At 45.4% G+C, this 144,179-nt stretch overlaps 1 long non-coding RNA gene across 1 annotated transcript; it reads right to left on the bottom strand.

Annotated features, from left to right (window-relative positions):
• Positions 1–38,907: 38,907 nt before the first annotated feature.
• LOC113876235 lies at positions 38,908–128,599 on the bottom strand. The gene is made up of 3 exons (XR_003506447.1): positions 128,423–128,599; positions 41,597–42,023; positions 38,908–38,954 (listed from the first exon to the last, which is right to left on the bottom strand). It is a non-coding gene; the product is annotated as an uncharacterized LOC113876235 (long non-coding RNA).
• Positions 128,600–144,179: the final 15,580 nt, after the last annotated feature.

Here is a 144,179-nt window from a genome sequence, read left to right as displayed (position 1 = left end):
GTCACCTGTCCAAGGTCAGGCAGCTAAAACCTGGCCCGGGTGGAATGAAAAGATAAGAAGAACCTGACAGGCCATGGGGAACACAGCCTAATTAGCGAGGTGTCCCAGGCGCGGTGATAACAGGTTGAAAGGATGTGTGACCAAGCGGCGGTCCTGAAAGCTCAGGCCGTGTGGATCTCCAGAATTCTGAGGCGCCCAGCTCAGTGAGGCTCCTCACTGCCCCCCTTCCCAATCATCAAAAATCATTCCAAGCCCACAGTGTGCCCTCCGGGGCAGGCCAGAGACGCGTCTGCATGCCAACACCTCTGGGAACTAAAAGGCCCTCCCCCAGTGGACCAGCACTGAACTCCATGGGTCACAAACTGTGTGCAGTGTCGCAACTGTGGTTCAAGGGGAACTCCTGGCTGAAGCCCACAAGGGGCAGGCAGGGGCATCAAAGCAGCTGCCCTCTGCTCCCAGGGGACCTGGAAGAAAGCGGTCTTGACCTTTGCGTGACCCATGGCCCATGGGTGACAGATGTCGTGCTATGAACTGTGCCTTCACCCTAAGGCTGAGCAGCTGGGCAGAAGGGAGACACGTGAATGGGCCGAGGCTGTGAGGGAGCATGAGAAAGCACTGCCGTCCACACCAACGTCTCATAACCAACAAGGGGCATGTGGACCACCAGTCAGTGGCATGGGCAGATGCTCCCAGATTCTGGAGACACGGCCCTCTCTCCTATCTCCTAAGGATGCCTGTAACATGTCCAAGGGCTTTCCCTTGCATCCCTGCCCAGAAGCCCCCGAAACAGGCAGTCAAAGGTGTCCCTACTTGACAGGAATATCAGGCTCCCAAAGGCAAAGCGTCTGCTGGAGCTGACCAAGGCAGCCTGTGAGAAGAAGCTGCGTCCGGGCTGTCTCTTCTATTCCAGTTCCCACGTGAGGACGCCACCTGTCTTCCTCCTGGGGTTGTCATGGGGTCCATCAGAAGTAGCGGTGGAGAAACTGAGAGTGAGCGATAGAGGAAAGGGAACAGGAAAGGAGTTCTTGCTGAGCGCCTGATGCTGAAGACTATATACAGGTATAGTCTTGTCACTTAGTTGCTAAACTGTGTCTCTTTCCCACCCCATGGATTATAGCCCAGCAGGCATATCTGTCCATGGGATTTCCCAGGTAGGAATACTAGACCCAGTTGCTATTTCCTTCTCCAGGGTATCTTCCCAATCCAGAGATTGAACCCACATCTCCTGTGTCTCCTGCATTGCAGGCGGATTCTTTCCCCACTGATCCATCAAGGAAGATGTCTGTACATCTCATGACTGATAATGTATTTAGGATTTTTTTCATTTGATAAACCCTTTAACATAAACTTGAGTGGTCACCTTGGGTTTCTTCATAATTATAACTTAAACTATGTACTATCTCATACATAACGAAATATATATTAGGTATGTGAAAGAAATTTTTAAAAAATCATAAAACCTATCCTCAGAACTGACCACTGTGCCTGAAAAGCACTGTTACTAAAGTGCTGAAACCTTCTGAGTGTTCTTCTCTCCTTCCACCTCTGCCTTCTCCCTGCCAGAATTAAGCCCCATCCTGAAATCCTGCATTCACAGATTGCCAGATTGCTTATAGATACATAATACATACATATTGATATATCATAGATGTACACACCTCATATGCATATCAATGTATCCCTTGAAGATACATCATTTAGCTTTTATTGTTTATGTACTTTACAAACCTAGACAGCGTATTAAAAAGCAGAGACATTACTTTGCCAACAAAGGTCCGTCTAGTCAAGGCTATGGTTTTTCCAATAGTCAGGTATGGATGTGAGAGTTAGACTACAAAGAAAGCTGAATGCCAAAGAATTGATGCTTTTGAACTGTGGTGTTGGAGAAGACTCTTAAAAGTCCCTTGGACTGCAAGATCCAACCAGTGCATCCTAAAGGAAATCAGTCCTGGGTGTTCACTGGAAGGACTGATGTGGAAGCTGAAACTCCAGTATTTTGGCCACCTGATGGGAAGAGTTGATTGATTGATTTGAAAAGACCCTGATTTTAGGAAAGATTGAAGGCAGGAGGAGAAGGGGACAACAGAGGATGAGATGGTTGGATGGCATCACCGACTCAATGGACATGAGTCTGGATAAACTCAGGGAGTTGCTGATGGACAGGGAGGCCTGGCATGCTGCGGTTCATGGGGTCGCAGAGTCAGACGACTGAGCGATTGAACTGAACTTTACAAAATGGCATCATACCATGCATGGCCTCATGCATCCCACTTTTTGAACATTATGCTGTATTTTTCAAATAGTCTCAATAATGACAAAAAAGGGGAATTTCACCTAGCAATGGACTCTGTGAAACTAATTTTAATGAGAGTTCATGAAAATTGTACTGTATTGCAGTGGACGCTATAGAATCTATCAAGTCATCCAATCCTGCCCCATTTTACAGACAGACATCAAGTCTGGAGGGATTAAGGAATTTTGTCTCAGTTGAGCCTAGGAGCCAGGATGTGGCCCCAAGGCTGCCGAGCGCCCCCTGGAGGAAGCACACTGCAGAACCTCTAGCAGGCAGAGTATGGGCTCCTTGGAAAGAAGGCAGAAATGTCGATTTGCTGACAAAGGTCCATATAGTCAAAGCTATTGTTTTTCATGTATGGATGTGAGATTTGGGCCACAAAGAAGGCTGAGCCAGGAAGAATTGATGCTTTCGAATGTGGTGCTGGAGAAGACTCTTGAGAGTCCCTTGGACTGCAAGGAGACGAAACTAGTCGATCCTAAAGTCAATCCTAAAGTCAATCCTAAAGGAACTCCTTATTGCAAAATTCAGACTTAAAATTAGGAAAGTAGGGAAATTCACTAGACCATTCACGTATGACCTAAATCAAATCCCTTACGATTATACAGTGGAAGTGACAAATAGATTCAAGGGATTAGATCTGATAGACAGAGTGCCTGAAGAATTATTGATGGAGGTTCGTGACACTGTACAGGAGGCAGTGATAGAGACCTTCCCGAAGAAAAAGAAATGCAAAAAGGCAAAATGCTTGTCTGAGGAGGCCTTACAAATAGCTGTGAATAGAAGAGAAGCAAAAGGCAAAGGAGGAAAGGAAAGATATACCCATTTGAATGCAGCATTCCAAAGAATAGCAAGGAGAGATAAGAAAGCCTTCCTCAGTGATCAATGCAAAGAAACAGAGGAAAACAATAGAATGAGAAAGACTAGAGATCTCTTTAAAAAAATCAGAGATACCAAGAGAACTTTTCATGCAAAGATGGGCACAATAAAGGATAGAAATGGTATGGACCTAAAAGAAGCAGATGGTAAGAAGTGGCAAGAATACACAAAAGAACTATACAAAAAAGATCTTCATGACCCAGATAACCACGATGGTGTGCTTACCTAGAGGTAGATATTCTGGAATGCGAAGCCAAGTGGGCCTTAGGAAGCATCACTACGAACAAAGCAAGGGGAGGTGATGGAATTCCAGTTGAGCTATTTCAAATCCTAAAAGTGGATGCTGTGAAAGTGCTGCACTCAATATGCCAGCAAATTTGGAAGACTCAGCAGTGGTCACAGGACTGGAAAAGGTCAGTTTTCATTCCAATCCCAAAGAAAGGCAATGCCAAAGAATGTTCAAATTACTGCACAATTGCACTCATCTCACACACTACCAAAGTAATGCTCAAAATTCTCCAAGCCAAGGTTCAACAGTACATGAACCATGAAATTCCAGATGTTCAAGCTGGATTTAGAAAAGGCAGAAGAACCAGAAACCAAATTGCCAACATCCGCTGGATCATCGAAAAAGCAAGAGAGTTCCAGAAAAACACCTAGTTCTGCTTTATTGACTATGCCAAAGCCTTTGACTGTGTGGATCACAACAAACTGTGGAAAATTCTTCAAGATATGGAAATACCAGACCACCTGACCTGCCTCCTGAGAAATCCATATGGAGGTCAAGAAGCAACAGTTAGAACCAGACATGGAACAGACTGGTTCCAAATTGGGAAAGGAGTACATCAAGGCTGTATATTGTTACCCTGGTTATTTAAATTATATGTAGAGTATGTCATGTGAAATGCCAAACTGGATGAAGCACAAGCTGGAATCAAGATTGCTGGGAGAAATATCAATAACCTCAGATATGCAGATGACACCACCCTCATGGCAGAAAGTGAAGAGGAACTAAAAAGCCTCTTGATGAAAGAGAAAGAGGAGAGTGGAAAAAGTAGGCTTAAAATTCCACATTCAGAAAACTAAACTCATGGCATTTGGTCCCATCACTTCATGGCAAATAGATGAGGAAATGGTGGAAACAGTGACAGACTTTATTTGTTTTGGTGGGGGGCTCCAAAATCACTGCAGATGGTGAGTGAAGTGATGAAATTTAAAAACTCTTGCTCCTTGGAAGAAAAACTGTGACCAACCTAGACAGCATATTAAAAAGCAGAGACATTACTTTGCCAACAAAGGTCTGTCTAGTTAAAGCTATGGTTTTTGTAGTAGTCATGTATGGATGTAAGAGTTAGACCATAAAGAAAGCTGAGTGCTTAACAATTGATGCTTTTGAACTGTGGTGTTGGAGAAGACTCTTGAGAGTCCCTTGGACTGCAAGAAGATCAAACCAGTCAATCCTCAAGGAAGTCAGTCCTGAATATTCATTGGAAGGACTGATGCTGAAGCTGAAACTCCAATACTTTGGCCACCTGATGTGAAGAACAGACTCTTCGGAAAAGACCCTGATGCTGGAAAAGATTGAAGGCAGGAGGAGAAAGGGATGTCAGTGGATAAGATGGTTGGATGGCATCACTGACTCGATGGACATGAGTTTGAGCAAGCTCTGGGAGTTGGTGATGGACAGCGAAGCCTGGTGTGCTGCAGTCCATGGGGTTGCAAAGAGTCAGACATGACTGAGCAACTGAACTGAACTGAAAGGAAACCAACCCTGAATATTCATTGTAAGGACTGATGCTGAAGCTGCAACACTTTGGCCACCTGATGTGAAGAGCTGACTCCCTGGAAAAGACCCTAATGCTGGGAAAGACTGAAGGCACAAGAAGAAGAGGGCAGTGGAGGATGAGATGGTTGGATAGCATCAGTGGACATGAGTTGGAGCAAACTCCAGGAGACAGTGAAGGAAAGGGAAGCCTGGCGTGCTGTCGTCCACAGGGTTGCAGAGAATCAGACATGACTTAGCAACTGAACAACAATATGGAAAACGTGCCCTCTTCCTGGGTTGTGTGACGTGGATGCCCTGCCCAAGCTCCTGCTTTTACCTCTCTGTTTTGCACCCAGAACGGAGCTCGTATTCAACTTCCACCAGGACTGCATGCTTGCTTTTTAAGAAACTTGACACTGCCCATGTACTGCCTGAGTCTTGTTTTTATTTCCTGATATCTGATTTGTGACAGTGAGTCCACTAAAAATTCCTTTCTACTCAGATGTCCTCCTCATGCAATATCATCCTGGGAAAAAATCACATTTTGCATTATTGAGAAAGCATCTCACCTGCTTGATTGTCCCCAGCACTGGAAAGAAATGTAACCACTGAGTGATAAGACAGTTTGGAAGAAGATGGTGACAAACTCTAAATGAGATTTCGGCTGTTAACCAGATTTTCTTTGCTGCCATATTAATCTGAACAGGAGTTAAAATGCTGCAACAGTGAGGCAAGTGAGGAAGGGAACTTTGTTTATAGACACTGGCAACATACCATGTATTGAAAGGTATACTTTCCACACGTGTTCCCATGTTAAATTGTCACAGCAACCCTGGGAGGTAGCAATTTCTTAATCCCCACCTTACCAATCAGCAAACAAGGCTCTGAGAATCTAATTGTTGTGCCAAAGGACCACAGCAGGTCAGTCTGTGGACCTGCAATTCAGATGATTTTTCTTCTGACCTGAGCTCCTTGCACTTTCAATATTACAACTTGATGACTTATGCCCGCTTGAAGGCAAAACTCATTAAGCGTCTATTGAGTGTGAAATTTGCAGATGTTCAAAGAAGTCTGAGCCTAGGGACTTCCCGATAGAGCGAACAAGCCACTCTACAAAACACAGAAAGAGCTCCATCTTACAACTTTCTCCCATTTTATGATAAGAAAAATGAGAACATGGACTTTCCTGGTAGTCGAGTGACTAAGACTTCATGCTTCCAATGCAGGGGACCTGGCTGGGTTCAATCCCTGGTCAGGGAACTAGATCCCACATGTTTCAATGAAGATGCCACAACTAAGACCTGGCCTAGCCAAATTAATTTAAAAAAAAAAAAGGAATGAAAGAAAGAAAAATGTGAACCAAATCCCAAATTGATGAAGAGTCTTTTAGAAGCCACTCACCTCAAAGGCTCCACCTCTGGGACACATTCACTGACTTACCAAGAGGAGCTCATAACTACATCTCTATTTTTGTAACAACTTTGCATGCTAATTTAGAAAAAATAAAATGTTTAAGTAAACTTTTTATCCTTGGATAAATTTAGATTTACTGAAAGATTGCAGCGGTAGTAGGGTGAATTTCAATACGCCCTTCATCCAGCCTGTTCTAATGTTGATATCTTCCATAATTCTCGCAACTGTCAACACTAAGACATTAACATTAGTAGAATACTATTAACTGAACTCTCATTTGGATATCAACTGTTTTTTCTAAAGTCCTTCTATTCCAGGACCCAATCCAGGATTTCAGATGCTAGTTTAATTATTTATAAATCTCTCAGCCTTGAAAACATGTCCAATGTCGGCCCACTCATGAGGGCCTGAGAGTTCTCAGAAGGTAAGAACCCCTGGAAAATAGCTTTTTATGTTCACCCACAAGATACATTATTTGCTAAATATATGTTAAGCAATATAGACTTAGTCAAGATATGTTAGATTGCTATTATTAATGCATAAACCTCAAGAATGGCATCAGAACCACAATGCCCATTACTCAACTCCCCATATTTCCATTAAAATTATGAATGTCGAGAATACAAATATACAGATAGAGGTCTGAGTGTGGGTAAAACACACCCACATATATGTATATAAAAACACATGCATATAGAAACATTCTCCATGACAAAGGAACATGTCAAATCTGTTGAGAAATGTTGGACAGTTCAGTAAATGGTGTGGAAACAAGTGGCTATTCATATGACATAAGGAATTATATAGATTCCTACCTAGCTCCTTACCTGATACAGTCACAAAAATAGGTTCTAGACTTACTAAAGCATCACACATTAAACAAGTAAAAATGTCAAATAATTAGAAAAAGCTCAGAGAAATATAATTCTATTATTAAGGTTAAGTCAGTCTTTCTAAGCACAAATGCTGTAAAGAGACCCAACAAAACAATGGGTTACAAAGTTGAATGAAAAATATTTTCAAAATCATTATAGGTAGAAAAAATACTGGTCATGAGAAAAAGGATCAAAGATGAGGACATATTAAAATGTCTACAAATCAATAGGTAACAGATTAAATAAACAAGCCGACAGAAAGTTACCTAAGGATTTGAACCGGCAATTCCCCAAAACAGAAGTATAAACCAACAACACACATCAGAGTATTCGCCATCACTGGTAATCAGGCAGCAAAAGTGCAAGCAACATAAGACACCGCTTTCACCCAGAGGTTACCAGGGTTAAGCAAATGTGTATCAGTCTGGAGTCTGGGTGACAGTAAGGAAAACCAAGGCCTCGCTTGAGCCCACCTGTTGGAAGGAGTATCAGTGAGAGCAGCCTTACCCAAGGGTTTGGTCTGCAGCCAGCAAATGCAGGTCCCACATCTATGGATAACAACTGCTGTATCTGCAGCTCTAGCCTGGCCCTAGGTGGCATGGGTTAGGAGGCAGACACCCAAGAGCTGGGCGTGACCCAGAACTGCAGTCTCAAGCCACTGATCTAGGGCACAGAGTAGAGGCAGGAACTTGACCTTGCTCTGGGGCAGCAAGGTCAGACCAGCAGGAACATAAAAATCATGATTCCTGGTGAGTGCTCTGTCTTCATGTCCAGGTGCTGTGTCCCAGTGTCCCCCACGATCATTCCCACCCCAAAATCAGACCCCCTGAGTCTGCTCATGAAAGTGTAAGGCAGAGGGACCAGAGACCTGCAGTTGCAAGAATGGCTGAGCATGCCCCTGGCAATTTACAACCAGACTTACAGCCTTGACCCTGCCCTCCTCCAGGCTGGTTGCCAGGTTCCACCATCTCAGGAGGTGACTCGGGAGATTCTTTCTGGAGGAATCGCCTGCAGTTCCTCCCCCAGTCCTGCACTGTTCACAACAAAGCTTTATTTAGAGCCTTAATACCAAGAGGCCCTGACACGGCGCCCACGGTGACTAATATGTTGTATGTTCCTTGTGAATCATTGCTGCTGCCCCCAGAGAAAGGCCAAAGATTGCAGGCTCCTTGGGGGTGAGGGAGGGCATTTGCATGACTTATGCGGTTTACTTAGGGCCCAAGAGTGCTTTACCTGGGGAGGAGCCGGCTGGGTCTCCTCCTGGTCAGAGGCCCTGATCAGTAATACAACTGAAGATTTGCTGGTAAGAAGCTGTGAGGCACTGCCCACTCTTTAGGGCAGTTTGTAGGGAGTCTAAAGATTGAAAAGGGGGTATATATAGGGATACTGAGGCCCTCAAAAATGTTCTTAAGAAAGACACTCAAAAGCCTTCCAATCCAGACTTAGTAGCCCCCTCAATGACACTGGCTTACTTAGCCAGTAAGGCTGGTGGCTGAAGGATCAAACTGAAAAATTAAGGCCCATCAGTGGTGGGAGAAATCTACCTGCTAGGAAGTTGTATTTCATTCCTGACATTGTTTAGAGTTTCTGGCATGAGGTGATAACAGAAGTTGACTGATTTTTATTGAATTCTCTGCCAACAAAGTACTCTCTCATTATCTACACCTAGGACAGACCTTCCCCACTGTCCAGCCCTTGGCGCGCTACTGTTCGAGACCAGGCCTAGAAAAATGAGTAATGAATGATTTAATGTATGGGAAGAGACTTCCAAAGTCTAGCTATCAGACTGTGACTAGTTATGCATTTACCAGCTCATACTCACGTGAAATTGAGACGATGGTCTGTGTTCTGCAATTACACTGATTAGAGACACAGAAGTTGACTTGGTCCCTCCCTCTGCAGCCCCCAACCTGAGCAGACCCTCCCTGACTTTCACCTCTCAGGTGCCTCCACCACCTCCATGACAGTCTCGGAGCCACTCCACTGACCAGGCACCCCCTGGCTCAGGGCACTGTCTCCTTGCTGGTTCTCACGCATCCCCTGGGGGCTTTCTAGTCTGCCCCCAGCCCTGCGGATCATGCTCTTTTCTGAATGTGCATCTACTCATGCCATTCCCCAGATGTGGCCTTTGACCACTGCCTACCACTGAGGCAGGTCGCTCCCTTCCCTCCAAACCCCACCCCGTTCCTGGGTACAGCTGGGCTCCAGATGTGCCATTCCACACCTCCACCCTTTCAGCTAAGCTTTTCCCCTGAAAAGAAAGCCTCCTGCCTTCTACCTATTAAGCCTGCTTCCCTGGTGGCTCAGATGGTAACAAATCTCCCTGCAATGCGGGAGACCAGGGTTCCACACCGGAGTTGGGAAGACCCCCTGGAGAAGAGAATGACTACCCACTTCAGTATTCTTGCCTAGAGAATTCCATGGACAGAGGAGCCCAGCAGGCTACATTCCATGGGGTCACAAAGAGTAGGACACGTCTGAGAGACTAACACTTCCATCTTTGAAAATCCATCTCAGCTGTCCCTTCAGCACAAGGCCTTCCTCCACTTTCCTGCACCCAGAAGTTAGCTTTTCCAGCACCACTACCTCTTGGAGGTCTTTACACAACAGTCCCCAACCATGTGTCTCATTACCGTTGAATTCACTGTCTAGACGGTTCCTGGCTTCTAGTTCATGCTCAGGAAAAGATGAAAAAGTAATGAACGTAAAGTGCGGGAATCTCTAATCCCCACAGGCCACTTGGAGTGTTGGGATTTCAAAGCTACTGATCAGTGACGGTTTCATGGAAGGTGGGGCGTGGTTCCTGGGGCCTGGGCTCTTGGCCATGGAAAGGTAACTTGGTCCTCTCTGGCGTGTGAACAAAGTGGGGTTGCTCCCCTTCACCCATGGGATCTCTGAGCAGACTGAGTGGAGGAACCGGATAAGACACTGGGCACAGAGTGTGGCCCCCAGGAGGCTCCAGGACAAGTTTGGCTGGGTCCCAAATTTATGTGACATGGAAAGGGGTGGGGGCTGCTAGGAAAACTAAGCAGAAGCGGCACCTCCCAGAAACAGCCTCTTGCTGCTGTTTAGTTGCTAAGTTATGTCTGACTCTCTGCAACTCCATGGACTGCAGCTCACCGGGCCTCCCTGTCCCTCACTATCTCCTGGACTTTGCCCAAGTTCATGTCCATTGAACTGGTGATGCTATCCAACTGTCTCATCCTCTGTCACACCCTTTTCCTCTTGACCTCAATCTTTCCCAACATCAGGGTCTCTTCCAATGAGTCAGCTCTTTGCATCAGGTGGCCAAAGTATTGGAGCTCCAGCATCAGTCCTTCCAATGAATATTCAAGGTTGATGTCCTTTCAGATTGACTGGTTTGATCTCTTTGCTGTCTAAGGGACTCTCAAGACTCTTCTCTAGAACCACCAACCCCCACTATGTTGCAAAAGCAAGACACTAGCCAGGCACCATGGTGTATTTCTGGTGCTAAACCTTAGCGTTCATGATCGGGTTCTGGTGGAGACATTCACCACACCACAGCCAGAGAAGCTAGGCCCCACTTTGCATAAGCACTTGGCCTAAACCTCAGGCCTCTGAAAGGAGTCACATCTGATAGGAGGCCAGGTCCTGCTCTTGAGACTCTGGTTCAAATCCCAATTCTGCCACTGACTTCCTCTGTCACCCTGGGTGAAGCACTCTCATTTCCCCTTTGCAATTTCCTCATCTGTTAAAAATAAAATAAAATAAAATACAGGATTGGCCAGTAAGATTCCCACTGTTCCTCCCAGAAGTGACTTTCCGAGATCACTGCTCTCTTGCCTCCATCGGGATGTCCCACTTGCCCACACAGACTCGAGACATGAGTGGAAGGGGAAGGTTGGACACAGAGAGGCAGGAGGGAGCATGCATTTTCCAAAATGGGCACAACGAAGTTTCGTGGGAGTTTTATAGGATTTCTCAGAGCCTTTAATAAGCAAATATACACTGTAAGCACACTGTCTGTGAATTATCAATTGTTAAGACATGGGACCCACCATATCGCACTCTCGTCTGAGCATAGAGCCTGTTATTCCCTCTAGAGGAAAGTCTCCTAGGACCAAGGGTTATGCAGAAAACACGTTCAGAAACTTCGGGAGGGCGGAAAACACTGACAAATCTGAGCCAAATCTTGGCTCATCTCTACATGAACTTGGGTGTGTGAAGACTTAGTTTAGTTGGATGAAAATGGAAATGCTAATCATATCTTACAGGTGTCATGTTTTTCTTGCCTTATTGTCTGTATTTTCTAATTTTTTTATAATAGGTATTTTAATAACTACATATTAAATTTACAAATAACATGTTTAGAATGTTTAGTGAAAATTCAAAGCCTTTCCCGACCCTCTAGGTTCAAGTTCTCAAAAGGAATTGAACACTTATTTTGTATCACCTTCCAGGACTTCCATGTGAACATTTTCAAATGGAAAGCAAAACATGAGGCTTTGTTTTCAGACCAGAGCATCATGACCTCCATCCAGCTCTGGAGCTTGCTATAAAAGATATGAAGGCGGCTATGTGTGTGGATGAGCCCATCACAGATGTTGGCACATGATGGGCACCCTGTAAACACCAGTTCAAAGCAAGCTCCTGCTTTGGGGTTGGACTGCCTGCACGGGGGCCCTCCACTGGTTGCTTTCAGAGTTGATGACTTCCAGAAGTCGCTGCCCTGTGCAGATTCAGGAAGAAATGGATACTTTCCCAGCTCCAGCTGGTGGAGCCTCTGAAAGCAAACAACTGCAGCAGAGACATGTGCCTGTCCTCTCCGAGAGGCCACAGGGCTCCAGAGCAGAGCCTCTGCCTGCCTGGTGCCAAGAGAAATCTCTGTCCAGGAAAGTGGGGATCAGAGCAGGAACGAGAAGAGGGGGTGTCCACACCATTAGAGGCCAAAAGCTCACCCAACTCCTCTCCATCAAGTTCTCTCCCAACTGTCCACTGGCCAAACTCAGGAAAAACTCCTCATGGATATTTACCACGGTCAAATTACTCATTTACAAAAAAGATGCTGCTACAGATGGGCAAGTGCCCACGAAATCATGCCAGGGACTCTTTAGGGCAGATCCTGCTGCTTGGCATAGCAAGCCCTTATTACCGTAGCTCTGAGGGGCGTCTGCTTGCCAGAGGCCCGCTTTTAATGAACTTTGCCATCCAAAACTGGCTGAGAGAACACAAGTCAGATTTTGCCAATCAATGGGAATTGATTACTTCTCGAAAGCCAGGCCCCAGCTTGCAGGAAACACACACGAACGCACCCAATATTTGGGGGTTAGTTTGATTTCTTGGAGAAAAAGGAGTTCTTGGCAGCCTGAGATAATGATGGATCAGCCTTTAAAAAATCCCCAGGACACTGGAAAGAAATGGGGTTTCTGGAGGGAGCCTGGGTGGATGGAGAAAGCTTTGGCAGCCTTGGAGTTCAGATCATGCCTGGAACACCTTCTTTTTTTTTTTCTTTTTTTAATTCATCTACCCTTCTGTCCATTCATATATCAGAACTCCACAACACTGACTGAGAATGGACTATTCTCAGATGTGGTACCAGGCTCTGGGATGTCAAAGATGGCCCCTGTCCACTGGGACCAGGCTGTCAGGGAGTAAGTGACACGAGGCTCTCCTGGAGGAATGAGGAGGGCCTACAGGAAATCAGAGGAGGGAGGGTCCATGTGGGCTGAATCTTGAAGAATGAAGGTGTGTTCTTCTGGGGAACAAGCAAGGGGAGGAAAGTTCTCCTTGACCTCCAAGGCTTCACAGAATCCCCGCCACACAAATCGACACTTTTACCAGGAAAATCTAATCCAGTCTTCAGTCCTGGCTCATGAGAGTGTTCAGAGCAGGCTTCCCTAAACCTTCCTGACCTGGTTGGGTGCCTTACCCCGCCCACAGGGTGTTTCGATTCCCCTAACAGGCCTCATCACCCAGCACCATCGGCTCTTATCTGCTCTCTGATATTGCCCATGGTGCATGAGCCCTGTGATGGAGAGGGGCCACATGCCTAGACTGTTTCTGACTGTACTGTAGGTGTCAGGGCAGCACCTAGCACAAGACTGTGCATACAGCAGGTGCTCAATGGATGCTGATCGATTGTGGAGTGTGTGAGTGGTCTTAGACCAGAGGGGTAAAGGGCTGCCCTGGAGTACAACAGGAATATGGCTGGCGGCACGGGGGTGGCATCCCCTGAAGACCCACTACACAGATGACCCTCTCCCCGGGCCCTCGCCTCCTCTGGGACAGTGCTGGGCAATGGCAGTGGAGTCTCTGGAGGGCATACCTGTAGACAGAGGGGAGCTGGGCTGGCCCAGGAGGAGGGCAGAGCCAGAGCTGAGTCTCATGCCTCATGTCTTGGCTCTCTGCGCTGGAAGCCTCCTCCACTCTCCCAGGCTCCCATCTGGGGTAAAGGAGGTGCTTCACAACATCCCCAGGCTGAGAGGACCTCATAGAAGGAGGGGTTGGGGAAAAGCCCAGAGGGGGACGCCCTCCATTTCAGCCAGACTGGGGCAGAAGTCCCCAGGATGTAGAGCTCCAGGGTAGACGGGGCTGAGCTAGGGAGGGTGCTGGGCTCTGCGTGGAGCCAGCTGAGCTCTGCAAAGGAAGAAGCAGAGGGCAGGGGCCAGGGATGGCAGCAGAGAGAGGAAGACAGAGATCCCAGACAGAGAAAGATGCGGCAAGAGAGGAAAAAGAGGGCAAGGCAGATGCAGATGGGAAAGGAGTTGAGAGGCAGAAAGAGAAAAAAGAAACCCAAAAGCAAATGGCATCATAAGGGGCAAAAGAACCAAAGGAAAACAAAAATGTCAGAGAGAGGCAGACATAGATGCAGAGAGAAACAAAGGCTGGTGGAAATGGCCAGCAGTTATGAAAGCTGGTCCAAGAAAGGCAAGCAGTGCCCAGAGCTCTGGCAGCACAGGCCCAGCTCTCCCCAGGAGCCTTGACCACTGGGTCCTCTGGCTGCAGCCTGAGCCGTGAACAGCTGCCTTCTGCTGGATTAAGTACCACTCAAGTTCTTACATTATAGAGCTCTCACAGCTCTCAAACTGTGGTGTTACAGAAGATGTTTGAAAGTCCCTTGGACAACAAGGAGATAAAATCAGTCAAACCTGAAGGAAATCAACCCTGAATATCATTGGAAGGACTGATGCTGAAGCTGAAACTCCATTACTTTGGCCATCTGATGTGAAGAGCTGACTCATTGGAAAAGACCCTGATGCTGGGAAAGATTGAGAGCAGGAGGAAAAGGGGATGACAGAGGATGAGATGGCTGGATGGCATCAGTGACTCAAGAGACATGAGTCTGAACAAACTCTGGGAGATGGTGAAGGACAGGGAAGCCTGGTGTGCTGCAGTCCATGGGGTCACAAAGAGTCAGACACTACTGAGTGACTGAATAACAACAACTGGCATCTGGAGTCCTGTGTCAGATGTGCTGGGAGGTATGAGCAGGAAGAGGGTGGAGGGATAGGGAAGGGGAGGTAGGACCCCTAGGCTCTGGGCTTCATGTTCAAGTGGGCCCAATCCCTGACCCAAGGCCAGCACATGGCAGATATGGCTCGGACCTTTCCATGGAGCCTGAGGAACTCAGCCCAGGGGCTCTCTGACCCCAGTCCTGGCTGGGAGACAAAGGCCAAGTCCCTTCCCCTTTCAGAGCCTCTGCTTGCTCACCTCTTCAGTGGAAGGCTACGTGATCACCCAATAAATTGTGCCTAATCCTGGGAATGGTGATAGTGATGCGCTTTCCCTGTGCTGTCCTTGTCCTCCCAGCCCAGCCCAGCCCTCCTGCCAGACAAGCTGGCCCTCCCCTGGTCAGCCTGCAGAACGCCTATGCCTGTGGTTTTCCCTGAAGAACACTCAGCAGTGTCCTAAATACGACGGCCAGTCTTACTTATTTTTCACTTTCTGAATTACACTTCCCCTAAGTCAGGGAAAACCTGTCATTACCCTGTTTAACCTATAGATCTCTATATGGTTTTCTCCAGAGCCTGTAGAAAGGGCCGTGTTCCAATTAACTTACAATTCTTTCTTAAAAAGCAGCAGGGGACAGATAATAGACATGCAACATTGGAAGGGGCCTTGGAGATCTTCTGATTCAACCAGAAAAGTCCGTAGCCCAGGGCCGCAGTCCCAGAGAGGCAAGGTCTAAATATACAAGGTCACCCGAGTTAACAGAGCATTGGGACTTGAACTTAATTTACCCTATTCGTAAGCCAGGGCTCTTTGCTCAAAACTCCACAATCATGCATTTGCTTGTTGATTGATTTATAAAGCAGAGTTTGGCATTGCAACACACATCTAATTGTTCTCACTTCCCAGGGATTCTCCCATTTTCTTGGTACCAGCAGTGTGCTTCTATTGATTAACTGTCCCTGGCCCAGGGGTCCTTGGGGAACAGGCACCCAGTTGCCCACTCCAGAACATGAGGGTGGAGGCAGTGTGTGCAAGCATGCTAAATCATTTCAGTAATGTCTGACTCTTCGTGACCCCACGGACTGTAATTCACCAGGCTCCTCTGTCCATGGGATTCTCCAGGCAAGAATACTGCAGTGGGTTGCCATGACCTCCTCCAGGGGATCTTCCTGACCTAGGGTTCAAACCTGTAGTTCTTATGTCTCCTGCATTGGCAGGTAGGTTCTTTACAACTAGCACCATCTGGTACTCTAGGCATGTACTATTCTAGCACCCACGTGGGATCTGTGGGTGGAAATTGTGACCCAGATGACCAGCCAGCCTTCCTGGAGATTAACATGGGGATCTCATGGGGGAAAAGGTCCCTCCCTTCCACTGCAGCCTGCCCCTGTCGAATGGTAAGCCATGAGGACATGGTTCTACTTGAGGGTTGCCACCTTTCATCTTCCTAACCCCAGGGAGAAGGCCAGTCTGCAGAAAGAAGCCAGTACACAGGGATCCACAGAGCTGAGAGATCAGAAGAGAAGCCGAATTCCAGAGGCATCCTCAGAGCTGTGGAGCCAGATGGTCTCCCAGGGAAGCCCATCTTCTAAAGAAGACAGCCACCCCAAATCACACGTGAAGAGAGCCAAAAAGAGACAGTAAGCCCCGCCTTTCATGCAGATGCGAATATTATTTCATCTAACCCACACAACAATTCCACACAGTGAATATCATGAACCCCATTTAATGGTGAATTAATAAAAGCTTTAAGAGGTTCGATGGTTTGCCTATATCCTAAGTCACAGGCCCAAGACAGAAATTCAGATCAATTGCAAAGCCAGAAGGTTTCCCACTTGTCTATACTTGCTTGTCTGTGACAGAGAGAAGCCCAGTAGGTAGTGGAACATCAAAGACTGTACAGCCTGGCTCACCTAGGGCTGGGGGAAAGAAATGAAGAGGTATCCCATCAGGAATGTGAATGGTGGACTGTGTCTGGAGCAGACTCCAAATGGACATGGCTTGAAAACAGGGAAGCGGATTCCTCCAGCCAAAGGCTTACAGGTGGCACCTGATAGACATATCCTGTTTCAGCCTTCTATTGCAACCCCCAGCGACCCCTCCTCGTTCAGAGTGCGGCAATGATGAAAACCTGTGCCAGAGCTTCTTTTCAAAGAGATTCCTCTCCCTCTCTCCTCACCCTCCACCCAACACACACACCCATCTTCTTTCTCTTTCTCTCTGCTCAACTCCTGCCATAGGCGCTGGAAGTTTTGAGTCTGAGTTCCCGGGTGATCTGAGGTGACAGGAAAACTCAGGCAGGCATCCGCTCTGTATTCCGGGGAGCCTGGCTGCAGCATTACTTAAAAGGCGTTCCGCAACCTTTTGCTGCTGCTTTCTTTAAAGGCTTGAGCAATTTCGATATTTTGGTTCAGTGTCACTATAGAAAAGCTTTACAATTCTAGCTCGGGAATTAGAAGATATATTTGTAATAAGAATTGCTAACCACTGTCAGCTGGCAGGCCCGTGTCCATGCATGAAAATGATGCCATTAGCTTTCATGATGGTGGGCGAAATGTAAAGATCAAAGATCATGTAAGAGACAGAAGAGAAAAAAAAAGAAAAAAACCCACTCTACCCTCGGGGGGATTCCTGATGGTTAGGGTGGCATGGCTCCAAGTGTGCATTTAGCCCCTGGAGAAGGTGGGAAGCTCAGGACTACTCGTCTTTGCAAATACTACTATTTGTCTCTATTTTATCTAACTGTTTTCTCCTATGAGGTTGATGAATCGCGCAACTGCATTTTAATGAGGTGATGGTGAGTCTGGGAGATGGTGAGGGGGAAAGGAAAGATCTAAGGCAGACAGGAGCAGTCCCTGAGAACACAGGTCCCAGGGGTCCAGGGTGTGGCAGAGGCACCCAGCCTGTCCCTGACCCAAGAGCTGGGCCACCCACACGTAAGGGCATGCCGGTATCAGGGCTTCAGAAGCAGGCAGGCTGGGGTGGGGCTCCTGCTCTGCCATTTCCAGGCCATGCAGCTTTGGGCAAATTGCTGATACTTTCCTGCTGGTAGGATCCATTTCCTTCCAAATGGAGAGAGCATGACAGCATATGTGCCAGGTCCCAGGTGCTGGGGAGACCCTGGTCAGGGGAAGGGGCAAACCTCCCAGCTCTCCTGACACCTGGCTTGAACAGGATGATGCTGCTGATAACCCAACAGCACTGGCCTCAGAGGACCACACGAGGTATCACAGCCACAGGGCCAGATGCACAGTAGGTGATGGATTAACGCCTCTTTCTTCCACTCCTTATTCCCATTTCTTCATCATGTCAATTGAGAAAGGAACTTATCTTTGGGCTTCCCTAGTGGCTCAGATGGTAAAGAATCTGCCTGCAATCCAGGAGACCCAGGTTCAATCCCTGGGTTGGGAAGATCCCCTGGAAAAAGGCACGGCAACCCACTCCAGTATTCTTGCCTGGAGAATCTCATGGACCAAGGAGCCTGGCGGGCTACCATCCACGGGGTAAGGAAGAGAATGAGAGTCAGAGGCTGTCTGGATGTATCAGAGATAGAAAACTCACAGGGCACAGATTCCAGTTTAAGTCTGTCTGACTCAGAAACATGCTGACTCTCCCCATCATCAGGTCTTGTTCAATCAGACAGTTGCCAGGGTCCGAGTTCCAGAAATATGGCCTTTTCTCATCATAATGAGATAAATGGAGGGGGCAACAGGAAAGGTGCGGGATTCTCCCTGACCCGACCCTGTAGAGGGCAGAAGAGGAGGAGAGAGAGATGTAGATGGAGACTAGAACACGGGGAGCGAGCAGCATGGACCAGGCTGGGGCCTCTGGCAGTGACAGGAGGAGGAGCCCTGGGCAGCATCACAGGCCAGACCTCAACTTACCCCCTGTTCAGTCCTCAGGCCCTGTATCAGTCACCTCACCACTAGGCTGGCCACTGACACCTGGGTCTACTGTCAACTCTGGCTTTGTGGCTTATGAGTAGTCCCCTGGGTTAACTTGATTCCAATTCACCTTATAAATGACTTTCTATTTGAAAAAAAAAAATCACTTCTGGTTTAGGATTAAGGATATGGATTTAGGGGCTCATCGTAAACAAGAAAATAAACCCATAAACTGAAAACATAACATTTGAAAGACCTTTTATGGTTTGCAAAGTGTTTTTCTTATACAGTTTCTCATGTGATACTCTCAAAAAGATCCCTTCAAGTCTGTATTATGAATGAGGTAAAAAGAGACACCCAGAAAAGTTAAGTAAGTTACCTTATCTCTCACAGCTGTCTTCTCAGCAGGTCTGACACTGAAGCCCAAATGTCTTGACATAAACTCCAGAAGGCACCCCACCACAAAGGATCCTCAATTTATGAAAAGGAAGGTGTTAAAACGAACTGGACACCAGCCAGGAGTATTCCATGTGCAACAACATTAAAGTCTTACATTGAACTTGCAATGCCATGTTTCTCAGAGTATGGTCCTCGGGGCACCCACATGACACCCTCCCCCCATCCTAGGAAGCTTGTTGGAACATAAGCATCAGAGCCTATCCCAAACTTACTGACTCAGCATTTCCTGACCACACCTGGGAATAGGCATCTTATTTAACAAGCTTCCCAGGGTTTCTCATTGGGGAACAACTATAAGAATTGATACTTTTGAACTGTGGTGCTGCAAAAGACTCTTGAGAGTCCCTTGGACAGCAAGAAGATCAAACCAGTCAATCCTAAAGGAAATCAACCCTGAATATTCATTGGAAGGACTGATGCTGAAGCTGAAGTTCTAATACTTTGGCCACCTAATACGAAGAGCTGACTCATTGGAAAAGACCCTGATGCTGGGAAAGATTGAGGACAGGAGAAGGGGGCAACAGAGAATTAGATGGTTGGATGGCATCACTGACTCAATGGACATGAGTTTGAGCAAACTCTGGTAGATGGTGAAGGACAGGGAAGCCTGGCATGCTACAGTCCATGGGATTACATAGAGTCAGACACTACTGATCGACTGAACATCAACAACAATAATAGTTTGATGGGTATTTATTGTCCCCAGTTATAGATGAGAAACATGAGGACCATGGAGAATCAGTATCTTATCTAGCCTATGCAGTGTTAGATGATAGATTCATTCTCAATCGCTATAATCTCAAAGCCCGGAGCTTGCCAATGGACTCATTCATTCAGTAAGCATTATGAAGTACCTACTAAAGGCCAGGCACTATTCTAGACCACTCTGGCACACAAAAATGAAGTCTATCCACTTCTTTGTTTAAATGAGTACCTGGTGAGAGAAACCAGCTTCAAAGTTGGGGCTGAACAGAAAGAAGTTCTTTGGGGCTCAAAAATATTGTGTCTGGAACTGTTTATTTGAAGCAATGATAGATATTGGGTGCCCTAAGATAGTATGTTAAGCTCACTGATCTTATTTAATCTGCCAACAATCTATGAGGAAGTAACAATACTGTTAGTATCAAGATCATCACTGACACCAGTTCAGAGCTGGGGATGCTGACTGCAGGAAAGCTAAGTGAATTGCCCAGAGCCCCACAGCAAATAGAAGGCAGAGCCAAGCTGTCTGATTTCAGAGCACACACTCCTGAGTCCATCACTAGAAAAGTCCTCAGGCTCTATCTGAGTTCATGAAATAAGCAGGCTCCAAACATCAAGCTCATGGGCTCTATTGAGTCTATTGGAAGTGTATGCGGCTCATTACTGGTTTCCCATAAAAGAGACAATGTTAATACCTATAACCTAATACAACAGTGTAATAATCGTCGTAACACCAATCAACATCACCAGCACATGTTAATGAATTATGGATGGCTTTCCATCACCTTGAAGAAAAACACATTTGAGCAGCCAATCCCAGGAGAAAACAAGAGACACATCATGATTAACCAGCTAATCTATGGTAAATGGGTTACTGTGTTTGAGGGAAGCCTTGCGCACTGAGTGTTTGGATTTCCATCAGAAGGAAGGGTGTGACTCAGCCAGTCAAGAGCTCCAGGGATGAACACAAGACATGGAATTAGAGGACCAGCAATGCCCAGCCTTCCCTTGAGCCCATCCCTTCCTTCTTTACTTCTGTTCATCCTTCTTTCATCTGTGAGACTCCAGTTTGAAGACAGAACCCAATCCAGTTATGTGAACAGAAAGAACTTAGTATAAAGAACTCTTCAGTAGAAATAAAGGTGATAACTAGGTACTTCAGAGGGTAAAAAGAGAACCTTAGGGCATCAGAGTTCAACCAGTTGTAGGTGTAGCTACCGCCCCCTGGGGCTGAGAAAACAAAGAGAAGAGGTTGGAATTAGGAAGCTCTGGGGAGGGGCCCCACAGAGTTGGGACTCAGATCTCTGCAGAGGTGATGATGCACACTGGTGGGGCTGGGTACCTCAAGAGGGTGCGATGGGCTGGTTCTGCAAATGATGGAAAAAAACACCAAGTGTGAAGAGCTGTTGCTTCAGCAGAGTGAAAAAAAAAAATCAGGAAACTTATGGGAGGCCACATGAAGAACCATGAGAAAGGATGAGTACCACTATATTCTCCTGCCCCCAAATTATTTCCATAATAAGTGCTACATGTCTCTCTGAAAAAAAGGAATGGATTGGGGACATCAGAGAACACTCGAGATTCTGAGTTTCCCAGACACATCACACTGCGTCAAGATGCAAACTGCAAACACATTGCTGTGAGAACACATCCAAGCACCAGCTTTAGGCCAGCGCATCCATTATCTCATTTGACTTTCCTCAATCTCCAGACAATCAGATATTAACATTCTCAATGGAGAGTAGGCAAACTCCCACCCATGGAGACTGAGTAAATGCTCCAAAGTCATCCAGCTCATCAAACCCAAGCCTGCAAACTTGTCATCAGCACCATCCTGGGAGCTCCACCCCAACTTCCCACATTTATTCTGCTGGTACCAATATCATGGGCTTCCCTGGTGGCTCGGACAGTAAAGAATCAGCCTGCAATGCAGGAGACCTGGATTCAATCCCTGGGTTGGGAAGATCCCCTGGAGGAAGGCATGGCAACCCACTCCAGTATTCTTGCCTGGAGAATCCCCATGGACAGAGGAGCCTGGCGGGCTACAGTCCATGGGGTTGCAAAGAGTCAGACACAACTGAGCGACTTAGCATAGCACACCCAACATTTAGCTGCTGTCATGAAACTATTACTGCATGCAATGCCCTGTATGTGGGGGGAGATACCCAAAGATCACAAAGGAAATAGGACTAGCACACTGCATGGAACGAACACACACATACACATATCCCCCCCACACACACACATACCCACACACACAAACCCATTCCAGGGAGAGCCTGTGACAGCTTTCATGCCGTATCCTTGTTGCATGAACCACAGCAAAATGCCTTGAACCACCCTCTGTGGTGAGGTGGGCTTAGAGAAGAAGCCCTGTCTTATCAAAGGCATGGGGGCAATGCTGCTGACTCACCCCCTCCTGGAAGGATACCATGCAGGGTAGCAGAGCAAAGGCATTGAGAGGAAAAACTGGCTTGCAATGAGAATAGGTACTGACTTTGCTTCAGCTGAGTATCTTGCAGACTTCTGTCTTGAGTCTTGTTTGCTCACATGGTTATCAGTATTCCGCAGATGGCATAGGATGCACACTGGGAATGCTGCTTGGAGGAAAGGAGGGTTGTAAGGCTCACTGCTGTGCTGGCCTGGGGCAGGGGCAGGCCTCGGGCTCTGAGCACAGAGGCAGGGTGGTGGGGGATGGCCCAGGATGCAGGAGATCTAGAAGGTTCGGGGAGACATCTGCAGCTGAGCAGAGCCCACATCATGGCTGTAACTGGGAGAGCAGGGACTGAGAGACAGGATCACAGCCCAGCTGAGCAAGCTCACTAACTATCCCCGACAGCAGCTTTTTAACCTGATGCCCTCTGAAATGCTTACTGTGCGGGGTCTTGAAGTCTTTTCTAGTGCAATGTGTGTAACAAAGAATTAAGATGCAGAACATACACAAAATAGTCATACAATCGATAGGAAAAAGACGACAATCCAATACAAAGGCAGGCATGAGAAAGGAATAACAAATCTCAAAAGGGAAAAAAAAAAGGCAACACACATAAGAAAATATACCGTTCTGGGCAGTAATCAGTAGAATGTAAATTAAAACAATACCTGTTTGCTTGTTTCCATCTGAATGGCAAAAAAACCGAAGGTTTGATGCTACTGAATGCTGGTAATATAAAATGCTCCAGCCACTTTGGAGGACAACCTTGCCTTTTCTGTTAAAATTTAAAATACGCATATTATCTCTGTTTCAACAATTTTACTTCTTGGTAACTACTGTACATAAATGCCCAATGAGATGTAATCTATTCACAGCCGGATTGATGGTAGTAACCCCAAATTTGAAAAAAATGGAAGACCTTATACTGTGGATTGCCCAAATAACAATTAAAATGAATGAGCCAAGTCTGTATACTAACAGTATATGCAGGAAAAAGGCAACAGAGCAGTGTGTAAGACTAAAACATGTTCTGTCACACACATAAACGGACAGTGACATAGAAACATGAGAAGGAAATACCTCAATCTCATGCCTGCGGTTGCTCCCTGGGATGGGGGTGGCCTTAGAGAGACGCGAGCTTTAACTGTGGTGTTTGAAGCTTTGCAACGAGCATGTGTATGTTGCTCACACACGTACTTTTTAAAGAAAAGCCATTTCCTGTGAAGTGATACACATGAAACAGAGACTGACATCTCTTCCAGCTGACACAGAGCAAAAAGGGCAGAAATATCTGTCCATGTGGGGGTGACTCTTCAGTCTCCACCACAGCTATCGATCTATTTATTGATGGAACAGCTTCTGCATGTGGGCAGAAATAGCTTTTCTGGGGCCCCTGCTGCATCCTGGGCTCAGTAACAAGCACTTGGCAAGCTCACGTATTTTCCACCAAAACCTACGGGGTCAACATTGTTAGGATCCAGAGATGAGGAAGGAGGATCCCAGAGCTTGCTTTTGCCAAAGATTGGACTGAAATCCACATGTGCCTGGATGCACACCACAAGGCATGATGGGTAATTGCACATGTCCACCTGTCAGGGCTACGCGATGCCCAGATAGCTGGTAAAACACTATTTCTCGGTGTGTCTATGAGAGTGTTTCCAAGAGAGATTAATATTTGAACCCACAGATTATTCTCATGGATGTGGGTGGGCATCATCCAGCCCATGGAGAGCCTGACTAGAACGAAAAGGTGGAGGAAGGGAGAATCTGCTCTGCTTGGTGAGCTGGGACATCCATCTTCTCCTGCCCTCGGACATCGGTACCCCTAGTTCTCAGGCCTTTGCACTGAAAGTGAATTATACCATCAGCTTTCGTGTTTCTCTGGCTTGCAGATGGCAGACTGTGGAATTTCTCAGCCTCCATAATCAAATAAGCCAATTCCTATTAAAAAACTCTTCTTATATATCCATACCCATATCCATATCTATCTATAGATTGATTCTATTTCTTGAGCCTAAGATACAAAATTTTTCAAAAAAACCCCACAACTCTCATATTATTAAGCTATAAATACACATGCTCGTGTATATTTATCTACAGTCTAGCTGTCATCTATCTCTGTAAACATAAATAGCTGGGTTTATACCAGTGGCTCTCAATTAGAGTTGATTTTGCCTGCCAGGGGACATTCAGCAACGTCTGGGGACAGTTTGGATGCTCGCAGCTGAGGGGAGAGAGCTGCTGCTGGCATCTAGTAGGTAGAGGCCAGGGATGCTGCCAAACATTCTCCAGTGCACAAAGAATCCGCCAGCCCCAAACGTTAAAAGTGCTGAGGCTGAGAGACCTCGGTTTCTATCTATGAGAATGGCTTGAAAGCACACATCCTCAGAAGGTCAGGCAAGGTCAGTGTGAAGTGCCCAACGTGTATCCTAAACCCAGATGTAGCCACTTCCCACAGCCAGGTGATACATGGCCATGAAAAATGATTGCTAACTGCCCTTTGGAGAAAAGCCAGTCAAGCCCTCTGTAGTTTTTTTGAGAAACTAAACAGGAGGGCAGCAGGCTCCAACCCAGTCAAAGATAATGCAGCTGAAGCTGAGTTAAAAGGTTAAGGAAGAGGTGAGAATAGTCCCTTTCATTTTTCTCACCCAGAAAAAAAAAAAAAAACTTATAGAAAAACTAACCCATTAGATCGGAGAAGGCAATGGCACCCCACTCCAGTACTCTTGCCTGGAAAATCCCATGGACAGAGGAGCCTGGTGGGCTACAGTCCAAGGGGTCGCAAAGAGTCGGACATGACTAAGCGACTTCACTTTCACTTTTCACTTTCATGCACTGGAGAAGGAAATGGCAACCCACTCCAATGTTCTTACCTGGAGAATCCCAGGGATGGGGGAGCCTGGTAGGCTGCCGTCTATGGGGTCACACAGAGTTGGACATGATTGAAGTGACTTAGCAGCAGCAGCAACCCATTAGATAGACCAGAACAATACAAATAATATTAATCAGTAAACAGAAATACCCCACGTTGTGTTTGGATTCTGTTTTGCAGATCAGGTAGCACTTTTCACTTAAGATTTGTTTGGATAAATAGTCTTTCTGAGTATGTCCCAACTCTCAGTATGAATTCTTCCCATTTTCTGTCTTCTTAAGCCTATTTCTAACAGTGAAAAGGTGTCGGCGATAATTAAAACCCAATTCTCTCCCTGCATTCATTAAAAAAAAATGGAATATGATCTCTTGTAAAGCCCTCAGAAATAATCAAGTCTCCGTATCTGCTGAGAATAACAGTGATTGCAAATGGATAAGGTGTAGAGAAGAAATACCCAGAAACGCAGTGAAATTAATTGCTGTTTTTCAAGGAGCAGCTCTAAAATGCAGTAATTAATTGACCCACTGTTAGAGACAGTTTCTACATAGTTAATAACCACTCTTCCCAGACATAGGAAAGACAGACTGCTTCCATCTGAAAACAACCTCTACTAAAACCAAATGATGAAAGACATCACTGCATTTTCTGGCATGCGCACCATAACCAGAAGGGCTTTCATGAGCTGCTCTTATTCTTTTAGTCCAGTGATGGGGACATGGCTATCAACGATCCTGCCAAACGTGCTTCTGTGCTCTCCTGAGCCTGAGACATCTCTTAGCCCACGGACTGGTGTGTTATCTGGGGAGAGCTTTCTGTTAGAAATCACTGTCCTGTCCCATGGGAGGCAGCATGGCATCAGGCTCATCTGTCCAGTGGACAGGGCAGGAAAGGGAACTCAGCTCCCATGCCTTCCCTCTCACACTGACGTTCCCCGCGACTGATGGGTGCCATGGCACAGGGAGACAGCAGTTGGGTCAAAGTCATAGGACTTCTCCAGACTTCCACACATCTCCACTTTTGAGCTGTGCAACCTCCAAGTCCCCGGTGGCTCAGCAGTAAAGAAATCTGCCTCCAATGCAGGAGACACAAGTTCAATCCCTGGGTCAGAAAGATCCTCTGGAGAAGGAAATGGCAATGCACTCCAGTATTCTTGCCTGGAGAGTTCCATGAACAGAGGAGCCTGGCAGGCTACCGTCCACGGGGTCACAAAGATTCGGACACGACTGAGCGACTGAATGACAACAACCACTACCTCCAAGCCCCTGCCTCTCTGTCTCCTCTCCTGCCCTCATCCTGGAGGAAGGACCAGTTAGGACTGCACCAGGGACGCCTGTGCTTTCTGGCATCTCTTTGGATGTGGCCAGTGGAGACCCTGGGGTCTCAAAGAGTCGGACACGACTGAGCGACTTCACTTTCACTTTTCCCTTTCATGCATTGGAGAAGGAAATGGCAACCCACCCCAGTGTTCTTGCCTGGAGAATCCCAGGGACAGCAGAGCCTGGTGGGCTGCCGTCTTTGGGGTCGCACAGAGTCGGACACGACTGAAGTGACAGCAGCAGCAGTGGAGAGACCCTGCAGGAGACTCAGGAGAGGGAGAAGAAGATCAGGTACTTCTGCAGAGCTTCCTCAAGCTGGCTGGGTCCTGCTCTCAGCACAGCATCTCTCTCCCCTCTCCATCAAGGATGCAGTACAAGTGTGCCATCCATTTCCCGCTCAGGTCAGGCTTCTATGCTCATGTCTCAACCTGTTCTTACCCGGGGCAGTCACTTTGTCTTGGCCTTCCAGGACCTTGAGAGCAATTTCACTTCATGAATCTTTCTGTCCATACCTGAACTGCACTCAGGACCGATCCACTGTCTAAAGTCTGCCCCTGCCCCTAGGACTGAGAAAGGGAAGTCGAAACTAGAAGAAAGAGAAGCTAGAACATGATCACTATTACTTACGGGAGAGGTAGGGGAGTGGAGAAGACCAAGGCAGTGTGAGGCTAGTGGTGAATCCTGACTCCACTCTAGGTCAGGCTGAGAAAAATGTGATTACCAGTGAGAGCTGTTTGTCAACGCGTTTGCATGTGTCTTTCTTCACAGTGGGGGCTTGAACTCATAGTTTTCCAAAATCCCTCCTCAGTTAAAATCCTAACTCCATGTGACTTGAGCCAGGATTCATGACTCGGGAGTTAGTTTGACTTTCCCTTCTTCACAGTCCCCAGAGAGAAAAGCTCTAGTTCTGTTTGTCTGTCTGTTTTGGTTTACTTTTTGTTCAGTCTTCGGCTCGGTCCTGAAAATAAAAGTTCTTTCTCTCGTACTCAGGGGGGCATATTGACTCACGGTGGATCCATATATCCAAATTTCTCAAGAGAAAGGTGACCCTCGGATTTTGGTTTATCTCTCTTCTCTTTCTCCCCTTTCTCTATTTTGCAAATAAAGTCAGCGATGCCAGCCCAATGGTAGTCCTCAGTAAACCACTAAACCAAGGAGCTACAATACATGGTTCCCAGAACAACTTCAGCCCTTCCTGCTATCCAATAGTTCAGGCTGTTTTGTTTAAAATTTAGAATCCCTATTTAGCTCAATGGGAACTACAGAAAATACCCAGAGGGATCTTCTAGTCCTTGAGCTGTCAGAGAGCAAGTGAGTAACTGACTGTCCCACAGGGAGATTTCCAGTGCACCCCACAGAACTTTAGAGAGCAAGATGACTGGAACCTCAGCTGAGAAGCCCTCAGTATAGAGTCAGGCAACCTGGCTTGAGGAGGCAGCTCCATTGCAGTAACCCATGCTTCCTACACAGAGGCCATCCTACTCCTTCCACTGTAACTACACAAACTAAACCTCAAGCCACGCAGACAACTTGCGTGAGACATGGTCCCTCGGCAGCCCGGCAGCTGTATTCAACTCTAGAAAAGGAAGCTTGGGACAAAGTACAAGCTGAGGCTTTCCCTGAATTCCAGAACAGCTGGGGCTGGGAGGGAGGGCTCATCCCAGCTCCCAGGGATGTTAAAGAAATGTCCTACATTAATCTTCATCTCTAATCCTTCCAACGATTCCTGCAACTGAGACAAACAGCTCCTAGTTCTGTTAAAATAACAGACACCCCATCTTTGTGAATTACTCCAAAAGAAACCCAATGGCCTTATTCTATAGATACCTCCAACGCAGTTGTACAAATGTGCACTTCAATCAATACTCATTAAAATGATTTTATATACAAAACACCTAAATAATTAAATCAATCTGCTATGTAGAATGAGAGTGAATAATGACCAAAGAACCATGAAAAAAAAAAAAATACTGAGGAGTTAAAATAATGATCATAATTGTCTCTTAACTGACTCTCAAAGAAGAATTCTTCATGACTTCAGGCAGCACCATTAAAAAAATTTAACATCTATTGGCAATTAATTTTTCATATACTTGTAATAAAACGGGTTAGTTGCTTTTCTAGTGCACAGTCGATTAGAAGACATATATGTTTAAAAGTAAAGCCTGGAGGGGATGGAAGAGAGGCAGATCTAACTCAGAAGGAAATTATGGACATTGGGGGTCTAGTTAGAGGATGACAAAGAAGAAAAATTTTAAGAATGACCCAAGAACTATGCAGCAGGTTGGGGTAACTTTGCATGGAAGCCGAAGTCTACACAGTCTACATACACCCAGTAGCTTCTAAAAGAATCATCTGATTAGAGCAGAGTGAAAAAACAAAATGGGAAATTAAAATTAGAATCCTAAATTACCAAGACGTAAATTAAAATATGTTCCAAATCCCTCAGTGAGACCATATGGCAGATTACAATGTGTCTTCTCTCATTTCCAGTCCACACAATTGACTCCAGGGATGTCACAGCTTATACTGTGATGTCAGCTGTTTTTTGTTGCCTCCAATGCAAATTTAAAATTCTACCACAACATTTTGAGATTCCCAGTCGTCTGTTCTGACCCCAAGGGACTCTCTTTGCCCCTCTGCATTCATCTTAATCTCTTGCCTTTGTCGTACCACCTCGATTCTATTTCACAGAGGTTGACTGTTTCTAGGACTTGCCTTAGACTTCTTATATTTTAGACTTATCTTAGAAAGTTTAATCTTTAGAGATACACTTTTTCTTTGAGTCCTCTAGAACAATGTTTCTTTCCTCTTAAGCAAAGGCCCCCACAGTGATTTTTTTTAATTATTTATTTGTTTATTTGCTCACCCCAAACTGGGAGGAATAAAAAACTAAACCTACTCTTTTTAGGAGCCAAGGTCAAGAGCATCAGTAGTCACCACCCAGGTTTCCTGGAATACTGGCCACAGCTCTTCATTCATTGGTTTCAAGTTTAATTTTCTCCTACTCCAACAAGCAGGCTCCCTGCCGTGAGTTGCACCACTTTTTCACGCACAAATAAATAATCCAGAATGACACATTTCTCCAGCCACCACTTTTATTTCTGCAGCTCTCTAGGTTACATTTCTAAATCTTTAAAAGCAAGTAGGGGCCTCCTTCATGGCTCAGTGGTAAAGAATCCACCTACCAGTGCAGAAAATGTGGGTTCAATCCCTGGGTTGGAAAGATCCCCTGGAGAAGGAAATGGCAACCCACTCTAGTATTCTTGCCTGGAAAATTCCACAGACAGAGGAGCCTAGTAGGCTACAGTCCATGGGGTCACAAAGAGTCAGACGTGACTGAGTGATGAAACAATAAAGCGGTAGAGAAGTTAATGGAAACCTGAGCACTGAGCAGGGTTCTGGAACACGCATGTTTATAATAAATTTCCCATAATGTTGTGGATGGTTACCTGCTGTTCTCGTCAGAGGAACTCCTGGGGCTTCCAGTGAAAGGTAGACAGTGAGGGTGAGTCTCAAAGCTCCGTGTTTGCAGGTGTGTGTGCATGCAAGAGAGAATACATAAATATGTGTGTGCATTGGAACACGTACATGTGATAAAGAACAGGAGAGAACTTGATAGATTGAGCGCTTTCTCTAGATTTTCCAAACTGTAGGGCCTGTTTGGTTTTAAGACTGTTACATCTCAATCCATTCCATAAACTCCGTAGCGTGTGTCCCTACAGTCCTCTCTTAAATGTATGTTGATTTGCTACCTTGTCTTCTTGCATTGTCAAAAGGTAGAAAGGTATATCAGACCTGTATAGTCTGTGGTATTGCTTAGAAGTACATATTCATATTTTGTCTGTGCTCTGGAAGAATTTATAAATCATAGAAATTACCTGATCTTCAATAGTTTGAGAGTGCCCATCGATGAAACTGTCTGCCACATTAAAACAGTACACGTTCATTTTCTTCTGTGGTTACTCATCTATGTAGTTAATTAGCTGGGCTTTTTTTTTTCCTTGAGCCAGTTTCAGTTAATTCTATTTCTTCTCTAAATAATTGATTTTATCAATATTTTTATCAATGTGTTTACCTCAAGTGGTACACCCTAACGGCATTTTCTTATTTTTAAACGTTCTCTATATTTGGCATTACCCAGTATTTCTAATTTTCCTTAAGGGTGAATGGTGATTCTTTTTTTTTTTTTTAATAAGATTACCAGAAGTTGACCTAGGTATCTATTTTATTTACTTTCAGTATTATGTGATGGGGGGAAGTGGTGGGTGTTGGGGAGAAGGATTGAATACCATTTCCTACAATGATTTATTTCTTCTATTTATAAGTATTTTATTTTTGTTCTTATGTCCATCATTTGCATTTACCTCCTCTCCCTAGGTTAGTTTTGAGTTCTCAGTCTAACATCTTAAAGAGACTCATTAACTTATTTTTCTCACTTCTTATTAAATTAGGAACTGATTTACCATATGAATTTGCCTTGGATTAAAGCTTTGGCAGTGAAACATGGGTTTACAATGGCATAGTCTTACCTTTATTTTCTAAGTAATTAGCAACTGACTTCCTACTATTCATCAACCCAAAATTATTTAGAGAGAAATTTTAATGTTCATTATTTCTTTTTATTTTTGATTTGTATTTATCTGGCCTTAAACTTGGAGAGTTGACCTTACAAAACATCTGCTTATTTATTTTTATTTAATTATTGTGCTTATAGTTGTGGCTTAGAATAAGACACAATTTTATAAAATTTCTGGTGAAACTTAAACATTTTAATTTTAATACAGGAATAGTGTTACTGTTTTATTTAAATTTGTCTATGTACTTAGTGATTTTACTCTATTTATCTGCCTTGAGTAAAAGAAGTATGTTACCAGCTCCCCAAACAAACGTGTTCCTGTAAATTTCCCATTTTATTTCTAACATTCTTAGCTTTATATATTTTGATGCTGTGTCATTCGGCAAATAAATTTTCATGACTATTTTATCTGTACTGTGGATTGTAAAATGACACTCTTTGTCTCCTTTAATATTATTTGGCCTGGAATAAAGTTTGTTGGAAACCAAGGTTGTCAGCTCTGCTTTCTTTGTTTTTGCATTCCCTCAGTAGTATTTTGCAACTGATTTTTTCACATTCCTTTCTTTTAGTTTAATGTAGTCCTGAATGGGATTTTACTGTTGAACACAATAGGAGAAATTCAGTCTTCTCAATTTTTGGAAAATATTGTTAATCATACACGATCTTTTAAAAGGATCCAAAAATTGCCGACAGACACCTTTCATCAGCAGTCTCTACACCCAGCTCCCTTGTGCGATTGCCTCTGGGAGGCAGAGCTGTGAACTGTCAGCCCTTGATTTCACTCCTGGCTATGGGGTGGAATGTCTTGGTTAAGCGAGCATGCCTCTAGGCTATAGAGTCAGCTCAGCACTCTGAGAACATAGGTAAAATGAGAGGCAAATAATAGGTTACCCCTAGGTAAAATCTCACCATTTGTTTACAGTAACAGTATTATCCGTCAGGGACTCTCCATATATTTTTCTTCCTTCTGCCATCTTTTTCCATATTCTCAACAGTGGAGCTGTTATATGGGGATAAAATATGAGAAGCTCATATTACAGATTTTAGATAGTATCTTCTGTCCAAGGCAGGTTAAGATGAGGGCTTTGCCCGCCATGGGAGATGCCAAGAGTCAAGTCACTATGTGACTCTGACATGGCAAGTTAATATATGTCCCAGTTACTATCTATCAAGAGATCTAATCCAAGCACTTTGTAGGTGTTTAAAGTGACTGTTCCTCAGTTTACCCATCTGTAAAAGAGGATGCAATGAGGTAATGACACACACATGAATAGTTAGCACATGACCGACTCGGCCATCTTGTTTTATATCAATCCTGTTATCACTTGCTCTCTTTATTTTTGGCTATATTTGGCTTATTTTTCCCCTGGAGTTTGGGAGGAACTCACCCTTTCATAAGTTTTGCCTTGGGTGACTTTTATATATTTAGATCATATTTCCCTCTGACATGTAAGATTTAATGTCAACTCTCATACTCTTTTAAGACGAGCAATTGAATGAGTTTTTCATGTCCCCTTTCTAATCTCATTTTCTACTAGTACTGTGTAACTAGCATAATTGAGACCATCTTTTTTGAGAATTACATTGGAACATACATTCAAATTGGAAGGCTATTTGTAGCTTTTGACCTTATATTGTTTTCTTTTCTCACAATCACTCTTAATGCCATGGTTTTCCCATTTTTGAGTCACTAATTTCAAGTCAGTTACTTGTTGAGTATAGATTGTATTCAAGCTCTTTTTTCCTCAAATAAGATTTTACTGGTAATGCATTTTGGAAGTTTTTCAATTTCAGTATGGTTTTTGTTTTGTTTTGTGTTTGTCTATAGAGTTTTTCTTTTCTTTTTTTTGAAGTTTAGGGTTTTTCTTTCCCTTCACCCATAAGTGGCCATTTAGGCAGAGCACTCTTGGGTCACACGCTTTTCTGTGGAAACACTGACTAAGTTGTTTCATTTCCTGGCATTTACTCTGCTCTTCTAGGTGTAGATCTTTCTTTATCTTTTTAAACAATACAGTGGGGATTTTTGATCTCCATATTTAGATCCTTTCAGCTTCAGAAAATTGTATCTAATTACACCCTTGATGATTGTTTTCTCTCAATTGCTCGCTTTTAATCTTTAGAAATATCTAAAACCGTGTGTGAGTTATACCCGTCCTGTCTCTCTGTCCTTACCTCATCTTTTGCTTTGTATTTCTCTGATATATGTCAGCTGTTTGATACACAGTCTTGAAGGAAAGAAAAGGAAGGATGGGGGGTGGGGAGGGAGAGAGGGAAGCAAGGATCTGGTCTGGGGACATGTTTTCAGATTTTTCCTACTCAGCTTGGATTTTACTTTCTGATCATGTATGCCTGTCTTCATGGGCAGCTGAGTGTTAGCTTCCTTGGAACTTATTCTGACATTACTCACTCCATTGTTCCCATATCAGACTGTGTTGTAGTTGTTCCCAAGAAGGCTTTCCAATGGTGCTTTGGGGTCCCAACTTCCTGTGTTTTACCAAACATTCTATATGTGCCCTCCACATCCTACTTACACAACAGATCATTCTCAAGATGAAGTTGTTTCTTTGTTCGGCAGTATTCCCAACCACCCCTTTGTCTTACATATATATATATATATATATATAAATAAGACATATATGTATGTCTTTATATATGTAAGACATATATAAATATATATATATATATATATTAATAAAAGTTCTTGAGTGATGCCACCTGGAATTGCTAGTCTGTAATAAGTGTTCTTCCATTGAGGTCCTGGCAGACTGAGGTGAGATAATCTACTAATCCATCTGTTGGATTCTCTGATACTTTAAACCAATGACTCAATGAAATGCACCTTTATTGTATGCATTGCTGCCAGGGCTTTCTTGTCTCTGCCCCAATACAGCCCTTTCCTTGTAGGAGTGATGGCCCCTCGGATATAAGGGTGCCTGATTGACCTCACTGACTGCTTTCATTTATTTAATAACTGTCCATGAGTAGATACCACTGGGAGTGAACAAGATGTAGGGGAGTCAAATGCTCCTTTTAAGAACAAGTGCTTTAAATAAATGACTAACTATTTTTATGACTGTATAAATCCTGGGTCTGTGAGCCAGGTAAAGACAGGATGACACTGTAGGTGTGTAGGGGTGTGTGTGTGTGTGTGTGTCTGTGTGTCTGTGTGTCTGTGGGTATTGGGTAAAGAGGAAAATAAAGTTTTATCCTACATATTCCCATGCATGCAAAATATAGTTCTGTAATCTATCAGTTTTCTTTTTCTCCACTTTTATTTTTAGTATTTGTTAATCCTAGAATCTGGAGAAGGGAATGGCAACCCACTCCAGTATTCTTGTCTGGAAAATTCCATGGACAGAGGAGCCTGGTGGGCTTCAGTCCATGGGGTTGCAAAGAGTAGGACAAGAATACATTCTGATAGAAAATTTACCTAGACTGTAAGCTCCCTGAGGACAGGGACTTTGTACTTGGGTCATCAGTGCGTCCAATGGCCAAGTTCACATAAAATGTTCAATGAATAAACAAGTGATTAAATAAAGGTTGGGATGAACCATACCCACATATTTTATAATACCATGGACAATAATCTCCATTCCTTTCTATTTATTCTATTTATTTTAGTTCACAAATATGTTTCTCAAAGTTTTAAATTAGAAAGATTTTCCTACCAGCATCCAGCACATAGTAATGATTTTAAAGGAAATTTTAAATTATTCTTCTTTATTAATTTCAGTATTTCCATTTCTCATGTGTGACAATAAAAAATGTTGAATTAACAGAATTAGTTCACATGATATCAAGCAGTTTGACATGCACATTAAAAAACAGCAAGACTACTATGGTTAAAAAAAAAAAACAAAATAGTCTTTTCTTTTTCATCAAAGTCATCAAAGGACATTTGGAAAACAAGGGAAGAAAATATTCCCGTAACCCCAAGACTGAAATGCAGTCACTAGTAACATCTCCATATGTGTCCTTCCAGACCCCTTGTTCCACGTGGAGCTTCATGGCTCTGGGCGTGAAGTGACCCACCAGGCAGACTCCAGTGGGAGGGTTGAATCATAGTGTTTAGGAAAAGGCATGGAATCTACAGCCCCGCAGCTGACACAGTCCCTTTATCATTCATATCTTCCCAGTTTGAAAAATAATTGCTGCTACCAAAACCCCTCCACAGCTCAGTGTCCTAGGGCAAACACAGAGAAGTCAGATGAGGGACCAGAAATCAGAAGAAGCTGCACAGAACAAAGCAGAGGTGTGGCTGCACATGGTGGGGCACGGAGGAGAGCAGGATGCCTTTCATGTGGCTTTACAATAACTTGGTTATTCACATTCTACCAATTGAACAGACACTAATAACAGAAACTGGAAAAGTCTGCAGCTCCCAATTACGGGCCTGACCCACAGAAGTGTTGTCTTGGGGCAAGTCTATAATGTGTCCAGAAGGGCACAGGGAGAGAACGTGGCTGGCAAAAATGAGTCATCTGAGCAGAAAGATGATTCTCATAGTAAACACAAGCTAGACATTTTACCATATCCTACTAAGAAGACATTGTGGCTTTTTATTAAGGTCCTGCTTCAATATATTGAAAGGTTATCTGAATTATGGCTATGTTAACCATCTAGAAATCTCCATCAAGTTTCCATCTCAGATTGGGTTCCACCACACTAACCCCTCGTTGAGTGCCATTGTTATATCCTAAATTATTAATACATCCCACCCTTCACCCTCAGACTTCATACAACCCATTAACTACAGAAATCCAAGTCAGGCCTAAACTAATGCAAGATACAGGTTTAAGCTTCCGATACCCAATGTGGACAGAGCAGATATAAGACCTACCACTCGCTCCACAGGAAAGGGCCCTTTCCAAGGGCATTCTTGTGTGAGTGTGCCAAATTTTACATATTATTAGATATAATTTGATGTGTTTGCCTTTTGCAGTTAAACCTTTCAATATGTATTACATGGGGCTTCCAAGGTGGCATTAGTGGTAAAGAACATGCCTGCCAATGCAGCAGACAGAAGAGATGCGGGTTCTATCCCCGGGTCAGGATGATCTCCTGGAGGAGGAAACAGCTAACCTACTCCAGTACTCTGGCCTGGAGAATCCCATGGGCAGAGAAGCCTAGTGGGCTACAGTCTATAAGTTGGACACGACTGAAGTGACTTAGCACATGTATTATAGAGCATTTTGCTTCTTTTTGTTCACTTAATATGATCAAAAAGCTCCATTTTATTACATGGCCATCAAAGCCTTCATTTTAATAATTGCAAGATAACCCATGCAATGTACACACCATCATCTATCTCTTCTACCTTCGGAGATCTAGGTTGAGGAAGTTACTTTGTAAAATTCCAACGTAAAATATTTTCTGGGAAAGCTTAATGATTCATGCTAAGGGTTTAGACTTTTTGATGCTATATGAAGACAGATGTCATCCATTGAAAAAAGGAATTCTGTTTTATGTTGCCATTTTTTTTTTTTTTTAGCACAACCAACCAATTCTCTCTGTTTATATAAAATAGCTACTCACACATTACAGCAATTACACAAGCAGCTACCTCATATAAAGACGCCAAGGGATGGGGTACCACTTCAGAAACGGACCTGGAATCATAAAAGCAACAGACCCAGCCACACACACACATCTCCTGCGGTTAGGGGTTGCCTACCTTGATTCCTAACTCATATCTGGATGTTTTCTGGGAGGAACCAGCCCTGGAAGTTGGACGGAGGAACTGAAGAGATTTGGGAAGGAAGACGAAGGCTCTAACCAGAGGTGACCGGGCCTCCTCTTTTCAAAACAACAACTAAATGATGACTTTCCTCTGTCATATATAATTTAGCTCTGAGGTTTGGCAATTTCTGAGTAAAATGAATAAAAAATAAGATGTGCAGTCATGTGAAATACCTTTGGTTAAGTTGTCCTGAGAATGACTAAATTCAAGACACAAGTGTGTGTGGGGGAGGGGGAAGCATAAACACATGCATTTAATATGCAATAGATAGAAACTCCAGACAAGGGAGGGTGGGGCAGCACGGGGCAGCATCTTCCCAGAAGGGCAACAGTATTTTACTACAGGCATTGTTTAAAAAGGAACTTTGGGACTTCCCTGGCGGTCCAATGGCTAAGACTCTGCACTCCCAAGGCAGGGGGCCTGGGTATGATCCCTGGTCAGGGAACTAGGGATAGTTAAGGCTATGGTCTTCCCAGTGAACATATATGGTTGTGAGAGCTGGACCGTAAAGAAAGCAGAAAGCCAAAGGATTGATGTCTTCAAACTGTGGTGCTGGAGAAGACTCCTGAGAGTCCTTTGGACAACAAGGAGATCAAACCAGTCAATCTTAAGGGAGATCAACCCTGAATAATCACTGGAAGGACTGGTCCTGAAGCTGAAGCTTCAGTATTTGGTCATTTGACGCCTGACGCGAATAGGTGACTCACTGGAAAAGTCCCTGAGGCTGGAAAAGATTGAGGGCAGAAGGAGAAGAGAGCATGAGAGGATGAGATGGCTGGACGGCATCACCGATGCAATGGACACAAACTTGGCGAACTCTGGGAGATGGAGAGGGCCGGGGAGGCCTGGCCTGCTGCAGTCCAGGAGGCGCAGAAAGTAGGACACGACCCGGTGACTGAACAGCCACAGGCAGCCAGATCCCATACGCCACAACCAAAGTGCTGCAACTAAGGCCTGGCACAGCCAAATAAAAAAAAAATTGTTTTTAATTTTAAAATGGAAATTGTGTTACTACTTTCCTATTTCCTATCGACAACACACCCCCACTACCACCTGCGCTCAGGGCAGGCCACCCCCATTTCCCCAGTCTTGGCTTGCCACTGGTTTTCACACGTATATCATTATCCTTACAAAACAAAATCAGTGGGTTTAGTTATTAGCCCCATTTTAAGGGGAAGAAACTGAGAGTCAGAATTTAAACGACTTGCCCTTGGTCATACAGCTAAGAAGAAGTCAAGTCAGGATTTGAACTTAGAGCATGCTGATTTAAAAGCTTACCTTCTGTAAAATATGCTAATATACAGGAATGGTGACGAGAGCTTTTCTTCAGAGATAGAGAAGGAAGAAACATGAGAGGGGAGAGTATGAGAGAGAATTACAGAGTGGTTGCTTTTACAGCTTTTGGCCTAAGATTTGTCCCTTCTTACCTCATCATATTTTCATTTTTTTTCTGGTTACCATTTGTTGTGGGCTGAATTACATCCCTCCAAAATGCATACGTTGAGGTCCTAGCTTCAAGCATCTCAGGATGTGACTGTATTTGCTCACAGGGTCTTTAAAGGGTCAATGAGTTAAAATGAGTTCATTATGGTGGGTCCGTTTCAGTATGACGGGTGGTTATAAAAAGAGGAGACTTTGCACAGACAAGTCACAGACACAGAGGGAAGCCCATGTGAAGACACGAGCCACACCTACAAGCCAGGTTGAGGGATCTCAGAAGAAACCCACCCTGCTGACTTTGGACTTTGGCCTCCAGAACCTCGAGAAAATCTGTCATTTAAACTGCCCAGTCTGTGGTATTTCATTATAGCAGCATTGGCTGACGCATACACCATCATCAAGACTTAGACAGAGGCCGCCCTTTGGGCAGGGTGGTCTGCCCCAGACTGAGTCCCCACCAAGCCATTCTCATAGTGTGATCCATCTGCTGGATTCTTTTAGTTCCCCAGGATCAAGCTAAAATACACATGTTTGTATCCACAGGAGCGATGGGGCTGGCTCCAGATCGACATTCCTATAAGGGCGCTACCCCACCTTTCCCTTTTGTCAAACAGATATTCCACTTCTCAGAAAGCTGTATTAAATGTGCACCGGCCCCCGTTTGGTAGCTACTGAATCAGGGCCTTAACCAAACATGAAATGACAGAACTGTTTCCAGAGAAGGATTAATTGAGCCAACTCAAGGCAAACACAACGTATTTTGGCATTGCTTTTGACAGATGGAAATAAAACAAACATTAGCAACCGGATTGTAGCTAACAATATGCAAAATTAAAGAAGGTACCTTTTTTAACTTTGTCTGGGAGCCCACTGGCTTTTCTTCTAAAAATCTGCAGAAAGGAAAAGACAGAGCTGTTAATCTCGTTACACAACCAGTTAGCACATGCAAACAAGGGGAATTAAAAGCCTCTGCATTCAGGGGAGGAAACAGATATTTGACACATATATTTATTAAGGAGACTGGACTGGAAAATAGCATGGCTGTATTAATCAGAAATGGTGTAGAAAACACTTAAATAATACAACAAAATGCACACAGACAGCATAAACTGCTTACAAATGGATGCCTAAGGTCTAAGTATTTTTATTTGAAGGTTAAGTTTTCAATTAATTTTTTTCAGCTTGTTGCCATCTCTTCCAAGCATCACTGTTAATTGCTTAAAAAAAAAAAAAAAAAAAAGAAGAAGTCTCTGCATGTTTGAATTCTGGACATGGAGGCCAGAAGCTGTCAGCCATCTAATAGGCCTCAGAGTAGTGGGGTAGAAATCAAAACTGCTGGGAAGAAGCTGAAAACAATATGTCAGGCTCTGAGAAGCCAATGGATTGGTTTCAAACCTCTTCTTCATTTGCTCAGTTTTTCAGAGGTAGCCTGTCACTGAAGAAGGCAAACAGAAGCTTCCCACTGTTGGAAATTGCCAAATATCCCAACCTAAGGGGGTCTGCGACAAACAGGGCCTCCATGCATACGACCTCAGTGGATCAGCAGAGAAGGGACCATCTGCGTCCTACTTCTTTAGAATGGAGTAATATACATGTCCCTGGCTGCAAACAAGCTTGTCTACGGCCACTGGGTTCACTGCCACTGGAAGGCACTCTTCAGGTTAACACTCTCATCGTCTGGGATGATGGGAAACCAGATTTAGGGGACATATGTATACCTATGGCTAATTCATGTTGAGGCTTGACAGAAAACAACAAAATTCTATAAAGCAATTATCCTTCAAGTAAAAAATAAATAAATTTAAAAAAAAGTAACTAAGAACTGGGGCTAGAAATAGGGTTACATCTTGAGTCGAGGACAGGATTAGAATGGAGGTTTGGGGTGTAGATACCTTCACCTATGTTTTAGCTGGAAGACATGTTTGGACTTGAGGGTCAGATTTAAGTTTGAGGAAGATTTTAAATTGGGAATAAAGGAGAACGATGGCACTGAGGATCAAATGATTACAATGGCATCTAATTTAAAATAGCCTTGTATGATAGAGAAGACATAGGTGCTTTAAAATAGGCAAATCTAATTTTATAACCCAGATCAATCATGTAATACTTATGCAATCTTATATAAGTCACCTAAATTCTCAGCCTCAGTTTCTTCATCTGTAAAATGACAAGAGTCTTTATGTTGTACCTTCTAGAAAGAAGCAGTAAAATAATAATAATAATAATGGATAAATGAAAGACTAGATTGATTTCGTTCCCTTCTTCCAAGGGGACATTTGGCATTGTTTGCAGACATTTTTGATGGCCACAACACGACTTGGGTAAGAAGAGCTACCAAAGTCTAGTGACCAGAGGTTCAATATCCTGGGACCCACTCTACAGGCATAGGACATAGTCTTAAAAATCATCCAGCCCAAAATGTTCATGGTGTTTATACTGAAAAACCCTGGATTGGATAGGCAGGGTTGGAAGATAGGCAGATGATGGCAGATAGCTTAGCAGCTAATGAAATTGTTTTGGAGAGTTATAGATTATCAATCTATAGATAAATTGATTGATAGATGAGAGATATTCTGATATAGGACACTTTAAGCATTCAACCAAGGAAGGGATTTTTTAAAATAAAATCTGAAGATAGGATTCATACCATTAGGGTTAGGATAAAGCAGTGGCTAAAAGTATAATAATAATATTAGCAATAAAGTTGTGTCAGCCATCATGGTTAAGTGATTTGTATTCTCATCATATTTGAGATAGGGTTCATCCAATTCTAAAGCTAAGGTTATGGCGAGTACTATGGATCAAGTAAAAGGTTGGGATCAGGGCTGGAGCTGGGGGACAGCGCATTGGCAGACCCTTCCCAAGGAGCAGCCAAAGCTCGCTAATTAATTTGAAAACATGCAGACAGCCCGCCAGCATCAAGCATCCTAATCTGAGTCATGGGCAGTTCAAGGAGATGAGAGGGGCAGAAATGATGTGACATACACATGTCAGACTGGCCCACCCACAATGGACAGTAATGGCCGCACACTGTTCACCCAGTTCTATGCCAGTCTTTGTATCCAACTCCATGAGGAAGGGGCAGGAGGAAGCTGGAGGGATTGGGGTTTCATGCGCAGGGAGAATGCTACATTCCAATACTGAACCCACATAGAGAACAGGCAGCTGTTTGCTCCATCTGTATTAAGAGAATAGGAAGTTTATCAGGCTCAAACCAATGAACCCAGCCATTGCACGTGCTGCCTTGTCCCCAGGAATGGTAGGCATCTCCAGAGTCTAGAAGAGGGCCTTTGGGGAGTCCTGGGAGCACTGGCCTCTGTAGTCACAGCTTACTCTCACAAAGGTGGGTCAGTGTAACCACACCAAAGTTTCAAGAAGACAGATACATAATGTCATCATACAGAAGGACAAAAAAGCCTAAAATACTGCACAATGGGCTGGCTTGGAGAAAGACTGCTGGAACAGAACAATAATTGTCTGAATGGAAAGTGGTAAAGCAGAAAAGAGAGGGACAGACTTGACAATGACTCACCAGCAACATCCAGGAGAAGGGTCACTGGATCTGGGAACATGAGCAACTGGTCCATGAACGGCCTCTCCGGTAAGTGACTGGTTTTGTTCCCAGGTCTCCTGAGTGGCTGTTGTGAAACATCCCTGACCCCATCCATCACCCAGTGCTTTTATCCAGCCATAACCAGAAAGTCAGTTCCTGGTTATTCAATGCAGCAAGTCGAAGCCCTGGTGGGATGACATGAACCTCCTTGTTTCTGGGAAGATCAGTTTCTTCATATAAATTTATAGGCTGCAGATTGGTTTGAACATGTCTCTTGAATCTAATTTCTGGGGCAACTCCCTGTGGGCTGGAATTCCTTCTATGTTCTGCCAAAAAATCTTGGTGATAAAAGGAGAAGTCAAAGCCTGAACTGCACCGACTTTGCTGTCATACTCCTGATGGGCTCCTAAAAACACAAACACACACAAAACAACTTTAGTGAAATAGAATGTATATATCATAATGTTTACTCATTTTGAGTGTGCAATTCAATGATTTATTTTCTAGTTAACTTACATAGCATGCAACCACAACTACAATTCCAGTTTTGAACTTTTCTATCAGCTCCAGAAGATCCTCGTGCTCATTTGTAATTAATCCCTGTTTCCACCTCCTAGCCCCAGGCAACCACTGATTGGTTTACTGTCTCTGTAGATTTGCCTTTTCTGGGTATTTCACATAAAGGGAAAGATATATTATACAGTCTTCTGCATTTGGCTGCTTTCAACCAGCATAATGCTTTTTTGGATTTGCCCATGCTGTAGCCAGTATGAGTACTTCATTCTTTGTTATGACTACATAATATTCTCTCGTGTGGGTATTCCATATTTTGTCTACCTGGTTCATGTGTTGAAGGACTTTTGTGTTGTTTTCACTTTTTGGCAATCACAACTAGTATTGTTATGAACTCTGGTGTGTGAGTCTTTGTGTAGAAGTGTTTTCATTTCTCTGTTAGGCACCCTGGAGTGGATCTGCTGGGTCACTTGGTAAATTTATGTCTTCCCTGGTGGTGTCTTAAGCAGTCAGTGACCCAGCGTCCTCCTCGGCATTGGGTAGGGTAACAATAGGAGAGCCTGATAACTTTATCAACCATGTGTTTATAGCACTCATTCCCTAAGAGACTCCCTCCTAGGACCTGTAAGGCAGGCAGGCAGGCAAAGTCACTTCAGTAGCTCTACCTTTATATTAAGGACAGCCTCCTAGTAGTCACGTCTGTGGTTGTGATCTCAATATGATGATTCTCTAAAATACATAAAAGCATCCTAAAGACTTGACATCACATAAGATGATACTGTGATATTACTGCCATCGTTAGCATTATTCACTTGTCATCTGCAATTTGAAAGGATGGGGTTTTAAGCTCCATGTGGCAGGATCAGGAAGCAGTGAAGATCTAATGCAAAGTGCCCTTGACTCTGATGTTTGGTCCTGTCACTTCCACTTGCAGTGACAGAAACTTCCTTACAGTGATTTGCCTTCTCAAGCTCTAATTGCTTCACTTTGAAAAATGGTGCCACCAACCTCAACACCCAGGGTTTCCACAGAATTAAACAAATTGGCAACACGTTTAATCCCCTTCCATGCGGCTACTGGGTGGTTAAATTACTTGATCCTAATTTTAATCTAGAAAGGTTGATACCTCAAAAGAAAAATCTCAAAAACTAAAATATGTTGCAGGATGGGCTGTGTAAGATTCTGAGGCCAGTTCTGCATCATCATCTGGGTGTCTTACAATTTAACTCAGTTCTGACATTATTAATTTGGAAATTATGTCAGGTATCACAGATATGGAGAAGGCAATGGTACCCCACTCCAGTACTCTTGCCTGGAAAATCCCATGGACGAGGAGCCTGGTAGGCTGCAGTCCATGGGGTCATGAAGAGTCGGACACGACTGAGCGACTTCACTTTCACTTTTCACTTTCATGCATTGGAGAAGGAAATGGCAACCCACTCCAGTGTTCTTGCCTGGACAATCCCAGGGACAGGGGAGCCTGGTGGGCTGCCATCTATGGGGTCACACAGAGTCGGACACGACTGAAGCGACTTAGCAGCAGCATCACAGATTAAGGGCTTAGTCCTACAAGACTTCCCCCACCACCTTCAGATGACAGTTATAAGCCCAAGTTGTCACCTACTCTTCTGATCGACCAGCTACAGAGTGGAGGTTCCAACAACCCCAAACCCCTCCTAGGGTTTGTTTAATTTGCTACAGCAACTCACAGAACTCAGAGAAACATTCACTTACTAGATTACAGTTTTATCACAGAAAGACAGCACTCTGGAATAGTCAGATGGAAGAGATGCATAGGGCAAAGCACAGAGTTTCCATTCCTTCTCCAGCCAGCCATCCTCCAGGAATCTCCACCTGTTCACCAACCAGAAGCTCTCCAAACCCAGCCTTTTGTTTCATGTAGAAGCTTCATGACACAGGAATGATTGATTACATCATTGGCCATGGTGACTGACATCAATCTCCAGCCCTTTTCCCCTCCCAGCAGGTCAGGGGCAGGACTGGAAGTTCCAACTCTCCAATCACAGGGTTGGCTCCCCAGGCAACGAGCTTTGGGCTGCCAATCATCTCCCTTAGCTCTAGGGGATTTTCAGAAGTAACCTCATTAACAAAACCCAGGTGTGGTTGAAAGGGAATTGTTAGGAATAAGAAGATACTGGTTTCACCTTTATGACTCTGCAGCCCTTTCAGGAATAAAGGACAAGAGACCAAACATCACAGCAAAAGATACTTGCACTGGTCTTATGTCTCAGAACTTCCAAGCTTTGAGCCAGAAACAGAACAAAAACAAAACATACACTTCTTATTATAGGTCACGTATCACACTGCTTCATTTTATTCACTTGCTCGTTTTATTTCTCTTGGGGATTTATTTGTATAGGATTTTGGTATCTTTCTTTTAAATAGAAATAAACAACAAAAGTAATAGCACAACCGATTGCTAAGTCCTTTTGAAATGTGTGTTCATATCAGTGATATCATTTGGATGATTAAAACCTATGGCTCTCAAGCCTGGTTGCTCATTAGATTCACCTGGAGAGTAACACTGAGTGCCTGGGCCACTGGGAGAGGTTATAGGACTTGCCCGAAATAGCACATCTAAGTCGTGACGCCAACAGGACTTAAAGCCAGGTCTCTAGATTAGTCCAGTACTCCCATTCCTGCACCATATTTTCTAAAAAGAAAATTGAACTAGAGTTAAACTAAAATTAACTTAAGTGATGCAAGTCCTGCAGAGGAGAAAGAACAATCTGAGTCCTTGGCAAAAATACATGGACGAGTGGCTATAACACACTCACCAGGAACAAGTCCACAGGAGGGCTGCATCTAGCCCGGCCCAGCGTATGCGGAAGCCAGGGCCTGGTTTGTTACAAAACTGCTTACTGTGAAGAAGTTCAGAGAGAAGTGGAGATTCTAAAGGGATAGATAAATCTATAAGCAAGACTACTGAGTTGGTAAAATGCCCAGCTCAGCAGTTCAGAGCCAAAAACGGAAAGGCTCTGTGAGCAGGTGGGTGCCTTTTTTATGGTAATCAGCTCTGGGCCCAAGAAGCAATGAGGTCATCAGGGTTTCTGGGATGCTCTGAGGGAAGTGAGTTGACCAGGTAAGCAGAGAAAACAGGTAACCCGGTGACACCTGGGTGGCGCTGCTAACTTATGGCCCCTCTGCCTCCAAGGCCAGAGTAAATCCCAACTCAGGAATCATTGGGGATTGATGGGGAAGACGCTGAAGAACACACTTGAAGAAAAAGTCGAGAACAGAATGGGAGTTCAAGATCATCCAGACAAGCCCCTCACGAAGGCCAGAGAGGAGCAGTGACTGCTCCAAGGCCATAGAACCAAGTGGATGGCAGGTCCAAGCCTTCCTGCCTGGTGGTTCCTCCACCACTGAAAACCAAACATGAAAACATGGACAAAATGCAGAGAAGTCCCAGTGATCATCAGGGAGAGGAGATATGGGGGCACCTTTACATGCACTATCACTCTGTTCTGCCCTGCCACTCCCTCCTCCAGCCCCCTCCACTCTATGGAGAGAGCTGTCATTTTGGTTTCCACTCTGTTACAGGGACTGAGAGAACAGCACAGAAATCTGGTGCTTTGCAGTGTGTCTTGGGGTTAGTCACTTCATCTGGGTGGGCCTTGGGTTCCTCTTAAGTAAAATGGTGAGTGTGAAAAGACAGTTCTAATGATACACATTATGCCTAGTACACTCTCTAAACCAGGAATTGGCACACTACAACCAATTCTGGCCTGCCATCTGTTTTGTAAATAAAGTTTTATTGGAACTCAATTACATCCACTCACTCACGTATTCTCTATGGATGCTTTTAGAGCTGAGTAGATGCAACAGAGATCATTGCATAGCCCACCAAGCTGAAAATATTTATGAGCTGTCCCTCTACAAAAATGTTGCTGATTCCTATAAAACAAACACTCTGCCTACTACCTGTGACACACACACAGGCAGTCTACCATATGATTTATATATGGTCCAGATAATTTTTCTGCTTATGTTTTTGCTTTTAGAAGGAAACTATTTCAAACATATAGCTAAACACACACACACACAAAAACTCAATAAATGATCCTTGTATACCCTAAGTTTTAACTGATGATAATACTCTGATTTTTATGTTTTGAAAATATTGTATCATAGTAATCTATATTTATAAGTAAACTTAAACTGTTTTAGAAGAAGGAAGAAAAGACACGCACACATGTACCCAGAACTAACTGACCTAAAGACTTTAGCACTACTGGAACACGACTGCTGTCATTCTGTGTTTGGTTTTTCAGATGGGTAAAAGGGTCTCCCTTATGAGATCCACGGTCTAAATTATAAAACACACATTTTGCCAGAGATTCAGAAAACAATCATGAGTTTTTTCAATTGAACAGTTTAATATTAAAGTAAAAAGGCCATTTTAGTTAGGACATTTGACCATAGTTACCCTAACTAGCAGTTCCTAATGCACTGCTTAAATGCTAATATAAATGGGGCAAGATATAAAGAAAATAAATATTGAATTAAATGCATTTTTCTATCCATCCTTATCCTTAATCCACTTGGTGAAATCTCAATCACAGGAATCCATCTTAAGAGAAATGTCCTTTACTAATCACTATTTCTTTTGTTAGAAAAGCAAAACCTTTGAGACTTTTCTGGACACCAAGGTTTGTACAACTTAATTTGAAGTCACAGCCCCTATAGCCATTTGGTTCCTTAGTGACCTCCCAGCTCACATATACCCAAGGACAGACATTTGTTTCGTATTCTTTAGATGTAACAGACATGGAAATGGACGTTTCTGCCTCTCTCATTCGATTTCTTCGTCATCAGTATTTGCCTTCCATAACCTCGTAATGTTTCTTCACTGTATTCTTCATTTGTCCTTTTGAGGCTCTTTCATGGCGTGTGTGTGTGTGTGCGTGTGCATGTGTGTGCAAGCACGCATGCACACATAAATAGTACCTGCTTTCTAATCCTCTTTCATTCCCTCCCATCAGTAACAGGCCTGGAAATGAGGAAACCTAACCCGGCACTGAGGGCTCACCTCTGAAAAGTCTCCCTGACCCGTGTTCCTCTGATACGGAGCTTAAAGATGCACCAAGGGGGAAGGGGAGGGGGAGGGGTAAACTGGGAGACTGGGATTGACAGATACACAGTACTCTGTTTAACTAATGAGGATCTGCCATTGAGCAGAGGGAAGGCTGCACAGTACTCTGTGATGGCCTACGTGGGAAAATAAGCTACAAAGAAGGATGCATGTGTATGTACAACCGATTCACTATGCTGTGCAGCAGAAACTAAACATTATAAGTCAACTATACTCCAATAAAAATTAATTTAAAAACATACAGTGAGATTCAAATAAGTATTTCATATAAATAAACCTGCTACAGAAATATCAATATATGTTTATTCAATCAATTCTTCAAATTTGTAGACTCTTGTGACCCACGGACTATAGCCCGCCAGGCTCCTCTGTCCATGGGCTTTTCCAGGCAAGAATACTGGAGTGGTTTGCCATTTTCTTCTCAGGGGGATCTTCCCTATCCAAGGATCAAACCCAGGTCTCTTGCACTGCAGGCAAATTCTTTACTGACTGAGCTACCAAGGAAGCCCAGACCAGAATAACATGAAATAAATTTAACATCATTTCACATGCAGAACTACCAACTTAAAAAAAAAATGTTTCTGACAAAGCCAGACATATTTTTCTAAAATTTTAGAACAGAAGGTTTGCTAGGCTAACAGAGTTGAATAGTCATTGAGGGAGTTCTCTGGTGGTCCACTGGCTAAGAGTCCAAACTGCCAATGCAGGGAGCCTTGGTTCATCCCTCGTCAGAAATCTAGACCCCACGTGACAAAACTGAGAGTTTGCAAGCTGCAGCTAAAGATCCACATGCCACAATAAGACCAGCACCAGCAAAGAAAGAAAGAAATACTAAAAACACAGTCACTGGAACAAGGTCTTGAGACAGAAATATACATCGGTTTTATCTCGGTGTGCTAATGACTGCACAAGACAAGGAGGGGGTGACAGGGTTTAAATCTGATGTGTCTGCCTGTGTTCCTAATTCCATGCCTGCAGTATGCCTGTCTCGTGGGTGTTCTGCCCCTCTCCAAATTGAAGAGTACAACATTTTTCAGCTTTGGGATTTAATATATCTGCCTCAACCTTCACAACAGCTCTCCCTAAACCCAGTGACATGGCTCCAACCACACCAAAGCCATCCCAATCTCCCAAGCTGGGAGCTAACAGTGTGCTTGACACAGAACCCAAGGGGACTTGCGAGTGGTTAATAATGGAAGATTCTTAAATATATCATAAATATCTATTACCAGGAAGATGAATAATGATAAGAATGCTCCTTTGCTTCAGTGCAAGACTTTCCTCTCTTGATACTTAACCTACCCCTGTGGATGAGGTTAAGCTATGCCCCTTAATGAGGAACTATTAAGACACCTATAATTAAAATGACTTTTCTCCAGAGTGCAGAAGGAAAATTACTTTTTTTTTCTCTTAACAATTATAAAAACATAACAAAATAACCACAGCAAATTTGAAAAAGATAATGTCCCTCCCAATTCTACCCCTCCAAAAGAAGGCATAAACGGATTGTTTCAATCTAAAACGGTTATATGTGGGAGGCATATGGACACCTGGATAATTCACTTAAAATGCAGGTCCCCAGGCCCAACTCACATAAACTGTGCTACATGAGATTTGGGGTCAGGCTCAGAGTTGCATCTGTTAACAACACCCCAGGCCATCTGGATAATGGTAGTCAAAAGACTGTGCTCCAAGAAACAATACCACATGTTCAATGCTGCTCTTTTTTCTCTTATATAATACAGATCTCCCAATCTTCCAATTCTATGTTCTAGCTTCTTGTTATCCAGTACATATTTATTTACACTACATTTGTTTTTCAGCCTGGTGAAATTTAAGAGATCAGAATTTAAATCCCCAAACCTCTCTTAAATTTATTCAGATGCATTCTTATTAATGGGCCAGAGGGCAACTGCATCTGTACAGTTTCCACTGTGTACTGTCGTATCGCTTTCTAGTGCTGAGCAATTTATATTTAAACCGGCAGATTAAGAGGACCCAATATTCACCACAATGTCACCAGCAATGCGTATTTGAATTTATTTTTACTTTGTTCTGCTAATTTAGTCAGTGTAAAATGGTATCCCAAGGTGGATTTAATTTGCACTTCTTGCGTTTCTGGTGAAGATTAATATGTTTCCCTGTGTTTCTTTGCTATTTATAAGTTTTCCAGAGTTACAGTTAAACTTTTGAATCTCTTGTCACGTTCAGGGCATGGCTTTTTGCTTCTTCCTTGTCAAGGCAACTGAAACTTAACAGAGACCCGCAAAGCCAGTGATGGAACAGGACTGTGGTTTGGTTCAGTGCCCCGGGATGTGCTCTTAGCCAAATCATCTTGTGTCCTGGAAGTCTTAGGGCAAAAATATCCAGGTGGGAGGAAGACAGGAAGAAGAAAGATATTCCAAGTCAGCTTTCTGGGAAAGAGACTCTGAGATCAAGATCTGCATACAGGAGATTCTTGGGAGGAGTTTCCTCAAGATTAAGACCAGGAAGAGGTGACAGAAGCTGGAGCCAGCTGAGGGAGGGGCTGAGTAACTGCAATCTCAGCAGTGGTCCTGGGTAGCACTACTGGTGAAATGACCCTTCATTGTTGACCTACTTGAAGGCAAGGGTTCCAGGACTTTCTTCCTCCACATGGACCAGTCATCTGATGTGGGCTATCCCAGGGAAGGCATTCTGAGCTTGGATGAAGCAGCTGTTTTCAATAGAAGGCAAATCTCACAGAAGCCCTCAACTGTGAACTGTCAGCCATCAATACTGTTAGCAGCTGGGGGGATGCATGTAGAGTCCTGAAGAGGGACTCTGGTTGACATATCACAGCATCCCCTGCTGAAGGAATCCTATATGGGTTGAGACACTCTAGTTTCCTTTCATATATGCTATCACTTTAGTTATCCACTGATGTAAACATCCCAAAACAGCCTGAAACAAACAAAACATTTCCATTTTGCTCACGATTCTGCCAGTGGGGCTGGGCTCAGCTGGGAAGTTCTTCTGCTGGTCTTGCTGGTGATCTCTCACTGGCTGTATTCTGCTGCTAAGGAAGCTATGATGGGCTGAGCTCAGCTGGATGATGAGATGGCCAGGCTTCTCTCCCTCTCTCCAGGGAGTCTGAGGGCTTCTTCTTCTCACTGTGGCCTCAACAATTCCAGGCAGCATATTTGTATGGTTTTTCCAACAAGGTAATGGGTTTTCTTACATGGAGACTGAGGGCCAGTTCCCAGTGTAAGCCTTTATGGGAAAATGGGGTTTCTCAACCTTGGCACTATTGACAATTAGGGGTGGATAATTCTTTGTTGGGCTTCCCAGCTGGTGCTAGTGATAAAGAACCTGCCTGCCAGTGCAGCAGACCTAAGAGATGCAGGTTTGATCCCTGAGTCAGGAAGATCCTTTGGAGGAGGGCATGGCAACCTACTCCAATATTCTTGCTGGAAAATCCTATGGACAGAGGAGCCTGGTGGGCTATAGTCCATAGCGAGGTGGCAGAGTCTTATCCTGTGCACTGCAGAATGTTTCACAGCCTCCCTGGTCTCTGCTCACTAGATGCCAGCAGCATTCTTCCAATTGGGACACACACACACACACACACACACACGTCTCTAGACATTGCCAAATGTCCCATGAGGGGCAAAAAAAGGCTCCTTTTGAGAATCACAACTTTAGAAAACCTAAAGTATTCTTGGAAGTTCTACCACATTCTGTTGGTTTAAACAAGCCATAAACACAGCGTAGATTCAAATCTCATGGCTGCCAGGAGACCTGGTTCACTGGTGGCCACCCAGGTAACAGACTGCCATAATTCTGTGAGGCTCACATTAAAATGTCCATATTATAATGTGAAGTTAAGGCTCATTCTTCCAGAACCATGCAGCTAGGAAGTCACAGCACCGAGATAGGAGCCCAAGTCTGCCTGACACAAAGGCATACTCTCTCTACCACTGTGAACTGCCTACAGTGGCTTTCAAGGGGTTACTGTTAAGAAGGGAACTAACCTCAATCTAAGAAACTTGTGAGAGAAAAGAGCGAGGTTTTACTTGGGTTTAGTTATGGTTAATAAAGAAAACATTAATCACTTGAAGTGCTATTTTGGAGCACATGAAACCAAAATGAAGCACAATATGAAATGTTCATTTATTTCTAAGGGGCTTATTTTGTTAACATTCAATCATTCAATCCCCTTGGCCTTATTTATAACATTTGAGTGAAATGCATTTTTTTAATAACTAAAACTTTATTCTGAGTTTTATAGGCAATAAATTCCTTCTCTTGAAGATGCAGGAGGTAGGGGTTTGGACAAAGCCAGGATATACCACTGGACACCCCACCCCCAGGTGGGGCAAAGTTTCTTCCTGGGCAGAGTTTCTGCATCAGTGTTCCCTGCTGGAAATTGTAGTCTCTTACAAGACCCCAACTCCTACCAGGGTATGAAATGCCTAGACTTAATGCTTAGCTCCACCATTTACTGTTCACATGACTTTTAAAAAATATTTATTCAGTTGGAGGATAATTACTTCACAGTATTATGATGGCCTCTGCCATACATCGACATGAATTAGTGGTAGGCATACATGTGGCCCCTCCCTCCTGAACTCCCCTCCCTCCTTCGTCCCCACCCCATCCCTCTAAGCAGTTACAGAGCACCAGCTTTGGGTTCCCTGCATCATACAAACTCCCACTAGCTATCTATTTTACATATGGTTATATATATATGTGTGTTTCAATGTTATTCTCTCAAATCATCCCACCCTCTTCTTCTCCCACTGCTACATGACTTTTGATGAGCCATTTAAATGCCCAGAGCCTCAATTTCCTTGTCTATAAACTGGCTGAAACCGTAGCCTGGAGGACTTGTGTTGAGATGAAATGATACCTAGACATGTGATCCCTTTACACTGTCCCCTCCTGAGGAAAGAGGGAAGTGCAGAGGAAACAACAGATACAACCCACAGAAGGTCTTTTTGACTTGAGAGCAGACTAACTCAAGCCTCTTCTTTATCAGATGGGAAGCCCGGTGTAGAAGAGGAAGCTTCCAGTGGATTAGAGCACGCTCCACTGTCACTGTGATTTGTGGATTCTGTACCATCTCCCCTCCCACCCACGAAGCGAGCAGACACTTAAAAGGCAAAAACGAAGCATGAATAATTTTTCTCCTCTATTCCCCTCCCACCTTCCCAGACAGGACATGGGAACTGAAGAGAAAGGAGAGAACATAATGAAGACCCTCCGTCGAGGGATTCTCCAGGCAAGAACACTGGAGTGGGTTGCCATTTCCTTCTCCAATGCATGAAAGTGAAAACTCAAAGTGGGTTCTCTCAGTCGTGTCCGACACTCAGCGACCTCATGGACTGCAGCCTACCAGGCTCCTCCGTCCATCGAATTTTCCAGGCAAGAGTACTGGAGTGGGGTGCCATTGTATTGTCCAGTCATTAGATACAGCCACCACTAACTCCCAAGTATTTCTCAAAACACAGTCTGTGAGTTCTTCTCCAAAATGTATATATCACATTTTTTTATAGAGAAAACTCTTTTACCTGGAATCCTCAGGACCCTAATGCTCTGGTGAGCTGAATGTTCTGTTTAACAAGAAGGGATCAGATCTCTCATGCATGGAATTCTAGTTTTCAATGTGGGGACACGGCAACAGGATTTTTGATCAAAGTTTTAATCAGATATAATTTAATGTTTATCTGAAGGCTTCAAAGGTACAGCAGCATTTTGTATTGCCTCCAGGAAATAATAAGAAACATCCACTGCCTAAGACTTGAGGGTAAACATGTATATTATTGGAGGTTTCTAATTTATATAGTGTAAATGGCAAAGAATTCCTCTATAGTTAAACCAATCTGCATTGAATCCTGGCTCTGGACTTACTAGTTGACTGTTCTTGGGCAGGATAATCTCTACAAACCTTCGTTTTCAATCTGTAGACTTGATATAAGAGTACCGCCATAAGGAAACAATATAATTATTATAAAGCCCTTAGAGCAAAGCCACACTCATGGTAAGTACTTTATCAAGTCAACTTTATTTTGCCTGTTCTCTTTTTTGGACTCTATTTCAGCTGCATGAAAAATAAACATGCAGAGAAAGAACCAGGAAAAACTACAGGACACCTAACTGTTCTCTTGGAGGAAATGTTGACAAAGCAAGTGAGGGAGGTTTGGGTATGTGAAGGCGATTTGCACGTCTGCAGTGCACACATCCTGCCTTGTCTACTCATCACAGCCGTCCTGTGGCTGGGAATGACGGCTGATAATTCAGGCTGCCAATCTAACTTAGGAGCGAGATTCCTCAAGCCCACGGCAGGAAAACATGCTGTTTGGATGACAGTGCTGCGTTGGAAAGGCACAGGTGTGTCTCCAGTCCTGCGGTTCGAGTGCTCACAGCTCAGCCCCAGAGGCGCTTCCCACAGTGGGTTAGGAAAGGACACTGTGAGACCCCTGCCTACACCTCCCAGAGACACATGTGATTCCAGAGATGCATGAGGGCTTTCCTCTACCATCAGTCACCCCTGGGCATCCTACACCTCCCAGAGACATGTGATCCCAGAGATGCACAAGGGCTTTCCTCTACCATCAGTCACCCTGGGTATCTAGAAGCACAGCTGCTTTCGTCTAAGAGATTTCACCTCGGCTACTGGGCCTGATCACTCATCCAATTTTTACTCAGAATTATTTCCAAATGTTAGCTAAAGTGAAATGAAGTTGCTCAGTCGTGTCTGACTCTGTGCGACCCCATGGACTGTAGCCCACCAAGCTCCTCCGTCCCTGGGATTCTCCAGGCGAGAACACTGGAGTGGGTTGCCATTTCCTCCTCCAGGTGATATTCCTGATCCAGGGATCGAACCTGTGTCTCCCACATTGCAGGCAGATGCTTTACCATCTGACCACCAGGGAAGCTTTATTTGTTGGCCGACTGTCTTATTATTGCGTGTGTGCATGCTAAGTCGCTTCAGTCATGTCCAACTCTGTGCGACACTATGGACTGTAGCCCAGTAGGCTGTTCTATCCATGGGATTCTCCAGGCAAGAATACTGGAGTGGATTGCTGTGCCCTCCCCCAGGGGATCTTCCTGACCCAGGGATCAAACCTGCATCTCTTACTTCTCCTGAATTGGCAGGTTCTTTACCACTAGCGCCAGCTGGGAAGCCCTGTCATTATTAATGTGCCTCAATTTCAGTTAGGACAACTGATGGCAGACCTTGGCTCAGGAAGATGGACCCTCCATGAGAACCCCTTGCCTGTGTCTTGAAGGGTTTTTCCATGTGACTGGCTCACAAGAGATGGGCTCAGCTTTCCCGTGGTGCCCAGGAAGCAAAATGTTGTCTTAAAGTATGAACAGAAAGGCTAAATGGGCTTCGATGATGCAAGAAAGCCCCGGCGAGAGGAGGAACTTGGTATGTGCCAGGCAGTGCTGGGCACAGCCCCCTGCAGCCCAGAGAAGCTGCAAAGGAAATGTTAACAGGACACGTGGTTTCTCAAGAGCCAGAGATAGAGACAGCTTTTCTTTTGGAAGCCCTGTTCAGTGGTGATGGCTGTATTCGCATTGGCTTACGTGGGATGCTCCCTGTTGGCTGCACTCACCCAGGGATAAGGGCCGTGTGGCTGCTGAGTGCAACACTGTCCCCCCGACACTGAAGGAGAGGTGCTGGAAAGACCTGAGGAAACCAGCCTGTGTCCTGCAGGGGAAAACACCTCATTTTACAGTCAAGCCAGAGAGTCAAAGAGCAGGAAGAAATGGGGATTTCAGTCTGCTGGGTTTGTCTACCACCTTGAAGATGAGGTAGTAGTGGAAAGATGGGCATGGACTTGGAAGTCCAGTGTTCTTGGAGTCCAGGGGTTCCATTCTGCCCCGCCTATCGCTGTGTGATGCTGTGTCTCTGTTTCATCACATTGGAACAGGAACAAGATTACTAACTTTGTGGTTTCAAGGTTAAGTGGAAGGAGACATATAAAGATATGGTACCTAATGCATGCACGCTAAGTTACTTCAGGCATGTCTGACTCTGAGACCCCATGGACTGTAGCCTGCCAGGATTCTATGTCCATAGATTCTCCAGGCAAGAAAACTGGAGTGGGTTGCCATGCCCTCCTTCAAGGGATCTTCCTGACACAGAGATCAAACCAGCATCTCCTACATGTCCTGCACTGGCAGGTGGGATTTGTTTGTTTGTTTGTTTTGTTTTACCACTAGTGCCACCTTGGAAGGCCTTGGTACCTAATGGTTCGTATAAGTATTGCCTATTCTAACTTTATTTCCCAAGCTTTACCAAATGTGGGTAATTTCCTACTAAAATCCAATCTCCCTGTCTCCTTAATAAGAGAGCTCTGGTTTTGTTCCAGAGCAGCCATGAGCCTAGTGGAAGGACTAAATCTAGCAGCCTGCCTTGTAGGCAGAGATGACCCGTAAAACAGTTACTGAGAGAGGTTTCGGGGAAAACTCTCTTTGACCCTCGTCCAACCTGTTCTTCCATCCAGAAAGGACCGGCCTGAGCTCAGGAAGAGCTTGGATAAGCCTGGTGCCCAAGAAATGTTTTCTGACTGAGCAACAAGAAAAATAGTAATAATAGAGACATTAACATTATAAGAGCTTGCACAGAGCCTGTCAACATGCTAAGCCCTTTACCTGTTTTGTTTAATCCTCAAAAAGATTCCATGAAATATTTTCTATTAACTTCTATTTACAAAACAGGAAACTGAAGTATAGGAATACATGAGTTAGATGTAGGAACAAGTGAATATGTGAATGAGTGAGTGAACACTTGAATGACTGTGTCTTTTGGAATTCAGGAAAGAGAATTAGAGGTGGAGGCTAGGTGCAATTTTCTATAACTGGTGTAACAAAGTCCACAAATTTGGTAGCTTCATACAAGACAAATTTATCATCTTACAGTCCTATAGATTTTAGTCTGACACAGGTTTCTTGGGGTGAAAATCAAGGCATTGCACGGCTGTGTCCCTTTCTGGAGGCTCCAGGGGAGAAGCTGTTCCCTTGCCATTTCCAGCATCTAGGGGCTGCCCATGCTCCTCGGCTCATGGTCCCATCCTCCATCTTCAAAGCCAGTGATGTGGGGCCAACTTCGTATTGGGCTGCTATGCCGCCATCTCTGCTCTGCTTTCCACTTTCAAGGGCTTTGTGATTATACACTGGGTCCACCCAGATAATCCAAGATAATCTCCCTATTTTCAGAACATCTGACTAGCAACATTAATTTCATCTGCAACTTTAATTAATTCCCCTTGCCATGTGAGGCAGTATATTTGCAGTGTCCAAGGACTGGGACATGGGCCTCTTTGGGGACCATTACTCTGCCTGCCACAGTAGGCTCTGCAGAAGTTCTCCTCACTGTTTGTAGGAATATTTTGCCATAGAAGCAGCTGCAGCGTGTACCTAACTCCACAGTGGGAGGTCAGATCTCAGCTGAAGGACAACAGGCAGAGGAAACCTATTTGGTTCATCTTCCTGGTGTGGCTGTCGGGGTGCCCAGAAGAGGTGTGGTCACAGTCTCAGGCTGTCGCCTTCTGATGCAGACTCCCCATCAGCTGTCTAGGGGAAGGACGAGGGTAACACTGGCCAGTCACACCCAGTGGCCATCTATGGGTCACGGGCTTTCCTCGTCTTATTTCCAGTGGTCACTGTGCACATGGGATTGATTTTCAGGAAATTAGAAGAATGAGGAGGAGAAGTTGCGTTTGTTCAACCAAAACCAATCTCTTCACGTTTCTTTTCATACTCTTACTTTAATTAATCATGAGACTTACCTAGGACAATGAGGCCCTGAGACGGAGGTCACCCAGCCCAGGGGCCTGGCTACCAGCTCATAAAGTGGAAACTGGGATCTGAGTCTTCCACCCAGCCTATCCCTAAGCAAGTCTGACTTGCACCCACCAGTCCCATAGTCAGACCCTTCTCAGGGCCTCTGATCCAAGGCTTTTTAGGCCCAAATGACCACTTCTTGTCCTTATATGCTTATATCTTTCCCTCTACTAAGGCCCATGCTGGGACTTCCCTGGTGGTCCAGTGGCTAACACTACACACTCCCAGTGCAGGGCGGCCAGTTTTGATCCCTGGTCAGGGAACTAGATCCCACGTGCCACAACTAAGAACCAACACAGCCAAAAAAAAGGAAGACTCATGCTGCCTCCAGGAAGCAAGCTCCCACCACCCCACCTAAGAAGCCCATCTTGGCTTCCTGCCCTCACTTTGTCCAGGTCAGTCGTTCCATGATGACTGGTATATTTGTTAATGTCCATGATGAGTCTCTCTCACCTGACCTTGGACTCCTTAAAGACACTTCTACTTTAATGGCTTTTAGCTCACCATTGCCACCTAACTCTGCACCCACCATAACATCTTTCCCACCACCATCTCTAAATCTTTGTGGCTTAAAAGACAACTGGATGCTTTGAACTGAACCTCATCAACAGGTATTTTCCTTCTAATATTTCACCTTAGCACAGCAGCCTCAGAGCAAATCACTTACCTTTTCTCTAATACTTCAATGATTTAAACAAATCCTAACATTTCCTTAGAACCCACTATGTCTCTTCTCAAGTCTCTGTCCCCAAATGCTTTGTAAGAAATGTCTCTCTACTCCTCACCCAAAAAGTGAAAGACAAACAAGCTGGTCCTCGAGCCATCACCGGTGTTTCTGCAAAGTGATCAACTCAAGGTGACAACAAAGCACAGCCAGCCCGTGAGGCTGAGATGCGGACGGTCCCACCCCCACCACCAGGCCCCGTCCATGCAAACCAAGGAGCAGATGGAGGTTTTATGCCCAGCTGAGCACTGCTCAGCACCACTGTTTGAACAGAAACACTCCTAGGTCAAATCTCAGAGATAAATAGGTAATTACAATTAATCCTTCCTAATTGCCATCCTTCTGCCCAGCACACTGGAAATAACACCTCACACATTCTTTCCAGGGTCCTCAGGGGTGGGCGAGGCCTTGCATGCTGTCTGTGCAGCTCCCTGCACGAGAGTCCTGTGTCCTCATTTTGCAGATGAGGAGGCTGAGAATAAACCAGGCGTGTGTTTCCAGCATTGCCGGGGTGGTGAGAACAATGGTTTTCAGCTGCATTTGTCCAGTTCCAGGAGGATTAGATAAAGAGGAAACGATGCCCTGGGACTGATGAGTACGAAACCAGTCTGAAACACATTGTCCGTCCCTGTCTGAAGCTGACTTTGGAATGCCGTACTTGGCACCTACTGTATACCAGGAACTGAGCTGGATATTTCCACACTATTTCATTTCATCTCCCTAACAACCCTCTGCATTATAAATTCCATTTTATAGCTGACAAATCTCAGACTCGGGGAAGTGAAGTGACTTGCTCCAAGGCCCCCCAGGTAGCCGAAGACAAGGTCAAAATTTGAATAGTTTATTCATTCATTTTGGTTCACTCTTCAACAGGTATTTATTGTAGAGCTGCAACAAGCATTTAAGATAAAGTTGTGAGCACTGTGTCCATATAGCCCAGGCTAATGGGACAAGCTAAAGTCCCTGGAGGGCTGGGCTTTAACCTGAAACTGGCCTGTATGTCCTGACCAGATGTGACATGCTAAGTAGCTAGGGCCAGGTCCAAGGAGGAATTCAACATTGGAAAACTGTCTTATGCCATTTTCCTCCTTCCCAAGGCAAAGGTAATTACAGGATCACTAAATACAACTTTGGGCTTCCCTGGTGGCTCAGTGGTAAAGAACCCACCTGCTGATACAGGAGACGTGGGTTTGATCCCTGGGTTGGGAAGATCCCCTAGAGGAGGAAATGGCAACCCCAGTATTTGATCCCTGGGTTGGGAAGATCCCCTAGAGGAGGAAATGGCAACTCCAGTATTCTTGCCAGGGAAATCCCGTGGACAGAGGAGCCTGGCAGGCTACAGTCCATGGGGTCACAACGGAGTCAGACAGGACTTAGCGACTAAAGTACTACAAATACAACTTCACAAGAGCTTCCATTTCTCCAAAGCCTGGGAGAAATGCCCCAGCACAGCACACTTGTTCATGGCCATTTCAAAAACAGCCAAAACAGAACAGAGCAGGGATGGCTGGGGCTCAGTGGGCCAAGACGAATAGACTGGGCTCTGAACTTCAGGTGCGATCCCCAGGTTAAAAGCACTACCCCTGACACCTTGTGGATTGACACAGGTCAAGTCACCTCCTAGAGTCTTCATCTCCCATCAAGTTAAATAGTAACTCTTGCTTGCAGACTTATGGTGGAAATCAAAGGAGGTAACATCCAGTATATAGTGCCGTTAGCTGCTTCAGCCATGATTGACTCTTTGAGACCCCATGGACTATATAGCCAGACAGGCTCCTGTGTCCATGGAATTCTCCAGGCAAAAATACTGGAGTGGGTTGTCATGCCCTTCTCCAGGGGATCTTCCAGACCCAGGAATTGAACCCAGGTCTCCTGCATTGCAAACAGATTCTTAACTGTCTGAGCCACCGAGGAAATTAACATCCAGTACACAGGGGGTACTTTAAACAAACATGAGAGAAACGACCCACCAGGGCTGGTGGGCAATGGAGGAAGGGTGCAGAAGGAGCCAAAATAAAGCAGCGTTTCCTGGATGGAAGAGAGGAAGCCCCCTGAAGACAGGGGCCTCATCTGTGCCCTAGTGCCTAGGACGGAGTCTGGCACATAACAGCCATATTAATAAACACTTACGAATTTAGGAACGGATGACAACTGGTCAGTGTCACAGTGATACAAGAAGAGGTCACGGGAGGACAACCTGATGGGCAAAACTTGAATCCTGGGGGCCAGGGTCTTGGGTCAGCACATGACTGTAGGATGAGAGAATGGTCATCATCCTTCCAGACCCAATTCCCGGAGGACGGCAGAGTCTTGATCTCAAACAGAAAGAAAGTGCCTGAGTTCTAGCCATGGCGCACTAGACTTGACGAGACTGGCTGCTGCAACGAGGGGCTGGGGCTCCCCAGAGTTCCCAGCCATCCCAGCCAAGCCCATTCGAACAAGGACCATTTCAGACAAGCTCCATGTTGGCAACCCTTTCTCTGGGACTTCTGGGTCAATCTGGCAGAAAGACAATCACACCAAAGCAAATCTTAGGTCCCCAAAACACAGCCAAAGGCATTGCACAAAGAAACATGGTGGATCTGGATTCCCTGTGGCTGGGGAGAAGGCCGGCTTCTTGCCTCAACCAGGCCTGAGTGGCCTCAGAAGCTGGCAAAGTCAGGACTGAGAGAGGCCAGCCTGTCCCTTCCCTGCCTTGCCCTCAGGCCAGGGCTCCATGACCCATCTGTCACCACCCTCCTCTGCCTGAGCTCCCATCAGTGTCTGGAATACCGTCGTGATCTGGCAGGAACCGTGGCAGGCTACAATTAATTAATTAATCAGTTTTACTCTATCAGCAATTGCAGACCAGGAATGTTAAATAAACAAATTAAGGGCTGTGTTTCACTAAAGCTCAGCCCAATGAAATAATAATGAGGCAAAGTGAACTGCTCTGAACAGAAGGAGGAGGAAGAATGTTATAAGGGAAATTCACCAGGGCAGTGAAGGCCCAGAAGAAGGCAGGGAAGATTCTGCTGGGGGACCCTCTCATCCCATGCTCCACTCGAGGAAAGTGCTGGAACCCACAGTACGGCACAGAGAGCAGAGCTCCGCAGCCAGAGAAGAGTGGACTTGAAACTCAGCTTTCCTGCTTATCAGAAAGTCCCTTAATTGCCTTGAGCCTCGGTTTCCTAACTCATTGAGAGGAGGAAGGGAGCAGCAGTCATCTTCGCGAGGCTAGCCTTCATTGGCACTTCTGTGTAGCCTGTGTGTGTGTGGGGGGGGCACTGACACCTGTGATGCATGCAAGCAAGGAGGTGGGAGGGTGGTCCACACTCTGGCTCTGCACCTTTAGGTGGCATGACTCCAAGTCTCCCAGAGGCCCCCTTGGGCTGTGCCTCCATACCCAGAGCTTGCTCATTCACACTCTGTATTGGCCCCCTGCTGGTGCTACGCTGCGTGCTAAGTTGCTTCAGTCATGTCTGACTCTTTGCAATCCTATAGACTATAGCCGGCCAGGCTCCTCTGTCCATGGGATTCTCCAGGCAAGAATACTGGAGGGGGTTGCCATGCCCTCCTCCAGCTCTTATGTCTCCTGCCTTGGCAGGTGGGTTCTTTGCCACTAGAGCCATCTGGGGATCCCACAGGAGGTGCTTCCCTGATCACCCGCAAGACCAAACACCTGCAATCAAAACCTGCTTCTGGGAGAACCCAGCTTCAGACAGCTTCCCTGGACAGATGCGAGGGATTATTTTCAAATGTTCTGCCCCTTCCTCTTTCAGTGTCTTTGTAATCCCAATTGACAGAGGCCACAAGAGTTAAAATTTCTCCAAGGAGGTCCCACTGGTAGCACAGAGTGGGGAACGTGCCTTCGTGGTCAGCAATTATGCACCTGCAGCCGCCAAGGACCAAGGCCTGGTCCAGGGGCTGGGTGCCCAGATGTGAGCAGCCAAGACAGACACCACTAGCATGGATAAGAGGCACGGCCCCAACCAGGTGTGACCCTGAGATGCAGGGCTAGATGGGGGTCTCCTGGTCCTGGGCCTGGAAGGTTCATTGCCCGCCTATGGGATGGGAAGCCAGACACACCCTGGCATGACCCTCAGTCTCCTCAGCAAAGCGAAGACGTTTAGACCCGGGCTGCAAATGAGCCAAGAGCTCTGGGACCTTTCAGAATCTGTCTGGCCCATTCTCGCAGAATCTGTGGTGACTCATCCAGAAATTGATATCTGGGCAATGTTCCAGCATCGCTGTTGGATAATAATGTTCTTTCCCAAGGCTTTATCTAGACAGATCAGCATGTGGGGCTGTTAGAAAAGTCTATTTTTCCTCTGCCAGGGTCTTCAGTGTAGAAGGTGAGTGTGGTCCCCAGGGAAGGATCCCTGACACGTACTTGAGGCAGCAGCCTCTCAATTCTCCCCTAAAGACACCATCATGCAGGCATCTTGTCGGGATGTCCTACACTCCTGTGCATGGGATCCCCCAGCCCTGGGTTCTAGTATGAAACTGAGACAGTGCATCTGAAAGCCAATGAGAAAAGGCTCTAGAGAGTATTCTAGAACTTTGAGAAGAGGGATCAGAAGGAGTTACACCATGGGCCAGTTACAGAGGTGGTCCCATGCTCTCCCCGGCTTCAGGTATCTTTGAGGCTGCAGAGGGTCCCAAACATGTTCTAACAAAGGAGACAATTGTCTCAGGGCAGTGTTTCCAATTAGGGCCCTGCTATGGTGATGGGCCAGAAAAGGCAATGGCACCCCACTCCAGTACTCTTGCCTGGAAAATCCCATGGACAGAGGAGCCTGGAGGGCCTGCAGTCCATGGGGTCGCTGAGGGTCGGAGACAACTGAGCGACTTCACTTTCACTTTTCACTTTCTTGCATTGGAGAAGGAAATGGCAACCCACTCCAGTGTTCTTGCCTGGAGAATCCCAGGGATGGCGAAGCCTGGTGGGCTGCCGTCTATGGGATCACACAGAGTCGGACATGACTGAAGTGACTTAGCAGCAGCATGGTGATGGGCAGAAGGAGAAGAGGGTGACAGAGGATGGGATAGTTGGATGGCATCACCGATTCATTGGATATGAACCTGGGCAAACTCCGGGAGATGGTGAGGGACAGAGAAGCCTGGTGTGCTGCAGTCCATGGGGTCATGAAGAGCTGGACAGGACTTGGTGACTGAACAACAAAGGTGATGGGCTTTTCTGTCAGTTACAGGTAGAGAATCTAAGTGACAAATAGCCACAGGGAGTTCCTCTATGACTGCACAGAGATCCGTCTGGCAAAGAATGTTAAATGTTCCTCTCCTGCCCTCCCCACCACGCACACACACACTTACCCTACATACGTTTACCCTGCTCTGCCCTGTGCTAACAGTCCTTCTATCATTGCAGCTGTCTGAGAACATCCGAGTGCTCTGAAATGTCACAGGATGGTTGTGGGATGGTCTCACTCGGTACCACCCACCAGTATCTCCTGGATCCCTACTCCCTGCATGCACACCTTCCAACTAGAACCTGGGGACTTTGCTCAGCTCTCCCTGAACATGACTAGTAATAGGAATAATGATAATACTAACAACCATCACTGTACATGGGTTGCCTTGTGTCAGGCCCTGTGCTGTTTTACATGCATTAATTCAGGGGTTACCAAAGGCCTAAATCCACAGCCCCACTACTCCACCACCTGTTTAGGTAAGTAACGTTTTATTGGAACAGCCACACCCATTTGTTTATGTATCACCTACGACTGCTTTGCTGCTACAACTAAAGAGACGGCATGGCTCACGAAGCCTAAAATAGGTCCTATCTAAACCAAATTGGAAAAGACACACGTATCCCATTGTTCACTGCAGCACTACTTAAAATAGCTAGAAGATGGAAGCAACGTAGATGTCCATAGACAGATGAATGGATAAAGAAGTTGTGGTACATATACACAGTGGAATATTCAGTTCAGTTCAGTTCAGTCGCTCAGTCGTGTCTGACTCTTTCCGACCCCATGAACCGTAGCACCTCAGGCCTCCCTGTCCATCACCAGCTCCCAGAGTTTACTCAAACTCATGTCCATTGAGTCAGTGATGCCATCCAACCATCTCATCCTCTGTCGTCCCCTTCTCCTCCTGCCTTCAATCTTTCCCAGCCTCAGGGTCTTTTCAAATGAGTCAGTTCTTCGCATCAGGTGCCCAAAGTATTGGAGTTTCAGCTTCAACATTAGTCCTAACTCAGCCATAAAACGGAATGCATGTGAGTCAGTTCTGATGAGGTGGATGAACCTAGAACCTATTATACAGAGTGAAGTGAGTCAGAAAGAGAAAGATAAATATTGTATTCTAATGCATATATACGGAATCTAGAAAAATGGTACTGAAGAATTTATTTACAGGGCAACAATGGAAAAACAGACATAGAGAACAGAATTATGGACATGGGGAGAGAGGAGGAGAGGGTGAAATGTATAGAAAGAGTAACATGGAAACTTCCATTACCATGTGTAAAATAGATAGCCAACAGAAACTTGCTGTATGGCTCAGGAAAATTAAACAGGGGCTCTGTATCAATCTAAAAGGGTGGGATGGGGTGGGAGATGGGAGAGAGGTTCAAAAGGGAGGGGATATATGTATACCTATGGCTGATTCACATTGAGGTTTGACAGAAAACAACAAAATTCTGTAAAGCAATTATCTTTCAATTAAAAATAAATTAAAAAAAAAAAAACCAGGTCCTATCTAATCCTTTATGGAAAAATTTTGCTGATCCATGCATTAACTCATCTTCCCTCTTACCAAAGTCCTGTGACCTGGAAATCACTGTAAAAGTCTTTTATATAAAAATAAACAGGAATTCAGAAAGATTAATCACTCAAGGAAACACAGCTTGTAAGTGACAGAAGTAGAATTTGAAACCCAGGAGTTGAGGGTACAAGTCCTGGCCTCCTGTGATCTAGCCACAACTTCTCTCAAGACTGAATCAGAAATGACCAATGAACCACTGGCTAACAGGAGGGCTGGGAAGGCTGGGACAGGCATGGGGATTAATGAGGTCACCAGCAGCCCCAGGGCAGCAGTGCTAAGTCTGGAAGGGCTTTTTGCTCCATCAGCACTGAGTGGCTCGTGTCTGCGGGATTTACAAGGCTCGGCATCACACAGCCCAACCTGTTACCTGCCATTATGGATGCCTCAGGCTTTGTACTACCAGGGCCCGGTGAATAGCAGATACTTAAACTTGTTTGCAAAGGTCGCCCTCTCTCTTCTGAAGTCTCTTTCCACTTTGGATGGAAAATGGAGCCATGCTGTAATAGTCCTAGAATTTCAAAAGTATCCTTGAAGCCAAGAAGTCACCCCCTGCGCTGGGATCCCTGTCCTCCCCAGAACACTCCCTAATGTAGTTTGTCCTGCTCTTCTGGGCCCATCACAGGACCCCAGGCTGGGCATCCCTCTGTGTTTCCACTGCCCCTCCTATGGCCTGGGTCTTTCCCACCAGGGACCAGTGATGCCCACCTTCAGCTGTCTTCACAGCCTGCAGAGTTTTGTGCACAAACAGATGCCCTAGCCCTCTCCAGACAGCCTGCTTAACCAGGGGCGATGTGGTGCTCGGAGTCTGTTAAAGTCCCACCAGGACACTGTGGCCTGAGAGCTAGTGCTATGATCCATTATACTTCAGCACATCCCTGTGTGCTGAGGGCAGCTTTGCAAACTTTGGTGGACCTGGAGGGGTCCCCTGAGTATGACTGGTATTCTCCTTCCAACAGTCAAGATGTGTCATGAAGGGCCACAAAGGCTTCTGATTGGAAGTTTCCTCTGGTCAGAAAAATCACAGCAGAGCAGGTTGGTTTTATTGGTACTAATTAGCATAACAAACACCCAACATGAAAAGCCTAACCTTACAGTCTAGGAAGTTTGCCAGCATCTCCATCCACTCAGGTCATTGTTTAAAACTGCTCACATTTAAATGGACGATGGAGTTGCATTTCTCTTATTGCAAGGGAATAGAATTTTGAATCTGGGGATGGAATTTTGTCAAAATCTTATTTAAAAGAGAAAAGAACTGATGCTATGAAGCTTCAAGTGATAACATGAAGTTTTCAGTTAGATCAAGGTTCAAACTCAGGCCTTGACACCTCTGAAATACCATTACCTTGGACAAGTCTCTCCATGTCCCCAACCCTAAAGTTTTCATTAATAAAATGAAGATAAAGATGCTCCCCCTCCCCAGAGTGATTAGAATACAAAATACTTAAGGTCCCAGGACATGGTTGGTCCTCAATAAACACTTAGAGTAAGACTGGCTTCCCCTGAGAAGTTTGCAGCCTAATAGGAGGGGGGAAATCATGCACAGAAGTTATGACCTAAGCCAGATCACAAGGATAATTCAGAGGATCAGCAGAAGGAAAAAGGGAAGACTTTAAGAAGAAGGAAGTGTTTAATCTTGATTTGGGAGGATGATGTGGTGGGACTGCAATATTTAAGGATGGGGAGGAAAGGCAATCCTGTTGGAGGGACGACAAAGGCTCACAGGAGCAGCAACAGGCACAACCAACCAAGGGCACTCCCCACCTCCCACCAAGGTTTCAGCAATAGATGCAGACATGAGGCCCAAGGGTCAAGCAACCCAGGGTGCTTTCATTTCCCCACCAGGACAAACAGTAGCCTCCTGGGAGAGGGGAGAGGGACTGAAGGAGGTTTGATCTCCAAGGTCAGCTTGGGATTGAGGAGTTTGGATATTTTTGTCCTCTCTGCCATCAGCCAGGGGGCAGGGGCATCTCAAAGCCTAGAGGCAGAAGGTCCAGGACAAGCAGGCTAAGAGAGCCAGGGAGCTGCTAAGGCAGTGAGCTCCTGACAAATGGGAGCTTTACTCACACCTGGTCCAACACACCCCACAAAGAGAGGCAGCCAACTGGTCTGCCACATAAGGCATGTTATTTTTCTGCAACAGATGCTTTTTTCATCTACTTATGGAAAGGGAAGCTCTGATGGCAGGGAGAATGGGGTTTATGTAGTTTGGGATGGCTCAATATTTTCTCAGACACGCTGCCTCAGCCTTTGTGGCCAGAGAGGAGGCAGGGACCAGAGGCACACCTGACCCAGTGATCCCACACAGTGCCAGGAGGCCCTCAGGACACCAGTGTCCTGCCTGACAGTTCAGTTAAAAAGCTCTGAGGTCAAAAGTCTTTGGAAAAGGACTTCCCTGGTGGTATAGTGGATAAGAATCCACCCACCAATGCAGGGGACACGGGTTCAATCCCTGGTCCAGGAGGATTTCACACGCCATGGAACAACTAAACCCATGCACCACTACTGAAGCCTGTGCGTTCTAGGACCCATGAGCCCCAACTAGTGAAGCCCCTGCACCTAGAGTCAGTGCTCCACAACAAGAGCAGCCACCGCAACAAGATGCCGTGCACCACAACTCGAGAGCAGCCTCCACTCGCCACAGAGAAAAGCCTGCGTGCAGCAACCAAGGCCGGTGCAACAACAGAGAGTCTTTGGAGGAGGCTCAGCCGCACTTTCTTCATGGCAGTGGGACTTCAGAGAGGCTGAGATGCTGGCACAGGTGAAGGATATGTAGAGGACAAGGGTGGGCAGTGCTTTCCAAGTTCACGGCACCACACTGCTGCCACCTTGCCTTGTTCCCTAAGAGGCCCTCTGAATAGCTCTGCTGCCCCGGGATCCAGGGAGCAGTTTAGGGTGGATGGAGATAGTGATATTAAGGGCCAGGGCCATCCTGGGCAGGTGTGTGCACCTGTGCTCGGGAGGCAGTATGAGCCTGAGTCTCCTCCAGCCTGTCTCCCCACCAACCTATTCCCAGCTGCCTTCTGAAGAACAGATACTCCCAACAGCCGCCCACATGCCTGGCCCTGTGCGTCCTGATTTAACTTCATTCCCATGGTATTCATCCTCAGGTCAACCATGTGCAATAGTTACCATCAAAGTCATTCTATAAGAGGAAACCAAAGCAGCTCAAGGAGGGAAGGATTCTATCAAAGGCCCCAGAGGGAGAGAAGGGATTGGAACCATGTTTGTCACAATCCTGTGGGCATTTCAACCCCGTGCCAGGGAGAGACCCAGGGAGAGACGCTCAGTTTCTCTGCAGTTGAGGAGAAGAGAAAATGTGGGGTGCTGAGGTGGGTGCTATAGTAGAAAAGTCAGAACTCAAACCACAGCAGCTGCTGTCTAACGACATATGAGAAACAAGGCTAGGCTCAAGGGAGAAGCCAGCAAAGCCAATGGGTTCTAACTTTCCATCCCTGTACTGCTGGGGAGTCGAGCTACCCGACTGGCTCCAGTGGATTCCTGTGCCCAATCTTAGTTATCAGATAACTGACAATATCCATGCCAAGGAAGCCCAGCATCCACCCACAACAGAACATCATGTCAAAGATGAGGAAACTTGCAGGAAAGAGTCAAATTCAAAAATCCATAACAGTAATCCAGCCTACAGAGGGAGGGTTAGATTAGGAACATCGTTAAGTTAAAGGTTACAGGAAAGGAGAGGTGTAACACTGTGTTGGACTTGAGCAAGAAAGAGAAAAGATGGGAAATGCAGAGGTTTCCAAAGTGTCAATTACAGGGATGGCCAAGGCCATGGAAAGGGACCCCTGAAGGGAAGGCTGTCCCACAAAGTGCTTTCAGATGTCAGTCCCCAGAGCTCCTGCTGTGTCCAAGAAAAAGGGAGCAGAAATAGGCAGCATGCTGTCCCCATGCCCCTTTTCCAGGCTTGGCTTGAAGAAGCCAGGCTTGTGAGCTGAACTGAGCCCCTCCACCCCAAACTCATTCGTTAAAGTTCTAAATCCTAGAACCTCAGAATATGACCTTATCTGGAGATGAGGTTTTTACTGAGGTAACCAAGTTAATGTGAGGTCATGAGGGTGGACTCTAATCCAATATGACCGCTATCCTTGTAAGATGGGGAAATTCTGGATACAAACAAGTACACAGGGAACAAGTGTAAGATGTGAAAGGATGTAGCAGATGGCCACCTACAAGCAAGCCAAGGAGAGCGCCTGGAACAGACCCTTCCTCCCCACCGCCCACCCCCTCAGAAGGAACCAACCTAGCCAACACCTAGATTTTGGGCTTACAGCCTCTAGAACTGGGCAACAGTGGGTTTCAGTCATTTAATTCACCCAGTCTGTGGCAGGTCTAGCAAGTTAATAAAAGGGCCTAAAAGGAAAGGGACAGGAGGCAGAGATGTGTCAGAAGGAGGGTCTCCTCCACCGTTGCCAGACCAGGCACCATCTGAAGACCCCTCAGAACCAGATGGAGTCTGTCTTTACCCAGGCAGAGGCAGAGGATGAGCAGATAGATGGCTCCTCCGAGGCCCCTCTTGGGATGAAGGAGCCACTAACCAGTGAGCGAAGGGTTCACCAGGGACCAGGATGAGCTCAGCCCCCAGGGAGCACACAGGCCACAGGTCACCTCACTCACCCATGCATGTGATCATTCACAAACCCATCCTGCATCTCTGGGACTCCCCATCTGCCTGCCCTCAACCATTCCTCACTTACAACTGACCAGGGGAGCTGCAGGTCCATACCACTGACGAAGGACTGGGCCCCTCTGGTCTTCTCATTTTCCACAATATCTTAAGGCAGAATCGCTCTGGGTATTGTTTCAAGCTGACTGGCTGGGAGGCAGAATTTGAGACAGAGGTTGGTAAGGCAAATGTCTATTATGGAGCCCTCTTGTGCTCCACAGGAGGGCAAGGGAAGAAGCTGGATTGGGCAGAAGGAGCAGGTAAAGTACAGTGGGGTCTCCACAGAAGGCTCAGCCAACTCTACAGGGAATTCAAAGAGTTGGGGACCCTGCACAGCAGTTGGGGTGAGAGGGCCAGGCCTTTCGACCCCCGCAGCACTCAGCCGTGGAAGGTGGGCCACCCTAAAAATAGAGCCAGACTTTGGGGCAGGAGCTCTTTCCAGCTGAGGAAATTCCGTGGCTGGGGGCTTCGTGGCACACTACAGAGTTCTCCACGGATATACGAAGTTTATTTTGTACCAGGGTTTTCAAGACCCCATTCCTGGGCTCCCCAGGAGGCTGCAAAGCCCAGTCTGCTGCTGCCATCCAGGTGTCTCTTCAACCATCCCTTTTCTCCTGACCCTGTGCCCACGGCAGAAGCCCATTAGCTTCACTAAAGGAGTTGAATTTCAGTTCTGCCATCAGATGTGCACATGCTCTAGGGAACTCTACTGTGCTACATAATTCCTCCAGGAGCTGGAGGGAGGGGGACCGACAGAAGCAGTAAGCCAGGTCTTTCCCTGAGTCTAGTTTCCAAGGGGAGAGCAACTTTAACCACTCCTCTGTGCTGAATCCACCTCACAGCCTGCCAAGCTGTGCAGAACAAAGTTATGCGTGAAGGTGGCAGCTGCTGATGCCGCTCTGGCTCCATGTCGTGGCTCTCAGTAACGGGGCACACCTGAACACAGAGTGCCTCACCCTGGCATCTCCAGCACAAGAGAGGTCACCCCAGAGGAGATGCTGTAGCTGGACCTTGAAGAATGAGGAATCATAAATAATAAGAAAGGAGAAGGCATTCCAGGGAGAGAAAAACATGTGCACAAGTACAGAGGCAAGGAAAACATATTTTAACAGGAAATCCATACCCAGAGATGGACAGCAATATATTTCTCACATGAGTGAATGTCATGTGTTTGACCTTGAACTCAGAGGACTCCTGAACCTTGGATCAAAACTGCAAAGAACATAGTGTGGATTTCTATGCCAACACATACTGCTAAGAGAACTATGTTCCATGCTCAGTTGTGTGAGGTGAAGAAGAAAACCCAGTCCCCTGGGTTCCAAAGGCCGCCTCTTATCATGGTGGCTGGACTCGAACTCTGACCTGGCAGATCCTGAGTTAAATGCCAGCTTCAGCATTTACTAACCATGAGATTCAGGGAAAGTTACTGAACAATCCATTCTTTTTGCTCTGTGAATGGTCACAGTGGCCACTTCAGAGTGGTTTTGAGGATGCTAAAGTGGTGGGGGGTCAGGGCGGAAGAAGGAGGTATTGTATATAAAGGATGCAGACCAGGGTCTGGTCTGGCCACAGTAAGGATCTCGGAAAAAGAGCTCAGTCTTTGTAGGCATAGTGGGCATTTGACTCTCGATCTTGGCTGGTCTGTAATCTTCACTTGCACCCCCTTCCCAGGGATCCTCAGCACTCCATGGACACCATTCCTTTTCTCTGTAGGTGGAGACAGTCAGACGTCAAGTCCTCCAGTGGGCCCTTGTGTCCAGGGCAGACTCAGAACTCACTGGTGTGTGTGTAGATGTAGGGAGGTAACCGAGGTACAGCCTCCAGCGAGGAGCAGGCGTGTGACACAAATGGTACAAAAATGACAGATAGGGAGGATCAGCCCTGCCCGTGTTTCTGAGGAAACAGCTCTGAGTCACTCTGTCTTCCTTTACTAAGACTTTTTAGGAGAGAACCTGGAACTGACTACCTTGACAAGCAGTCCACTGGAGTCACTCATCTCCTTTGGCCGGCTCCCTCTACCTATACAGGCATGAGAGCTGAGGACCCAGATCCTTTACGTTTAGAAAACCCTTCCCCAGATGACCTGGTAAAGGGAGGCCAACAGGCACCTTCTCATTAGAATTGGCCAAGAACTGTCTGTGGTCTCAAGGCTTTGAAGCAAGTTTCCTTTAGACTCCATGTTCCTAGAGACTCAACTGGAAAGCCCTAGAGCCCAGCCTCCTTGGCGGACTGGGGACCCTGAGAGAAGCTTGAGATCAGGGATACTCATCTGATAGCCTGGGGGAAAGTGTGACCACTGTGTAAACACCTGCTGGAGAAGCCAACAATCCTGGGGCTGGGCTAGAAGAGTACCTGATCATGGGGTCATTGTGTGAGCCCTAGTGGTTCATGGATGAGAGACAAGCTTCCTCGCTCAAGGAGCTGCAGGGGCTGCTGAACAAAAGCAACACAGAGCCAGCTGCTCCAAAGGATGAAGGACTGCTGAGTGGACACAGAGAAATGGGAGCAAAAATCCTTTGGTAGAAGAAGTGGAGACAGTGGGACAGCCAAGGTGATTTGGTGGGAACTCTGAGTTGGGTGTGGAGAAGGAAATGGCAACCCACTCCAGTGTTCTTACCTGGAGAATCCCAGGGATGGGGGAGCCTGGGAGGCTGCCGTCTATGGGGTCGCACAGAGTCGGACACGACTGAAGCAACTTAGCAGCAGCAGCAGCAGCTGAGTTGGGTGAAATGAGGCCAGATGGATAAAGACCTGGAATTCTACACCAAAGCTTGATTTTTGCTCTAAAGAATAACTACCAAAGGATATTAGACTCAAAGATGACATGACTGGTTTCTCTTGACAATCTCAGTGTTTAGAGACAGTGCAAAAATTCAAGAGAAGGTACTGAAGGGACCAGTGATTTTGTGAAGTTCAAATCCCCAATTTTTAAACTTGTTTATATGCACTCATGTGTTTATGGTAACTTTATGTGGACTAATGTTACCCAGGCTGAATGGTGGCCTCAAATGCCCCCTCAACTCCATCCGCAAAGTTCTTTTGGTGTTATATGCCCAGGCGTTGACTTCATTTTAACTCCTCATTCTGTTCTCCTATGATGTCTCGCAGATAGACATCCTTCTTCTGTCTTAAGAGTAAGTCCCTCTTGAGCCATGCCATATACCCATGATAACCAGAAACCACCTTCAGGACCAAAACCCACATTTACTGCCATTACTGCCAGACAGACAGGCTCATGATGTAGCTGGTTTCCTTAAAGGTAGTTAACAATGTCCAGCTACAAGTGGTTTAATGTAGCTTCATTTGATGGTCATGCAATTACATTCTACCCTAATAGGATTCTTAGACAGACCTCACATCATAACTTTCATTTTAGGGAGTAATGCACACACCCTTGTTTCTCTCCATCAGATTGGACACATATACATTTTTAATAAATGTGCTCTAAATTGAGCTGGTCTGGACCAAAATCAAAGGAAAGGAGATTACATGGCATTCTAAGCACCAAATTTCAGAGTCCTTTTCAGTGGAAATAGGAGTAAGAATATCTGTGAGAACTCTGAGAAGAATCAGAGAGCTCTGGCTGACGGGATGAGATGGCAATTCTCATGATAATTCTGATTTAAAGCAAGGAAGTGAAATCTCTCATGGGGGAATTTCAGCTTCCAATCTTCTCTTGTGTTTAGGTGGAATTAAATGAGGCATAGAAATGTATATGTTGCTTTGATAAATTTATCCTTTCCTGCAGTTGTAAAATCTACAGTTATTTCCCAGCCTAAAGGCCTCAGCAAGGGTGACTGACTCTGAATGTCATCCGTCCTCCCCCTGGGCTCAGGAGTAGGGTATAAGGGACAGAGGGGGAAGCTGGGCTTTGCAATCACAAAGCCCAGCAAGGGGCTGGGGGGCACTCTGGGCTCAGACACTTGCCAGGCAGCTGGCACTGAGTGTGGTTACTTAGGTACACTGATTCCAAGGCCAGCACAAAAGTTCAATACTCTCTTAACTCTTATGTTCATCAACCCTGTGACTGACATTTCCACTTGGCCTATAGTGGGGCTTCTCAAATTAAATGACTTCTAAACCATCCCTTTGATCTTCACCCCACAGTTAATCCCTGTTACCCAGGTTTCCAGCTCTTAAGGGCAACACCATCCACCTTGTGTTCAGGCCAAACCCCAGGGTTTATTGTTTATCCTTCTTTTTCTCTCATCCTTCCAGTCTATCATCTCCTTTAACATGCAGTTTTGTAATCAGTTAAGTGAGGATAATATCTCCCTTCCTCAGATGATGTGAGGATTAGATATAATCTATATAAAGCACCAGGCACATAGGAAATGCTCAAGTGATATCCATTTTCAATACCAGGCTCTATTCACTGAACAAAAGCCCCCATTCTCCTGAATAGACACATAGGCTCTGATTCTGTGCATTAAAAAAATGAATTGGAAAAACATATATCCTAGAGTCTAGGTTTGGAGAGATAAATGCTAAAGGCCTCAGGGTGAGCATCTAAGAGCCTGTGGGTAAGGCAGTGGTGCATTAAATGAGAGTGCTCTCATTTTAGTGTGCTCCAAAGTAGCCCACTAATAAGCTATGATCATCACAGGTAAATGGAGATTTCACAAAAAGAAGAGAGAAAAAAAAAAAAAGTCAAGGAAAATAAATGTGCAATTCAATCAAAAGCCATTTGGCTGAAGTTATGCAATTTCAAGTTTGGGATCAGGCATTATGCTTATTGCCACCTCTGATAACTAACACATTAGTTTTCCTGCTGTATGCAATTATTATGGGGAAAAAAACAAAACAAAATTCAATTCACCTGCATTTGTCACTAGAGTATTGCGTCTGCTACACAAAGGCAGGAGATTGAAAAGAAAGATGCCTCTTACTGAATTTTGAGAAAATGTGACTCTTCTCTGAGCCTTGAATACACAGTCGGATGGTTTGAAGAAGGGTCGGTGTTCTGCATACAACCCATGTCTTTGGCACCAAGGCACCTTCTCTTTAGGCACGTCTGTACCCTGGCCCCGCCCCTTTTCATACTTGCACTCAAGATCTTTAGTCTTTTCTATTGGTGGACTATTGATACAGATGTTCACCCAGAACAATGTGAAGAGAGTCCCAGCTCCTGGAAACACCCATGGTCACTGACTGGGAAAAAAAGAAAATGCCTGCTCTCGCATAGGTCTCTGTTCAATGCCATGTCTGGTTGTCTGCTGCCATGTTTGCTTTGGTAAAGCCAATGCTCACCAAAGTATTCTGATGCAAGACAACAAAGGAAAAGTTCACCTCTTCTTTGGCCTTTCCCCCTTGGCAAGGATGAAGCGAGCGCTAGAAGGAACCAAATCTGTGATAAGGGTGAAACCAGCGAGAGGAGGTGCAAGCTTCTATGGGAAGTGCCTCTCTTAACTGGAAGTTAAGCAGATGTGGATTTCAGTCTTTGCTTCTGGCAAGTGCAGTTCTCTTGTGTCCATCAAGTTGGGCTGAAGACATCTGCCCCTCTGGGAGCATAGGGTGGGGGATGGGCCAGGATGGAAGGAAGGATTGGTGGTCCAAGACCCAGCTTGGGATCTTGCAGAGGGAACCCAGTCTTCTCAGGCATGGTTGGCACTGGGCTTTTAATTTGGGGCTGTTATTAGAACCTTCATACCCTTCTTGCGCTACAGAAACTCTCCACATTATGCATCAGGGACCGCCTCTCCCTAGAGAAGGTGAAAATGCAAACTACCTCCTTTCTCCTCCCCCTCCCCCTGGGCATCTAGAGTGAGGTGTGTAATCTGGGATGTGCCTGAATGGGATGGGGAGCTGGCGACACAAAGACCCAGGGACGGGGGACCACAGAGACTCTATGCTGGAAGTGGGTGGCAATGGTGTTGGGGCCATGGTTGACATTCTGGGGACAGTGGTGGCAGGGGCTCCTCCCAGCTGGTTCTGTGGCCTGATTTTGGCATCATTCTGGGTGTCACCTGGTCTCCTCTGTTCTTGCCCCTTTCCCCCTACTTTCCATCCTTCCTTTTTCCCTCCCTCACTCCCTTCCTTCCTTTTACATTGTAAATATCTTCAACATGTCATAATGTATTGAGATAATATAAAATACACCTGGTTCACAACTGCCCAGCTTAATAAAATCATAGCATTTTATTGAGAAGTAAAATATTACAGATAAATTTGAAGCCTCTGTGAATCCCTCTCTAATCTCATTTCCTTTTCTGCCTTCCAGAGGTAAACTATTTTGAATATGATCATTATTATGCAAAAATATAATTTTAGTATATAAAAGTTACTAATTAAATAAAATTCAATAAATTATATAGATGTCTGCTTATACATACACACAGGGCTTCCCTGGTGACTCAGCAGTAAAGAATTCACCTGCCAATGGAAGGAGACACAGGTTTGATCCCTGGGTTGGAAAGATAAGATCCCCTGGAGAAGGAAATGGAAACCCATTCTAGTATTCTTTCCTGGGAAATCCCATGGACAAAGGAGCCTGGAAGGTCACAGTTCATGAGGTCACAAGGGGTCAGACACAACTTAGTGATTAAACACTACCATACATACACATACACACATACACCATAATACATGTGTGATTTCTCATCCACTCAGCTTGGTAAATAGATATTCTGAGAAATGCTCTGGTTACCAAGAGAAATCACTATACTGAGTAGATTGTACCCCGTTATGAGGGTGGACTTCATTAGGCCTTGAATAGGGGCCTAATCAATCAAAGGCCTGAATAGAACACAGAGGCTGAATAAAAGGGAACTCTGCCTCTTCTGACTGCACGAATGGAGACATCAGTCTTCTCCTGGCCTTGGACTGGAACTAACACCACTTGTCCTCCTTGTTCTCAGGCCTTCGGATGTGGACCGGAAGCAAAAACAGTTCTCCTGGGTGTCCAGCTTGCCGACTGGGACTTCTCAGCCTCCACAATCACGTGAACTAATTCCGTAGACAGACAGACACACAGATGATGGATAGATTCTACCGGTTATGCTTCTCTGCAGAACCATGACTAACATAGATTTTGAAACCAAGAGTGATTCCAGAGGAACAGAACTTTAAGGATTACTTTTTTGGTGTCCGTGGTATTTGTTAATCACTTATTTATCAAGAGAAACTATTCCTTAGCCCAGATAGTCATAGTTCATATGTTCATAGTTCAAGAACAAAGTGAAAGTCACTCAGTAGTGTCCGACTCTTTCCAACCCCGTGGACTATACAGTCCATGAAATTCTCCAGGCCAGAATACTGAGTGGGTAGCCTTTGCCTTCTCCAAGGGATCTTACCAACCCAGGGATCGAACCCATGTCTCCCTCATTGCAGGCGGATTCTTTACCAGTTGGAGCCAGCAGGGAAGTCCAAACAAGAACAAAGGTCAGTGACAAACTTCCATGGAACTCAACGCAAAGAAATTCTTTCTCCTCCAAAATCACTTTGCACTCTGAAACATACTTGCCTTATCATCTCCTCAAAATCTGTTATGGAATCATAATTTCTGTAGAAATATGCATATGCCTTCTTTCTTGGTTCAGCCACAGCAAACATACACAAAGTTGCATCTCCCAGGGAGACAATAAATGCTCCGACAATATGAAATGATGGGACAGAAGGCCACACATCTGAGGTTTTGTCAAAGAACTAGAAGCCATGATAGCTTTTCTTCTTGACAGCTCAACAATGATGTCCTTCCAGACTGACAGAGAAAGAGACAAGGATGAGTTTCCTGAATTGGTTATGGGGTTTAGGGAATTGGCTCTCTAATCTGACTAGATGTAAAAACACTACTGACTGTAGTTCCAGGAGTAAAGAGACCACTGGCGGTCCACAGCCGTCATGTGATAGCAGCAATACACACGGCACCAGCACTGCATCCTCCTCACCAACCACTTACACTAAGCGTGGGCTGCATGACTGTGCGTCTGATTCTTGCAAACATTTTTGGTAAAACAACAGACATAATGAAGCTAGCTGGTTGCTCCTCCTTTCACTGGACAAAGTGGAGAAAGAGAAAGCTCCAGAGATGAGCTCAGAGAGTCACATTCCCAGGTCAGGTAAAAGAGAATCACGACTAATACAATCTGCAAAAGGGGAGGACTGACAACAGTGGACGTGTCCAGCGGAAGCCGCAGGGTGCAGCAGAGCAGCAGCACAAGAGTGGTAGTGACAGCACGTGGTGTGTGATGAAGGCGACACGGCCATGGGACAAACCCTGGGCAGGGATGTGCGAACTGCTGCTGGGGGCCCAGAACCAACCTCAAAGGGCTCTCCTCCCCCATGGTGTGTCTTTCTTATGACCCGCTTTATTGCTGACAAATAAGTGAAACAAAGTATATAAAGCTCTCAGCATGGAGAGAAGGGCATCCTTCCCTCCATTCCCCACCACCACCATCCCTGCAGCCGCCAGGAAGAAGAAATAGGGTTGGAGCAAAAAGGAGGATGAAGCATGTGGGGATGTGGGTGGGTCTGGGGCAAATTCAGAAACATTCATCTTTGCTCCAAGCAGACAATCTGCTCCATGGAAGTCATAGCCTGCCTTTTAGGCAGGAAAAAAGAGAAAACTTTGTTCCAATATTATTGTTATAAAGTAATATAGGCTTCGTGAAGAAAATGTTCAGAAGAAAGAAAAGGAAATTAGAGACAGAAAAATCATCCATAGACTCAACACCCAAAGACGTTTACTGTTGCTAACATTTCAGGGTGTTTCTTTTCAGATGAAGAATGTAATTTTTAGGGATGTGAAATGCTGTCAATCAACAGAGAGCCGTGACCAGAGGTGACACTAGGGAGGGGAGCAGTATATCCTGTTGCCAAGCTGCTGTCACATCCCTGGGCTGGGGGCAGCAGAGCTGGGGGCCCAGCACCTCCCAACAAGCCCTGGGTAGGGCCTCTGATGAGCTCCGAGGAGTCTATGGCGATGCCTGGGGATGGTCATCCCTGGGGATGAGCCTTTTGCTCCATCTCAGGTTTCTACCCAGGTTTCTGGCCTGGGACACATCAAAGTGCAGTGTGTATGTGTGTGTGTGTGACACGGCTCGGCTTCCCAGGATGGAGGCCAGGCATGGGGACAGGGCCCAGATGGCAGGAGATGTGCTTATAAACAGCATGCAGGAGGTCCTGTCACCAGGGTGAGCCTATCTCCGCCCGCCTGGCTCCCAGCCCTGTATCCTGGACGAGATCAGGAGCAGCCAGGGCCTCTGTGTGTCACCCAGAGCCAGCGCCATCCCCACCCAGCCTGCACTGTCCACAGCTGCCAGTCTCCCTGGAGGCAGGAAAGCCGGACACACGGGAGAGAGGGGGAGGGGTGCGCACAGGATTTGGGAAGGGGACGTTCGCTCTCGACCAGGCCACCATCACCTTGGCAGCATTTTTCCTGGTTCAAATGAGTGCCCAAAAAATATTGGATTTACTGTCCCACATTAATGGGCTAGGAGAAGAGAGGCCCCAGATTTCTTCCTGGCTCCAGAGGGGGTAAACCATCTTTCTCTCCATGGAATTCCACTTAGGAGGGAACTGCTGGTGATGAAGACAGTGGTAGCAGGATCCCTGACAAAGTCTCTGTCTCTGGGTCTCAGTTTTTCACCTGAGAAATGGGGAGAGGGAAGTCCCTGAAAGCATTATTTTCAAGGGTCTGACGACTGCATCAAGGGTGAGGACTTGCCCAGGATCTAGGTTTGGATCCTGTCTACACTGTGTGAATTGAAGCCAAAGATCTCACTCCCCATGCATGTGATTTACAAAAGCAGGACAAGCGTCTCTGCTTCACTAGAGCGACACGTGGCAAGGAACCAGGGCTCTCAGTGGAAAGAAATACGGGCGCATCTGATCAAGGAACCACTTCTCCCTTTCAATGAGAAAGCTAAGCATCTCATTAAGAAGTTGGGGCTGTGACTCTGATGTCCACATGCAAGGAGTTGTAGGGGTGTCTGAAACCCTTGACATTCAAGAGCCATCTGAAGACCTTCACAGAGAGGAAAGCTAGGCTGGGCTGGGACCAGGCTGCCCCTGCTGGTGTGCTGGCCATGGCAGCACCATGAGCAGAATTCTCTAGCAGAAGCAGAATGTGAGCAATATTTGTAAAGAACCCACCTGTCAATGCAGGAGACTCAAGAGACTCAGGTTTGACCCCTGGGTTGGGAAGATCCCCTGGAGAAGGAAATGGCAACCCACTCCAGCATTCTTGCCTGGAAAATCCTATAGACAGAGGCGCCTGGTGGGCTACAGTCCATGGGGTCGCAAAGAGTCGGACACAGCTGAGCATGCACACATGCATATGCAGTGCTTGTAATTTAAAATTTTCTGGTTGTTACTTTAAAACAAAAGTAAAAAGAAACGGGTGAAAGTAATGTTACTATAACCTATTTAACCCAATATATCCAAATATTATTTCAACACAGAATAAATATAAAAAATATAATTGAGTTTTCTTTTTCCTTTTTTTCATCCTAAATTTTCAAAATCTGGAATGCTTTTACAATTACAGAGTAACTCAATTCAGATGGTACATTTTTATTAGAAAGACCCAATCTATATTTAGATCTCCTTTCTCTCTGGGGCCATATATTTAGTGACTTCTCAGAACTCAAAAGACCAGACCCACCATTTTGGCTGCAAAGGACAGAGTCAAATAGCAATCATTCCCCCTCTTTCCTGGGAGCATCCTTAGTCTTGGCCACAGATCCCACTTTCAAACGTCTGCTTGTCCTTGCCTCCTGTCCTGAACACCCTCCCCACTCCTCTCCACCTCTCAAAGCTCCCACAGGCTTCAGACCCACAGGTTACATCCTCTTTCTCTAAGCATCTTCTCCACTCACTCGGGCTTCACCTGCCTAGGATCTCTACCACACCCCCTTGCAAACCATTTATTCAGCCTGGAGGACACCTGACTCCTATTTGAACCACTGCATTTTCCTTCCAACTAAACTCGGTGGAATCTGGAACCTGCAGGCTGCCGTCTATGGGGTTGTACAGAGTCGGACATGACTGAAGGGACTTAGCAGCAGCAGCAGCTATCTCCCCAGGCATCCCTGGAGCTTCACATCCTTGAAAACACCTCAAAAGTGTCTGACACCAGGCAGACACCCTTGTGAAATGTTAACTGAGACTCAGTCTCTGTTCTCCAGGGGATCATATTCCAGCCGAATGCCTCGCCCCTAAGAACACAGATATTAACAATAACTCATTGTGACAGCACTTGAGGGTTTAAAAAGCACTTCTGCGTGGCAATTTGGTAATAATCCTCCAGCAGCAGTAATTCCTCAGGTCCCCTGAGAGGCTGCCTCCACAGTTCACCCAAAGTCCCCTCCCTGCTTTTTCTCATACCATTATTTTTGCTTCCATAGCACTTAGCATGATTTTGCATTATTTGATTATTTTTTTTTTTTTGTCTGTCTCTCCTAAAACAGAAGTCCCATGAGGGCAGTTCAGTTCAGTTCAGTCACTCAGTCATGTTGGACTCTTTGCGACCCCATGAACTATAGCATGCCAGGCCTTCCTGTCCATCACCAACTCCCGGAGTTTACCCAAACTCATGTCCATTGAGTCGGTGATGCCATCCAACCATCTCAGCCTGTGTCATCCCCTTCTCCTCCTGCCCTCAATCTTTCCCAGCATCAGGATCTTTTCAGATGAGTCAGCTCTTCCCATCAGGTGGCCAAAGTATTGAAGTTTCAGCTTCAACATCAGTCCTTCCAATGAACAGCCAGGACTGATCTCCTTTAGGATGGACTGGTTGGATCTCCTTGCAGTCCAAGGGACTCTCAAGAGTCTTCTCCAACACCATAGTTCAAAAGCATCAATTCTTCTGTGCTCAGCTTGGGGTCACCCAAACCTCTCTCTAGGAGCACAGTGCTCCACCCATGGAAAGCACCCAGTACATTTGTAATGAAAGAATGAATGACAGAATGAATAAATTCATTCATATAAACAAAATGTAGTGCACAGCTTTTTCTGCATACTGCTCTCTAATCGTGAGCCATGTTTGCCACTCATAATTTTGCAGGCATTATATTTTAAAAATGTAAAAAAAAAAAAAGCAGGTGAAATTACCATTACTATATTATATAAAACCTAATAGATTCTGGACATGGAACAACAGACTGGTTCCAAATAGGAAAAGGAGTACGTCAAGGCTGTGTATTGTCACCCTGCTTATTTAATTTATATGCAGAGTACATCATGAGAAACGCTGGGCTGGAAGAAGCACAAGCTGGAATCAAGATTGCCAGGAGAAATATCAATAACCTCAGATATGCAGATGACACCACCCTTATGGTAGAAAGTGAAGAGGAACTAAAAAGCCTCTTGATGAAAGTGAAAGAGGAGAGTGAAAAAGTTGGCTTAAAGCTCAACATTCAGAAAACGAAGATCATGGCATCTGGTCCCATCACTTCATGGGAAATACATGGGGAAACAGTGGAGACAGTGTCAGATTTTATTTTGGGGGGCTCCAAAATCACTGCAGATGGTGATTGCAGCCATGAAATTAAAAGATGCTTACTCCTTGGAAGGAAAGTTATGACCGACCTAGATAGCATATTCAAAAGCAGAGACATTACTTTGCCAACAAAGGTCCATCTAGTCAAGGCTATGGTTTTTTCAGTGGTCATGTATAGATGTGAGAGCTGGACTGTGAGGAAAGCTAAGTGCCGAAGAATTTTTTTTCGGCACTTTTGAACTGCAGTGCTGGAGAAGACTCTTGTGAGTCCCTTGGACTGCAAGGAGATCCAACCAGTCCATCCTAAAGGAGACCAGTCCTGGGTATTCATTGGAAGGACTGATGCTGAGGCTGAAACTCCAATACTTTGGCCACCTGATGAGAAGAGTTGACTCATTGGAAAAGACCCTGATGCTGGGAGGAATTGGGGGCAGAAGGAGAAGGGGACGCCAGAGGATGAGATGGCTGGATGGCATCACCAACTCAATGGACATGAGTTTGAGTGAACTCCGGGAGTTGGTGATGGACAGGGAGGCCTGGCGTGCTGCAGTTCATGGGGTCGCAAAGAGTCGGACATGACTGAGCGACTAAGCTGAACTGAACTCAATAGATTCAAAATATTATTATTTAAACATACAGTGAATATAACAGCATCACTGAGGCTTTTTAACCTTAGTTTTTTTCATTCTATGTTTTACAAATGAGAAGTATCTTTTACAATTATAGAACGTTTCAATTCAGATGGTAAAAATGTTATTGGAAATACCTGATCTATATTTAGAACTCATAAATGTAAAGCTGTAAAAAGACATTCACATACCCAAGTTGTTCCAAACACACTTAAAAGTTTTCCAATCACCGAATGAAGAAATCATTGTTAAGGACTTCCCTGGTGGTCTGTGGTTCAACGCAGGGCACACAGGTTTGATCTCTGGTCAGGGAACCAACAACAAAGAACGATGGGGAACTAAGATCCTACCTGCCGTGGTGCGACTAAGCCCACAGGCAAAACCACTGAGCCCGCAAGCAGTGGAGCCCACGTGCCACAACTAGAGGGCCCTTGTGACACAACTTCCGAGCCCATACAGCACAGCCAGAGAAGTCTGCACAGAGCAGAGGAAGACCCTGCCTGATGCCACGAAGCCTGCACGTGCCACAGCTAAGGCCCAATGCAACCAAATCAACAAGTTATTTTAAAATTTAGAGTAATTCAAATGAAATAAGAAGGAAAAGTCAGACCCTCTGTCTCATCAGCCACATTTTCAAAGGTCTGTGGCTTCCCTTTAAGGGCACTGGGGGTCGAGATAATACTGTTTAGCATAAATCAGCCTGTACTGTTAACGGATCTCCTCACTCTCCAGTGACTGGTTTCCCATCGCACTCACGGGGAAAAGTCCAAGTCCTGACAAAGGTCCACAAGGCCTACCTAGCTGTCTGTCCTGCCTACCATTCCATGCTCAGCTCTTGCTCTCTCCTCCTCAGCTCTTGCTCTCTCCTCCTCGCTGACTCCACTCTGGCCACCTCAGACTCTCCAGATCTACTCCCACTTCAAGTTCTTTGCCCCCACTTGTGCTCTCACCCTGGGATGCTCTCACCCTGCCCCAGCATCATCAAGTGCCGCTCCCTCACTTCCTCAGGTCTTTATTCACATACCACCTTCTGCCGATGTTCTAGCCCCGCCACTCTGTTCCACAGTGATGACCCCACCTCCTGCTGACATTTGAAGTCTTTCTTCCCTGAACTGTTTCACTCCTGGGAAGTCAGCTACCACTATCCGACAAACTCTAAAGTTGACTTTTTTAAGAGGTTTATTATCTCACCTCCTCCCCCAGTGGAGGTTAAGATTGTTTCTGTTTATTCACTGCTAGATCCCTGGCCCTGCGGATATCATTTGTTGGATGAATGAATAAACATGTATTTGTGTCACATGGTGATATTATCTTCATCTTAAAGATACAGAAACAGGATTCATGTGGTGAAATAATGAGCCCAAGGGCAAAGAAACCGGAACCAGTCAGAATAACCAGAATGCAAGTTTTATGCTAAATTCCATATCATCCCCAGCTTCACACTACTTTCATAAATTGCTTCTTGTCAGATTCTTTCGGGAAAGGAATTAGAATCCCATAGAACATTCTAAAACTACAAGTGCTTCAAACACCATGTCCATCAGGCAATTAAAATGACTATATGGTACTCACATGTGACCCCAGCCTATTCCCTGGGTTTCGAACATGCACTTTATGATCATGAAGCTAAAGTCTGGGATGGCTATGCTTTGACTGCAACTTATATGGGCTCAGTCTTGCCCCTACTGGATGCTACCTGTCACAGGCGTGTGGGGGGAGGGCAACTACTCCAGCACCCTTCACCCCAGCCAGGTGTGGCCCCAATCCTACATTTGTAGTCACACATTAGATCTGCGTATATTTGTGTTCATTGCAAATTTCCTTCTTGCTCTAAAGGCATGATCAAAAGACAGTTTAAGAGGAATTAACTACTAATTACTGGATGCCAGTTTGTTTTTAACACACATCATCAAAATTTTTAAAAAATGTTGATGTATACATGTTACCTGTATTTACAGGGTTGTGTTACTTGTTGCTGTACAGCAAAGGGACTTGGTTACACATATACATAAACATAAATACTTCCATTATGGTTTGTAGCAGGATGTTGCATATGGTTCCCTGTGCTCTACAGTAGAATCTTGTTGCTTATCCATTCTAAGTATAATAGCTTGCCTCTGCTAATCCCAAACCCCCAACCCTTGTCACCCATTCCCACCTCCCCTTTGACAACCACAAGTCTGTTTTCTGTATCTGTGAGTCTATTTCTGTTTTGTAGATATGCTCATTTGTGTCAGAGTTTAGATTCTACATATAAGTGATATCGTGTGGTATTTGTCTTCTCTTTCTGACTTACTTCACTTACTATGATCATCTACAGGTCCATCCACATAGTTGCAAATGGCATTACTTCATTCTTTTTACGGCTGAATAATACTCCACTGTGTACGTGTGTACACACATACAGCACATCATTATCCATTCATCTGTCATGGACATTTAGGCTGCTTCCATGTCCTGGATATTGTAAACAGTGCTACAATGAACACTGCTGTGCAAGCATCTTTTCAAATTATGGTTTTCTCTGGATATAGGCCCAGGAGTGAGACTCCTGGATCAAATGCAACTCTTTCTTTTTAGTTTTTGGAGAAAATTCCATACTGTGTTTCCCTAGTGGTGGCACCACTTTGCATTCCCCCCAACAATGTAGGAGTAGGAGGGTCCCTTTTCTCCATATTCTCCCCAGCACTTGGTATTTGTAGACTTTATAATGATTGTCATTCTGACTGGCGTGAGGTGGTACCTCACTGTGCTTCTGATTTGCATTTCTCTAATAATTAGGGGTGCTGAGTATCTTTCCATGTGCCTGCTGTCCATCTGTATGTCTTCTTCAGAGAAATGTCTCACATCATCAAATTTATCATCGAACCCCCAACAGCCAAGTATTAACAATGGGCCCACGTGACAGATGAGGGAACTGAGGCTCTGAAAAGCAACTGCGCCATGGTCACACCATTAGTAAGGGACAGTGTCTAGATCTAAATCAGGCCTATCTGTCTGCTATCTTGTCAACAGCAAACTGCTTTAGCAACCCTGCAAGCTCATGGAAAACCATAATCAGCACATCTCCTGAAAACAAGATGGATTTAGTCCAATAAGTCAAGGTAAAAACCCATTCATCTCCCAAATAATGTCACAAATTCATTTGCAAATATGGAGAATCTTGTAGCAATTACGTTGCCTCAAATTTGCTTAATGGAATGACAGCTCAGCAAAGCAGAAATGCAGCTCAAAGAACCTTTTTATTAACATTTTCCTCTCTATAAATCCACCAGTGCATCAAGTTAATGATAACAAATCATTAGTCAGAAAGCACATTCTTGAATCTGCATGTTTAGGTCCTGACCTCGGGAAGCATAAAGTCTGGCACAGACTCATTGTCACAGCTTCCCTTTCAGATCAACTGTGACAAGCTGGGTGAGACTAATTCAGCCCAGACGCTATGTTGACAATCATTTGTTTTTAAGTGACACACATATTTCATATTCTCAATGCACAATCGACCTGCCTAAGTATTTCCATTAACATTCACAACGTGGCCATGACAAAAAGGAGCATGAGGATAAGGCCATCCACATTTGAGCTTTTCAAGGAAAGCAAACTGAATGTTGCTTAGTCAAGACCCTACTGGTAACACATAACAGGAACCCCTTTCAGACAAACTGGAGTGGGAAAAAGGAAATTCATCAGAATGGTACACTTATAACTGAAACACAGGCACCAACAGAGCCAGGCTTCAGCTACCACTGAAAGGAGCATGTAAGACCAGTTAGCAACACAGGCCACCATCTCTCCCCATCTTGGCTTATTTCTAAGGAACATCTGAGCATTCACACTTCTGCTCTAGCTCTGCTCCCATTGTTCCCATCTGTTCCCACATAGAATGATCACCAGAGCTCTGGAGTCTATGTTTTCTGTAGTTCAACATTCCAGCAACTGTCAAGTCCGAAGTTTCAGAGAGCTAAATTGACTACGCCCAGTTTTGTTCACATGATTTTATGTGGTCCAAGGAGTTAGCATCCCAAAGACCATCTATGGAGTAAGACTAACATGAAGATATGTTTGGACCATGGGTGGATTGGTACCTGAAAAAATACCTACTACAAACATTCCTGCTCTCAGAAGTTCTTAGTCAACAGCATATGTCTCAAAATTTGTTCTATTTTTCAGTGCTTATTTATTCAATAAACACTTAAGTGCTAAGGAGACAGAAGGAAAGACTAGCAGGCAGTTATAAGGCTGTGTAGAAGTTACTGTAACAGGAAAAATCATGGGATGATGTGAGGTGAACATATAATTCAGGCCAGGGTGGTGAGGCTGGGGTGAGTGGGGTGGAGTAGAGTGAGGACAGGATATTTCCCAAAGGAGGGAAGACTGACTTGAGATTTGAAGGATGAATAAAAATTAACTAGGCTAGGAGACAGAAGAGATTTGGGGTGCAAGGAATGTGGATGCAAAAGCGTTAAGTTCTCATAAGCAATAACTTGGGGAAAACGTAGGGATTTGAGTTGAAGAGATAAGCTGGGGTCAGATCATGAAGAAGCTTGCATGTCAAATGAAGGAACTTGGAATTATTATTTCAAAAATTCTAAACCTTAACTCAATGAACCAAAGACAGCCTTCCAAGAAAGTAAGTTTAGTAAATGTTGCATTTTATATCACCCCTTTTGAAGAATCTTGATCTGTATCAGCATACTGAATGCTCTGAGAAGTCCTATCTCTCTCACACACACACACACACACACACACACACACACACACACACACAAATACCTGGAAAACTCTGTTTCACCCAGGATTTGCCAAATTAAACTACGAATCTCGTTCCTAGCCCATATTCTACAAAACGCTCATTAATCCAGTTTGAGAGACACTGCTTTTAGACAGTGGGGAGCCTTTTGGAGGGACTTTAAAAAACCAGAGTGAAACGATTCAATTTGTGCTTTAGAAATGGCCTACTGCCTGCTATAGAGAATGGAATGGAGGCTTGTAAGCCAAGATGCTAGGAGACTTGTTAGGGGCAGCTGTAATTATCCAAGGGAGAGATGACGGGGACCTCAACTGAGGCAATGGCGGTGGGGCTGCTGAGGCTGGGAACAGCCATGGTTGCCTAAGATCCCGATACAAATGGCTGTTCCATGGCAGGCTCCATTTAGGAAGCTAAAAAATGAGCATGAGACTGAGCTTTATTATGGGAGCCAATAATGGAAGCACTAGCAGGGGGCAGGGCAATTACCAAGCAGGGACTCTAACTCTCCAGCTTATAAAGGATCTGGCATTTTCTAAAGGACAATGCCCCCTCTGCCATGAAACGGTACCATCTGCCCTCTAGGAAGGACTGCTCTGAGTCAGGATTGCTGGCCTGTGGTACAGATAGATCCCGTTCAACAGAGAGCTTGTCTTCATAAAGTAGAAGGCTACAGTGGACAGTCATAAGGGAATCTGAATGACAAGAGACAGAACTTACCCCTTCTTGCTCATACCCATTTTAATTAAGCACCTACTATGTGCTAAATTTATCCTGGTACTTAAAATTTTTCACTTGTAGTATATCAGTCACCTACTCCTAGATAACAAGTCATCCCCAAATTTGTTGTTTTAGTTCAGCTGCTAAGTTGTGTCCAACTCTTTGTGACTCCTGTGGACTGCAGCATGCCAGGCTTCCCTGTCCTTCACTATCTTCTGGAGTTTGCTCAAATTCATGTCCACTGAGTCAGTGATGCCATCCAACCATCTCATCCTCTGTCATCTCCTTCTTCTCCTGCCCTCAATCTTTCCTAGCATCAAAGTCTTTTACCCAAATTTAAGTGGCTTAAAACAACAAAAGTTTTACTAGTTTTCATGAATCTATGGGTTGGCTGGGCTCACTGGCTGTTTCCTCTACTCACTGGGTTTCAACAAGGGTCACTGTCATCTACTGTGTGATCACCTGTGAGCTGGCAGTTGGTGATCACTGTGAGCTGGGAGTCCAACCAGGGCTCTTCGTTTGCTTTAGTTCCCTGAAAGCCTACCCTGTGGCTAGCTTGGGCTTCCTCATAACATGGCGGCTGGGTTTCAAGAGGACAAATCCCAGCTCACAGGTGTTTATCAAGGCCTGCTTTTGTCATGGGTGCCAATGGCACATCGGCCAAGGCAAGTCACATGGCCAAGTCTAATGTCCATGCAAGAGGAGTCTACATATACTCATGAATAAGGGGAAATATTGAGGCCAACCATGTGACAATATATCTCTTTATCTATCAACACTGTTGAAATATGAGATAAAGTCTACTCAGAAATGAGTTCTCAAGAGAAGCCAACACCAAATGAACACATGTATACCAACTGAGCTCTCAGGGAAGCCCAATTTGTGAATAACTGACCCAAAAAAGCACAGATTTGGGAGTTAAAGGGACAAAGTTTGTTTCAAGCCTCCTTCACCTTTTCATAGCTATGTGATTTAGCAAAATATTTGTGTCTGTTTCCTCATCTCAATAATAAAGGTAATAAAAACTATCTCACAGAACTATCATGGAGATTTTAAACACTGAAAGATATGTATGTATATATAATAAACTTAGCAACTTCAATATAACAAATCAAACATAGTCTTGTCTTTTTGTTACTTTCTAATTGTCACATACTTCAGTTCAGTTCAGTTCAATCTCTCAGTCATGTCTGATTCTTTGCGACCCCATGAATCATAGCACAGCAGGCCTCCCTGTCCATCACCAACTCCCAGAGTTTACTCAGACTCATGTCCATCGAGTTGGTGATGCCATCCAGCCATCTCATCCTCTGTCATCCCCTTCTCCTCCTTCCCCCAATCCCTCCCAGCATCAGGGTCTTTTCTAATGAGACAGCTCTTCTCATCAGGTGGCCAAAGTATTGGAGTTTCAGCTTTAGCATCAGTCCTTTCAATGAACAGCCAGGACTGATCTCCTTTAGGATGGACTAATTGGATCTCCTTGCAGTCCAAGGGACTCTCAAGAGTTTTCTCCAGCACCACAGTTCAAAAGGATCAATTCTTCAGTGCTCAGCCTTCTTCACAGTCCAACTCATATCCATACATGACTGCTGGAAAAACCATAGCCTTGACTAGACAGACCTTTTGTTGGCACAGTAATGTCTCTGCTTTTTAATATGCTATCTAGGTTGGTCATAACTTTCCTTCCAAGGAGTAAGCATCTTTTAATTTCATGGCTGCAAGCACCATCTGCAGTGATTTTGGAGCCCAAAAAAATTAAGTCTGACACTGCTTCCACTGTTTGCCCATCTATTTCCCAAGAAGTGATGGGACCAGATGCCATGATCTTAGTTTGCTGAATGTTGAGCTTTAAGCCAACTTTTTCACTCTCCTTTCACTTTCATCAAGAGGCTTTTTAGTTCCTCTTCACTTTCTACCATAAGGGTGGTGTCATCTGCATATCTGAGGTTATTGATATTTCTCCTAGCAATCTTGATTCCAGCTTGTGCTTCATCTAGCCCAGTGTTTCTCATGATGTATTCTGCATATAAGTTAAATAAGCAGGGTGACAACATACAGCCTTGATGTACTCCTTTTCCTATTTGGAACCAGTCTGTTGTTCCATGTCCAGTTCTAACTGTTGCTTCCTGACCTGCATACAGGTTTCTCAAGAGGCAGGTCAGGTGGTCTGGTATTCCCATTTCTTGAAGAATTTTCCACAGTTTATTGTGATCCACATAGTCAAAGGCTTTGGCATAGTCAATAAAGCAGAAATAGATGTTCTTCTGGAACTCTCTTGCTTTTTCGATGGTCCAACAGATGTTGGCAATTTGATCTCTGGTTCCTCTGCCTTTTCTAAAACCACCTTGAACATCTGGAAGTTCATGGTCCACGTATTGCTGAAGCTTGGCTTGGAGAATTTTGAGCATTACTTTACTAGTGTGTGAGATGAGTGCAATTGTGTGGTAGTTTGAGCATTCTTTGGCATTGCCTTTCTTTGGGATTGGAATGAAAACTGACCTTTTCCAGTCCTGTGGCCACTGCTGAGTTTTCCAAATTTGCTGGTATATTGAGTGCAGCACTTTCACGGCATCATCATTTAGGGTTTGAAATAGCTCCACTGGAATTCCATCACCTCCACTAGCTTTGTTTGTAGTGGTGCTTTCTAAGGCCCACTTGACTTCACATTCCAGGATGTCTGGCTCTCCGTGAGTGATCACATCATCGTGATTATCTGGGTCATGAAGATCTTTTTTGTACAGTTCTTTTGTGTATTCTTGCCACCTCTTCTTAATATCTTCTGCTTCTGTTAGGTCCATACCATTTCTGTCCTTTATCAAGGCCATCTTTGCATGAAATGGTCCCTTGGTATCTCTAATTTTCTTGAAGAGATCTCTAGTCTTTCCCATTCTGTTGTTTTCCTCTATTTCTTTGCATTGATTGCTGAGGAAGGCTTTCTTATCTCTCCTTGCTATCCTTTGGAACTCTGCATTCAGATGGAAATATCTTTCCTTTTCTCCTTTGCTTTTCGCTTCTCTTCTTTTCATAGCTATTTGTAAGACACACACTTATGTAAATATATAATTCTGTACAATTTAAATCAAAATGTAAATTAAACTGTCTTTTTAATATTATACTTATTTTAAATCAGTTCATGTTTTTACATAGAATTTGCTTTTTGGCCTTTTTAATTGCTACGAAATATTCCATATGTTGCATCCCTATAATTTATATAACCCTCCTATTTTTGTCATGTAAGTTCCTTCCTGTTTTCCTTTTTGTAAATTACACAGTGAAAATTACACTGATGTCTATAATTAAATTTGCTCCTTTTTAAAAAATCATTCTTATAGTAATTCATAGAACTGACATCCTAACAAAAGTATGTAAAAATATTTATGACTTGATATGCAATAATAAATAGACCTCCAAAGGTGTGCCTATTCCATCACAACATCACCAACACTGAGTTTTTATAATTTCCTTTGTTTTGATTGTTTTTTGATAGTGACAAATACACGCTCTGCCTTCTGTCTAAACCTCACTTTTTTGGTGTTGTGTCAAGGAGCTACAATTTGAGAACTTGTTATATGTGTACACTGTGATAAATGCTTTCTCAGAGATATTTGAAATGTATAATGTAGCTATTATTATTTTCATTTTAATGATAAACATTATCATTAAATGCTCAGAGTCTTTAAGTACAGTCTAGAATAGCTTTAAGAAGATAATTTTTTCAACAAAGAACACACATTCACCCCTTTACAAGTTTTCACCCTGAGAAGTTAATAACTTCATTCACAAACAAACAAACAAAAATTAACTTCCAGAAAGCAACATTGTATAAGGCTCTGGACTGGGTAAGGGGGGAATCCAGCACCTAAAAGTGGGAGTAATAAACATATACACAACACACATTATTCACATTCGCTGCAATGGTATCATAATGTCTGATAGTATCTCTTGAGATTTAAGCAGGAAACTAAAATATTAACTTTATTTGTGCATGTCACTGTTCTACACTCTGGGAATGTTCAAGGTGGGTAACATGCCCTTTCCAGGAAGGAAAGAGCAGATGGTAAGTGTGCCTACCATGTATGTGCCCAACACAGCATCAAGCCCAGGATGATCCTGAAGGCACCCACCATGGACAGCACCAATCCCAGGCCAATCCATAGAAGGATCAAAAGGCTCAATGGCATGAGGTTCATCCCTTGCTGGGGGTGAGCAACTCTGTTTCACAGAATGAAAGAAACCTGACCTGGTCCTTAGGCAGCAGGAAAGACTCAGTCTTGTTGAGATGACAGGCACAGCAACTGCCAAGCCAGGAGGTGTAGGACCCCGTGTCAGCTTTACCGGCAGCCCCCTTCCTTCCATTCCAGAAACCCCTCTCCTCTGAGCACAGACACATCCAGCAACATTAGTCACCTGCCCAGGAGCACACAAGCTCTTGGGACAATTCTGAGTTGAGTGCTCTGTCTGAGCCTCCAAGGAGCTTAATTGATGCAGAAGAACTAATTGGGGAAGAAGATAAAGCAGAATACAATTAAGCACTAATTGGGTGGGCTTGACTCTCAATCAGCTTTCCCCAACTAGACAGATGATTACAAACCACCTGGGGGCACTTAGTCAGAGATTCCTGGCCCCTCACCCTAGATATTCTGATTCAATAGGTCTGGGGAGCCATTCAAATCCCGAGTTCCAGGTAACCCAAGCCGTCACTTACACCATAACGTCCATTTCTTAAATCAGTGGTTCTCTGAGTGTGACCGACCAGCCATAATCACCCAGGGCTGGGTCCGCACCCCAGAGTCTGCTTCTTTCTGCAGCTTGGCCATCACGCTGTGAAACATTCCCCATGCTAAGCTCATGCAGCCCACAGTTTCACTGCTCTGAATGCCAAGTGACCTCCCCAGGAAGTGCGGATATAACACAGAGTAGAGTAGACATGGGCTTCCCAGGTGGCGCTAGTGGTAAAGAACCCGTCTGCCAAGGCGGGAGACATAAGAGATGGGAGTTCAATCCCTGGGTTAGGAAGATCCCCTGGAGGAAGGCATGGCAACCTACTCCAGTATTCTTGCCTGGAGAATCCCATGGACAGAGGAGCCTGGTGGGCTACAGTCCATGGGATCTCAAATGTCGGACATGACTGAGTGACTTCTCAGCAGCAGAGTAGATACAGCTGCAGACTCCAGCTCCTCCTCTCTGGGACAAGGTTAGGCCTCACGGAGTCTCAGTTTCCCCATCTGTACAATGGAGGAAAGGACTGCAACTTCCTAGAAGTACTGGAGCATGGAATGAAATGATACATGCTGCAACTCTAATACTATAACTAATACTCAGGGACTGGAGGGCACGCGTAGTCAGGCAAGGGTTTCCCAATAAAAGGGGGCTTGAGATCATCTTAAAGGCATGTAATATTTGAATAAGGAAAAGGGAGTACATGGATGTCTAGGGATGGGGTTTGCAGGGAGCTGGTGTTGAAGCAAAGATCTGAGATTAGAACTGAGCCCAGGATATTCCAGGCACAGGAAAAGGACAAAGAAAATAAGGATACTGGAAAACAGTCATGATGTAATGACTCTTGCCAACCACATGTGCACAGTACATGGAGACACATGGGGGAGGCTGCAGGTGGAGTTCTCCCTACATGTAGGCAGTACCGCCAGGGACAGGCAGCCAAGCTCAGAACCAGAAAGCCATTCACCTGGTGCCACACAAGACAACCCCCACCTTCCTGGTTCCTGTTCAGGCTGGTCACATGGTCCCCCTTCTTGAGCTGTGCTTTCTTCTTCAGGCACAAGTGGCCACCCAAGGAAGCACTCTCCACTGTGCAATCTGCCTGCCCGTGTCCCTAAGAGCTGCCCACCTCTCAGCCTCCTTGGACTTCATCCACCAGACCTAGAACTTTTTCTTGCCCGATCGGTTTCACAATATCTGCTAATCAACACAAAGTTCCTCATTTAACATCTTCTTCATCTGGCTGGGACCCTAAAAGCGTGCGTGTGTGCTAAGTCACTTCAATCGTGTCCGACTCTGTGTGATCCTATGGACTGCAGCCCATCAGGCTCCTCTGTCCAAGGGATTCTCTGGGCAAGAATACTGGAGAGGGTTGCCACGCCCTCCTTCAGGGAATCTTCCCAACCCAGGGATCAAACCTGGGTCCCTTATGTCTTTCATTGGCAGAGGGGTTCTTTACCACTAGCGCCACCTGGGAAGCCCTGGGATGCTGAGATGGGAGCAGAAATGAGGATGGAGGCTATCGTGTGCCCCTCCTGAAGGCAGCAGAGACAGGAAGAAGCTGGGTGGAGAGAGTGACTTTGAGAGAATCTGAATCATAGAAATCTTACAGGAATTCAAGTCTATAGTTGTTATGGCCCCAAAGCCAGCTTCAGCTACCTGCCTTTCCCATGGGTTGGCTATTTAAGGTCCACTGGACCCAGTCTGAATGACTGCTGTGCCCCCAGTATGGAAAATGATTTCAGGTACATTGTAGACAGTCAATAGATTTGATCATTTCTCTATTGCTTTCAAGTAAAGCCATATAACACTCAGTTCCCACTAGACATATTCCTAACACTCTTTGTCAGGAGCATTTCCTATCAGTTCCAAGGGCTGGAATCAATGTTTCTGTCCCAACCTGGCCCCTGGTGTGACTGAGAGGCTTTCTGTACACTGAGATGGCTGGGACGCCCCTACTTTCATGCACCTCATGTCTGTGTGAAGCCAGTCTACAATGTCAGAAAGAAAGTTTGGGTGCCCCAGGGATGGCACTCATCTGAATGACCCTGCAAGGGGTGTGCACAGCCCTGCACATCACCCCGGCCCTCCGAGGGCTCTGTGGGGCTCCATGCAGATGGGACCGTGACTTCTGGGTTGCTCTTTTATGCTATTAATACCTAAGCTGATGCTCAATGACCCCAATTCTGGCTTATGATAGTTTTGTTTTTTGTTTTTCTTGGATTTTTGCACGTTTGACTTTAAAAAAAAATGGGTGTGGGTTTGATCTCAGTGTAAGAGATCAAACTAATCTCAGTGTAAGAACTCAGAAATGTCTGCAGGTTGACAGAGACAGAGGAAGAGGTGTCTGTGTCTAAAGAGGAGCCCTCCCACCCCTCCCTCATTATTTTCACAGCATGAAGAGAGGAACCTCGCAGGTGCTCTGGGAAGCTGACCCTGCCTCTGTTCCCCTGGAGATGAGAGAGAAGGGGCTAGGTTCCCACCTCTCCTCTCAGGCACAGTGACCCAGGCCAGTTCTAGCAGTCACAACAATGAGGGTAAAGGTGGGCTTGATACAGAAAGAGGGCTGTGTATGCCGCTTCCCCAACATGGGAGCCCAAGTCAAAATGCAAATCCCTGGGCTTTACCCCAACATGGCCCAGCTCCAGCCATCCCCACCCCATCCCACATGGAGGTCAAAGCCTCTCCCCACACCGAGCACGGTTGATTCTCATGGAGGGCTATCTGGATAGAATTGAAAGCACCCAGAGCACATTGTCTTAACGTGAACAAGCTGGGACAGAGGATAAAGGGATTTCTCCAAGGGCTCACACTGAGCTCTCACACCACAACCAGAGCCAACACGGCAACACCAATGTCTCTTTCCATAAAACACTGTCCTTAAAAACCCCGATTAAGGTATCCATCCCTGGGTTGGGAAGATCCCCTGGAGAAGGGAATGGCAACCCACTCCAGTATTCTTACGTGGAGAATTCCACGGATAGAGGAGCCTGGTGAGCTACAGTCCATGAGGTTGCAAAGAGTTGGACACAACTGAGCAACTAACACTAACTAAGTAATCAAGGTATCCACAGGGGAAATGGGACCCTGTGATGTTGCCACTTAGGCATATATGTCATACTTTGACAAGAGCACATGACCTTTTCCAGCCAGCAGGGCCAGAGAGGCTGCCCGGACCATGCACATGCCCACCCAGCAAGGAAGATGCGGTGTTCCCTGAGGGCAGAAGCCTGGCCTTACCTGAGGTGGGGGAGGCATCTCCTGGACCACATATCCCAATAATATCAGGTCCTAATTCTCACGAGGTACTCCTCCAGACCTGATAATCCTGCAGCCCTGAGGGACCACCTAAAAAGGGGGATGTTTAGCTAAAAGAGGCCATCCATGGAATGCAAGAGGCCATGAACTGGGTTTGAAGGTCCTCCTGTGTGTCTGCAGGAGAAGCAGGTATCTTAATATGGAAGCTGAGGGAGAGAGGAGAAAGAGAAGAGAAAAAGACAAAAACAAAAGGGAAAGGAGAGGAGGCAGAAGGGGGAAGGAAAGGGAAAAGGGGAGGGCAAGGAGAGAGGAGGGGAGGGGAGGAGTGGGGTAAGCTTTCAGGCCACATATTTCATTCTGAGCCTAAATTCGCTTTCAGAATTTTCTTTTTTGACAAAGATGAGGACCAGCCAAAGAAAGCAAAATTTCCTCTTCTAGAGTCATTAATTCACTTCATACACACTTACTGACCTCCCACTGCACCCAGGCCTTGCTGAGCTCTGGGGCTACAGGGTGGCCACGAGGCAGCCCCCCACTCTCAGGCTCTTGAGAAAGGTGTCCCCAGTGGCAGACAGTGAAACGTTTTCTCAGCACTCAGCCCTTTTCTGCCATGCCAAAGCCAGAAATCTAAAATCATTCTCAGAATCCCTTGAGGCCAGAGATCCAGATGTGGCTTTTTTTTTTCTCCTGTCCATCACGTGAAGGGCAGCCTGCGTGGCAGCAGAACTTTTGCTGCTGTGGATTGGGGCAAAGGTGGCCATGAAGTCTCTACCCCAGAGGGATGCCCTGAACCCACCAGCAGCTTCTAACACCTACCATTTCCCAACTCTGCCAGACGCGGCTGCAGCCTGAGGACCTCAGTTCTCCACTGAGGCTTTGGGAATCACCACTGGAAACCTAGCCTATCGTCTGTGTCTTCACTGCTTCACAATTCTGTAGGTTATTTCAGACCCTGGCTACTGCGACAGGCTGTGTAACGGACACGCTCAGTGCCCTGCCAGGAGCAACCCAACCGGGGGTGCTGGTTGATGCTTAACCACCTGTTCTCTGGAGGAAAAAAGAAAAAAAGTCTTGATAACATCTGCTGATCCCCATGATGTAAATATTTCCTGAGTGGTTGATGACATACATACATGTCATCAAACTGTATTATTGCCCTATGAGTATACTAACCTCAGAACATAGAGAGTAGCAATGTGTAGTAAATTAACTGGATGAGATGTTAGTACTTGTTACCTTTGTCTTTCACACAATGTATTTCACGCAAGATTGTAAATTGTAATGTTCAAGAATGACTGTGTTTCATGAACAGCTGGCAAAAATTCTTGAAAAGTTGACAATGGGCTCTTGGGTGCTAGTCTGAGCTGACTTCAGTGCATCACTGATCCTGACCTGCCCCAGGGGTCCTGGCAGGTGGTTTGGATATTCCAATGGCCTTCAGTATCTCCTGCATAGAGGTGCTGCCAGCCAAGGCAGCTTGAGTGACCTGTACCAGAGGCACATCAAGGTGCCAGAGAGTTAACACCTAGGAGGCTCTCTACCAACCAGGGCCAGGAGGTGGTTTGTAAACCTGCAGCTTCTCCCCCACAATGGTACAGATTTGAGATAAATCTCAGGGGGACTGCCTGCCAGGTGCCCACAGCAACACCTCATTCATGTAAGTACCCCTAATTGAGTTTTGTCTTCTCTGTCTCTCTCCTCTACTCAAGCATCATGCATCCTGTGATCACCCTCCAAATAAACTATCTGCACCCTGATCCTTATCTCAGAGTCTGCACTGGGGGAAACATACACCAACACAAGGCGGAATTCATGCTACAATATCAGCAAAGCACCGGGGACAGGGTAGACACTAAAAGAACATAAGGAAATATGTTCTGTATTTTCCCGTGAATAAATACTTACAGGGTATGACAATTACTGAGTGCCCTGTGAAGGTGCCAGCCTTCTATAGCCACACCTGACTTCAGCATTATAAGTTGTGGGTAGGTGGAGGGCTGTCATGAGCCACTCGCTAATACCAACTACACAGTGTAAGCATTTCAGGGGAACTTAGAGATCTCTTGGGACAGTGCTTATATTTTTCAATTAAGGGAACTGAGGCAAATGAAGAGACAAACAAGAGATTAATCTACAGGATATACAAACAGCTCATGAAGTTCAACATAAAGTTAAAAAATGGGAAAAAGATCTACTGGGCATTTGTCTAAAGAAGACAGATATGGCCAAGAGGCACATGAAAAGATGCCCAATCATCACTAATTATTAGAGAAATGCAAATCAAAACTATAAGAGGGTATCACCTCACACCAGTCAGAATGGCCTTCATCAAAAAGTCTACAAATAAATGCTGGAGAGAGTGTGAAGAAAAGGGAATCCTCCTACACTGTTGATGGCAATGTAAATTGGTAGAGCCACTCTGGAGAACAGTATGGAGGTTCATTAAAATACTAAAAATAGAGCTACCATATGATCCAGCAATCCCACTCCTGGGTATATATCCAGAGAAAATCGTAATTCAAAAAGATACATACACCTCCTTCCCTGGTGGCCTAGGTGACAAAGAAACTACCTGCAATGCGGGAGACACAGGTTTGATCCCTGGGTCGGGAAGGTCCCTGGAGAAGGAAGTGGCTACCCACTCCAGTATTCTTGCCTGGAGAATCCCACGGACAGGGGAGCCTGGCAGGCTACAGCCCACAGGGTCACAAAGAGTTGGACATGACTAAGCAACTAACACCTTCATTTTCAATGTTCAGTTCAGTTCAGTCGCTCAGTCATGTCCAACTCTTTGTGACCCCGTGAACCACAGCATGCCAGGCCTCCCTGTCCATCACCAACTCCTGGAGTCCACCCAGCCCATGTCCATTGAGTCCATCCATCCAACCATCTCATCCTCTGTCATCCCTTTCTCCTCCTGCCCTCAATCTTTCCCAGCATCAGGGTCTTTTCAAATGAGACAGCTCTTCGCATCAGGTGGCCAAAGTATTGGAGTTTAGGCTTCAACATCAGTCCTTCCAATGAACACCCAGGACTGATCTCCTTTAGGATGGACTGGTTGGATCTCCTTGCAGTCCAAGGGACTCTCAAGAGTCTTCTCCAACACCACAGTTCAAAAGCATCAATTCTTCAGTGCTCAGCTTTCCTTATAGTCCAACTCTCACGTCCATACATGACCACTGGAAAAACCATAGCCTTGACTAGATGGACCTTCATTGGCAAAGTAATGTCTCCACTTTTTAATATGCCATCTAGGTTGGTTATAACTTTCCTTCCAAGGAGTAAGCGTCTTTTAATTTCATGGCTGCAATCACCATCTGCAGTGATTTTGGAGCCCAGAAAAATAAAGTCTGACACTGTTCCCACTGTTTCCCCATCTATTTCCCGTGAAGTGATGGGACCAGATGCCATGATCTTAATTTTCTGAATGTTGAGCTTTAAGCCAACGTTTTCACTCTCCTCTTTCACTTTCATCAAGAGGCTCTTTAGTTCTTCACTTTCTGCCATAAGGGCGGTGTCATCTGCATATCTGAGGTTATTGATATTTCTCCTGGCAATCTTGATTCCAGCTTGTGCTTCCTTGCAGCACTATTTATGATAGCCAGGACATGGAAGCAACCTAAATGTCTATCAGTGGAGGGATGGATAAAGAAGGTGTGGTTCCATGTATACAATGGAACATTACTCAGCCACAAAAAAAGAATGAAATAATGCCACTGCAGCAACACAGGTGGATCCAGAGTGCACTTTACTGAGTGAAGTAAGTCAGACAAAGACAAATATCATATGTTACCACTTATGTGCGGAATCTAAAAACATGGTTCAAATGAACTTACTTACAAAACAGAAACATGTCACAGAAGTAGAAAACAAACTTAGAGTTACCAAGGGGGCAGGGGGAAAGGGATAAATTTGGAGATTGAGACTGACATATACACCCAACTATATATAAAATATGTAACTAATAAGAACCTGCTGTATAGCACGGAGAAGTCTACTTAATACTTTGTAATGGCCTCCATGGGAAAAGAATCTAAAACGCAATGGATATACATATATGTGTAACTGATTCACTTTTCTGAACAGCAGGAACTAACACAACATTGTAAATCAACTCTACTCCAATAAAAATTAATTTTTAAAAAAGAAACAGGCATAAAGAGAGGAAGAGAATCTCCAAGGGTCACTTTAAAAATCAGCAGTGGCCCTAGAAATTGGCCCCATGCTTGCCAGTGGAGGTCCCCATCCACCGCAGCCAGCAGATCCTCCTGGCCAGGGGCATTTTCTCCAGAGACTCCCCATCTTTCCCCAGTGCCATGGAATCGTCTCGGCTCAGGGGTTCGCTAAGTGACAGTTCTCTGGGCAGTGTTGGGAGAAATTCTAAAACTGGAACCACAACTCATCACAAGGGCAGACACAGTGAGGGCCCAGGACCATCAGGAACCTTCTCTGTATCAGCAGCTCACATGGTAGCCCCAGTGCAGCCTCCAAAGGAGGGGGACGCATGTCAATGAGCAGGTTCCACTCGCTGAGCCTTGGGCCCACTGACCCTCAGAGGGTGTCAGGCTCACACTTTCTTCAAGGGAACACCAGCACCTTTCCTAACTGTCAGCAAAGTCTGCGATGGAGCACTCAAGTTATCCTGCCTCTGCCGTGGGGGGGAACATGCCAGGCATCGTGTCACCCTGAATCTTATGACAACACTTCCAGTGGGGGTCATCACTCTCTTTTTCAAACGAGTCCATTGAGGATCCCTAGGATTAAGTGATATGCCCAAGGTCACACAAATGCTCTGGCTTTGAACCCTGTTGCGATTGTGGAATCTAACTTTGAAGCATCCTCCTAGTCCCACAGAGGTCCCCACTACAAAGCACTGGAGAGCCACAGCAAGGTAAAGAGATGTCAAGTTCACGGTGTGCTAAAGAACACAACTTACACAGAAGGGCTGGAGCATAAGGTGCACTGAGGGGCACAGAGCCAGGGACAGCCTGGATTAGTGAGGGGCCAGGGTGGGAAAAGCCCTGAAGATCAAACTAACAGGGCTGGTGGTGGTTCAGTGAGCAGAGGGGAGTCACACAGTGATACATGATGAGTGCACCGCCCAGCAGGAGAGAACTCAGAGCCTACCACTATCACTGATGGGAGGATGGTGTCCAGGGCACGTAGAGCAGAGAGAATGGTTCTGGAGTGCTGGGGGTCGAAGTCAAAAGCCAGAGCTAAGAGCCAGAGACTCAAATCACGATTTGGGGCTGAGGGACAGACAGCAGTCCACAGACAGGAGACAAGACTAGAGGACAGATACTGAGTGGCCAAGGAACCTTGTGGAATGGGAGCAGAAGGCAGCTGGGGTGAAGGCTCAGGATGTTATTCACCAACAAGGCAAGGATGTCACTGGAACATTTTTGTTGGCTTTTGGCTATAGGTTATGAGGCCAGGTTAACAGGTCAAGGGTCTCAGAATGGACTGGATGTACCTAAGCCAAGAGTGACTACTCTGTTGTTCACAGGCTTTTCTGGGGGATTCATGTGGTCAAGGAGCTATGAATATGGGTACAGTGTAGGCAAGTGGGGGTGCAGATTCAGGATGAACTGTCCAGGCTGCCCCGCAGAACTCAGAATCAGAACCCCATGGGAACTGAGCCCCAGTGGGTCACAGCTCTGTATGGATATACAGATGGGGTAGACCTTCCTGGGATCTCTCTATGGCACGATACTCAAGACCACAGGACACCCGCCTCACTGGGCACTGGTGTCATCTAGAACCATGACTGCACATCCCTGGACACACACACCTCTCTCTGGATGGAATTTCTCTTTTCTGACCTGGCTGATGCAGCCCTTCCTGACCTGACACCTGCCCCAGTGAATGTGACCCCCAAGCCATCCAGGGAGTGCTGCAGTCTCCCAGGTCGCTTCCCTGAATAGGGTTGCTGCACCCCCAGGTTTGACTGTGAAGGAGGTAGAGCATTTGCATGGGGAGTGATGGAGTTGGGAAGGGCACCATTCAAGGCTGAGGAAAGAGCAGGAGCAAGGCAAGGTGATGAGAAAGCACCTGATGATTTCTGAGACATGTAAACAGGCAGGTAGGTGAGCTTGGAAAATAGAATACGGTGGGCATGTCAATGTGAGAGGGTAATGGAGAAGAAACGGGTGAGTTTAGAAAGGTAAGGCACGCACAGATGGATTGTCTAAGACCATGATGATGATGCCAAAGAATTAAACTGTGTTCTTAATGAACAATCCACAGAGAGGTTTGGAGCAGGTCCAGGCTTGCACTAGAAGAACAGTTCTATGGCTATTTGGTGAGAAGTCTTAGGGGTTGCATAATTTCAAGAAAATTAGAGATACCAAGAGAACATTTCATGCAAAGATGGGCACAATAAAGGACAGAAATGGTATGGACCTAACAGAAACAGAAGATGTTAAGAAGAGGTGGCAAGAATACACAGAACCATACAAAAAAGATTTTCAGGACCCAGATAACCATGAGGTTTGATCACTCACCTAAAGCCAGACAGCCTGGAATGTGAAACCCAGTGGGCCTTAGGAAGCATCACTGCGAACAAAGTTAGTGGAGGTGATGGAATTACAGCTGAGCTATTTCAAATCCTAAAAGATGATGCTGTGAAAGTGCTGCACTCAATATGCCAGCAAATTTGGAAAACTCAGCAGTGGCCACAGGACTGGAAAAGGTCAGTTTTCATTCCAATCCCAAAGAAAGGCAATGCCAAAGAATGCTCAAACTACCGCACAATTGCACTCATCTCACACGCTAGCAAAGTAATGCTCAAAATTCTCCAAGTCAGGCTTCAACAGTATGTGAACCATGAACTTCCAGATGTTCAAGCTGGATTTAGAAAAGGCAGAGGTACCAGAGATCAAATTGCCAACATCTGTTGGATCATCAAAAAGGCAAGAGAGTTCCAGAAAACATCTACTTCTGCTTCATTGACTATGCCAAAGCCTTTGTCTATGTGGATCACAACAAACTGTGAAAATTCTTCAAGAGATGAATACCAGACCACCTTACCTGTCTTCTGAGAAATCTGTATACAGGTCAAAAAGCAATAGTTATAACTGGACATAGAACAACAGGCTCCAAATTGGGAAAGGAGTACATCAAGGCTGTATATTGTCACCCTGCTTATTTAACCTATATGCAGAGTATATCATATGAAATGCCAGGCTGGATGAAGTACAATCTGGAATCAAAATTTCCAGGAGAAATATCAATAACCTCAGATACACAGATGACACCACCCTTATGGCAGAAAGTCAAGAAGAACTAAAGAGCCTCTTGATGAAAGTTGAGAGTGAAACAGTTGACTTAAAACTTAACATTCAAAAAACTAAGATCATGGCATCCAGTTCCAAAACTTCATGTCAAATAGGTGGGGAAACAGTGGAAACCATGAGAGACTTTATTTGGAGGGGGGCTGCAAGATCACTGCAGATGGTGACTGCAGCCATGAAATAAAAAGCTTGTTCCTTGGAAGAAAAACTAGGACCAACCTAGACAGCATATTAAAAAGCAGGGACATTACATCACCAGGTCTGTCTAGTCAAAGCTATGGTTTTTCCAGTATTCATGTATGGATGTGAGAGTTGGCCTATAAAGAAAGCTGAGCACAGAAGAATTGATGCTTTTGAACTGTGGTGATGAAGAAGACTCTTGAGAGTCCCTTGGACTGCAAAGAGATCAAACCAGTCTATCCTGGGGAAAATCAGTCCTGAATATCCATTGGAAGGACTGATGCTGAAGCTGAAGGTCCAATACTTTGGCCACCTGATGCAAAGAACTGACTCATTGGAAAAGACCCTGATGCTGGGAAAGATTGAAGGCAGGAGGAGAAGGGGACGACAGAGGATTGCTGGATGGCATCACCGATTCGATGGACATGAGTTTGAGTGAACTCCAGGAGTTGGTGATGGACAGGGAGGCCTGGCGTGCTGTGATTCATGGGGTTGCAAAGAGTCGGACATGACTGAGTGACTGAACTGAACTGAAATGAATATCCCAGAAAGCCATAAAATAGAAACCAATGGATCTCTTGAGAGTCCCTTGGACAGCAAGGAGATCAAAGCAGTCAGTCCTAAAGGAAATCAATCCTGAATATTCATTGGAAGGACTGATGCTGAAGCTGAAACTCCAATACTTTGGTCACCTGATGCAAAGAACTGACTCACTGGAAAAGACCCTGATGCTGGGAAAGACTAAAGGTAGGAGAAGGGGATGACAGAGGATGAGATGGTTGGATGGCATCACCAATTAGATGGACATGAGTTTAAGCAAGCTCCGGGAGTTGGTGATGGACAGGGAAGCCTGGTACGCTACAGTCCATGGGGTCACAAAGAGGTGGACACGACTGAGCGACTGAACTAAACTGAACTTAGGGATTGGGTAGAGACAGACTAGAAGTAGCCTTCAGAGCTATGTGGGGTCCAGACAGAAGACTCTTGCAATGACTTAGCCAAGAAAGTGTCCATGGCCAGAAGAATGCACCAGTCCAAGAATAAAATTCAAGAGATGTCCTTTTAATTATAGCCTATAGAATCTGGGCTGACTTGCTAAACCCTGGCAGTTATTCCACAGAAACCAAGCAGCATGACATCACAGAAAACCTTCTGCCAGATAAAGATTTCAAGTGAAAAAGGAATTTAAACCTCTTTTCTTTTACCTATACTGCCTGTCGAAAAATGTGTGTCCAGCCAAAACTCAATTTGTGTCTTTTTAATTCAAGTGCAAATGGATTGAAGGCTCAGATAACAACATAAAATTGGTTAATCAACTTTCATCCCATATTTATATTGCAACAGGGAGATTTTACAGTTTTCTGCAGCTCGGCCCGGTGTTCTGTGAAAGCCAGCCAGCATTTTATGTCCCCTTAAAATTGCGAACCAGAGGCCCCTCTGCTGTCAGCGACCCGCCGTCCCTCCCGCTAACCAGCTCACTCGTCTGTCTGGCTGGGGCTGTGGGTTCAGTTTTCATTCTGAGCGCGTTAAAGCTCTGCAGGGAGAGGTTTTTATGTTTTACTCGAGAAATGAAAATTGCTTTTTGTTCCTATCATTGCATCGCCACGGAGGGATGCCAGTGAAGTCATGGTATGAGTGAAATTACTGAAAATATTTTAAACTTAATTTTCTGTGTCAGGCGGACCCATGCCATGCTCATCGCAGGCCTGGTTAAATCTCTCTCTTGGTTTCCTATGGTTCACAAGTTAAGGGCTAAAGCTTAGGGCATGGCACACAAGGCCCTCTGGAATCTGGCCCTTCCATCTATTTTCTCCAAGAAGTAATTTTTCGGAACCTAGGAGGTGCCTGTCACGGTGCCAGGTACCGGGTGTACAGCTGTGAGCAAGACAGGCGTCAATCCCCCATTTATGGAATTTGAATTCTAATGAGAAAGACAGACACAGAAAAATACATGATACTGAGTGAAAAGGACAATTGCAGACTGCATACAGGCCATAGGAATAAAAGGAAGGAAAGAACACAAAGAGCCCTGAGAATAGGTGGGAGGATGATGGGAGAAGGAAAGAGGGGATGCTTGTTTTAGAAAACTAAGTTGACCAGGCGGTGGGAATAGTATGTGCAACGGCTCAGAGCAGGGAATCAGGCTGGCAGGTTTCAGAATGAAGAGGAGGGCAGGGTGGTGGGAGCTTAGGGACAAAGAAGGTGGCTGATGGGATGTGAGTTTGAGAGGTTGGCAGAGACTAGCTCTGGGAGCTTCGCTATGGATCAGGAAGATCTGGACTTTATTCTGAGGGCCAAAGGGAGCAATATGTCAAGATGCGGGTTTCAGAAAGATCCCTTTGGCTGTAATATGGAAGACAGATTAGAGGAGTGCAAGTGGGGAGGTAGAGAGAACCATGCTAAGGTTTCCGGTCTGGTTTAGGTGGGAGCTGATTATCGGGAGTAGACGATGTAATTAAGGTGGGTGGACGAGCTGACATGAATTCTGCCTCTCCAGCTTCACTCTCCCATTAACCTAGCCCTCTGGCCTCCTAAGCTTCCCTCTGACCTCTGAATGCCTCATGTACTTTCTTGACTCAAACCATTCCTTCCTCCTCCCTTTAGTAAACTCCTATCTATCCATCAAAACCCAGCACAAAGCACCCTTCTGCATGCCTTCACCCCTGGAAGGCTTTACTCTCCCTCTTCTGTGTGTTTCTATCATCTTAGATCGTCACTGACCTTAATGTGTTTGATGGTAATCGATCTCAGCACAGTTTAATGGGTTTTTTTTAAAAAAGCTTTCATGTACATCTCTCTTGCTAAATTTTAATGCGAGGACAAAGACTTCTAAATTTCTGAGTTCTTAGCACACTCACTTAGATAAGGAAGTGTTTCTAATTGTGAATGAATAAACTGTCACCAGTGAAATTAAGCAAATAACTTGGCTTCAGAAAAGATCTGGAACTGTCACACTTGAGAAATGATCACCATTGGGTGATTTTGTCTCCCTGCACGGGCTGCCCTGATAACTGGGGAATAAATGCTCAAACAGGAAAAAGTGGGAAAAGATAGACTTTCAACTCTATTATCCATTCCTGTGGCTTAAGAGTCATTTATGGAAATTACAACCAATATTAATATGATAATTAAAACCAAATTGAATACCCAGTCAGTCGTGCTCAGGCTTGGTAGAAGCAAAGAAGAACCCACTGCATATCCAAGCTGTCCTAATTATGTGCTCCTTGTAATCAACATTACTTTTCCTGGTTACGTTTCACAGTTAATTTGTCTTTCCCACACAAATCGAATTCTGTACCACACATGCAAAGTTTATTGTATTACTGCACATTTTTTTAGGTTCATATATATATATAAATCCCACAAGTACAATTAGTTTTAAAAAAATGAAATTCTCCCCACGTGGGTTTAAGATTAATGATATTTGTTTATTATTGGATGATCTGCCTTCAGTAAGTGGTGTGAATAAGAATTGGCTCCCAATCTTAATGTATTTATTTTCATAAGCCAAATAGCTATAAACAACATCAAATGCAATTCTCCAGCATGGTAACAGGTTATTAACTTCTTAAGCCAGTCCCTAATGGGTTTTAAATCTCTAAAAAACAGTGAGTTCTGAAGCAAAGGAGACATGGTTAAATTCCGATCTGCCTTAGAAAACCAGCTGGTACTAGGATTCCTCAGCACCTAGAATGGGGCCTCACCTTTTTCTTTTTCTTCCCCACAGCTCCTCTGGGATTCCAGTCTGAATGACTTCCTCCCCAAACCCCTGCCCACTTGGACTAACCTGCCCACTCCTCTTTCACAGTAAAGATGGACTGGGATTCTTATTTTGTTTTTAATTGGAGGATAATTACTTTACAGTATTGTGATGGTTTCTGCCATACATCAACATGAATCAGCCACAGGTATACATGTGACTCCCCATCCTGAACCCCCCCACCTCCCTCCCCACCTATCCCTCTGGGTTGTCCCAGAGCACCAGATTTGGGTGTCCTGCTTCATGCACTGAACTTGCACTGGTCATCTATTTTATATATGGCAATGTACATGTTTTGGAGAAAGAGATGGTAATCCACTCCAGAATTCTTGCCTGCAAAACCCCATGGACAAAGAAGCCTGATGTGCTACATATGCTCCATGGGGTCACAAAGAGTCGGACATGACTTAGAGAACGAACAACAACAAGGTACATGTTTCAGTGCTATTCTCTCAAATCTTCCCATCCTCGCCTTCTCCCACTGAGTCCAAAAGTCTGTTCTTTACTGGACTGGGATTCTGTTAAGTCTTGGATCACTTGTGAGCATGGACCAGACACAGGGTTGGGCAGCGAGCCAGGGGTCTGCACCTCCAGTCCTAATACTTAGAGCCCAACAGCGGGTCCTGTGCACAGCCTGAGTCTCAAGACTCTGAGTCTGTCTCAATCAGAACTGAATGTGAACCTGAACCTACAATGACCCAACACCCTCTGGGGGACGTGATGCTGAATGAAGAATGGGCCACCAGGCCATGGTCAACGAAGGTGAGAAGGCAAATGAAAACGGAGAGAGAAATAAGCACAGCGGCTGGCGGAGAAAGGTGACAGGGTGGCTCCGGAAGCACCAGCTGTTTTCCCTGTCAGATGGAAGGGATCTTAGAGCAAAACATCTGCTCTCTGCAAGCCCGTCTGTTTCTATGTATTTTGCGCATTTTTTCTCGCCCCCTTCCCTCTTTAAAGCATTAAGAGGAGAATATTCTTTCTCTGTTCGATGTATGAGAAATGATTTCAGCCTCTTGCTGGGAAAGATGAGGGGAGGCTGAAATCTTTCTGGCTTCGTCCTGCTACACTAAATGCTCTCTGCTCCAGCTCCTTAGAAGGAAGGACGCAAAGCCCCCAGCCTCTCAATGGCTAACCTGCTAGCTCCATCTCTCCCTGGCTCTGAATACTCTTCTCTTCTTCTAGACCCCGCTCTTCCTTCAAGCCTAAGCTCAGGGGCCTTCTCCAGGAAGGGTCAGGCCTCTGTTAAGTGGGACGTCCAGAGGGAGTGCATGGAAATCCTGGGAGGACCAGGGCAGAGAGGAAATCTTGAGATGGGGGTGAGGAGAGGGGTGTGTGACAGCCGTCACACTTAGGCAAGTGACTAACTGGGGCAAGGCAAAGGCATTCTGACTGACAGGGAGGCGTATGGCGCGTTTCTCTGGCCCTGCGGTTTTGTTTCTTGACTTAAGGCATGGTTACATTGTGTTGTGCTTAGTCGCTCAGTTATGTCCTACTCTTTAGGACCCCATGGACTGTAGCCCGCCAGGCTCCTCTGTCCATGGAGATTCTCCAGGCAAGAATAATGGAGTGGGTTGCCATGCCCTCCTCAAGGATATGTTGTGTTGGCTTTACCATAATAAAACTACACAGTCTAATTTCATGAACTTTTCCAAGTTGAAAAAAAGGTTTCTTTCTTCTTTTTTTTCACCCACTTGAGTTAGGGATTTACATGTAGAATTAAAACCTTGTATCTTTAGGAGGAAAATCTTGGAGAATACAGTTAACCCTTGAAAACACAGGTTTGAACTGTGAAGGGTCACTTATACGTGGATATTTTTCGATAGTAAACACAGCAGTGCTACACAATCCACAGTGCATTTGAATCCAAGGATGAAAAACCGCTGATGGGGAGGAACCGTGGATATGGAGGGCCGAACAGAAATTTTGTGTGCGTTTTCCCTTGCAAAGAGGGTTGACACCCCTAGCCCTTGACTGTTCAAGGGCCCGCTATGCAGCTATGGCCCCAGGACAGGGAGGATCCCTTGAACAAAATGAAAGGGCACAACTTTCCAAAGGAAAGATTTACAAATCTCTATAAGGGAGAAATTCCTGAAAACAGCATTCCAAAACACATCAGTGACTGAGGGAAAATACTTTCAATATGTATAAGCAACAAAGTGTTAGTATGCAGAAAATATAAAGACCTTACACATATTAACATATGAACACATAGTCATCTTCTCTAATCATTAGAGACATAAATAAAATTTTCAATGAGATGCTGGCTTCATACTCATCAAATTGTCAAAAACTGCGATGTGTGATGATACCGACACTAGAAAATGGGATCTGTTACACAGCTGACAGGAGTGAAAATGTGTACAAACTCTTTGGAGAGCAATTGGAAATGTGTAGTGAAAACTTAAAATGCACATTTCCAAAAACCCAAGTACCCTGTCTCTGAAATATGATCAAGAAACATTCTTACACATACATGGAAGAAAGTACAAGGAAGGGTGTTTTCTACCACAGCTCAAGTGTCCATTCAAAGGAGAAGGGATAAGTACATCTCAGTATTTTCAAACAGTGAAATACACACTACAGCCAGGAAAATATAAGAATCAGATTCTGTATGATTCATGTGAGTAAATCTCAAAAAATTAGTATTGAGAACTGGAAACAAAAGTAAGTTGCAAAACATATGTATCATACAACAGATAGTTGGGCTTCCACAGCCTCTTAGCAAAAGAATCCTCCTGCAATGCAGAAGATGAGGGTTCAATCCCTGGGTTGAGAAGATCCTCGGGAGGAGGGCATGGCAACCCCCTCCAGTATTCCTGCCTGGGCAATTCCATGGACAGAGGAGCCTGGTGGGCTACAGTTTAGAGTCACAGAGAGTCCGACACAACTGAGCACACACAACAATAGATAGATGACTGATTGATAGATAAACAGAGACAAGGAAAGAAATATGCTTTAAAGCACATACCACATACCCAGGTGATGAAAGCAAAAAAGCACATACAGGAGAAACACATATCAGCTTCAAAAATAGTGTTTACCTCTAGTTAAGGATACCAAGAGAAAAGCGTAATCCATAAGGGTTACAAAGATGATTTCAGTGGTATAACTTTTTAAATTCCCTTTAAAGAAAATAACAATCAAATGTGGCAAAATAATATCTTTGTTTAAATCTATCCCATGTATACATGTAACGAGTTTCATCATTTTCTGTCAATTGCTGTATATTTTAAATATCCCAGAACTGCAGCAAAAATAGTAAAATCATAAAGAGAGAAAATGCCATTCCCTGCTGGGGGGTGACACTGATACAGCTTCTCGCGTCAGCATCAGTCTTGATATTTTCTTTTTCTAAGTCCCTGGGCCCCCCTGGGAACAAGTCAGGGGTGAGAACAGAGGCTGTAAGGGCCCCAGATGGGCCTGCGCCTGTACCATCCCATATGGCCATCGGCTGTGCCTGAAACGCAGGGCCAGACAAGCTGTGCCCGCCTCTAACTTGCCACCTTGACCATCTCCCTTCTCTGGCATGGTCAGTCAGTGGCTGGACCTCCTCCTCCAGGGCCCCAGTTTGCATCCCCCTCCAGACTGACATGCATTTCACAGTGTGGTAAGTGCTGTCTATGTGTGTCCTATGCCCCTACCCCAGCCTGGGAGCCCCAGGGCAGCAGCAGGGCCCCCTGCACACAGGCAGTGACAACAGACACAGGCTAGACCAAAATCACACTGTGCACACCAGCTCTAGGGAGGCTGGCGGCTTGGGCCCGGAGTGATTCTGCACCTCCTCCCCTTGGGACCCTCGCGGAGCCCTGGGCCAGGCCTCTCCATGAATCCAGGGCCACGACCTCCAAGCAGCACAGAGCCCAGAGTGGAATCTCTGCTCCCAGCCTCTTCTTTCTGACTGCACATCACGTCCGATGCTGCTCACGTTTATGAACACTCCTCCACAGACGCCCAAGGGGACCATACTGACGTGAAAATAGTCGTTGCATCAAATTGGGGGAAATTACGCTTTTCTCCCTATTTTCTAAGCTTTCTGCAATATGGTTTTATTGTTCCAATAAAAACTTATAAAAAATATAAAAACCCATCTAAGGATGACAAGTGTTTCAATGTTTCAAATGATTTAATTCCTCACCCTTTAAATGTTCCATTTGAAATGACTAATAAGTACAGAATTAGAATACATATATACATATATGTGTATATGTATATATTAATATATATAATTAGAATGTGTGTGTGTGTGTGTGTGTACTCAGTTGCTCAGTTGTGCCCAACTCTTTGTGGCCGCATGGACTGCAGCCTGCCAGGCTCCTCTGTCCATGGAATTTCCCAGGCAAGAATATTGGAGTGGGTTGCCACTTCCTTCCCCAGGGGATCTTCCTAACCCAGGGATCAAACCCACATCCCTTGTATCTCCTGCACTGGCAGGTGGATTCTTTACCACCAGCACCACCTGTGAAGCCCCATATAATTGGAATAAATAGTACCTAAATTATACGAGCAACAGTACCCTGGATGAGCCAAAAATTAAGTGCAAATTCTGCAAGAAGTTCTGCAGTCAGGATTAAAAAACAGATTTCAGGTTTTCATGCTCAGGGAGAAGGCCAAGAATCTGCATGTCTACCCGCAGGTAATTCTGACTCAGAGCTCAGTTTGGAAAACACTGGGGCAGAAGAACAAATGAGTCTGGGGCTCAGTGCCTAATTAAGGAAAGCAACTGTAATGCAAGCATACAGAATCGGAAAATCAGTGAGACAAAGGCTAGAGACAGACAGAGCATGGGATACAGCACAGCTAGGAGGGGTTGACCTCAGGCTTCCCTGAGGCAGAAGGATCTGTAAGTCATGTGAAACATTCAGAGGACAGAGGGCAGGGGTCCAGCTAGAGCGGGAGGGACAGAGGAAGCGAGCAGTGACCCGGTCCACCTCATGGACCAGGAGAGCCACCAAGTCACCTCTGGTAACATGCCAAGATGTTACTGATCCCACCACCTGTACAGAAGGCAAGTCTCCAGGTAAGCCAAAACCCACCTCAAGAAATTCTCATTTTTCTTGGCCCCAAGTATTTGAATAAGGATCTATTCAAACTCTGCCAGAACTCATTTTTCTCCCAACAATAGGCAACAGACCTTCTTTCCAAGAATGAGAACTAGCAGAGAAATGGCTGGGCTTGTGAGAATATTCAGTAGTTCATAAGATAAAGACCATTCTGCAATATAAACAATAGAAAAAGAGTTGCAACCATTGCAGTGCTAAGACCCTGAGGTGGGAGCATACTTGGTAGATCCGAGGAACTTCAAGGAAGTCAGCATGTCTTGAACAGAGCATCCAGACAAGGGATAAGGTCAGAATGAGAAATTAGGAGGAGGGATGGGGGCAGATCCATCAGGTCATAGCAAGACTTTGGCTTTTAGGGCTGGGACAGGACAGCCACACAACAGGGCACATGACAAGAGGGTGGCTCTGACTGTGAGCCAACAGTGGGAGCAGGCGGCCCTGAGGGAACCTTCACAGGCCAGCTGAGCGGTGATGGTGATGCAAACCAGGGTGGGAACGGGGTGGGGGGGGGGGGCGGGGAGCGAGAAGTGCTTACATTCTGGGTGTGTTTTGAAGGGAGAGCCCATGACAGACACTGGTTGTGGATTTCATGTGGAGCCTGAAAGAAAGAAGGGTCTAGGACCACTGCAAAGTTTTTACCCTCAGCAACACAAACAGTGAAATTGTCAAAACAGAGCCGATGGAAGCTTCTAAGGAAGTGAGTGGTTACAGAGGACGGAGAGTCTGGTTTTGGATATACTGGGATTCAGATGCTAATCAGAGTTTCAAGAGAAGATGTCCAGCAGACAGCTGGAGATCAGGAAAGAGGGAATTTGGAACAGTGATATTCGTTGGGAAGATGTCAGGGTGTTACTGACTGAGATCACCAGAAGTGCACCAGGAGATAAGAGAAGAGGTTGTAGAACTGAGCTCTGGGCCAGTCCAGCATTTAGAGGATGCTCAGAGAAACAAAGAGTAATGGAGGCACAAGCTGGGAGGAACTGGGAGGAAACCAACAGAGAGAGGCATCCTGGAAGCCACAGGGAGGAGGCAAGGGCTTCCCTGGCAGTTCAGTGGTAAAGAATCTGCCTGCCCGTGCAAGGGACACAAGTTCAATCCCTGGTCTGGGAAGATCTCACACGCCCGGGAGCAACTAAGCCCACGTGTCACAACTATCAAGCCTGTGCTCTAGAGCCTGGAATCTGCAACTACTGAAGCCCGTGCACCCCAGAACCTGTGCTCGAACAAGAGAAGCCACCGCAACGAGAAGCCTGAACTTAACAACTACAGAGCAGCCCCCATTCACCACAACCACAGAAAGGCCTGCACAGCAATGAAGATCCAGTACAGCCAAAAATAAAGAAATAAAATTATAGTTTATAAAAGGAGGCAAAAATGGTCACTTGTGTCAAGTCATGCTCAGTCAAGTAAGATCTGATCAAAGAGCTGACCTGTGGTTTTTGCATCAGGTGGGTGATTGGCGACCATGACCCAAGCAATCACAGTGGGGTGGTAGGGATGACAGCCTGAATGGATCTGGGACAAGAAGGAATGTGAGCAGAGAATGGAGAGATAAGTAGACAACTTGTATGAGGAGTCTGTTCTAAAGGCAGGCAATGATACGGGTAGTCGCCGAAAGGAGAATGTGACTTCAAGGACAGACCTTTTTTGTGTTTCCCTTGGAGATACTGTAAATATGTATGTGTGTGTGTGCTCATGGGAATTTGTAGTAGAGAAAGACCAGATGTTCTAAGAAGAAAGGACAACTATAGGAGGATAGTTTAACCACTTTTGTGGTGGAGGAAACCAAAGTTCAGAGAGGTGAAGTGATTTTACTAAGGCCACACAGCTAGCTGGCTGCTGACCAGGATTCAGAGCTGGTCTTCCTGAATCAAGTCTGTGTCCTTATATGATTCAAATCCTCTCCCAACTCAAGTTCAAATCCACCTCTTCCTTCATGTAGCTTTCTTCAAACCTCCAAGCTAGGCGTGATCTGTGCTTGCTCCCTCTGGCCTCTCATACAGTCTAACCTTGATATTCTTATTACAGCTATTTGTTATCTGTCTCCTACCATATTGCAAGTGTCTTGAAGGCACAGGATATGCACTATAAACCTCTTTATCTTTCCCATCCCCTAACTCAGTGCCGAGGGCAAGGTACAACCTTGACTGACATTTGCTCCAGGCAGGCAATGGGAGGCAGAAAGGACAGCAGATGAGGTAGGAGGGAGGGAACGCCTGTTTCAAGCAACTCCTCACAGGTCTGACACCTCATCCATTACAGCCTGTTTCTGCTGCCCCAGACTAGGGGCGGTATTTACTTTAAAGCTTCCTCGTAGGAGCTGTTGCCTCTTTACTCATGTCTCCGACTGTTTCCTGGATCTGCTCCAGACCCAACACTTCCCGTTAATAATAAGTCAGACACTCAAATGCCTTGCAAAGACCTTCCACGTGTGCACCTGTTAGGTCAAAAACCACCTGGAGAGGAATTTTACCAGCTGCTAATCACAACTGAGAGGAAGCTGCAGACAGAGCCCTGCAGTTCAGTTCACAAGCTGAACTTTCTTTGGACAGAAGGTCTCCTGTTTGGAGCCGGATCCTGTGCTGGGCTGAAGGGATAATAAGAGGGGCAAGACACTATTCCTGCCTTCACCGGGCTTGTGATCACATGGGGAGATGACTGCCAACTGCAGCACCTGCCATGTGCTCCCTGCCAGGGGACCCCTGTCCCCTGTAGGAGTAAAGATGGGGGAGGGCTTTACCCCTGTGAAGAGGGTACTCAGGGATGTCCCAGCATGAAAATAAGCCTGTTCTCCCAGCCAGATCTCCATCCCTGCAGGCTGGGCACCCACAGTCCCACCAACCATAGCTCAGTGTAGCCTTCCAGGTATAACCAAGCATAGACACAAACCACAGAGAAATCAGGTGGCTAGGACCACTGTCAGGCCCGGGACGGTTCCATGCCACAAGGACACCAACCTTACCTCTAGGGGAGAAGCAAGTGCATGCTGGAAAGGCCCTGAGACGTTACATGTTATTCAATCATAGTAGGCACAGAGAAGAGAAAGTCACTTTCTGGAGTTTCCCAGTGTTCTTGGCCGAGGAGGAAGTCTCTGGGAAGGAGCCTAGATCTTCAGGGAGATGTCACCAAGAGAAGGCAGTGAGAGGCACTGGAGGATGTCATGAAGTCCCCAGAGAAGGACAGTTATCAAACTGTGCGGTCCCTGCAAGGCGAGGGGCGGGGTTCCTCCAACTTTAAATTTTCCGCTTTATATGCAAGATGTTACAAAATTCCCTTTGAAGAAATCTTTTCATGGATTATTTAAAGTCATTTTCTTTTTTCTCACAATTTTAGGAACTAAAACATGGATAGAACAAGATATTTATTTAAGATCACACAGCAAGTTACTGATGGAAAGAACAAGGCTTCCTGATTCCCAGAAAAAAGTTTCTGGATCAGCCTGAGAGGCTGGGTAAACTCAGTGGGAACAGCCCTCAGAGGGACCCAGTCTGGTGGTCTGTGTGTCATCCTTGTACCAGTTTGAATGAAGTATGGAAATCTTACCTTCTTTTATATTCATCCACCTCCCCCCGCCCCGACTATAATTGTTCTAAATGCTACCTCTCTGTATATTTAGAACCACATTAGACAGTGTTATAATTTTTGCTTCAAGCTCATAAAACTCAACACCAAAAAAACAAAAAACAAAAACAACCCCAATCAAAAAAATGAGCAGAAGGTCTAGATTGACATTTCTACAAAGAAGACATACCAGTGACCAACAGGCACATGAAAAGATGCTCAACATCACTAATTATTAGAGAAATGCAAATCAAAACAGGTACCACCTCACACTGGTCAGAATGGCCATCATTTAAAAAAGAATATTTACAAATAGCAAATGCTGGAGAAGGTATGGAGAAAAGGGACCCCCTCCTATACTGTTGGTGGGACTATAGGCTGTTGCAGCCCCTATAAACAGTATGGAGGCTCCTCAAAAAACCTAAAATAGCATTACCATATGAACTATTAATCCCACTCCTGGGCATCCAGGCAAAACTCTAATTCCAAAAGACACATGCCCCTATGTTCATAGCAGCACAGTTCACAATAGCCAAGACATGGAAGCAAACTGTCTATCAACAGATGAATGGATAAAGAAGATGTGGTACATTTATGCAATGGAATACTACTCAGCCATATACAGAATGAAAACATGCCATCTGCAGCAACATGGATGAACCTAGAGTTATCACATTAAGTGAAGGAAGTCAAACAAACACCATATTATATCATTTATATATGCCATCTAAAATATAACACAAATGAACCTGTCTATAAAACAGAAACCTAATCAGAGACATACAGAATAGATCGGTGGTTGCCAAGAGGGAGGGGTTTGTGGGAGGGATGGAGTGGAAGGCTGAGGTTCATATATATGTATGACTAAACCACTTTGCTATAGCAGAAATTAATACAATACTGTAAATCAGCTATACGTCAATAGAAAATATTGATAGAATAAGAAAAAAGAAAAGAAATTTGCTTCAAGCTTCAAACACAATTTAGAAAACTTCAGAGAAGGAAAGTCTATTGTACTGACTTACATTTCTCCTCACTTTTTCTTCCTTCCTGGTGTTCCTGAACTCTTTCCTTTATCATTTCCTTTATGTTTATAGAACTCCCTTTATCTGTTCTTTTAGGGTAGATCTGCTAGTGACAAATTCTCTGTTTTCCCTCATGTGAAAATGCCTTGATTTCCCCCTTGATCCCTAAAGGATATCTTTGCTGGATATAAAATTGCATGTTGAGAATCCTTTTCTTTCAGATCCTGTGTTGTGCCCCTTGTTCTGCCTTCTCTGAGGTTTCTGAGAAGCCCACTGCCATTCAATTTCTGGGTTTTTCCCCTCTATAGATATACTTTCTCTCTCCCTACTTTCCAGATTTTATCTTTGTCTCTATTTTCCAGAAGTTTGAATATGATGTATTTTGGTGGACTTTTTTTGGTTTCACCCTGTTTAGGGTTCACTCAGCTTCTTGACTTTCTACATCCATGTGTTTTTATCAAATCTGGGAAGTTTTCAGCTTTTCTCTCTCTCTCTCTCTCTTTTTTTTTTTTTTTTTTTTTGAGGTTTTACACAAAGCTTTTACATCACGGTTAAAGGAGGATACGTACAGGTTGTGCTGCCTTTCCTAATTCATCTTGCCTGTAATGCTGATGTGGTAGTTAGAGCTGCTGCTATTAAATTATGCCCAATGAGGAAAGGACAAAAGAATGGCAGAAAAATCTATCCTGACATTAATGGCCTGCTGGACCAATACTAACAATTTCTTTGGACTTGTGGCAGAAGAGAACACCTCACCCCCTTTTTAAGATTTAGCTAGTTAGATTTTCTATTTTATGTAGCTTACTGGGTTATGATTTAGAGGACAAATCTGCCATTATTTCTTTGAGTTTCTGTTTTCAGGCCTCTCTCTTTCTCCTCTCCTTCCAGGACTTCAATTACACAAATATATGATCTTTCTTATAATCCCACAGGTCTCTGAGGCTCTGTTCTTTTGTTTTCAGCCTATTTTCTTTGAAAGATTTTTTGATTTGGACCATTCTTTGTTGTTGTTGTTGTTGCTGTTTGATATAGAACATTTTAAAAATTTTTATTGAATTTGTTACAATATTGCTTCTGTCTCATATTTGAGGTGGGGGGGTTTGGACCTGAGGCATGTGGACTCTTAGCTCCCTGACCAGGGATTGAACTCACACCCCTTGCATTGGAAGGAGAAGTTCTAACCACCAGACCTCCAGGGAAGTCCTCAGCCTATTTTCTGTTGTTCTTGTTGGATCTTTTCTATTTTTCTATATTCGGGTTCACTGATTCTTTTCTGTATTGCCTCCACTTTGCTATTGAGCCCAATAGCAAAGTTTTCATTTCAGTTCTTTTCCAGTGTTAAATCCCCACTTGGTTCTTCATAGTATCTTTCCTTCATTACTAAAGCTTTTTATTTCTTTGCTGAGACTTTCTACTTTTTTCATTTGTTTCAAGTGTTGTTGTAATTGTTCACTGAAGCATTGCTTTGATGGCTGCTTTTATATCTCTGTCAGAGAGTTTTAACATCTGTATCTGTGTTGATATCTATTGGTTGCCTCTTTTCACTCAGCTTGAAATTCTTCTGCTAATTGGTATGATTTTGGTTTCTACTGAGACCTGGACAATGTTGGATATTGTGTTATGATGCTCTGGAGCTTATTTTATTTGCTATTGTATATTTTTAATTTGAGGTATAGTTGATTTACAATGTTTCTTGTGTACAGCAAAGTGATTTGGTTTATACATATGTTCTTTTGCTGATTCTTTTCCATTATAGGTTATTACAAGATACTTAATATAGTTTCCTGTGCCACCCAGTAGGTCTTCATTGTTTTATCTGTTTTATGTATAATAGTATTATATCTCAAATTCTTAATTCATCTGGAGCTTATTTTAACCTTCTGTTTCAGCTAGCTTTTTCTGACACTTCTCTGGTAGAGGCAGTATCACTGATGAGCATATATTTATATATATAATGTCCTGTCATAGGTAGCAGACTGTATCATTACTGCCAGGTGGGGGTAGAAGTCCAGGCCTCCCACCTGACTTTTGGTGACAACCGACAGAGTTCCTCTCACTCCTGTTGGGTAGGAGGGAGTTCCACCCCTCAGTGTGCCTCCACTGACATCACTCAGTCTGAGAGGGGTAAGAGTGACTCATCGCTCCTACCCCTTTGACTTCTACCACAGAGCAAGTGTGATCTTGTTACAGATGGATGTCCTAACTCCCCTGGTGGCCTCCTCTGACACCACCCAGCAGGAGGAGGGGAAAGGCATTTCATTATTTCCTTTAGGGGAAGAAGTCCAGAGTCTCCACTGCAGAGGAGACAAGGTTCCTTATCACAACCAACAGGGATGAAAGTCCCCACTTAAACCCTTCTGGCATTACCAGGCAAGGGTTTCTCTTGGGAAAAATAAATGGAAGTCTATAGATACCCCACCTGGCCTTCACTTCAGCATAGATGGGGAAGGAGTCACTGTTTTTTCTGAGACATCTAACTATAAAGTTTAGTGGTTATTGTATTAAAGTTTCCAGTCTTGCTAGGCTATCTCTTTTCCTGTCCTTTGACTACAAAAAAACAGACTTTTTCTTGGGATTTTTGTTTGTCTGTACCTATCAGTGTTTGATTTACTGGATTCTTCAGCTACAAGTCTGGAACAGACGAAGCAAAAAGAAAATCCACGACTGCATCATTCCTCATGCCCGATGTTCCGAGCTTGTCTGCTTTCTTCTTTCCACCTTTCAGAATCTTCTTATATTTGTTTTGTTTATAATATCCAGATTTCCTAATGGTACTTAGCAAAAAGAACAGAACTGTATCTACTCTACCTTCCTGTGAGTTGAACATAACTAGATTGTGTTTAACAGTCAATATATACTTTTCTCTAATCTGATTTGTTGTCATTCTACTATGATGTAATTTCTATAATAGAAACATTCATTAAAATCTGAGGTATAAAGGGTTTTCCTAAATGACATATGTATGACAAACATGTAGAAACAGTGACAGGATATCTGGGGTGTTTCTCAGGTTCCAATTCAGAGACTGCAGGATATATATGAGCTGCACTAGAGGTAGCAAAGGTAGTAGAAACTTAGAAACAAGAGAGACCCTGAGCTCCTTCTGCCCATTGACTCTGATATTATCTATAATTTTGCTGAAAGACAAACCACTCCAAACCTTGAAACAATAAGCATTATTGTTCCTTAGAATTCTGTGAGTCCGCTGGGCAGGTCTCCTGGTCTGGGCCAACTCGGCTCATCTCCACGGTCAGCTGGCAGTTCGCCTGTGCTGTGTGGCCTTGCTCACACTGCTGGCGGCTGGAGTCTGGCTGGTCTAAGGGCGGGCTGAGCTAGAACTGCTCATCTTGGCTCAGGATAGGATCTCATGCTTCAGGAGGCTAACTCGGGCATCTTTCCTAGGAAGTCTCAGGCTTCCAAAGAGCAGCAAGAGTGGGTGAGCCCCAACGTACTGAAGTCTCCGTTCTTATATCACTTTCTAATGTCCCACTGACCAAATGACATCAGGATTTAAAGGAGTGGAAAAAGAGACTCTACTGCTTGATGACAGGTTACACAGAGAGTTACATTGCAAAGGTGACTGAATAAAAGGTCAGGAAGAATTTTTGTGGCCATTTTTGCAAACAATCTACCACATTGTGCTAGAGCTAAAGGCAACATCCTGAATGACCAAGGTAGAGACCTATCGTGGATACAGACAGGTTCTGGGATTCGCCCTCCACTGCCACAGACCCAAGGCCAGTGCACTTGGGGGAAAGCCCTGGGCACCCCTGTGCCTGATGAATCTCAGCCTTCCTGGCCCCAGTTCAGGCTTCGTGTTCACCTGACCAATCACCACAAACTTTTACCTGGTAACTCTGGCCCTAGTCTGTCTCCTTCTTATCATTAACCCATGCTTCACCCAGAGGAAATCTTCTAAAATACACACATTCTTCTCAGAACAAAAAGTGGTGCTCCTTACTTATTTACTAAGAGGTCATGAGGTTGAACGGTTAACACACAGGCTTTGGAATCCCTGATAGCCCAGCTGGTAAAGAATTTGCCCACAATGCAGGAGACCTGGGTTCAATCCCTGGGTCTGGAAGATCCCCTGGAGAATGTCTAGGCTACCCACTGCAGTATTCTTGTGCTTCCCTTGTGGCTCAGCTGGTAAAGAATCCACCTGCAATGCAGGAGACCTGGGTTCAATCCCTGGGTTAGGAAGATCGCTTGGAGAAGGAAAAGGCTACCCACTCCAGTATTCTGGCTGAGAGAATTCCATGGACTGTATAGCCCATGAGGTCGCAAAGAGTCAGACACAACTGAGCAACTTTCACTTTCCCTTTGGAATCTAACAAACCTGCTCTCAAATCTGGCTTCACCTATTTACTTTGTGGGTGAGTTTGAGCAAGTTGATTACCCTTGATACGCCACCTTTTCTCATGTGAAATATGTGCATGAATGGCCTTGCACAATGCTGGGCACCTAGTGCTGGGCACATGGTACCAGGCACTTCTGACAACAGTCCCATCCTCAGCTGCAGCACAAGTGGGGTTCTGACCCAGAGGCGAGGATGCCCACAGCTTCCAAGGTGTCCAAAACAGAAGGGGATTGTTTCCTTTGTTAAGTGTTAACTTGCAACAGATAGAACCCTTGCTGCAAAGTAATTTATTTGTTGCCTCTGGGCTCATGTTTGGAAGGCTCCCCGCTCTGTTGCAGGCTGATTTTCCAAACATTAACATATGTCAAGAGCACACACAAAGCCAGGGATGTAAAAATCGCTTTTCAGGAGAAAGAAGAATCAGAACAGTTCAGGCAGCCAAGGGAGAGACAGGAGGCCGACTCGAGCTAGCAGGGCAGGAGGAAGGAGCAGAGGTCAGATGACGGCAGAGCCCAGGGTGGAAGGGAAGGGATGTGACTGCCAAGGGGGAGTTTAAATTTGCCCAATGAACGTGTCAACAACTATTCTTCAAAACCTATCATCTTTATAAACACCCCACTTAGTCTTCTCAGAACCCACGTGAGGTGGGTATTACCCATTTTACAGAATATGGAACAGAAGCTCATAGATGTTGAGTAACCTGCCCAAGTTCACGTAGGTAGCAAGAGGCGGAGCTGGGATTTAAACACAGATCTGTCTGATTCCAGACTCCACATCCTTCTCTCCAAATCTCTCCTCCCTGGAAGTCTACACTGTCAGAGGAGGAAGTATCCTTACTCTTTTACGCTGCTCAACTCCCTTTTAACAGATTGAGAAACAGAGGCTCATATTCCCAGCTCAAACTACTCTAAGGAGTAGAAACATGATGAAGATCAAGGTCAGAGGGCTCCCATACACCCAGGTCTTCAAGTCTGTCCTCAGCGAAACCCCAGCTCATGGCTCCTACCTGTCTTTTAGCCCTTCTGCCCATCACACTGCCCTGTCTGACATATCTCTGTGTCACTCCATACTGCTCCCAGCATTCACATCACCTGTCTGAATCCTTGACCTCTAGGGCTCTGATAACCTGTGTCTAGCCTGTTTGTGCAGGTTCAGACCTAAGAACAGGTGACATCTTTTGTCCACCTCCTATCACCCCAGTCTGATGGGCTCCTCTTCACATTCTTGTACACTTAACTACTGCTCATTCGTGCACAGTAAAAGGTTCCGATACAACCTCTGCAGGAGACACTGGGTGGCTTGCTGGGAACATGAAGATGAAGAACATTGGATCCCTTTATCCCTGACTTCCATAAGCTTGTATTCTACAGAGGGGGAGGGAGTGGGGATGGCAAACACATGGAGAGATGATCACAGGACATTGGGTTTTGCCGGCTCCACATACTGCTTCCACAACTTCAAGGAATCCCTGCCCCTTCCTATGGAGGAGGGACATTTGTATTTCCAAAAACTATTGCCAGCTGTGCTGTGGACAATGATTAGAGGAGACACAGGAAGTGTCGGGCTGCCAGGCCAGTGAGGAGGCTGAAAGACTGTGGCAGGAGAAAGCTGATGAGGAATCCAACAAAGGGAGGCACAGCAAGGACAGAGTGGGAACAATGGAGGCAGGAGTATGAAGAAGATCGTATGAAGAGCACACAGCGCTTGGTGGCTGGCCAGCAGGGGTGAGAAGACACAGAAAGAATTGCTGCTCGTGATGGGCTCAGTGGCTGCTCAGGCTTGAGCCTGGGACCCTGGAGGTGAGCTGAATCATATGCAGAGCACAGAGCCCTCTGCAAATGCAGACATTAACCAGCTAATAGGAATCTACTGAAAAGAAAAAGAAATAATTACCACCGAGCTGCAGTTCAATTCATCCCAGGCTCATTGCTCTGACTGGCTCAACCTCTGAGATGCAAGACACTGTCATCGCCAGTGAGGAGGTGAAAGTTACCCTGGGATTAAGATTCCTACAGACTGAAAGCTTCAGACTTTTGTCAAAGCCAAAACAAAGAGGCATGCTTGTGCTTAGCTAGAATTCTATTAAACTTATTTAAACATGAAAACTATGCCTCTTAAAAACATGATGGTATCTACAGAAGGGAAACTCAGGGTGCTTCCTGGAAATGCACAGAGACCAAGAGGTTGCAAATACTGTTGCACAAACTGGGTCTGATGAGGACCCTCAAAAGCCCTTCATCGCTCGCAGGAGAGAAAGTTTGACCCCCAAATGACAGAAGGGGAAACTGAAATCCAGATGATACGAGTTGCTCAAGGTTTCACCCCTAACCACTGGAGACACACTCCCAGGTTGGGGTCTTCCTATGAAGCAAGACAGTGGAGGGGTCAAAGGCATGAGACCTCTGAGTCCAAATCCAGATGTCTTGGGCCCTGGCAACCACGTGTCAAGTCTGTTTCCTCAGCTAGAACCTCAAGTGAGGGTGCGTTCCTTCACTTCCTGTGATCCCGACCCCATGGGGTCCTCTTCACAGCCTCCCTCACTTAACAGTTCCTCATTCAATCACAGTTAAAGGTATGGATAGAACCCTGCAGCAAACACCACATGAGTGGCTGACTCAGCCCCACCTGCTTTCACATCCATTAAACAGGACTCGTGAGTACCTGCCTGTCTCCCAGTGGGACTGGGAAGGGTCAGTAGGATGAAGCATGTGCAGACCTCTCTACATCATCCCCTGTACAAAAAGGAAACCCCAGTGAACATTGCCTCTCACAGTTCCCAGCCCGCTGCGGTCTCTCTGATGGGAAGCCCAGCCTTAATGAACAATGAACAGTTTCAACAGGCTTGGCAAGGATGGGTGATGACCATGATCTGCTCCCAGGCAGCATTTGGACGGGTGGGGTTAGGAGGAGGTGACTTTGTGCACAAAGAATACAGCAGAGAGGAGAAGGTGTCAGGACTCCTCTTCCAAAGGTGACTTTCCAGTCTCTTCAGTCACTCACATTTTCAGGGATAAGGAGGCAAAGATTCCCTTCCCTTTGATACAGACACACAGACAAATTAGAAGCCAGGGCTCTTCCAACAACCTTTCTAAGCTTCATCTCAGAAGGCCAGTCAGTGTCCCTCCAAGGGTGTCTGCTTATGTGTTGCTATGTGATTAACACCCTCCCCTCCCCCCACTACACACACACACACACACACACACACACACACACATCACCGGCTCAACAGAAATGAGTTTGAGCTAATTCCAGGAGATGATGAAGGACAAGGAAGCCTGGCATGCTGCAGTCCATGGGGTCACAAAGAGTCAGATATAACTTGGTGACAGAACAACAACAACCCCTATACTACAGAGATGAGGGCCCTCCTCATTTCAGAGGAGAGAGCTGAGGAGAGGAGCTTACTGTGGAACAGCTAAGGAAACGCAAGCCAAGAGGAGGATACTAGCTTGCCCCATACATTATGACACACCTGGGTTTTCACGACAGAAAGGAGAATTGGGACACCTACAGCTCATGGATAGAGTGTAAAACCAACTTTAGCCTTTTGTTTTAACCTCTTTCACCCTCTTTCTTGCCATTAGCTGTAGGATGCAGTCAGGGGACATCAAACAGTGAAGAACCATGTGGTGAGCACGGATCAGCTCAGGACCTGGACATCGTTACTCATTGTAAATGTGACTCCAGGATCCTGACAGAAGGGACTGCTCATGAGACCAGACCCAACCTCAGGCTATTTGGAGCAAACATTCCACATGGACAGATACATTTGCATTACTTTTGGTTAAATTTCATAAAGTGAATTGAACCCTTTCAACTAATATTTATGTTTCCCCTAGAAGATTCTAGTGAACAAACACCTCCAGACTATGCTGAGGCAGGCAGACAGCTCAGACATCTGAGTTAAAATGCTGGCAGGGTTTACAAGCCAAGAAAGCTCTTCCAAAGGGGTCCTACATAAGGCCTTCCCTTGCTCAAGTGGGCTGCTCTCATTTATCAGCAAACATGGGAGGGGCCAAAAAGTCTTTATAAACAATTCAGTGTTGTACAAACACAGTTAGGCTTCATCTTCCACAAAGGTGAGGATCCTGGCTCATTCTGGAAGTTATACAAGAGGGCACTAAATGTTCTACAGTCCGGCCACATCTCCATGGCCTTCTTGATTCCTAAAAGATCCTACCTACTGCCATCCTCTGGTGTGATAGCAAGATCTTTAGGGCTGATTCCAGACCATTCATTCATTGCTGATCCCTACAGTGTTATGACAAAGGAACAGACACACAGTAGGAGCTTCAGTGAGTAAAGTGTCTTTGCGGGTAATTAAATGTGAAAAGTCCTGGCACACAGTGGGTAGTCAGTGAGTACAAGTTGAACCTGAGGATTCACTTGCTGATGGAACCCTTGCATTTTGAGTTATAAAGGGCCATTTTTACATTAAGGGTAACCTCGACCAAAAAGGGGGTGGGCCGGAAGAGAAAAGAAGAGGCCAGAATAATAAGCCCAACCTTGCAGTTCTCTACTAATAAGGCAGAGGCCCCAGGAGGCAAGCAGAACAGGAGAAAGAGCTTGCCTAGTGTATGGGAGAGAAAAGCTTCAGTGCCAATAATTATCCTCTAGAGGCTGAATGTCCCCGTCTAACTGAGGGCACTAGGAAAGCATCTCCCAGACTTTTCCCAAGTACAGAGGGGACACTTCGGTTTAAAGTTACAGACTTTAAGGCTTTTAGTCATCAGGATTCTAACTCTTTTTATGGCTTCAGAAAATACTGCCTTCCAATTTAGTTTTCCCAAGGACAGAGCAATGCTCTTACTACCTCTTCCTATCAGTGGTAAGATAGAATTATCTACAAGGGAAATGTAGAGAATTTAGAAACATGGAATGCCTCTGTGTACATATGTGTGTACATGTACACACACATACATATAAACATGCAGGATGCTACCTTCTGGCAATGGTTGTATTCATAATCTTCCTTTGGGTAGAGATGGGGACTTGCACATTCCCTGTATTCCTTCAGTAGATTTTGTTAAGTGAAAGTCACTCAGTCGTGCCCGACTCTTTGTGACCCCAAGGAATTCTCCAGGCCAGACTACTGGAGTGGGTAGCCTTTCCCTTCTCCAGGGGATCTTCCCAACCCAGGGATCGAACCCAGGTTTCCTGCATTGCAGGCAGATTCTTTACCAGCTGAGCCATAAGGGAAGACCAAGATTTTGTTAAGTGTGTACTCTATGCCTATTGTTATGCCATCTGCTAGGCCTTCAGAGATGAACATGACCTACAGGGAGTTTCAGATTAAAGTGAAAATAAAAAAGAGGACTGAAAAAAATGGAAATGTGGGGAAGATAATATTGGGAAGAAAATCCTTGAAGATCTCCTGAGGTCATAAAGTTCACACAACCCTTTCCTATTTCCCAAGAACTGAGGAAAGTGTTGTTGAAGGTAAGGTTTTATTATTTTTGGTAATTTTGTTGTCATCGAGGGCACTGTGTAAGCTGACAGTGTGACCTCTACAGGAAATAGAAAAATAACTATGGGACTTCCCTGGTGGTCTAGTGGTTACGAATCTGTCTTGCAATGCAGGGGACACTGGTTCAATCCCTGGTTGGGGAACTAAGATCCCCAACCAAGCCCACACACCGCAACTACTGAGCCCATGCACCACAAGTACAGAGTCTGTGCACCACAACAGAAGATCCCAAGGACACAAGGAAGACCTCACCTGATGCGACTAAGACCTGATGCAGCCAAACAAATATTTTTTAAAAAAAAGAAGAAGAAATAACAACTATTTCTTTCACCTTCTTGGTGCAAAGCCTAAATGCGTTAGAATTTGTTTTGTAGCCACAAAGACCTTATTTCACACTATTCTAGCCATGGGATCTGGACTAACTCGAGCTTCGGATCTGAGTTTCGACAACTCAAAAGTAACAATGCCACCTGCCCCGTGTGGGTGCTGCATTTGATGGTACACATACAGGTGTCTGAGGTCTAATGGGTGTTTAGTCATCTTAAGCAATTCTTTTCCACTTATAAATGTTTCTTTAATGCTACAACTGAAATTCTCTTAAGCAATTAGTATATGATGCCAAAAATGTAAATGAGTTGGAAATAGAGGTATCAGTCTGAACAGACAGCAAAAAAAATACAGTAAAATAAAGTTCAGCCTGAAATCCCAAAGGCATCTTGAACTTTCCTTCCTGGGTAAAGACATCAGCTATCAATAGTCATTAGTGATTTAAAATGGAATCACTTGCAAAACAATCGGTAAAAGGGTGATAATTTTCATGCTCAGGAAAGATGACCCATTTGGGGCTTCAAAATTAACAGCGAGAAATAGTGTTGTCAATATGACACCAACACAGCCCGTAATGAATCAGATCTCAGCCCCTTTGTCTGCTGGGAAATTTCTGGTGTCTGTTCCCGGTACCTTAAAAGATAAAGGTTGACCTTGCCCCTCATGCCTAAATAATAATTTATAGATGTGTAAACATTTACCACAACAATTACAGGTTGGCCTAATGAAATTCCAGGAGCACAAGTCACAGAAGATCTGAGTGTGCATCATAAATTCAGAATCAATTCTGCAGACTGGGATCTACAAATAAATTACAAGTCAAGGCAAGAGCAGACCTGTTCTGGAGGACAGAGCCCTGGCAGTTTTATGGTCTGATTCTCGTAAAGGATTTGGGCATGCATGTGCCAGGTTCTGAACCCTAATTCTGTGATATCCTTCACTCAGAAATCACTTACTCTTTAGAAGCCTCTGTTTTCTCATCTTTAAAATGGGTGGGAGGGGCTGGGGCTTCCTTGCATGGTAGTTGTGAATACGAACAATCACAGCATTCATTCATTTCATAAGTACTTATTAACGACGACATATGTGATTGATCATTAAACTACAACTAGCATTATCATTATTACTGGAAATTTATTCCTCAAGGACTTTATTGTGACTGTAGCAAGTTTACTCCTTAGGAGGTTAGAGAACTAGAATTTTGATGCTGAGAAGAGGAAGGAAGCTACTAGAATCTCTCCCAAGCCCCCCAGAGACTGCTATTGGGGTTTAAGCAAGAAACAAAAGGAAGAGGACTTCTCTCTTGCATCACACAAACAGAACCGTTAGGGGGAAGAGACATGAGCTGAGGTGTCTCCTTTGCTAGAGATGCCTTTGAGTCCATCAGTTATTCCTCACAGTGATGGCCTTGAGTTCACTGTCATCAACCTCACTGAACAATGCTATCACTAGGATTCCAAAAGGTTAAACCTGAAGAAATAGGTATAAGTGAATAAGACCATTTATTATAGACTAACAAAACTGTAAGGGCAAATGTCTCCCAAAGTCAAGAGGCAAGTCCCAAGGGGGTGTGTGACCAGAGAATAAAGGTTCTCCAGGGTTCAGAAAGAGCCAGACCCCAGATCTCAGGAGGAAACACTCACCCAGCCCAGGTAAGAGCTTCCAGTTCAGACAGCATGAACAGCCGGCACCTGCCAGCCTCCTCCGGAAGGTTCCTGACATGGACAGAGACAGAGACCCGCCAGCAGGGTATCCAGTTGGTGCTCTGAATGGGAATATTCAGGGAAACGATTGCCTCTCTAACACTTCATGGGCTGCCATTGTTGTCTGCTTTTAGCAAAACCTGATCCTTTTTTTTTTTTTTTTGTAACACAAATGAAAGACAAGTACCCAGAATGCCACACTCAGGGAACACTGTGTCCTGATTAATCCTAAATGTGACTACTCAGTGGGTATACTTTTCTTTTCCTCAAGTATAAACCCCACTTGTGAAGAAGGATTTGTTCCAGCGGACTGCTTGGCTACAAATCTCATCCCTGATACACACACACACACACACACACACACACACACACACACATATATCTAAGGACCAAGTTCAGATCCTAGATTTTTCAGAGTATTTATGGGTAGAGATTCGATCAGTTGATCCAATTCAACTGACCCAGTAGGGTCAGCCCTACTCTCTTTCAAGCTACCCAGATGTGGGAGTACTTTAAAGGAACCATCCCCTGTTAAAGACCAGTGGTAAAAAGTCAGGTGCATGGTGGCAGATCTCCTGGGATAGCAGCCCAGTCAGTCCCCCGGTTACTTGTACCATCACTGACAAGCTGCCAAACTGTCCCTCCAGTCTCTCTTATATTGTCAGAATTGTGAGGATTTAAAGTATTTATACAAAGCACTTAAAACAGCTCCTGACACACATTAAGTCCCCAGAATGATCATTGTCCTTGCATAATGGGAGGAGGCAGCTCCCATGTTTTCCTCTGCAGGTAATGAGTCTTTCTTAAGCAGCAACCACTCAGCTCTGCATTCTCTGAACCTGTTATACTAAAAGGAAGACTGAGTACTTCCTAAGTGGCAGGTACCCCGCTACGAATTTTACAAGCATCATCTTACTACAGCTCCTGGAAGGAGGCACAGCCACCTCGTTCCCATCACACGGGCGAGGCACACAGAGGGGAGGAGGTAAAAGGAACTTCTGAGGCATTCAGCTCTGAAGCCGATCTGAGCAGTGGCTTCTGGTGGACCCCTGACCCAGGTCAGGCATGATGCTGATGTAAGAGGGAACCCTAGAGAAATGACATGACTCCCACTTGGACAAAATGAATCCCAAAGAAACTTCTGGGAACAGGACGAGAGAGTCCTGGGAGGTGCTCCTGGTTCCTCCAAACGGGGAACAGAGGACAGGAGACAGCAGCAAGACTAAAGCAACAGACCCCAAAGAGAAGATACTGTGTGATTCTATTTGCAAGAGGTTTACAGGGTAACCATCAGGACAGTGGCGGCCTGCAGGGAGTAGGGCTTGACTGGAAAGGGGCTGGAGGGGACTTTCACTTTCTAGGGGCATGGACATGTTCTGGACTTTATCGGGGTTTTGGTTATGTGTGATACATCTGTCCAAATTCACTGAATTGCATTTCATTGTGTATGACTTTTGACCTTAATTAATAGTAATTTTTTAGAAGATGCCAAACAGAAAAAGGCAGAATGGAACAAGAGATGTCGCAGATCACCAGAGCAATGGGGCCGGGGTGGGCGTGGAGAGGTGCGGGGTGCATGTATGCTTGTGGTATCTGAGCAACTGCCTGTTCTGAGGAACACGAGTCAGAGTGTTCTCAGTGCAGACATATGTCCCTCACAACCACATGGTCTGAGCTTTGGGGGCCTCTAGGGGTCCATGCTGGGCTTCCCTGGTGGTTCAGACAGTAAAGAATCCGCCTACAATGCGGGAGACCTGGGCTCGATTCCTGGGCTGGGAAGATACCTGGAGGAGGGCATGGCAACCCACTCCAGTATTCTTGCCAGGAGAATTCCCATGGACAAAGGAGCCTGGCAGGCTACAGTCCACGGGGTCGCAAAGAGTCGGACACAACTGAGCAACTAAGCACAAGGGTCCACGCTACATGGTCAACACCCCCATCCTAACGGATAAGAACCTGCCGTAGAGCACAGGGAACTCCACTCAATACTCTGTAATGGACTATGTGGGAAAAGAATTAAAAAAAAAGTATATGTATACATATACATAATGTATATGTAACTGATTCACTGTGCTGCACACCTGAAAGTAACACAATATTGTAAATCAACTGTAAAGAAAAACTCTAATAAAAATTTTCTAAAAACAACAACAAAAAATACCCTGGCCTTTTGTCCTGTGGTCCAGCCTCCATTCACATCATCTTGGTAGAAGTTGAAGGACAATGCCCAAAACAAATGAAAATCCTTTCTTGGTCCCAGTCCATGATTCCTACAAATCCACCATGTCTCTCTCTGTCAGCTGATGCCTCACCTCCATGGGAGAAGCCCCCCTGAAACACACACTGGAGATGAGACAAGGTGCCACCAAACTTCCCTGCAAACCGGGAACCAGGAAGCCCTTGGTCTTGACCCCACTCTTGTGGATGGGTTTTCTGGTCCTGTTGGGATAAGGTGATGTTGGGCCCTTGCCCGTCATCAGTATTTGAATGATCTAAAGCTCTTATAGAGGACTGGCCCCTATTTGGTGCCACATCCAGATCTAGAGTGCTCTTGTTGTCACTGTAATGTTACTGGACGTGGATTGTTCTCTATCCCCAGACTCCCGCCCCTAGTCTCTTATATCCTACATCCTATCCACACTTGCCACTGAGAGAAACCAGAATACATGAACCTCCGTCTCATATCCATGCTTCTGTATTTGTTATTCCCTCTGCCTAGGGTATGTTTCTTCCTACTTTTATCTTTCCAGCAAGTCACTAATTTCTCTCTAGACTAAGCTCCTGTCCCAGTGTCTGCAAACGTTCTGCAAACACACCCTATTCCTGTCATCACATCACTCACAGCGTCTCACTGGCCATTTCTCTCCCTCACTGCTGCTGCTGCTGCTAAGTCGCTTCAGTCGTGTCCGACTCTGTGCGATCCCATAGACAGCAGCCCAACAGGCTCCCCGGTCCCTGGGATTCTCCAGGCAAGAACACTGGAGTGGGTTGCCATTTCCTTCTCCAATGCATGAAACTGAAAAGTGAAAGTGAAGTTGCTCAGCCGTGTCCGACTCTTCACGACCCCATGGACTGCAGCCTACCAGGCTCCTCCGTCCATGGGATTTTCCAATCAAGAGTACTAGAGTGGGTTGCCATTGCCTTCTCCGTCTCTCCCTCACTAGAGAACAGCTATTTAACAGTAGGGTATAGGAATCCACCCATTACTGTTTCATACTGAGAGCTAGGCACAGAGAAGGTCATCAGCAACTGTTTGTTATGGATTGAAAATGTGCACACATGCTCACATAAAAAGTGCTCTGCAAAGATCTCCCTCCTTCCGGGTTCAAGAGTTCCCCTCCTAAGGATCCCATTCTGGGCTGGAGTTAGAGCAAGTGGAAGTTCTCTAAACACACCTCTTCCATCCACCAGGCTTCTGAATCTACTGAAGGCGGGACCTTCTGCATCCACAGGACCCTGAGGCTGGGAAGCCTGTTCCATCGCCAATATAGCAGTTGAATTAAAGAGAATAATTGTTTCCCTATGTTTCTTTTTGTGGGGAAGGCAGTTCTTCTTCAGCCTGCAGTGTACACAGCTAAGTTTCTTTGTCAGGACTTTTTTCTTCTTCCTTCTTTATTATTATTATTAATTCTACACTCCTAAAAATAGAGAGGATCAAAGTGAGCAGTGGGAAGAGTCGAGCCTTGTTAACACTGAAATTCTGGGCCTGTGCCGGGGACACTTGAGCAAAGCAATAGGCTAACCCAGAGGGTAAGTGGCCCCACCTCTAGAGTCTAGGGCAGCACCGCCAAGGATCCAGGGAAGGCCTTGATGCAGGGTTGCCTTGGCAACGGAGCTGTCACAGGCCCAGGGCCTTGCTGGGTAAGCACAAATGGATGGCATGCAGGCTCCCTCTTTTCATTTGAAAATTACCACTAATTTGCAATTAGTTGGAGGAAAATTAGAGATGGAGGAAAGGGAATTGCTCTTTTTAGCAAACAACCACGACCACTGAAAATTGACTTTTCTCCTGAGTCACAGTGGAGAGGAAAGAAAGCACGTCTCTATGAAGAACAAGGGCTTTGCAGCTACATCGAAGGACAAAAGCCTGGTCCTCTCATAGCCTGACTGGGTGACTTTGGGAGAGTCTCTCAACCTCTCTCTGGCTTTACTTTCTTCAGTTTTGAAACCTGTACAAACACATCTGCCTGCATGGTTGATGAGCCAGTTAAATGAAATACTAGAAGTCAAGGCACAGGTACAGATTAAGAGCCCAGCCAATGGTGAGTTACATCTCTACTGGATGTCTTCATCCGTTCACAGTGTCCTCTCTCATTCCCTTGCCATTCCCTTTATTTATCCAATTCATTCATTCCTCCAGTATCTATTAAGCACTTCTCTGTGCAGGAATACTCTAGAAACTGTAGCTCCTCACATCAGAGGCCCATAAGCACTCATGGGTCAGACTCACGTCCTCCCCGCAGCCTTCTAGGGCTGCCCTCACTCACCACCTTCTCCAAGATGCTGTTCAGGTCTCAGACAGCATCTCCTCTGCATCTCTGCCCACTGGTGTCAAGGCTCTTACGGTCCTACATGCAAAGTCTTCCTCGGTCCTTTTAGGAGAAGGAACCCCCCCACCCAACCCCGCCCGCCAACAAGGAGCTGAGGTTCACAGGGCCAACAGCCCAGAGTGACACCAAAGGTAGGCACGGCAGAGGGAGGAGAGTCAAGCCTTGCTAAGTCCTACTGTCCCTGGGCTCTGAGATACTCCTGAGCAAGGACTAAGCTCTCTATCGCCGAGGTCCCACCCTCAGGACACCATACAACAGACCATCAACTGTCTGAGGGAAGCAAGGAAGGACCGCTTCCAGTGGGCTGTCCCCTCTGCCAGGAGGGCTTGTCTCCCCCTGACCCTGGAAAATACCCACACTTCAGCCTTTAAGTTTGAGCCCTCAGAGTACACAGGGGCCTTTCTTTCTGTGCACACAACCCCACTCCAAACCAAGAGAAGTGGAGAGCTGGTCCAGAAGAAAGAGGTGCTGGAGGTTTATCCACCAAGCCCCCGTTACCCCTCACCCCCGAAGTCGGGCAGCGTTGCAGCTCAGAGCACGGGCTGCACCCATGTACTGCCTCGTACCCATGGGCGTGACCTCGCACAAGTTCCTTCCTGAAGCCGCAGTTCAACCATATTTGCAAAAATGAGTAATGATGACATGTCCAGGGGACATCCCTGCTGTCTAAGCTTGAGCTGAAGGACCAGGGATAAAAATGTTTCCTTTCAAAAATCGTGACTCAAACAGTGAGTGCAGCAGAAGCTTCACAATCATGAGAGCAGAGAACCTGAGCCCTCGGCCTGCATGAGCAGGAAACCCAAGGGAAACCAAGACTGCCAGGCCGCACATGGAGAGTCTGGCATCCAGAGCAGTGCTGGCCAGCAGCATTTCTAGCTCACCTTCTTCCCATTGGAATGGATGACACAGACTAATGAAGACGTATCCGTGATATAAGTCACAAGCCATTATGAATCCCACTACCCAGCCACTTGGCCAAGATGCCTTCTGGCTCAACCTCAGGCATGAGAAGTCCCACCCAGCAAGTAGAGGTGCCTGGGAATGAAACAGGCTCACGGGAATGGACAGCTGGCTGACCAAGTCCTTCAGCAGCAGCAGGCTGTGATCTTACCATGATGCCTCCCGCTGTCTTTTAAATGAATGTGGCAGTGCAGGAAAGGGCAGAAAGGGTCAGAATAACCCCTTAATAGTAATAGTCAATTTATTATTATTTTATAGTCTTATTGTTATTAATAATAGTCTTATTATTTTATTAGTCTTATTATTAATAACCCTCTAATAATAATAGTCCCTGAAGGACTATCCCACTGTGGGAGCCCCCATAGGTGATCTAACCTCTGTGGGCTCCATTCGCCTCCTTTATCCAATGAGGATATACTCCTGGAAGGGAATAAAAGCGTGTGAAACAACCAGAGCAGCCCTCTGCATCCGTGATCATGGACGCTGGCCAGCATCAGGGACCGTGACCTGAACAAGGCTGTACCATCATGCTCATGGCAACAGCAGACATTTTTCAAACACTGGATCTACCAAGCTTGGGGACTCACCGTGCGTGATCTCATTTAATCCTCAAAATAACTGACAAAGATATTCTCATTTCGTCTCACCTGCCAGGGTGACTAAAGCTCAGAATCAACAACTTGCCTGCAGTAACGCATCTTGTCAAATGCTCAAAACAAAATTGGGATCTGGTCTTTTCTGACTCCACAGCCTGTGTTCCTAACCCCATCCCATTCCCTTCTATTAATCTGGATCACTTGCTGGATTGAGGTACCTTGAAGGGCTTTGGATCTGCATTTCACAGTAGTAGCTTCAGAGCATCACAGACGGTAGATACTACAAGAGCTACTTCAGATTGTGTTTTCTCTTAATAGGGAACCCAGGGTATACGGGGCAAGGGAAAGGATTATTTTGTGCGTGTCACATCAAGGTGTGACCAGTCTCCAATTCATGCTGGGTGTTTGGCTAAGGAAGATTCCATAATAATTAAGCTGCCACGAGAACACATACATCAATACCTCTCACTACTGAACAATACAGCTATTCATAGAATTTCCTTATACTTTATTTTTCTATTTCTATAAGGTCCTTTCATTTGTCTTTTATTCTTGTATTTTGAATCTTCCCTATTTTTTTCTTAGTTAGCCTAAATAAAGGTTTGTCAATTTTGTTGGTCTTTTTGAAAAAACAACATTTGGTTTCATTGATTTCTCTCTGCTGCTTTTCTATTCTCTATCGAATTAATTTACACTCTGATCTTTATAATTTTCTCCCTTCTGCTTGTTTGGGTTTGTTCTTCTATTTTAATGTCTTGAGGAAGAAGGTTAGGTTGTTGAGATCTTTATTTTAAAAATATAGTCACTTACATTATAAATTTCCCTCTAAGCACTGATTTACCAGCATCACATAAGTCTTGGTATGTTTCATAATCATTTTCATTCATTTCAAAGTACTTTCCAATTTTTCTTGTAATTTCTTCTGTGACCTACTGGTTATTTAGCAGCATGTTGTTTAATTTCTACATATTTGTGTATTTCCCAAATTGCTTTGGATTATTAACTTCTAATTTCATTACATTGTAACTGAAGACCATATTTGATACAATTTCAATCTTTTTTACATTTATTAAGGCTTTTTATGGCTTAGAATATGGTATAAAAATATATTCTGTTGGTTGGGTAGAATGTTCTATAAATAGATTTAATTTGCATATAGTGTTGTTCAAATATTCTATTTTCTGGTTTGTTGATATATAGGTTTTCATAGTATTCCCTTAAACTTGATTTTAAAAAATCTTTCTGTAAAGTCAATAGTAATATCCCCTCTTTCATTTCTGATCTTAGTCATTTAAGTCTTCCCTATTTTTCTCTTAGTGGGGTAGTAACATCTCTAACTGTGATCTTAGACTTTTCTATTTCTCCCCTCAGTTCCATCAGCCTCTGCTTCATGCATCTGGGAGCACTGCTGTGAGGTGCATACATATTTATACTTGTCGTGACTTTCTGATGGACTGATCTTTTCACATCACTATAAAATGACACGCTAACTCCAGTAACATGCTTTGTGTTAAAGCCGACTTTGTCTGATATTAGTATAGCCATTCCAGTCACAGCATTTTTATAAGGGGTTAACTGAGTTAATCCATACCATCATACAGAAAAATGTGTCTCGGGGCAAGTGTCTGTAAGTATTGACTAATAGTGTTATCTATGGGACACTGTCAGAGTGACGACCTTACAAGCCTGATCTCAGTTAAGCTCCATCACATCCAAACCTGTGGTACATAAAATGTTCAATATTTTATAGAAGAAAAAAGGAAAAACAAAGAGTTCAAGTAGACTGTCCAAGATCCTCAAGCCAAAAGGGTGATCCAACTGGATCTTTCTTACTTCAAATCCCATCCTCTCTCCTGTATTCTCTGCCTACGATGTTGTGGCCAAGTCAGTTACGTATAAGATCTCAACTTTATAGTCAACCTGAAGACAAATTACCGTGGTCAAGAACATGGACTTGGAGGTCATAAGAGTCTGCAGTAAATCTTGGAACCATTATTTACTGACTGGAAGACCTTCAGTAAGTTTTTTAACCTTTGTTTTTTCATCAATAACTTGGTGATTCTGAAGGAACCTCCTCCAAAGGGTCATTGTGAGCATTAACTGTGATATTGTCAGAAATTTCCTGGTATGTAGAGATCAGTAAAAAAAAAAAGTTGGCTGTTATTAATATTTATTATGATTATGATTATCAGTTACTATGGTTAGCCAAAGGGAGAAGAGGCACCCTAACATACCCTACCAGAAGATGCAGATGTGTGTTTGGAAAACAAAGCATCAGAAGAGTCCTGGAAATGCTGTATTTCTGGGAGATCTTAAAAGGGCACAATGAAGACAGACAAGCAGGGCATGACTGGCTTGCTTAACAGCAGAGCCAAGGCACAGAGGCAGACAAGTACTTAAATGGCAGGGAATGGGAAACATGCTGGAGTTCCCTGTCAGCCCAGCTCAGGCCTCCTTTGAGAGCGCCATCCTAAACTCAAGGTGCCATAAAAGTCTGTGTTTCTCAGTAAAGGAAGAACAGATGGCCCAAGGTACAACCGGAAGGAGCTCTTTCACAAAGCAAGAATCTATAACCGCCCCCCCCAATTCCACCCCACCACTGTTCTCACCTGTTCCGTTTGCCTTCATCTCTGATGAGTTTACTCAGAGCCCATCTGCCTGGTGCTAAAAGCTCAGCAGGGTGCAGAGGGAAGGTTTGGGAAAGTAAAATGTTGCAGAACTGAAAGCTCTCCTCGGTTCTCTGCTCAGGCCACGAACACAGACTTCCTCAGTGCAGGGTAGCTATGGCATCCCTGAATCTGGACTGGTGACAAATGACTGAGTGATCTAGCTGAGCTCCAGTAGAAGGGGCACCAGAAGGTGCCAGGCCTTCAGCATCACCCTGGAGAGTGGTTGACTATGAGTATTGGTCCTCCAACCCCACCTTATCAGGTCTGCCACGATGATCACTCTCACAGAGGACCCTGACCTCCTAGTTGGAGAAAGTAAGGGATGTCAGTGCGGGGGAGCATCATCAGGAAGGGGGCATCAGCACGCAATGCCACTTTTGAGACACAGTCACCGCCCCCCCATCCACGCTGTTCTGTGGGGCTTTGTGCTCAGCAGTTTCACAGCCAGGGTTCTATTTCCTCCTCCTGGGAGTTCACCTGTTGTTATTTTTAAAGGGGTTCTTAAAAGCCCTTCTGCCTCGGGCTTCCCTGGTGGCTCAGAGGTTAAAGCGTCTGCCTGGAATGCGGGAGACCTGGGTTCAGTCCCTGGGTTGGGAAGATCCCCTGGAGAAGGAAATGGCAACCCACTCCAGTACTCTTGCCTGGAGAATCCCATGGAGGGAAGAGCCTGGTAGGCTACAGTCCACAGGGTCGCAAAGAGTCGGACACGACTGAGCAGCTTCACATCACTTTAAAAGCCCTTGGACAGCAAAGAGATCACACCAGTCAGTCCTAAAGGAAATCAACCCTGAATATTCATTGGAAGGACTGATGCTGAAGCTGAAGCTCCAATACTTTGGCCAACTGATGCCAAGAGTCAACTCACTGGAAAAGACTATGATGCTGGGAAAGATTAAAGGCAGGAGCATAAGGAGGTGACAGAGGATGAGATCGTTGGCATCATAGACTCAATGGACATGAGTCTGAGCAAGCTCTGGGAGATGGTGAAGGACAGGGAAGCCTGGTGTGCAGTAGTCCATGGGGTCACAAAGAGCTGGACATGACTGAGCGAGTGAAGAACAATAGGATTTTTATAATCCAAATGAGCTTCAAAGAAGCAAAGCCACTTGCCTAAGGTCACAAGGTCATAAGGGAAAGGTAACCCCACTACTGTGGGATACCAGGCAGCTCAGGGTGACTCCTGGAACACACCAGGTATGGCAAAGCTGAATCTCAGGAGCCAGGTGTTGTATGCTGGGGTCAGAGCACAGACCATCTCAGGGCAATAACGGAAGTAAACGGAAGGGGCAGGGACATAAGGGGAGAGCAGGGAGCAGGTAGGGAGTCTCCCCAATAGCCTCCAGTGAGCTGGGCTAGAAGGCAAAGCCATCTTCAATGCCAGGTCAGAATGTGGAAGGGACCTTGTCTCTAATCACACCAAAGAGCAGAGCCCAGCCACCAGGAATCTAGCCCCACAGAGTCAGAGGGGAAACTTGAAAGTGGGCTCCAGTCTCTAGTCCATGACAAGAGGGACTGGCAAAACCAAGCGGGTAAGATTAACACCAATGTAGCACCTACTATTTATCAGAACTCTCATACCTTTCATTTCCTTATAGTCCCTCCTGTGGCCCAATAAGGGGTCATCTGTCCCCTAGTTTTGTAGATGAGGATGCTGGAGTCATGAAAAGCTAGTTGCTCACAGTCCTACGCCCCCTTCTTCTGTGGCACACACTGCTGGATAACAGTTCCCAGAACCTGACATTCAGGCAGGGCGATGAAACTGGACAAAAAGTATATGGGTCTCAGGGACTCCCCTGGTGGTCCAGTGGCTAAGACTCTGTGCTCCCAGTGCAGGGGGCCTCGCTTCAATCCACGGTCAGGGAACTAGATCCCACATGCTACAACTAAAGATCCCACATGCTACAATGAAGATCAAAGATCCTGCGTGCTGCAAAGACCCCACATGGCCAGATAAAGAAATTACGTGTGTGTGTGTGTGTGTGTGTGTGTGTGTGCAGGCGCATGCATGCTGTGCTTAGTTGCTCAGTGGTGTCCAACTCTTGGCGACCCCATGGACTGTAGCCTGCCAGGTTCCTCTGTCCATAGGGATTCTCCAGACAAGAATACTAGAGTGGGTTGCCATGCCCTCCTCCAGGGGATCTTCCCAACCCAGGGATCAAACCCAGGTCTCCCGCATTGCAGGCGTATTCTTTATCATCTGAGCCACCAGGGAAGTGTGTATGTATGTGTGTGTGTGTGTGTGTATGTGTGTGTGTATATATATATATACACACACACACTATATATATAAATAAAGGTATATCGGTCTCAAACAGAGTCCATGATCCTCATATTTGCCCATGAGATCCTCCATTCCCGTCTCCCTCTTCACTGGTCTGCTGGCTGGACACAGATGATAAAATGCAGCATTCAGAAGCCCCTGTGAATGGCAGACCCTGCACACAGAAGGAGCCTGGGTCCCTGAATGACAGCATGGAGCAAGAAGAGACAGACAGAACCCGAGGCAGAAGCCCAGATAACCTGTTGTGAGCCCTATACCTCCATCATTCTCCACTGTAGCCTTGGTTTCCCCTTCAACATAAGATAAGAGTGGGATCAGAGGAAAGCCAGTGCTCCTCTAAACAAGGCTGCCTTTCAGGGATGTGTGCTCTCCTTTAAGCAGAGAAGTTAAAGAAAGACCCTGAAGGACTCCTCCTCCTTCCCATGGGCTCCATCCACCACCTTGCCCTGGGGCTGTCAGCTGGGCCTGACACCTCTGGGCCTGGTGCCGCACCTCCATCAGGATCTTCAGGCCATATGCAGGCGCAATGTTGGTACCCTTTACAGACCTCCCAGCATCATCCCTGACAAACTGGTTCATGTCATGTCCAATAGGTGTGGCCCACGTACCTCCACTTGCCAGGGAGGTGTCCCCACAATGATGCCAAGTCCCTCTACAGCTTCTCCTGCCTCCTGTGGGCCTAAAGGTCCAGCACCCCTGACACCAGGCTCAGGAATCCTCGTCTTCCTTCCTTTTTTCCTGGACACTCACGACAGGACAGTACCGTTTCATTTTCCAGGGCTCCCAGCCAGTTCCACTAAACTCTGGTCCCTGGAGACCCACAGACATGGTAGGAAAACACCAACTGCCTGCTGGGGGCCACGGAGGCCACCTCTGTCGCCCGGAGTCCTACAGGGGACATGCCTGGCCTCAACCTTCCCTCCGCTATTTGTTGGTGGTGTTATTTCTCTTCCCCTCCCGCGTCTCCGTCTCCCTCCTGTGAATATCTGTCTTTAACACTCACTCCCCAGAGGCATTTGTCTACTGGGAAAATAGCAGCTGACAGCAAAGGTCACCGTGACCAGTTCTGACTTGCCGCATACAAATGTGCCTTTTAGCCGTGGGCCCTGCAAAGAAGGACCAGGTCCTATTATTGATAAATCCTTGAAAAGACTCTAATGTATCTTCATTTCGGGGAAAACAACTGCCTTCAAGGTTGCACCAAGAAAATAAAGCAGGCGGCCTGGTGACGGATTCGAGAAGTTGGCATTTTCCCGAAGATTAAAAGATAATAACACTTCTATTAGGATCACTCCACCACGCTGTATTGATCTCATCAGGGGAGCCACTGCAGGTCTAATATGAACAGAGCGCGTTCTGGAATTAATCACGGGGGGTTTTATTATGGTTCATAGGGCGTTTCGTTCAAGCCGCATCGTTTGCAATATTTATGGCCCCACTCCCTGGCCGTTATTAAGTGCAAGTGGGCCGCGTGGAGCTGGGCCTGCTGGGTTAGAACATGGAGTCATTCTTCAAAAGTAAATCTTATCTAAACTGTGCACACAAAGCCAATTACATTTTGATTTACATGTTAATTCTGCTGCTGCGGAGGCCCCATGCTGGAGCAGGCGGGGCCAGAGGGATCATGCCCCACAGGAGATGCCACCTTGGACATGCTCCTTGCGTTGGCACTGCCTCAGCTTCCAGATCTGTAGAATGGGGCCGAGAGAACCCACCTCCTAGCATGGGAATTAAGAGAGACAGCATGCAGAGCATCCGACACAACCCCTGACGAGGGAGGAGTAGGCGGAAATCAGCATGGCTCTTCTTTCTGACAGAAAACATTATTCATTCTTTCTGGAGACCTTACCTGACTTGAATTCTAGAGAGAGACCAACCTGAGCAAAAATTCCAGTGAAAAGAGGCTGACCTTTTTTTTAATCTCACACTTAATAAAAACATATGAATATGTGTTAGGACCCATGAAAACTAGCTCCTGGTTCACCAAATTCCACCTCCTGTTCTCTTCCTGTGGATCAAGGATCCCTATGTTGACACCCACAACGTGGGCAAATCATCAGCTTTAGGATAAAGACTGTATATCTGAAATCTCACTGAGTTGTTTTAAAAATTGAATAAAGTAGATCTGAAAGAGCTTAGTCTAGGATCTTACAGAGTCGTACGCAACTCAAGACTCTGCCATGAGTGGGAGGAGAAAACAGTAGTCATTAATCAGTAATCATGGTGAGCTGTGTGTGTTCTCAGGCATTTCCTTTGTGACCCCATGGACTGTAGCCCACCAGGCTCCTCTGACCATGGGATTCTCCAGGCAACAATATTAGACCAGGTTGGCATTTCCTTCTTGAGGGGAACTTCTTGATCCAGGGATGCAGCCCACATTTCCTGCAGTCAGGCAGATTCCTTAGCACTGCACCACCTGGGGTAGTGAGAAGTAATCATGGTAGTAGCAATAGAAGCCAGTAGTTCTACTCGTTGTAATGGTAGTACTAGGAGTACCAGTACTGGTGGTAACAATAAGGCTAAGAATGGTGATAGTAATGGTGGTAAATAAGTACCCAAGCCTTGGTTCTAATTACCTTTGGGATGTAAACCACTTACCTTAACTTCTCTGAGCCACACAGCTCATCATTTGCAAAATGGTAGTGAAATCATCTAACTTGTATGGACCTTGCTTGTATCAAATCTTACATGTAGATAAGGCTCTGTCTGACCCACAGCAGACTCTGAAAGTCTTATCCCTTTCCTTCCTATTATCCTCCACTGATTTCTAATCTCTTGCTTCCTCTCTGCCCTGAGCTTATGAGTCTCTTTATGACTGCATGTCTGAAACTTGTCTTTGGGAATTGCTACTATGGGAACAGCAATAGATCAGGAGGCTGGTGAGTGGGGTGTGATGCTGGACCAAAGCTCTAACACTAGTATCTTCATCCCAGGGTTGATGGGAAGACCAACTGAGAAGAGGCAAGTAAGCGCTTCCCATGGACCTGGCCACCACAGGCACTCAACACAGGATGCTTCTACAAAAATGCCCAGCACTGTCCTGACCTCAGTTTCCCCATGTACACAGTGGGAGTCATGGAGACCCTTTCTATTTAAAGTGAGCATCAAATTAAGGAACCTGCCAGAGCACTTCTTAGGACACAGAGCTTCCATGATCTCTCCATTCTCAGAGCCTGATAGAGTCCCGTGCACACACTAGGCATCCAATTAACAATTCTTCCATTACGCTTCATAAGAATTCCCTTTCACAACATCACAATTACGAGGTCACATGGCATCTTCCATGTGAATATCTCCTCCACTATCAAGAAGTTCATCACCCTGGGATTCAGCTCACATCTGTGTTAAACTAGAGTTTCCGGATGGGGAGTTGGAATCTACATCTCTATAACTGCTTCCCTTCAATCCCAGGTCAGGGGTTGGGAATCCCATGAAACACTCTGCTGTGACAGTGCTCCAAGTTGTCCCATTAGATTCACTTAGCCTCCCTTTTTTACTGGCTAGAAAACCCAGTCCTTCAACCATTATATTCCTAACATGGGTTATTTCCTTCCCAGGCCAGTGGGCACTGATTAGTCATGCAATAGGCCAGGATTTGGGAGAAGGCAATGGCACCCCACTCCAGTACTCTTGCCTGGAAAATCCCATGGATGGAGGAGCCTGGTAGGCTGCAGCCCATGGGGTCGCTAAGAGTCGGGCATGACTGAGCGACTTCACTTTTAACTTTCATGCATCGGAGAAGGAAATGGAAACCTGCTCCAATTCTCTTGCCTGCAGAATCCCAGGGACAGAGGAGCCTAGTGGGCTGCCTGCCGTCTATGGGGTCGCACAGAGTCGGACATGACTGAAGCGACTTAGCAGCAGCAGAAGCAGCAGGCCAGGACTTGAACACAGGAACCAGAAATGACAGGTCTCCATGCAGAGTGAAGGACTCTGCTCACAAGTGTCTGCAATGGCTTGGTCACCCTCTTAGCTGCTCTACCCTGGATTCTCCTCCATAGGTGCAGGCCCTGGAGCTGAGCCCCAACTCCAGGCAATCTGACCAGTTCAGAGAGACACTGCCCCCCAGATCAGGCCCAGTATGGAATAAACATCCAGGAAGGTTATGTTGAATGAGCATTTCCTACCTGGATATCACCTTCCTCCTTCTAAAGGCATATGGTCACTAATGTTCTTATCTTACAGGAAAGGCCAAGCCAGCAACCCATCTGGAATGGGTCCCACAGGACAGAAGCCAAGAGTTCAAGCATCTCTGACCTGGATCAGTGAATAAGCTGAACCTAGGAGTGTGCAAAGCTAGGACACGAGACTGCAAGAGTCCGCTAGCCAGACAGGAAACCAACAGGGGCCTGGGCCCTGAAGGACAGCATGAGATAGAAGTGGCTGGCAGGAAGGCTGATAACAGCACCCTAGGGTGGAGTTGGGGGCTAGATGCTCACATGGTGAGATGGGGGCAGGGTCAGTGAGCAAGGACAGAGAGAGAGATGTGGGAAAGTCAGGTGAGTGAGCTGGGGGCAAAGGCTAAGTCAGTAGCCAGGACAATGACAGGACCGCTGACGGACACGGGTGTCCCCAGGGCCCGCTGTGGGTGTGAAGGCCAAGGTGCATGAGCCTGAGCTGTGACAGTCACCACCTGGGCTT

Source organism: Bos indicus x Bos taurus, chromosome 18 (assembly GCF_003369695.1).
Source record: "Bos indicus x Bos taurus breed Angus x Brahman F1 hybrid chromosome 18, Bos_hybrid_MaternalHap_v2.0, whole genome shotgun sequence".
Taxonomy (NCBI): Eukaryota; Metazoa; Chordata; class Mammalia; order Artiodactyla; family Bovidae; genus Bos; species Bos indicus x Bos taurus.
This window is presented reverse-complemented; position numbering and strand designations above follow the sequence as displayed.